At 47.7% G+C, this 127,766-nt stretch overlaps 7 protein-coding genes and 1 non-coding gene across 14 annotated transcripts; 3 read left to right on the top strand and 5 right to left on the bottom strand.

Annotated features, from left to right (window-relative positions):
• Positions 1-6,268: 6,268 nt before the first annotated feature.
• Positions 6,269-42,013, bottom strand: apoba (apolipoprotein Ba). The gene is made up of 30 exons (XM_048975228.1): positions 41,985-42,013; positions 25,277-25,488; positions 24,550-24,588; positions 23,970-24,082; positions 23,740-23,885; positions 23,375-23,528; positions 22,967-23,116; positions 22,576-22,700; positions 22,257-22,342; positions 21,684-22,140; positions 21,426-21,543; positions 21,098-21,244; positions 20,790-21,001; positions 20,499-20,706; positions 20,124-20,303; positions 19,813-20,016; positions 19,533-19,700; positions 19,209-19,414; positions 18,909-19,091; positions 18,685-18,815; positions 18,387-18,597; positions 17,964-18,136; positions 17,684-17,859; positions 17,136-17,257; positions 16,652-17,022; positions 8,888-16,384; positions 8,674-8,785; positions 8,284-8,313; positions 7,925-8,111; positions 6,269-7,785 (listed from the first exon to the last, which is right to left on the bottom strand). The coding sequence occupies exons 1-30, from the start codon at positions 41,996-41,998 to the stop codon at positions 6,565-6,567; spliced, it is 13,353 nt and encodes a 4,450-aa protein (XP_048831185.1). The 5' UTR covers positions 41,999-42,013; the 3' UTR covers positions 6,269-6,564.
• Positions 42,014-42,443: 430 nt separating this feature from the next.
• Positions 42,444-65,887, top strand: LOC125707863 (hippocalcin-like protein 1). 5 transcript variants are annotated; one of them, XM_048975243.1, is made up of 6 exons: positions 42,812-43,410; positions 43,551-43,641; positions 49,027-49,160; positions 62,308-62,822; positions 63,787-63,892; positions 64,726-65,887. In XM_048975243.1, exons 4-6 carry the CDS (start codon positions 62,445-62,447, stop codon positions 64,821-64,823), a joined length of 582 nt encoding a protein of 193 aa, XP_048831200.1. In that variant the 5' UTR covers positions 42,812-43,410; positions 43,551-43,641; positions 49,027-49,160; positions 62,308-62,444; the 3' UTR covers positions 64,824-65,887. The 5 variants fall into 5 exon arrangements, with proteins under 5 accessions (XP_048831201.1, XP_048831198.1, XP_048831200.1 ...); XM_048975244.1 differs by lacking the exons at positions 42,812-43,410; positions 49,027-49,160 and adding an exon at positions 42,444-42,744 and having other exon boundaries at positions 62,313-62,822; XM_048975241.1 differs by lacking the exons at positions 42,812-43,410; positions 49,027-49,160 and adding an exon at positions 42,445-42,744.
• An 8,201-nt stretch (positions 65,888-74,088) lies between these two features.
• Positions 74,089-78,725, bottom strand: odc1 (ornithine decarboxylase 1). 2 transcript variants are annotated; one of them, XM_048974558.1, is made up of 11 exons: positions 78,507-78,725; positions 77,254-77,397; positions 76,802-76,945; positions 76,511-76,684; positions 76,110-76,282; positions 75,779-75,995; positions 75,606-75,689; positions 75,329-75,491; positions 75,123-75,241; positions 74,802-75,016; positions 74,089-74,707 (listed from the first exon to the last, which is right to left on the bottom strand). In XM_048974558.1, the coding sequence occupies exons 3-11, from the start codon at positions 76,910-76,912 to the stop codon at positions 74,572-74,574; spliced, it is 1,392 nt and encodes a 463-aa protein (XP_048830515.1). In that variant the 5' UTR covers positions 76,913-76,945; positions 77,254-77,397; positions 78,507-78,725; the 3' UTR covers positions 74,089-74,571. The 2 variants fall into 2 exon arrangements, with proteins under 2 accessions (XP_048830515.1, XP_048830516.1); XM_048974559.1 differs by having other exon boundaries at positions 75,123-75,238; positions 78,507-78,724.
• Positions 78,726-87,267: 8,542 nt separating this feature from the next.
• Positions 87,268-97,885, bottom strand: nol10 (nucleolar protein 10). Of its 2 annotated transcripts, none has more exons than XM_048975312.1 (21): positions 97,682-97,885; positions 97,047-97,092; positions 96,851-96,949; positions 96,633-96,710; positions 93,425-93,462; positions 93,197-93,333; positions 92,989-93,054; positions 92,794-92,854; positions 92,620-92,705; positions 92,266-92,344; positions 91,995-92,144; positions 91,805-91,871; positions 91,101-91,153; positions 90,829-90,955; positions 90,491-90,570; positions 90,201-90,299; positions 89,996-90,085; positions 89,646-89,819; positions 88,713-88,972; positions 88,297-88,399; positions 87,268-87,706 (listed from the first exon to the last, which is right to left on the bottom strand). In XM_048975312.1, the coding sequence occupies exons 1-21, from the start codon at positions 97,745-97,747 to the stop codon at positions 87,554-87,556; spliced, it is 2,112 nt and encodes a 703-aa protein (XP_048831269.1). In that variant the 5' UTR covers positions 97,748-97,885; the 3' UTR covers positions 87,268-87,553. The 2 variants fall into 2 exon arrangements, with proteins under 2 accessions (XP_048831269.1, XP_048831270.1); XM_048975313.1 differs by having other exon boundaries at positions 88,713-88,969.
• Positions 97,886-99,007: 1,122 nt separating this feature from the next.
• On the top strand, positions 99,008-109,958 carry LOC125707617 (V-type proton ATPase subunit C 1-B-like). The gene is made up of 14 exons (XM_048974872.1): positions 99,008-99,169; positions 99,596-99,773; positions 101,988-102,055; positions 103,500-103,576; positions 104,222-104,284; positions 105,224-105,318; positions 106,081-106,172; positions 106,361-106,459; positions 106,688-106,756; positions 107,481-107,573; positions 107,887-107,974; positions 108,083-108,180; positions 108,768-108,897; positions 109,462-109,958. The coding sequence occupies exons 2-14, from the start codon at positions 99,645-99,647 to the stop codon at positions 109,546-109,548; spliced, it is 1,188 nt and encodes a 395-aa protein (XP_048830829.1). The 5' UTR covers positions 99,008-99,169; positions 99,596-99,644; the 3' UTR covers positions 109,549-109,958.
• An 83-nt stretch (positions 109,959-110,041) lies between these two features.
• On the bottom strand, positions 110,042-115,411 carry pdia6 (protein disulfide isomerase family A, member 6). Its single transcript, XM_048974871.1, has 13 exons — positions 115,282-115,411; positions 114,299-114,440; positions 113,929-113,986; positions 113,689-113,815; positions 113,418-113,524; positions 112,976-113,109; positions 112,777-112,891; positions 112,284-112,424; positions 112,110-112,194; positions 111,727-111,799; positions 111,315-111,473; positions 110,852-110,948; positions 110,042-110,716 (listed from the first exon to the last, which is right to left on the bottom strand). Exons 1-13 carry the CDS (start codon positions 115,295-115,297, stop codon positions 110,648-110,650), a joined length of 1,323 nt encoding a protein of 440 aa, XP_048830828.1. The 5' UTR covers positions 115,298-115,411; the 3' UTR covers positions 110,042-110,647.
• Positions 115,412-116,155: 744 nt separating this feature from the next.
• Positions 116,156-116,227, bottom strand: trnaw-cca (transfer RNA tryptophan (anticodon CCA)). Its single transcript has one exon. It is a non-coding gene; the product is annotated as a tRNA-Trp (tRNA).
• Positions 116,228-117,019: 792 nt separating this feature from the next.
• Positions 117,020-119,456, top strand: kcnf1b (potassium voltage-gated channel, subfamily F, member 1b). The gene has a single exon (XM_048974870.1). The coding sequence runs from the start codon at positions 117,789-117,791 to the stop codon at positions 119,232-119,234; it is 1,446 nt and encodes a 481-aa protein (XP_048830827.1). The 5' UTR covers positions 117,020-117,788; the 3' UTR covers positions 119,235-119,456.
• Positions 119,457-127,766: the final 8,310 nt, after the last annotated feature.

Genomic DNA, 127,766 nt, shown 5'->3' with positions numbered 1-127,766 from the left:
AACCGTCTTTTGCTGGCTGGGTCCCCGAACACCTGATTTCCGGGCGTGCTGGAGCGCCCCCTGGCCAAACACGTTTCTGCAGCAATGCAGGTGGCTCGGCGGTAAGGGCTAGAATGAAACACGAGCACAGGGCTGTTCCGTCACTGCGGCCTGGGGTGTCCAGCAAGAAGATCATGGAGGTGGTAGCACTGGGAGTGGCTGAACTGTATAACTGGGTGGCTGTTTGCAGTTACGGACACATCCAAAGCCCCATTAGGACACTCCGAACTGGAATTCTCTGCAGACACACTCTGAAGAACCAGAAGAACTAGTGGAGACTTGAAGAGCTGCTCATAGCAATGGTCAACATTCATGGTCCATGTCGTTGCCTGTATATACGGCCATACGCTGGATTAGGGATTTGGGTGACGAGCAAATTTGGTGTAAAGAAAATGCATGTTCTGCTGGCCATGCAAGGTTGTGCAACAGTACTTTTAAGGGCCATCGTCATGGAGGTGGATGGGTGTATCCTGATCACCCCCCGGCTCCCCCCCCTGCAGCCGACACACACCCTGCGATGGGGTGGCCAAGAAAATGACCCCAGCTAATTGCCCATATCTATTTATAGTTGCAAAGTGCCATACAGTTAAAACGAGGAAAAAGGAATGTGATTATTTACTATTAAGTTCAATGACAGCAGCCAACAGGGGGCGCCCTAATCCTCAGGAGCCCCATACTAATGCGTGGTTTGAATGGCGGTAAACACCAGCACTGTTAATCAGAATGACTCATTACACTTCAGGTGTAGGAGGTCAGGAACATTGCCAGCATTTCCTCTCGGCCTGCAGGGGGCGTCACATGGGACTTTCCCAGAAGAATATGATTTCTGGGAATTTGGCTGAGTGCATCCTTCAGAATGACACGAACCTGACCCGAGCTCCTTGGTCCCTCCGGAAGCCTCCATCACCGCCATGTCTAGTGGGACATCACAGGAGACCTTCTTAAGTCTGGGTTCGACACCTGCACCTCGGCATCCGCAAGCAGGTCACCACGGCAACAGTAGATAACACAGAGGCGGCAGCGAGTCATCAATCCCGCGAGCATGTTAGCATTATAGCCTGAACGAAATAAAACGCACATAACTCAAAGAAGACCACCCAGGGGACTCTAAGCCCTTCCCCGGCACATCTGACCACGCACGCAGCTCACCAGAAGGGTTGGTTTTAAATCAGGGGAAACGGAGGTTGCCTAGACGTGAGGCAGGGGTCGAGGCATGGAATCACCCGACAAAACAAAAACACCAAAACCCTGCAGCTCGTAATGAAGCAGGTCACCTGATACTGCCACCAGGCCGTACTCAGGCATAGCGAGGAGCGGTGGAAGTGTCAGCTTCAGCAGAAAGTCCCAGAGCCAACCTCAGCAATGGCTTTGCCACCTGGGGGAGCGACGTGCTCCCCCTGCTGCCTCCCACCCAAAGGCACAGAGACAAAGGGGACTCTGTCTGTGGCCTTTGATGAGGGCATCATGGCGGAGTGGAAAGCGAAGGGGCCATGCAGCACGTGGGAAGAAATTACATTGTGGGCAGGAAAACAATAAAGATCCTCGCTCTAGTTTTTTTTTTGGACAGTCAGGTACCCTCGTCTGCGCTGGGCCATGGCAACAACGAACAAACAAAAGCCGCAGCAGCAACGTTCCTCAGAGTCAGGGCGAGGCCCCTCGGGGTCAGGGCGAGGCCCCTCGGGGTCAGGGGCAGGCACCTCAGTGGGTGATGCAAACTTATCTGTAGGCCAAACCGTCCCATTGGACAGTGCGTTGTGTTCGACCTTCAAAGTACGCAGCCTATAATAGTTACACCCTCATAGACCCCGTCGTTCAAAGGATGCAGCCCCTGAATTCGACCACAGCTATTGACTTTAGGAATTTAATCTTTAAAGGTGCTACATAGAGATATTCCAGTGGGATTCTTGCACATTATCTCTCCCATTTCATGTTGACATGTCATTGCATTTTTCCTGCACTTTCCCTCACACGGATTTCTGAAATGGAAATTAATCTCTTATAAACTTTACATTAATAATAATTCAGCCATGATTTTATGGCCTGCGTACCAATCTTACGACAGGAGAGCACAGTACCGGATGTGACCCTTTTAGAAGGCAGGAAATATAGAGTGACTCCGCAAATGCCCCCTCACTGAAGTCACCTTCCCTGAAACTTTAGGTGTAAATCAAGTGCTAATTAAATTAACATGTATTCTGAAACCAGCAGGTCTGCAGCTGTAAAGATCAAGAGAGGCCAACCCCTGACCTCCTGCCCCGACTCTCAGCTGTGCAGGAGTGAGATTAGGCGGCGCCGCCCTAGTGGTTGTATCAAGTAACCACCATACCAAGTTCCCCTTTTATCATGAGAATGCCCTCAAATGACTTTAAAACCAAAACAAAACCTGAATCACACTATTGTTTCCGAGTAACGGAACCCAGAAAGGTAAGCGAGGGGTCATACTGGGGGGGCAAGAGCAAGAAAAACATTCAGCAAGAAAAAGAGGAAAACATTTGGTTTGCTCCCAGTGACGCTGTTTAAGAATCGACACAGAAAGGATTCCTGGTGAATGATTCCTACAATGTTTCACGTGGAACAAGGAAAACAAGAGCTTTAAATAAATAAGTTAAATAATAAATGTTTTTCAAAGTGCACTAATGAAAAGAGCAGAATTTCTGTGACAGCAAGGATGAGTTAATTTTCTTATACAGAAAAGTTCACTGTGATGCTTTTATTAGATGACAACTTGTAGTGATACCTGCTAATCCAGTAAAACAGAAAACATTCACTCCTAGCTGGTGAGCCGATACCATCTACCGTGGAGATCCAGCATTCTCAGATCATAATGTCAGTCATTTTAGCCAATCTGTTTGTAAGCAATGGTCCAGGAAAACTGCCGACCAATGGAAACATTCCTATTTAACTGAATTCACTTTGCTTGTTAATCAGTCACCCAGCCACAGCTGAGCTGAAAAGGTTATTCTGAAATTTGTCAATTGATTCCAGTTTTGAACAGACTTTTTGAAACACTGGGGTGAACGTTTAAGTTCAGAAAAAAAGCACTGTCAGTTACTGTAAGCATCGTCGGGCTGCTGGCAGTGAGGTATTTCCCCCTCTCTCGCTTTAACGGTACCGCACTTTGTTACAGGACTAGTACTTTTTCAGCTGGGATTCTTTCACTTCAAATATGTGCCAATCGGCAAGTGGCTTTAAATTAGTTTCACTCGGAGTTCTGTTTTTCGGACAAGCCAAGGCCTGGAGTGCGCACGGCGGTGTACCGGTGCGGGCCCACCCCCGGGAAGCTCGGCCGCTCTCACGCTAACCCTCTTTGCTTCTTCCATATCTGCTTTCAAACAGAAATCTGTTGGTGTTGGCCCCGACCGGCCTGCCGTGCACCATATATCACGGTGTCCCTGTCGAACTCAAAGGCCACACTTCACTTTTAATGGTTTCGCAATGAAATGACATAGAAAAGGCAGGTTTTACGCTTTGTTCTGCGAGACACTGGACCCATTGTGAATGTGTGTGTCTCTGCTGCAGAGTTTGTGGGTATGTGTGTGTTTGTGTGTGTGTGTGTGTGTGTGTGTGTGTGTGTGTGTGTGTGTGTGTGTGTGTGTGTGTGTGTGATTATGCATGTAAGTGTAGGTGTGTGTCCGTCTCGCTGTATGCATGTGTGTAACTGTTATTAGGTGTGTGTGTGTGTGTGTGTGTGTGTGTGTATGATTATGCATGTAAGTGTAGGTGTGTGTCCGTCTCACTGTATGCATGTGTGTAACTGTTATTAGGTGTGTCTGTGTGTGATTATGCATGTAAGTGTAGGTGTGTGTCCATCTCGCTGTATGCATGTGTGTAACTGTTATTAGGTGTGTGCGTGTGTGCGGGCTGGGGCTCGATCCGGTTGCATGCTCCCTCCTCGTGCCAGTAATCTGATGACGGAGCCAGGAGCTCGGAATTTCAGAAGCTTTCTCACAGATTTTGGGATGTCAGACCTCAGATTCCAAGACGTCGGACTCCGAGATTCTGCGACAGATGTGGCACTGTAGCACAGCTGCCTGTGTCCACGTGGAGCAGCAGGAAGACTGGAAAAAGGTGCTCCAGGGTGCAGAGGGGAACAAATGAGGCTGTAACCGAAGAGGCACCTGGGGCCCGCGTGGGCATTTCGGGGACGCAGCGAGCCGCCACGCTGCAGCTAATTTACAGCCGCTAAGCTGATGGTGACATATTACACAAGCTGTGAGAATCACTCCAACATGGTGCTGCTCTGTCAATTGGTCTCAACAGAGCACTTGGGAATGGTGTAAAAATATGTATTTCACTCCAGCAAAAGGGCATAATGTGGAAAATGACTTTCTGCGAGAGATTATAGGTTGCCCTCTTTTAACATCTGCTCCTCCTGGGGAGTTTAAAGCTCTTAGTGGGAAATGAGGTCCAGTTAGGAACAGAGGGGTTTTTTTACACACTGACATTCCCAAAATTGAGAGAGAACAAAGCCAGCCTCAAATGCAAAAATGCAGTCAATGACGTGGCAGAACTTTGGAACTCCACATTGAGAATCTGTGATCTGTCAAAATTTATGCCTCTATTAGCTTGCTGATTAACAACAGACTGGCAGACTCACTGTGCACCTATGGCCATGGTGAACTTCTTCATAACACACTAATGAGCCTGAATCTTACCTGAACATTAAGAGGAAAACTAAGAACCATGCCAGGGGTGCCGCCCTCACTGCCGTCACTGCCGTCACTGCCCTCACTGCCAACACCCCAGTGCCTCATATTGCTGAGATGGTTTTCACAATCGCTGAAATAAGAATAATGAAACCAGAGCTTAAGGATCCCACCAGCATCTGCAGCCGCCTGCTTCCTTTCCAGTCATCTGACATGGCCTTCAGACAGGGTCCCCGAAGAGGTGGAGCATGCTGGGATACCTTCTCCTGGTCCTTGGAGGAAACGGAGTGACCTAACAAAATGGTCAACAGATATCTTGAAAACACAGTGACAGATCATCAAATTCATTCACCTCGAAACCAGATTTCTCATATTTTCACGTATTAGCAAATTGCACATACAAAGAGACGATATATCACTGGGACAATTAGACCAATAAATCAAAGCATGGCTTTGGACAGAGATCTGATTCATGTCAGTTTCACCCATATTCAGTGTTCCAGGCCCCTGTTATTCTCATGAGAGACTTAATCACAGTAACACAGTTTATATTATTTCTTATCACTATATAAATATGCCATTTACCGTAGTTAATTTTCAACTTAGTTGCAGGTGAATGCGGATATGTAATCTCACACTGGAGTGAGATCCGTTTGGTTTATTGGGGAGTCTCATGTATTCTAGTTCTTCGGAGACTCGCCGTTCACTTTGCCGAAGGCTAACACTAAATTAGCGATGTGCAACATCACTGATGAGAGAAAGCGCTGTGCAACGGCTGTGGACAGATCGGGGTCCCCCACCCTAATCTCAGGTGAGGGGGCAGGTATCACAGTGGGGTCTGGGGCCGGGGGCCAGGCGTAGGAGCCCAGATGGGAAAGAAAGAGAGGGGAGAGAAGGCGCTGGGGCTGGGCCCAGCCGAGAGGGGTGGGACCAGCCGATGCTCCGCCCACCATGTCCGGATGATCCATATCCTTCTAATAGAGCAGTGTGGGAAAAGCAGCACACCCTGCCGTATGCCCCGCCCCCGGATTCCTGACAGGTGGCTGCCGCCGTGCTTAGCAACATTTGTTGCAGACCCGTTTGAGGAGGGTATATGAAATGTCGATGGGGGGCTTACAGTGTCCCACCAGGTAACCAGGGGAAATAAGTCGAGGGAATGCAGAGAGCAATAATGGCAAGGTCAAGAGGCCATACATGCAGCTGAAGTAGAGAGAGAGAGAGCGCGAGAGCGTGGCAGCTTGAGCACGCGGCCATCATGAATGAGTCGACAGCACCACCACATGGTTGAGTGGGGCGATGCATTCCCATGATTGGATGTGCAGCTTCGATTGACGCTTTGAATTTCAAATCAGTTTAATTAGACGAGTACCAGCAAATATTTATTAAATTTTGGTAAGAACTGAACGTGTCCGGATATAAACCTTAAACTCTGCTGGTTCCCTTGTCTTTGAATGATCTCCCAAAAAAATGCCTTGGTTGGGATAGAAATAGTCACTGATAGTTATGAGTTAATCTGTGAGAGTGAGCTGTGAATGTGCCGTTTGACTAAGGCTACAGTTTACAAAAAGGCTCTTGTCGCAATCTGCATTAAAATGGGTCTTTATTGAAACTCTCCAAAAGAACAAAGAGGGTCAATAAAGCAGTTGCTTATTATAACATAATAAAACGAAATTACTAAACCAGTCAGACTTCAATTGCAAAAAACAGCAGCATCGACAAAATCTACATGTGCCAGTATAACAGCTTTAAATACATTGTCAAAGATTCCATGAAATAACAATGGTCCTTTTTCATTTTTATTTATCCTCAAATTTCAGGCATTTCTGTTACAGATCTTTACTTTCCTCCAAACTCGGTAGTGTTTCGCAAGCCCTCACAGTTAGCTTGTTGTGGGCCAATCACTAAAGGATCTCCAGAAAAATGGAAGAGGGATGTCAATGTCCGCTTTTCTGTTGCTAGCTCTCATGTAAGGCTGCACACTCTTGGAGACGTCCTGCAAGAGCTGGATGAGTTTGTTGAAAAATGCATTCAGGTTTGACCGTACATCATCAATCCACAGCTGGAGCTTGGTGTTCAGGCGCTCCATGTTCACCTCAGAATAGACCTCCTGGATTGTCATTTTGGCTTGGTCTTTATACCCCGCTGCCACCTTCTTGACCTCCTCAAACTGCGCACCAAGTGTTTGCATGAATTGCACATTGCGGGCCTTTGCGATGATGCTATTAAAGCTGGCAGAGAGCTCATCCAGACCTTGGGTCTTCAAGGAGACCACTACATCATCCACCTTTTGAATGCACAGTTGTAGGAAAGTCTTCAGTTTCTCCAGAATGTCTTCAAGTCTGATGTTCTCCAGGGTCCTCACCATGTATATAATGTTATTCTGCATATTTTTCATTGCATATTTCACGTTTTCCACAATATTCCTTCCACTTATGACGTAGTTAGTACTAGGAACTGTGAATTCAATGTTATTTACCTGACTGATGAAGACATCTGCGTTAGACTCTATGAAGCTGTAAATCATCTGGTTTGACTGTTCAGCCACCCTAACAATGGAGCGGCTGGCCCTCTGGAACAGTTCTTCTCCAGTGAGCTTCTCCTTGATCCCCGGCAGCTGAAACTTAGTCTTGCTCAGGAATTTCATGACTGCATCCAACATAAGTTTGACATTCTTCTGATATTGCCGGAGAAGTTGCCTGATGAAGCGAGTTAGGTCATCACTAACTTTCTGGAAATCTGCAGCCGGGATACTGTCAACTGCCCTCTTGTATATCACCTTGCTTTGGTCCCTGATATTCTCAATCTCGTTCCGCAATGTGTCAAGGTTCCTTGGTATCTCCTGGTAGGCTCTCTCGATGGAACTGGACACTGTGTTCTTTAGCTTCAAAGAGGCACGGTTCAGGTCCATGCCAAAGTGGGCATTGTGGTACTTGTTTGCGAACTTGTACAGTGAGGACGTGATAGCTGGCACTCTGTCCCTCAGGCCACCAAGCATGTCATATGTAACTTGGGTGTTCCAAGTAGTCTGTAGGTTGAGTTTCTCCGAGTTCTTCAAGGTTGCCTTCATGCTAAGGATGTCCATATCCTTCTCAGGAGCAGACTGTCCGGACAAAACAGGGACAAATCAGTGGACAGAGAATCGAACTAACAAGTTTCCGGTAATCTGTGAGGTTCTCATTTCAGTATAAAGCACATTCATTTCAGGGATGCTGAAAGCTACAGTCAGGAAGCCAACTCACCGGGTAGCGACTGTAAAGCTTCCCCAACACCTGTGACGGAGTCTTCTTCTGGACGAGGATGCCAAGGAACCCAGAGGATGGAGAAGATATGGAAGCACTAACGCTGTCTTTGCGGGATGCGTAGCGAAGGCTGACATCAGTGAATGTTGTACTGGCGATATCCACATTCAGAGTGTGGTCAGAGGCACTGAAGGGCAAAATGAATGTTATTCATGTTAATATAGGAAGATATAGATCATAAGAAGAACATTTCCAAACGTTATGGGCTATAAAAACTCTACAATGATATTTTTGCCAATATACATTCATATAAAATTTTGTTTCACTGTTTAGGGATGTGAGGCATCTGAAAAATTTACCTTGCATCCCGAGAAATCCGTTGTTTCATCCTGGGGGTGGGGGGAAAAAAAAAAGTTTCCCGTGTTTCTATATCAAATATTACTTAACATATACAGTACAAACACACACACACACACACACACACACACACACATATGTATACACAGTATGTGACCCATCACCACAAAATGAGTCTTAAGTTGCACTGGTATAACTGCACCCATAAGACTCATTCTGTTGAGTCTTATGGGTGCAGTTTTAAACCTGTGTTATAGGATAACACAAAGCATGGCTGGCATGCTGGAGGAACATAGCATTAGATTGTAGGTCACAGGTTCCTCACTAACGCACCTCTGCAAACAAAGGGTTAATTTATCACTCCTGTTAATGCAACAGGCAGAACATCCTACCTCAAGGTCTGCATGAATGCTTGTTGCCAATCCATGCGCAGATCTTTGTGAGAGAGGGTCCCTTTGCCAGTTATGCTCACGGCCCCATTTTCAAACTGAGTGCTTGCAATTGCTGTGTAGGGCAAAGACAAACTCAGTACACATACAGCTGAGCTACAGCTTTTAAATAGGCGAAATTCAGGAAAGCGACAAATGGCATAGTTGTAAGACATACCATCCAGCTCGTATTCCAGGAAGACCATAGTGGATGTGCAGGAAGACTTCAGTGAGGTGACAAAGGCAGGAGCTTTGTTCTCTAGTTCAACAGCCCATTGGATGTTGTAAATGGGAGAAGACACCTTTGCAGTTGTAGACAGGGAGCCAAAGTATGGAATAAAAATCCCAAATGGAAAGTTGAGAGTAATCTCGGGAATTTCAATCTTCTGCTCTGGGATTGTGATGGAAGGCAGCTCGAAGTTGGAGATTTGGTGTTCAATGTCATCCAGGCGGGCTGTCATGGACTTTGGCAGGCTGAAGGGTGAGATGGTAATTTCATATTTTGGCAGCTTCACTGCTAATGATGACATCCTGTTCTTCAGATACTCTGTATTAATGCTGATGCTTGGCACATTCACTTTGGGCAGGCCTGGCAAGTTGACATCAAATTCAGGAATCTCAATCACTGTCGGAATTACAAGGGTCCTTAGGTCAATGACGAAGGATGGAATTTGCAAGGTGGTAAAGGGTACTTCAAAAGTGGGAATGATGACAGGTGGAATACTCATCTGCTCAGGGAAATTCATTCCGTCGTAACGCATGTCAATGTCCCTGATGTTTTGAGGAATGTCCCTAACCCATTTGGGGACCGTCAAGGTGATTTCAGGTATATTAAAAACAATACCATTCTCGAAGACTTCACTGGGCAGGGCAAAGAGGAATCCTTCCTTATTCTTGGTGTATATCACAACTGAGGAGGCATTAAGGAACTGTAGCTTGTCCTCATTAGTGGTCATATCGAACTTGAGTACATCCCACAGGTTTTTCTGGTAAATAGGCAGCTTTATGGTCTTCAAGAAAGCAAGGTAGCCCTCTACTGACTCTGTCCACTCCAGTCGGATTTCAGTCTCGTCGTTTGATAGCAGATGATCACCAGCATGGACAGCAGATGCCAGCTGCTCCCTGCCACTCCAGCTGAACATTTGTTTCTCTGGCATGGCAATAAATTTAATGTTCTCATGCACACTTGCCTCACCGATGTTGCTGGGCTGGGACATATCAATCTGCACACTACCTGCAAGGGTCTTCAGTGGAACAAATTCAAAGGTTGCTTTGGCACTATGCTTGCCGTTGGTACTGAAAGGTCTAACATCAGCGTTATTGTTGCCTTTGATGGTCAATGTAGCATATACTCTGCGTAGAGATGCCTCCAAAGCCAGATTTTTATTCATGTCTGCATGCATGTTTATGTACACATTAGGTGTCTCGTATTGTACTTTTGAGTCCATGTCAGCGTTTATTGTAGATCGCAGGCCATTAGCATTCAGGTAGACGTTACCTTCTTTGTTAAAGGTTGCAATGAATCCACCAAATGGTATAGTTCCATTAATCATTCCCTTGGTAGAAGTTTCCAAAGAGATGGCAGATGGCAATCCTTCCAGATGGAGGCTATTTTCAATACTACACTTGCCATAAACATCTTGTCCACCAAAGTCATATGTCACGCTTACCTTGGAGACCACATTTGGTTTAGTCTTAGTGTTTCCTTTGAGTTCGTGATTTAATTCTAGGTTTAACATCAACAGGCTGGCCTTGGCAGTGGTCATAATGGATGCTTCTGTATTTCTCTTGATGAGGCTCATTATGGTATTGTAGTTGACCTGAACCAAAATGTTTTCCAGAGACAGAGTGGTGGCTAGCTTATATCCTCGTTTTCTTGTCAAGCTGGTAGTTCCCTCTAGTTTGCTTTTGAGGATATCAAAAATAGAACTTGAGGAAGCTCCAAATTTGACCACAATGTCAGACTGATTATACAGACCAGCATTAGCATTCAAAGTGACCACAGAGGACTTGAATGAGAAATCATAGGTAATATTGCCCATGGCAGGAATCATAATTGTGTTTTGTGTGACTGGCAGAGTAATTATGGGCAAGGAGAGTCGTCTGAGGGTTTTAGGCACATTTAACACTGGCAGCTCTGGAACGGGTATTACAAGAGTGTACGAAGGGATTGAGAAGCCCATCATTGGCACCTTAAAGTTAGGTGTGGTGATCTCCTTGGGGAGGATGAGCCTGAATGCTGGCAATTCAGCTGTGAATGGAGAAACTTCAATGTTCAAGATAGGGATGGTGTATCCAGGGATAGTGAGCGTCTTGGCCGGCAGAGCTGATCTGACAGCTTTGTGCTTTTCCAGCTGTGTCTTAGCCTGGTTATACGAGTCGGTCAGCAGACGGATGGCCTTGTCTCTTCCCTGCTCAAACTGTGCATTGAGTATCTTGGAATTTTCATTGATGGCACTAAAGAGCGGTGTTAGGTCAATATCAAAGGCATGCATCTCAGGATTCTTTTGGTATTGGAGCCTGAAAGCCATATCAAATGACTGCAAGGTAGTAGCCAGGAGCTTCTTCAGGCCCATGTCCTCCCACAGGGAGAATCTCCTAATCTGTGGGATTCTCATTTCAGTATAAGGCACATTCGTTTCAGGGATGCTGAGAGGTACAGTCAGGAAATCGAGGTTAGCCTCACCAGTCATTTCTGCATAGGCCCCAATGTCTTTCTCATTGTTCTCCACACGGAAGTTGTGGCTGTACTTGTATTGATTGAATCGGGCTAAGGCCCCCCAGCTAACAGACTGCTTGTTTGAATTGAGGAGGACAAAATAGTTGTTCTGTAGATCAATTTTTCCAGTCAGTTTCAGGGGTAAAATTATCTTGCCATTTCCCTTATTTTTGGTATCAAGAATGACTTCAAAAGGGTGAGCAACAAAGTCTATGGAGTTGGACATGGTTCCACTAACTCTGCCAGTGAGTTCACTGTTATGGGAAGCTGTCAATTTGATTTCCAGTAATTCCACATCAGCCTTTCCATTCAATGATAAAACACTGCCTTTAATAAAAGGAGCTTCTGTCTCCACTTGAACATCGACAGTTATGTAGCTGAAAATGGCGGATTCAGCATTTACAATTTGCTTCATTTTCAGAGCTTTGCTGTTGGTGTCCCCAGTAAATTTGAGTCTTGCCGTATTGATGTCAAGGGTGAACTCAAGATTGCTCTTGTGGCTGCCATCATCGGTATAATCCAAAATAGACCACTTTCCATTGCCAGTGGTTCCAGCTGTCAAAGAAATGGTACCAGACTCAAAAGTTGCACCTGCTTTATGGGTAAAACTAACCTGGCTAGAGATTTCGGCAGATGGGATATTCAGGGTATGCTTATAGGTGGTATTCATTGATGCAGAAATTCCACTCTCCAAGACTACATTCATGTTGTTGACAATGTCACTGGTGTACATTTCTGTGGAAACTTTAGCCTTAGTTACAGCTTTAGCTTGTGGTGAGGTGGCACCAAGGGTGACTGAGCCCTGGTGGTCAACGTTGAAGGCTTTATGGTTAAATTTTAAGGTTTCACTGAGTACCAGGCTTCTCATTTCAGGGGCTTCTATCTGGGCAGTAGCATCGAGAGCATACGCTAGGTAATCCATAATTGATTCCATTTGGGAAGCAAATGTAGCAGTGAATCGTGGGTTCCTCGAACTGCTTGTTGTGTTTTGGAGAACTGCTGTAGTTTGGAGTTTGTAGTGTGGACAGCTGACTTTGAACTCACTGTAGAGTTTACCAAAAGCAGGTACTTCGACTTCACTGGGGATTCTTGGCATTTTAATCTCAGGAATCGAGAGCATAGTGATATTAAAATTTTCCAGATTCAGTTTTGGGATGGTCATCTCTGGAAACCCGATTTCTGAAATGGTAATCTCTGGAAACGTTAGGTCAGGCAGGTCTGGCAAGTATATCAGTTTGAGGTCTCCAAACAGATCACTGGGACTGGGGAATGTAATTTCCATGTTTCTGATGTTGTCAATGAAGGATATTAGTACTTTCTTGATTTCCTCGAAGTCAATGGTGAAAGAAGGTATGGTATAGGAATCAAGAATAGTGAACTCAGGGATAGAGATCTTTTTCGGAATTGTGATCTCCTGCAGCTTTTCTATATTGATCTGAACATGGGGCACAACAAGATTAGTGAGAGGAACAGTGAATGAAGGGATTTCAAACTGCAGTGCCTTCAGTGTGTTCGCATACTGCTCAAAAGCCTGCTGAATTTCATCAAGGATTTCTTGGTGTTCAGCCAATTTGCGGATTTCCGCAATCAGTTTATTCACCTGAGAGGTGATGTAGCTGACCATGTTTCTGTAGGATTCAATTGCTCTTCCAAGGTAGAAACGAATTTCCCTCCTGATATCCATGCTACCAATTCTCTCCCGAAGGTCTTTGAGGTAGTCCTGCAGCTTTATCTTGATGTCACTGAAAGCTGTAGCGTCAATAATATCCTGGACCATTAAGACTATCTCTGCAACCCTCGTGTCTTTCAGTTTATTCAAGTAGTTCACAGTGGAGGTTTGGAGGTGTCTCATAAATTTGCGAGTGGCTTCGATTTTCTGTGGGATCTCATAAGCTTGTAGATGTTCATTCAAACTCCTTGTCATTGCATTTATTTTCTGGTTCATGGTGTCAATGAACGCACTATAGTCAAATTCCTGAATTTTTTCAACAATTACCGATATGTACTCATTAAGCTTGTCAATTAATTGCTTGAAGTCAGCTGCTTCCAGTTGTTCTACTGCTTTATCGAGTATTTGCATTAATTTGTCAGGCAAATATTGGAAATCAACAGATTTTAGAGTATCAACTATCGACTGCAGTGTCTTTTGGGCATTGTATTTCTTGAAAAGTTCTAGTCCTCGGTCCATGACCACCTTGATTTTCTTGTCAAGCTCATACTTGAGAATTAGATCCCTCACCTGAGAGTACACCACATTAATCTTCTCGACAATTTGATATTCCTCAATCCAGTTAACTATTACATCTTTCATGGAGTCAACAATTGCAGTGATTTCCTCAGCAGGAATTTGAAATGACAGCTGACCCAGGTATTCATTTACTTTAAGTGAAGAGACATAGTCCTTCAGGTTTTGAATGAATTTCATAATATCAAAGTTGAATAACATTTGTTTCAGTTCACTTACTTGCCTCTGAACCTTAAATTTAATATCATACTGAGCATCAAGATCCTGCAGCCAGGCAATGCTGCTGTCCTTCAGGTTATTCAGATCAAACTGCCTAATGTTGTCTTCCAAAGCATTGATAGCATTGATAATTGATTTAGAGATTCCAGTTCTCTCATCGAAGTCCCTTAGCTTGTTTCCAACCTGCATGAGAGCATCTGACCAGGCTCCACTTCCAATATATTCTTTCACCATGACTAGAAAGTCTCTGATTCTAATTTGCAGCTCAGTCAGGGTTTGTGCAAAGGACACCTTCAGGTTCTCTAAGGAATCTTCCAGGTCTTCCAGTGTAATTATATACTTCTGAGTCAGAGCTGCAAGCTGCTTCTTAGTCTCAGCCACCTTGTTTTCCAGGTCCATTTTCTGCATGTAGTTGTTAAATTGCTGTGGCAATTTGTCCAAGTTGGCTCTAAATTCACCAGCCAGGCGGTTGACATCTAAGCTGTTGATGTAATACTGAACGGATTGAAGAACATTCAGAATGGTGGCTTTGAATTCATCAAAAGCAGCAGGAAAGCTTTCAATGAAAGGCAGCTCGATGATATGAAAATTTCCATTTTTGTCGTACTTCAAGAAGCCAGACACACTGCACTCTTGGTTCTGTTGCTCTCCAGCTACCCCTCTGAGCATGGTTCCTGAAAGTTCAACTCCAATCCTTTCTGCATTATTGTAGGCACTCAAATCCTGACTATAGCCGTAGTTGTTGAGTTTGGATTTTATCCTCCATGTGGCAGATTGCTCATTGGGAGTCAAGAGCCCATTAACCTTGTTGTCAAATTCTGTCTTTACAGGTGCACCACCACCAATCATATGGTTACTTGAGGCTCGGTGTTCATGAGAGTAGGCGAAAGCTAGAGGTTCTGCTTTCAAAAGGAACTTGCTGTACAGCTGGCCACTGTGTTTTCCATACAGGTTCAACTCACCATCACCATTGAGGAGAGCATCTACGTTGAAGCTGAATGGCACTGCAAGGGTACGGAGGTTGCTGTTGAGCTGGAGAGAGCTAGACTTGAAGCGAGCCTCACTAATGAATTTAGAGGAAAGACCAACTACCTCCAGATCAACATTGTGGCTCATCTGAGCTCCTAGGATTTTTCCAGTGGTACTACATTTTAGTTTTCCTTCCAGTCCACCATAGCCAATTTCATAAGTGTGTTTGACCTCCTGGTCCTCTCCAAAGGCTCCCCTTAGTTTGCCAGTCAGATCAATCTTGTAAGGCTCAACTTTGAACAAGCCGTTGTTGGTGAACTCAACGTCCATGAGCCTGAGGTCATTGTTCATATTTACTGTTGCAATGAAGGGTTCCATGTCAAACTTTATATCATGCTTGTAGGATGTGCTATCACAGATAAAGTTGTCTGTTTTGGACTGCAGGGATAAACGCCAGAGGTTCAGTGTCAGACTATGCGTATGTTCAGTTTTCATTTTTCGCACAGATGCCATGAGGTTATTTGTCATAGTCAGTCCCTGCTTGTTCACCCTCATATTCATTATATTCCGGGAGCTTGCATCAAACAGGTTGCCTTCATAAACACTGTTCAGATAGGCTTCACTAACACCAGCTTTCCCTTCAATCTGGAGCGTAGCTCTGTTCTGGTGGATGCTTCCTTTTGATGTGATGGACAAAACTGCCCCAGAGCTATCGACTGTGCTATGGAACTGGTTTTCAAAAGTTAAGGGCTTAAGCTGTAGTGTGGTGGTGCCTGAAGTTTCTAAGCCATTGCTTCCGATCATCAGCGTAGCCTTGTGCGTCCCACGGGTAACATCAAACGTGATGCTACCATCAGAATTGATCTCCATGCCTTGGGAGTTCACAGAACCAGAGAGGAGGGAGTAGGCTCTGTTTTTGGCATCACCAGCTTTGGTCTCCACTCGGATGATTCCACCTTCACCAGAAATCTTCAGTTCTGCATTGCTGCTAAGTTCCTGCCCAAGGGCTTCAGTTACAGCATTTGACTTCAGGGTCAGGAGGCCATCCTTGTATTTAAGTTCTCCTTTATGCTTCAGAGCATCATGATTCACATTAGTGTCAGACACGACTGACACGTCTCCATCTATATAAGATCCCTTGATTATGTTTGAAACCCCGAGAAGTATGGAGTCCAAATTAAGTGATGAATCTCTTTTTATGGTTTTCCTGCCAATGTCCACCACATAGGATTCAATGTAGACTGTGTTGGCATACAGTGAACCCAATTGGAAGGTACCATCTATGTTGGTGTTAATGGTGAAATCAAGGTTCTCATTAGCAGCCTGAGCAGACATCAATAATGAGGTATTAAGGCCCATGGGGCTGAATACCCTAAAGTTTGAGCTTGATGTTGCAGAAGTTCTGTCTCCTTGTGTTGTCACAGATTCCATGAGGTTGAACTGAGAATTTATAAGGCTATGTTTAAGGGAAGTCATCGCAGAGAACTTCAGAGATTTCACTGTGCCACTGATTGCCGCTATACCTATTATAAGACAAAACAATAGACAATAACTGTTACTGTTTCTTTTGGAAGTCCAAAATCTATTTTTGTATTTAGCCAGTTTCAAGTATGTAAGTAAAGCAAGTTCAATAAACATAAGAATGCAAACAAAATACATAGCATTGTTTCATTACTGAATTGGACAGCAACTAATATACATTTTTAAATCTCTACTATTAGATTTTCATTAAAATCGAATTATCTTTCTGAAACACAATCAATGTTGCAAAACGGAAGGTGGAAACTTACCTTCAGTATCATAAGAGAAGATCTCAATGGGGCTGTCAGCCTTGACTTTGAACTTGGCTATGTAGCTGGGGGTGTCCACTGTGTCATTGCCCCCAGAAATTGATCCCTCCCAGTTGTAGTAGTTGCTGGTCATCTTGGCAGTTGCTTCCGCCATTCCCAGGAGTGGCACACTGAGCTCATAGTTGTGGGGGATGGTAAAAAAGGGTATGGGGATGATTGTCTTGGGCATCCACTCCAATTCCTGGTCTTTCACTTCAGGAATGGTCACACTTGGGGGGATGTTTAAATCTTTTGAGGATTTTCCACCCAGTGGCAGAGGGACAGTCACTGTGACTCTGTCCTTGTTGAACTGGTATCTGAAGGAGCTTTCACTAGTGAAGGAAGGAAGATGAAGAGCTCAAGCACAACATTTTAAGAAATCTTAGGAAAACCATAAGTTGACAAATCAGTCCTTTCTACCACTCGGTATCCATTTGTTACTTACTATGTCAGGAACAGTGTCTCAGGCAGAGAAGGAAAGTTGATCTCTGGGATGTTCCTCTTGTTCCTCATGTTCTTCATATAGGGGATGCCTACAGCCATTTTGTCCAGCCAGATATTCCCTGCCTAAATGCAAAGGATTATCATTAATATCTCATAGACTTCTGATAAATATCTGATGCAAAATCAGAATAGAAGCTGGGGCCCTGGCCATCTTGAGATGTTTCTCTATTCAAATCTACTTATACCTAATTTATATTTTTTTTGTGGTGACCAATTGGTCCTCATCATATCCTACAGCAATTCATGAAATGATTACCCTGTTTGTCAGATATTGGCACTGCCTGTTCTTTACTCCCTGACTCCAAAGAAGTTTCCTTCCTCAGTATAAAGTGGTGAATTAGATGAAATAGTGTCTCTACATCACTCTTAGGGTGATGAATTGGCTTCCATTCCAGAGTGCAGCTTTGCTCAGGACCAGCATCTCCTGGGATAAACTTTGGTATCCCATTTGCAAGTGACAATTCTGAAAAATGTATATTTCCAACTAACCTCAATAGTTTTAGAGACAATGTGACGCAATTTCATGTCAGTCTTGGCAACCTTCTGATCCAATACTTCATAGGCAAAATTCTCAAGTTTTCTCAGGTACTCCTCCAGATCAGGGATGAGGTTTTGGATCTCGGAATTCATTTTAGATGTCATCTCCACCTCCATCTGATTCTCATCTATAAAGAAATTTATTATTTTTTTCTACCAGTTCATTTGGTGATCATCTTAATATCCGTATGTTTTCTGTTCTTTGGAACATTTGGAAAGCAGAAAGATATACCTAGTTTGAAGGTCATTCTCTGCAGGGAGGTGGTCTCTGGGATTTTGACAGCTGTTTCCAGCTGCAGTGTCATGCCATCTGAGCGCTTCAGGGTGGCAGTGGCTGTGGCATCAGTCTGCAGGGCAGGAACAGTCACCTGGAACTGCACCATAGCCTCCTTCATCATGTCAAGTCTACGGGAAACATGAGATACCGAGACAGTTAATGAAATGCAGGATCTGTAACCTAAGCACTCTTTCCAAATGTCCCCGATCACCAGAGGTGGGTAATTTAGCTCCAGAGAGTACATGCCCAGACCAAGATGTTGTTTCAAGCAACCAATTGAGTATAAAGTGCATTCAACTGTTTGGTTGAAACAAAACCTTGGTTGTACTTTTACTCACTGAACTTAAACTACCCACCTTTGCTCTTCACTTGTTTTACCTGGAGCGGCCAACTATGGTGAGCTGAGGGATTTTTCTGTTGGTGACATCTATCGTGACAGCTTGGGTCTTCATTCCCTTCATGTTGCTCTCAGAGACCGACAGTCTGATCCCAGCCTCCACGTCGTAGTTTGGGATCTGAATGTCAGTGGTCAGAATGTTCTTGTTCCTGTTGTATTTAGCTATGGCAACTGCTTCAGTAGACTCAGCACCTGAAGACCAGAAGGCAACCAGGGTTTAAAGCTACGTTATTGCAGTGTGGGAAGAAAAGGGAAGGAATCATCATTTGAAAGTTGTACCTTCAGCACTCAGCACCATCTTTATGGCATCCACCTTATGGCGGCCCTCCTTGCCCTCCCTTAGCAGCTCATACGTCAGGGTGGCTGTGTACTCTGTGACCTCTCCCGAAGGCTGGAGCTCCACGGCCAATCTGAGCACCACAAATGTTTGCATGATAACTGATTAGACTGAATCCCATCCATCAAGTACAGATGAAGATCGAGAGGAAATTGAGGGCCCATACCGCGTCTCTCCGGTAAGTGGGTAGTAGGGGGCCACGTCGGAGGAGCTAGCGTTAGAGTAGCGCAGTACGGCACAGTACTTCACCCCGGTAAAGAGGGGGCTGCACTCCACCAGGTCAGTTCTGTCCTCAATCATCGAGGGCATTATTTTGGTCTGTGCAGTGGACACAGACAGCAGTCTGTTGCTGTAGATTCAGATGGCAAAGACAAAGAACACACATTATTCAATATGAGATGATCTCACAATATTCTGAGACAAAAACACATTGAAAATTTTAAAACAGAATAGTAAGTTTCCTCACCTGACGCTGAAGAGCTGGGTAGTGCCCTGTGGTGCTGGAATGGCAAGTTTGATCTGGTCGCTGTGTACGGTAACCTTGGCATTGAGGGAGCTCTCATGGTACAAGTTGGTGTGCATTTCAATGCCCGCCGCAACAAACTCAGGAATGTGGATGCCCATCTGTGTCACAAACTCCACGCCCATGGAGGGCATGAAGGAAAGCTCCTGCTGCAGGAAGAAAAGGCGGAGCTTAGGACGTCCCTTTAGTTGGCCAGAGAATTCCATAATTTAATGCTGCCATATTGATTCATCCATCTTCCAGCTGTATGGTGACCAAGAGGTTTACCGTGAGTGGCCTCAGGCTTAGGCCTCCCTTGGCTCCAGGGGTGAAGATTCCAGACAGTGAGAACTTCAGTGGGAAGCCAGCAGCAGTTGGCAGAGCAAATTCATTGTCCATGAAGATATAGTGAGCAAATAATTCATTGTCTGTTCTGGTCACCAGAGACTTAAAGAACTGAGATAATAAAACAAGAAAGAAAACAAGGTCATTATCTAATATAGCAGATGCAGTTTGTAACAGATACTTTTTTATCCTGAACAATGAGGTACATTAAACAGTGTTGTACCTCCAGGGGCATGAGCCTCAAGATGGCATCAGAGTACATAGCAGCATTTCGGGCTATTGCGTCTAAGTCACTGGACTTGATATAGCCCAGCTCATTTCCCATGATCCTCAGGTAGGACATGAACTCGGGGGACTTCTGTGACTTCAGTGTCTTTAGCAGCTTGTTGAAGTTTCGGCTTATTTCATTCATGACGTTTCTGGGAACCTGCTCACATAGGGCAACAACACAGAGATGACACATCCGATGCAAAATGTCCAAAAAATAAAAGACTGATCTAGCTACTCCTGAGAACACCAGCTTTTGTTAAATACCTGTCTCTTCATTCTCTCATTCTTCAGTGGATCTATCCAATTTTTGATAAACTCATTAACTCTGGATGGCATCTTCTCCTCAGCCCAGTACATGGCCTTTGATGCAGTGTCTGGGAAGAACCCATTTTCTCCAAACAGGGCATCAATTGTTGGTTCAAATCCATTCCCCTCCATACCAACCTTTAATTGAAATACAGAATTACTATTTACTCTGTGCATAATACCAGAGGTAATACCATATTATTTTGGAAAAAATTAAAACATAGATCAGAAACATTTGAGTATTACACTGTAAAAATTTCAAATACTAAAAATCTGTGTCGATTACAATTTTTTAATTAAAAAGTTGAAAACTTGCTCCTTCTTGTTTTATACCTCAATCAAGTCAAGGTTGTATCCAAAGGCCTTCAAGGTCGTCTCCAGCATGACTTCTTTGGGCATGTAGCCTGTGGAATCGAAAAGCACATTTCCCTCCACTGAGGCTAGCATAGGGCTGATCTTGTAATTACGAGACGACTTGGAAAAGTCCACAGGAGCAAACACTTCATTGCCCTGCAATGCCTCCGTGATCCTCTGTCTTGTCCTGTGAGGCAGAAAGGAAAAGCCATGAAGCTCATGAAAACATTTCCTGCCAGCAGGTTTTTCTTTCCGGCTCATTTCCATCACCTTTCAGATTTGGCATCCTCCGAATTCAAGATGTTGACGACGTGAGAAGCCACGAAGCTCTTGACCTGCTCATTCTGCTCAGTCTCCAATGTGCTCAGCAACCGTCTCAGGTCAGCCATCTCGGTATTCTTCATCAGTATCAGATAGGCAGCGACGCGTTTCTGGGTGGGGCTTTGGTCATCCTGGTAGGTTTGCAGGAGAGCTCTGCTAACCTGCAGAATTCAAAAAACAAAAAAGCAAAACCCCATCAAGCACATTGAGACAGATGCTCATCTCTGAAGGTCACAGGACAGGTATGGAAAACTTACCTCTTCATCAATAGTCATCTGTCTGAAAGCCTGGATGGCAGCCTGCTGGACAGCCTGGGAAGCAGCAGGTTGTCTAATGCATCTCAGAAGGGTTGACTTCAGGGCAGGATTGGCAGCCTCCATGGCTCCTCCCATGTTACCGATGACCTGAATGTAGGAAAAAATTGAATATTCCAGTTATCATCTTTCATCTAACTGCCCCAGAGTAGAGAACAAGGCAGGGATACACCCTGGACCACAACTTTGAGGCTTCATCATCATTATTGGGAACCACAGAAGCAAGATGTGAATGTCTTCACACAGTCATTCAAAGTGCCTAGATACGCACCCTCAATGTTAGGTAGGTCTTGTCCTCGTCACCGGAGCAGTCTCCAGTTAGCAAGGAGGCCATGAATTCTGACACGTCGGTCATCACTGGTATAACTTTTCTCTCATTCTGGTACAATCTGTTGTTGATCACAAGGGCCAGTTAGAATATAAACTGGTCTATTGTTTAAATCATGCTTGGGTAGCTGCTGCATTTACTGACACAGGGGGAAAAGTTGCATCAAGATGGCGATTAGCACAATAATCAGTTTGGACTCACTTCCTGACGACGTTGCTCAGGCCGAACATGGTGGCTTTGCTCTGTCGGTTCTGAGCCATGCTGAGCATATCCCTCACACGGCAGCCGCAGGGTTTAGGTATGAGGCTCAGTGCGTAGACGGCAGCATCCACTGCTATGGGGGCAGCCTCTTCATCAGAGTTTCTCAGGATCTGCAGGATGGCGCTGGTGCACTCGCGGGTGCCACACTGGGCCAGCGCCTGCCAGGTCAGCGAGCCGGAAACCTGCATCATCTCAGGGACAGCGGCGCCCAGGGTCTCATTCTTCAGGCCCCGGAGCTCAGAGACCAATTTCTGGAAGAGGCTGGGCCTCTGCTGGCCTTGTTCGGTCTGAGACAGGCCACTGAGGTCTCTCATGGCGGCCAGAACAGCATCCTTAGTCTGGACTGGGGCCTTGTCCTCCGCAAACTCCATGTACAGCGGCTTCCAGTTGGCCTCATCTATACAGATAGATAAATTACACTGCTTCAGTGCTCAGCCTTCACATACATATTACCCTGAACACCATATCCCTAACCTACCATAACTGAAGGTCTGCAGGTCATAGGCGACTTACCATAGCTGATGTATCGATTGTTGGTCTTGGAGGATTCCTGCAGGTTTAGACTCTGTACTATTTCGGAAGTGATCCCATATGTGTTACTGTGCCAGGGAAGACAGATAGAGTGTTGCTAGAGTATCAAGTATACAGTACTTCCACCCAGTACTTCATACTTAATATATACTATATACTATAGTACTATAGCTTAATATGTAACTGAAGCTATTTTCAGTTGAATTAGTTTAAATAGCAGGGGTTTCTCCATTCTCATCTGTACTTCCCATAATACCATCCCACTCTTTCCCAACGACTCCCCATAGCTGGTGGGACTCACTTGTGTGAAAAAGGCAGGAAGATATGTTTCTCCATGCAGGTGGCTTCCATCATGGACTTCCTCTTGTTTTCGAAGCGGTAGGAGCAGGTCTGTGTGCTTCTGATGAGCTTGGAGAGAGGAACATTCTGTGGAGAGCACGGATGGGGAGATTGTTAAGCAAACAGCTGCAAACTTAGTGACTTTTTGGGGAAACTTCGCTATAGCACAAAAATACAGGCTATTGTCTGAAAAGCTGTATGAACAGATATAAATGTCATTGCTCCTTACATTCCTGGATTGGCATTGAAGTGCCCGAGACCCATGTTTGCACTTGTAATGACACTGAAAAGCTGAGTGGTTTGTGTAACAAAGGAGCTATGTAAGAGCACTTTCTACTGGCAAGACTTCTTACCATGCCTGAGATGAGTGCCAGGGGACTGGTGGAGTCACTCATGGGGTTGAAGTGGTCACACTCAGACAAGTCTCTAGTGAGGAAGACGGAGGTGACGTCCGCCCTGTTTTCAGCATCGACATTTGTCTTGCATAGACCATGCAAGGTAGCCTGACATGAAGCAGAGAAACATTGTAAGCTTTTTTATTTGTCTGATCTTGCTGCTGTAGCCACATATCTCCATAGATGACAGGGCAGAAGTCTCGTACATCCAAGAATATCAACTGAAACCCTTTTCTACTTCCATTAGCCAAAAGCTCAGGGCTGTACTCAGTCACACACTGTGAATTTGTCTCACAGCAAGCAGGAGCAGCAGTTGGGCACGCAGTCTGCAGGTAATTGGTTTATAACAAAGAGAAACCTTCCTACCATATACTTGGGGTTTTCCTCCTCCTCTTCCTCAACAGGGGCCATCAGGGCAGAGATGATGCCCCTCTTTATGTTAAGGATGTTGGCAGGCTCTGATTGGTCAGTGTTGAGCTTCACCTCTGTTAGCTGTTCAACCGCAAACTTCAGGGGATACCTGTAAGCACATCAATGTAGGGAAGGCGTCAGAAATGGTGATGAAACCCAGGAGTGCGGCGCTATACCTTAGCATAACCTTAGCGGGATGCTGTTCATACTGTAATGACTCCTTTATTCAGCATTTGTAGACGTGTCTTATTTTCCAAAGTCGTTGACAATCAGTTTTTAAAAGAGACAAAATGGCCAAATGACCCCCAAAGGGCACCTACTTCTCCATGGCGACCCGGAAGGCATCGGAGCCCACAGCAGGCCGGTACACGGGCTGACCCTGGGCGTCGATGACGGACACCTCGCTCAGGGAGCACTCGCTGGTGCGCATGATGAAGTTACACGCCTGGGGCACCTCCAGATCGACCTGATGCGGGAGGGGGCACAGCCAGGAGTCAGAAAGGCATGGTGCAGCGCGGCAGGGATGGAAGGGGGGCATGGTGACGCCTACCTTACAGGTGACTTTTGGACCATTCTTCAGGTTTGCAGTGCCATCCACCCCGTTCTTGCTCTCTGCCTCATACCGGTACACATATTTCTTAAAGTTTCTGAACCTTGATGCCACTTGAAAGAGAATGACGTTACAAGGTTACTATGAATTATTACATAAAATTACTACATAAATTATTAGGATTAACTCTTACTAGGCCTAAAAAAAAAAAAAAAAAAAAACAACTTCTCGTGGCGTTAAAATGATTCTTTTCTACATTCTGCACAGCGTTAAGTCATGTGTAAGTTGTCCACATGGAGGCGCTTGGTCAAACGCTTTATCAATGGCTCAGTACACCTCGTTCGATGCAACCTCCAAATCATTCCAGACCTTTAGACCCTTGATTATGAACTGGAAGTTCTCAACACTATCTCTTCACCAGGTAGTAAACAGGTCAGTTCCAGGGTCCACAGCAGCTATCTCGGATGCTTTATCTAACCAAGATTAGCCAAGTTGCGACACAATTACCTCAGTTTCTGTGATTATTGTGTTGTTTTTTTTATCGCTTCAAATACAGTTTAGTTATTGAGGGCAGACTTACACAGACATGTTGGGCTTTCATCTTGATCACTGCCTTGTTCTACAGAGAAAATAAAAACTGAGTTCAGCAATAATCAGATCCATTATAACGTGCAAAAAAAATCAACAGCAAGTACAACAAATTCAAGTCTCTGGAAAATCTCTGTACACATTACACTGGAAATTTACATGACAAAACTGTCAAATTAATATGAAGCTCTTCATAGCTCTTAAGATTCAATAAAATAATCTTTCATTACTTTTAATTTAAACATAAACACTAAACATATCAGTCTGTTATACAATTCAAAAAAGAAACACAAAACTCAATACAATGAATAATAAAAGTACAATTATAATATGTAATAAATGAATATGTAATAAATATGTAATAGAGTAATAATTTCATTTTCGGAGTTGGCAGAGCATATTATCTGACGTTTCTTTCTGTACATAATTAAGTAAAAACTGCTCATTTTATTTTGTACAAATATAAGTAGCAGTTGCTTCCATATCAGCAGCTCCGACAAGTGAATCTAATTTCCGTACCAGAAAACTGCAAAGCCCTAAAAACACTAAGAAAATATCACCACCCCTTTTGCTATACGATTTTACAGAAGCAGCTCCTCGCAATATCCCCGAACACCAACCCTGCTATCTCGGGCGGTACCCCACATCTGTGCCACTGGCTCGTGCCCCAAATGGCAGTGCCGGAGAGGCGGATGGGGGCCTGGGCAGGGGGTACTCACGGGCCAAGGCCTGGGTGCTCAGCAGCAGCAGGAGGCAGAGCCAGAAGTCCCCCATAGTGGGCACGGTGACGCTCTGTCCCTCAGGTCTGATGAGCCTTGTTTTCTGACCGAGACTGGCTCCCCATGCAGGTACCGCTCTTTTATACCTCCCCAGGTCGGCCCGGCCCAGAGGCCTCTCAGGAACGAGTCCAAAGTTCCCTGCTGGTGGCTGACTGGACAAGGGCGGCAAGCTTCATAAACGGGACTCAGAGGTGAGTTTACAAACGAGAGGAGGCCATTTGGCCCATCAAGCTTGTTTGTGGAGAACTTAACTAATAGCTTTTAAAATCTTATCTATATCTGATTTAAAGGAACCCAGGGTTTTATCTTGCGCTACACTAGCAGAAAGACTATTCCACACTCCATCTACACGCTGTGTAAAGAAGTGCTTCCTCAGATTCATTTTAAAATGTCCTCCCGCTAATTTTCACTTATGGCCACGAGTTCTAATATTTAAGCTAATATTGAAATAGCCATTTGGCTGAACAGCATCCAGACCTGTTAGAATCTTATATACCTGGATCATGTCCCCCCTAGTCTCCTTTGCTTGAGGCTGAACAGATTCAGCTCAGCTAACCTCTCCTCATAGGACATTCCTCTAAGACCAGGAATCATTCCCGTAGCTCTAAGCTGAACCCTTTCCAAGGCAGTAATGTCCTTCTTAAGGTATGGTGACCAAACCTGCGCACAATATTCAATCATAGCATCATCTCCCTTGACTTAAAATCCACACACAGAGATGTAACCCAACATTCTATTGGTCTTTTTTATTGCTTCCCCACACTGGTGAGAGTGGGACATGGAAGCACAACATACACACCGAGATCTTTCTCATAATCAGCTACCTTTATTTCAGTGGAACCCATAAATTCTCTGCACTTTATATTTCTGCTTCCTTCATGAATTACCTTACATTTATCCACGTTAAATTTCATGTGCCAGGTATCAACCCAGTCGCTAATTAAATCCAGATCCTGCTGTAGCCTCTGAGCTGCTAGATCAGTATCTGCTACACTACCCCCCTTGGTGTCGACTGCAAATTTAACCCGTTTACTGCATGTATTGGTGTCAATATCATTAATGCAAATTAGGAACAATAGTAGTCCTAAAATTTAACCCTGTGGTACCCCACCCCCACTATGAACACAGGCCCACTGTGACATTGTGCCTCTAATAACTACTTGCTGTTTCCTGTCAGTTAACCATAACACACATGTATCAAAATCCATATTAAAAGACAGCTGTTTTCATGCGTTATAGTTGTCCTCTCTAGGCATGACAATTTCTTCATTTCCACTATATCCTGCCAAAAATATTTATACACGTCTTTCCTATATGTGTATATATGCATCTACATACTATTGAGCATTAGCCAGCGCCAAGACTGTGACCCTCTTTATGTTTTGGGACCTGATACTTTAGTTTTGTTGGGCATTTTTATGGTGAATCGGGGTCCGAAGTCAGTTTCCTCAATTTCATCTTACACTGTACAAATCAGAATGACGAGCGAAACAGAAAAACTTGGCGTGCTGGTGCTGGGCCCAGTTTAGCTCCCACATACAGAGAGCACAGTGAAGTGCCGCATTCTGACAGTGAAGCAGCGCTTCCTGACAGTGAAGCGCCGCATTCTGAGAATCACAAATGACCCCCAGGTTCATCTACTGAAGCAAATACAATCTCAATTCTGCCATCCGCTGTTATCCTGCTTCTCGCAAAAAGTCGTCTGAACCATGATGCTGACACTACAGGGTTTTGGGCGTGTCCTGGAGACCATGTTACCGTGAGCACATGATGCCACTTGGCACGTTCTCCTGAAATGCACGGATCAGCTGTAACAGCAGGATTCTGACGCAGCAGTCTGGGGTCCATTATTTGAACCCTGCTCCCATGCTACTTCACATGAACCCCTGTCATCGCTGATACAGGCCCCAGGTCCATAAGGAAATTCATTCAGTCAGTCAGTCCTAATCTGTCTCTTCTGAGATAGGTCCCTGATTCCCAGCTCTTCTTGTCAGGCAAAAGTCCGGCCCATTATCCCGGCCATGATAAGGCGACAAGGCGGGTATTCAGGCTGAACCGGTCCACCTTGCTGTTTTACAGCCATGTCCTCATTACATAATTCTGAAATCTGCCCTTTTTCTGTACATGCGAGACAATCTGCCTCCATCATATGGTACAGCCAGCTTGGAGGTGCTGTTTTGGTAGGTGGGTCTCTACTAATGCAATAATCTTAATGTTGCACTGTCAGCTGACAAAAGAGCTATTTAATTAGGTTCTTGCTTTGTTTGGAAGACGTTGTGTAGCTCCTGCTCTGATGATGCTTACACTTGAGTCTGGGCATTCACTGGCAGCTCGGCCTGGCTGCACGTACATTTGTAATTTGCTTCACTCTTACTGTTTCCTTTGGATTGAACCAAGCTGCAATTGATAGTGCGATATAAATTTTGTCAGCTGATGGTTTCAAAGCCACCTTGTGTGAATGTGTGTGTATATGCCTGAAATACACTGGAATTCCTTCTCTTTGGCATATGCCCCATATTTTCAAGGATGGCCTCTAGGCAACATCGATCCTAAGAGAACTAAGGGAGCTCCAAGGCTCAGGATGAGCAGACATCACTGAGGCTATACAGCCTTGCATTTGACCCGTTAGAGTCACTGAAGCCGTTACATTTCAGGACTGACCAGGCTTTCACCATAAGAGAGGCTCGGGCCAAAGGTCAGACATACAGAGCGACTGTGATTGAGGCATGAACGGATTGTGAGGAGCTGAGAACCTCAAAGCCATCGCTTGAGATGGGGGAGTTTGTCACGTTATCACCTCTGCATTTATCGACCTGTTGATTGTGAGCCTGGACTCTCAGAGCAATAAAGCAAGTCTGCATTTGACTAAGCACCAAGGGTCCTGCCACAATAAACCCTAAATGGCTTAATAATGACTTCAGCAGAGGATGATCAGGGGATCTTCAACCGTTTCATTGGACCACAGACCACCTCAGAAGTCCAGCCAACTTCCACATTCACTTATGCAGCACAAGGCAAAAACACCCCCCTTAAATAGCCTTCCTTGGAGATGCTAGTTCTAAAAAAAGTTTGGTTGATTTAGATTTATTTTCTTTGCTGTTGTTCTCAGGTATTACTCAGCCTAATAAAAGAAAAAACAATCCAGTACATACCTGTTATAAAGTGATAACAGCTGTATCAGGGTGAAGTGCTGCCTGATTTGACATCCGTACTGTTACAAACTTTCATGGATTTTATGGCGAGAGCTGAACTATGACACACACAACACTATGACACCTATCGAAAATACACGCGATTCCAAGACAAATCAATAAACAAGAATCTCATTTCAGTTTTCATTCACTGTGTGGAAGTGAGTAGAGGCCAGCACTGAGTACAGGAAAGATGCCTGCTAGTTGGTACCATTTTCACAGAGTTACACACATTATGTAAATAAACTACTGTGGAAGAGTCAAAGAAAATCACCTTTAAATGATCTTCATGTTGGTGTAAAACTATGGTATGTTTGTCATAGTGCATGAGATTAGCCGTTTCAAATCCTCTCCTAAAGCCACTACTTATGTTTACCATCCCATACACCCATGAATTATTTAACTAACACCTTGTTTGGCTAATTGATACCTTATCGGGATATTTAAATGTAAATAAAATTTCAGCCCCAGCTCAATTAAACACATGGAATAGCTGAGGTGCCCCTGAGGAGAGGTTTGGGAACCAAAGCGGTGTTCATCTAGACATCCAACAAAATACCAATAACTGAAGAAGACATTCCTGTTTATTTTTGTGTTACTGCCAATTGTCATATATTCTAATGTTAAATTGTGTTTTTGATGAGCAAACATCCCTACCCAGATAAATGCCCTTTATTTCCTTTGCCCATCTAAGTATTTTACACAGTGCCATGTCTGTTCTAAAGGCAGCGTTTGGCATCTAGTTTCGCTTCTGTATTAATGCCAGATATTCAATTTTATTTCCCCTCACATGCACGCCACCTGGCATGAACACGGACACTCCCGCCAAAACAGGGGGAGTCTAACAGGAGGGCAGAGACACAGCATCATACAGTGGAGGACAGGAAGGCCAGGACCTGAGGGCCCGTTTGGTTTGGAAAGGATGGGAAACTGGGGCAAAGGGGACAGGCGACTCCCCGTGTTTATCAGAAAGAGGATTGCGTGAGTTCAGCATCAGCCGTGCTCAGATAGGAACAAAGATTTTTGTTTGTCAACATAACTGATCTATACAGTTTCAGGTGCGAAAGGCTTGTAACACTAATGAGGCTTGAAACCTGTTGGATAAAAAAAATATATACAAAAGAAGTTTTGGAAACAAGTTTCCACTGATGCCTTAATGTGTACAGGGGGCCCAGTTCTCTTACCAGTCATCCGTATTATGGATGCAGGGTCCTAGTCTGAGGTCTGGACAGACTGGCGGAGGGACAGTAGCCCCATCTTAAGGGCTGAGATTCCCAAGGCCATGACACAAGTCAAAGTCAAGGTATCTTTACTGGCATCTTCAACTATATGATGGAAGGGTCACACACTAAGAAGCAAATGTCATTCACTTTGGTCATAGCGCAATGAAACCGCAATAACATATAAATAAGACAAACGACATATTGACGTATGGCAGTAAGAGAAGTATTGTTAAAAATGCTGTTTATACATCTTACTCCTAGCACAATTCTATTTTTATACAGGTAAAGACTCTGAGGTGACTCATCAGTGACGGCCAGTCTTATCCAGAATGGGCCACGGGTTTGCGTTGCAGCTCCCTATTAGATTACTAATTAGAGGACTGATTGGCTGAAGAGTCCTCACACCAGGGTTTGAACAGCTGACCTAAAGGTTACCCCAAAAACCTGCACACACACCGGCCCTTTGCGGGTAAGATTGGCCACTCCTGCTTTGTTATAGCCAGAGGGCTCTACATTATAGCCAGGGGATCTCAGAGACACTCAGGGGTGACTCTACATTATAGCCTTGGGGCGGGGGGGGGCTCAGAGACACTTCTCTGATGGGGTACTCTTAAACTCTTAATGACAGCTGTCACATAGAACACACACTCCCAGTCCGATTACAACCAAAGACACAGAGCCAGACAGAAAGACACTCACGCGCACACACACACACACACACACCTTCTGTCTGGACTTTGCATGCTGTATGTCTGCGTTGGATCCTACCTTTGTCCTGCCATAAAGAACATCTACAGTATCTCCAGGTGACCCAACTATAAAGAATGTCTACCTCAGATAGTCTTACATCTACCTCAGAACACAAATGGACCAGTAACACACAGCATTTCGCAAACCATGAATGGCTGCTGATGCAGGCACTGATCAGTGTTCTTACCTTAGCGAAGGGCAATGGCAGCTTGCATGAAGCTGATACCATCGCCATGAGGCCCATATCGGCCCTGCCTCACTGGCACCTCCACAAGGCCCCTACCTCACCGGCCTCACCGCCGCCGCCACGAGGCCCGTACTGTACCGCCCCTACAAGGCCCCTACCTCACCGGCCTCACCGCCGCCGCCACGAGGCCCGTACTGTACCGCCCCTACAAGGCCCCTACCTCACCGGCCTCACCGCCGCCGCCACGAGGCCCGTACTGTACCGCCCCTACAAGGCCCCTACCTCACCGGCCTCACCGCCGCCGCCACGAGGCCCGTACTGTACCGCCCCTACAAGGCCCCTACCTCACCGGCCTCACCGCCGCCGCCACGAGGCCCGTACTGTACCGCCCCTACAAGGCCCCTACCTCACCGGCCTCACCGCCGCCGCCACGAGGCCCGTACACAACAGCATTATCTCCTTAGGCAGCCCCATCATAATCCGGCCACAACACAAAAGTCCCAAAGCCCAGGCTCACATGATCGGTTTGCACAGATGTTTGTGATCGTGTGTAAGACCACAAGCTAATATTACCACAATCTAAGCAGTATTTAGAATTTTACTGTACATGTTAGTCAAAACTTATTCATCTGCTATTATTGGGACTAGCATGTATCCAACTCACGTCATGGATAGAACTTAGCTATTAATAACACAGCAGCAACATTATTTTACCATGACATTCAGACCTCCAACACTAAATGCGGATGGATTACACCATGTGTCTAATCTGCAATGTACCTAACCCCATGGCTCCCCCTGCAGGTGGCGCTAGTGAGCGGCCACCAGGTACTCATCTCCTTAGGGAGGTGTTTTGGGCATGTCCAGGTGGGAAAAGACTCAGGTGCAGACCCAGGACATCCTGGAGAGATTTCCTGGTTGGCCTAGGAATGCCTTGGTATTCCCCTGGAGGAGCTGGAAGAGGTGGCTGGTGAGAGGGAGGTCTGGGCATCCCTGCTTAGACTGCTGCCCCCGTGACCCCACCCTGAATAAACAGATAGCTGGATGGATGCATACATATAGGTATTACCACCCCTGTTGTATAGTGTGACTTAGCATTTATAGCCCTTAGCATGACAGCTCCAGGAAACATCGAATTACTATTATCAATAAGGGCCAGGAAATGAGAGTGTTACAGACTGAAAACCAGCACAAGTTCAGAATTGTCAGGTAAGGAAACTTTGCTTTGTTTTTTTTCATGGCCTCAAACCATTGAGATTGAGGCAGACATGAAGCCCAGTTTGTATTCTGTTAAAGAAATATTACCCTAGTGATCTTCCAGCGCTATAGCTCACAGTCTAGGACGGAGACAGTTCAAAGTCGATTTCGATGTGTCAGATTCTATCTACACTCAGTGTTTGCTCTTTAAAATGTACTTTGATCATTCACTTTCCTTCCCAAAATAAGTTTAACTGCACTGAATGTTTATTTGCAAGATTAAGACTTGTGTAGATGCCTGGTACTAGTGTTACGGCTGTCCATGAAAAATAGCGAAAAAGCCAGAAAGTAAACGGGATGAGACTCATAACTAATAACGAGTTAGTACTTTTTATACTAGTCACGTTTGTGGTGGAGGGTCTTTCGTCCAGTTGCAGACTATATTGTATAGATCATAACACACATGTTAGGGGAGGGAGCGAGAACCTCCCACACATGAACTGCTGTCACAAATACCCATTGTTAGAATCTAATGTAAAAAGACATTCCACAACTGCATCTGGGTGTTTTGTATTCATGTCATCACAGTTGAGAAGAAAAAAAAAAACAATATACATATACACACACACACACACACACATATATATATATATATAAAAATGTTCTCCCATGTCGTCGTGGGGTTTCCTCCGGTTTCCCCCCACAGTACAAAAACATGCTGAGCCTAATTGGAGTTGCTAAATTGCCTGTAGGTGTGCATGTCTGAGTGAATGGTGTGTGAGTGTGCCCTGTGATGGGCTGGCCCCCCATCCTGGGTTGTTCCCTGCCTCGTGCCTATTACTTCCAGAGAAGACTTTTTGCATTGGGGGGCCCTCTAGTGGTTCATTAATGAAACCTCAACACATTTACTTGTACAAAACGAAACGGCGTTGTAACTGCCTGTTGCACCTATGCAGCAAGTTACGTTTTTCTTTGCGAAAATATCTAGTTTAAGCTGAGCTGACTCCACGTGGTAGTAAGATTTTGGGCAGGCAGGCATTTTTGGGTAACCATTTTTTTTGCATGACAGTGCAGGATAAGCAAATTAATTACTCATACAGCACACCATTAATACAGGCACTGTCAAGCACTGCACTGACCACATAGTATGTGTGCACAGAATGACTGCAGGCCTGAGACACTGCAGAAAGGGGGAGTGGATCGTCAATCATGCAGTTTATTTCAATTTGGCCACAGTGAGAATGCATCTCAGGGGTCTCCAACTCTGCTCCTGGAGGGCTACCGTCCAGTAGGTTTTATATTCTACCTGGTTCCTGATGAGCCACACCTGTTCTCGGGTAAATATCAGGAACAGATGTGGATCATCAGAAGCCAGGTAGGATTAAAAAAAACCTACTGGATAATAGCTCTCCAGGATCAGAGTTGGAGACCCCTGAGATGCACAGACCCCTGGTGCATATAATGTTCAGCAGAATCATCTGGGCCCGGTGCTTACTGGGATTAGCAGTAGCTACTGTGTCCCTGACAGGAGGAACCGAAACAGGGATTTTGGATTGAGAAATGTTCCTCACATGCTCCGAGCAGGAGATGATGTGAAACAGAGTCTCCAATGATATGGCAGTCAGGTCCATAGAAGGTTGTGACAGGGCAGCAATCAAATACAATTAAAAGCAGCAAAATTTGTGTTTAAGTGACCTACAACCAGAGAAAGCGTACGCAAAGATAGAAATTTAAAGACAATGCCAGAAAAAAAAATCTATAAAGAATGCCAAGATTTAATCTGTTAACTGTTCCGACTCGACAGCCTGTTTCGGGAGCAAAAACATCTACAGGACACAGAATGAGAGCAGAGACCCAAGCAAGACGATGACGTTTCCAAGTGCATCAAGGAGAGGCTCGGCTTAAAGACCAGACAGAAAGTACAACTGATAAGGGATCATTTGAAGGCAGCTCAGCGGCACAGAGCATTACAGCCAGTCAGTGGGACAAGGAGGCGAGATGCTTGCATGAGCCAAGCATAAAAATAAAAAAACAAGATAACTGTCAGCGGTTCAGGTGTATGATTACGTGCACAAAGTTTGTAACAAAATAGACCCCAGACAGTGCAAACAATGCTCCCATACCCACAGCAGATGCAGACAGGATCCATTTCAAGCAGCGAATACCTGCCGAAGAGCCACACGGGATCTGGCCATGTTGGTGCCCTGCTCGTCATCCTGCCACTGCTGGAGGCTGCCTGGGCGTTCTCCACAAGGGGGCGCTGCTGCTCCTCTGCCCAGCCACCTGCTTCCATTCCGCATTGCCGGCAGCCTCCGCAGTTTCATCCTGATGTACGCCCACAAGCCAGGGGTCACCAGGAATTCTCAGTCAGTGGAGAAAAGTTAGAAATCTTGCTTATCCAGTTAGATTGTAGGTAATGAGCATTCCTATTGGACAGTGCCGACTTCTAGCACAAGCTAACCCAGCAAAGTGAGACGTCCTGCTTCACGGGAGACACCCTCCCGGGTCTCACTACAGGCTATGCCTTTACCAGATGCCACCCACAACTCTTCAAAAAGGAGCCAGAACACAGATGGTCCTTCCAAAACACCTTCACTAAAGCAATATAGCAACAGAATGCACATGATAGCAAGCCAATGAGCAAATCAGAAATCAGCATGTTAACCAAGCAGAAAGCACACAACCCAAAACAGCATGTTCCTCAAATTCTAACAGATGCATCCAATACATTAGTATACACATTTTAAACTGTGGGTGGCATTCATGTGCTTCAGTTTCAACATTCCAGCGGGAGGAACTCAAATGCAGCCTGGCTGGATATGCCAACACACATGACAAAACAGGTACTTATGAGGAATCAGACAAAACTACAAAGGAAACCTGACTTCAAGACCACAATGAGAAGTCATGTGACCATCCACTGCAGAAAGAGACATGAAAAGCAGCTACTGAAGACCTTAAAAATCCCCACACATCATCATCCAGAAGGCACATCACCAGTCAGAACAGGATGGAGTTCCCACAGCCCGAGGGAAAGCCTCCTTCTGACCAGCCCATCTTGTTTCCTAGCAACACAGACATCAGCTTCTGTGCCCATTATTTGGATAAACCTATTGCAGCAAAGTTTTTTGTTAAACCAAACGTCTCAGACACACAACATAGACCGAGAAGCAGCATGGAAAGGATTCACACAAATCATTCCTGGAAGAAGCACCATGGGGAGCCAGTTGTAGGGCCGAGTATGAGCAAGACATTAAAGCATGATCTGCAGGATGTGTGTCAGCGTGCAGGACACGCATCAGACAGCAGGGTTAATTAAACAAAGGGTCACGACAGGGGGGGGAAAAACATACAAAACAGGCCCCAATTGATGAGCAACACACAATCAAAAAACCACACCAGCAAAACACCCAGTTCTCTGAACCTCCCTCCACATCAAACACTCACTAAAAGCACAAGCAGCTTCCCAGCTGACCCTATTTAAACCCTAAAGGCCCCAGACCTAATCAGGGTCAGCTGACTGTCATCATCCAATAAGGCATTTGATGATCGATCACCCTTAATCCACATTATATTGCTGTCCACCAGCTCAGAAACTTGTGTTTGGCCTGTCAGTAAAAGTGTCATTTCAAGTAGTAACTTTGGTGTTTCATTGTTTTACACTTAATAATTTACACATGACCAGATTTGCTGTTTGTACCCCACTCAGAAAGACCCCCCCCCGCAACACAAATGCAGGGTGCGAGTGCTGGTAACTAATGCCGCTGCATCCTAAAGTCAGGACTTGATCCCGGAACCCTGTGGTCACCAAGTCCAGTTCCTGCTACAGGGTTTGAAAAGATGCCCTATTCTTCCATGCAGTCACGATGACTGCTAATGCAAAGGCAGCTGGTCAAAGGATGGAGAACCTATTCTGAAATCGAGGGAAATGGAATGGCTTTGTGCGTAATTAGTCCTTAATATCTCCTGTGGTCTATTTTAGAATAATTTGAACATTTATACGCCATACCGGTCCTAGCCAATGCAGCACCCTAGGCAAGTATCACCGCCGGCACCCCCTGTCTGAGGCAAAGTGAAACAGGCCGGCAGCTTGGCGCCTTCCTCAGAAGCTCATGCACAAGGCAGCCACCTACATTTCCTAAAGGATTAGCTGGTCCTGTTTAAACAACACATTCAGTGATATAACTGAATGCTTCTCACAGAACGATACACTGATTTTTTTAATTTTTAGCTCAGTGTCGAGACACAGAGAGGCTCAGAGTGGCTGTCGTGCACTTTGTACCAGCACTGCAATTCCCCTTTTCATGCGAACTGAGTTGCTGTACATTAAATGTTTAATCAAAATCATGTACATTTGAATATATTCATTCATTCCAAATGCTGGCAAGTGCAGACGGACAAACAAGTACACACAAACAGGCAGACACACACACAGAGACACACACACATACACACAAACTGCATGCAGAGAAACGCACTCTCACTTAGAGAATAGCCTTTCTACACTCAGGGAGTAATTTAGTGCTGAAAAGCCCAAGTACAGAAAAGGTTCAAGTAATAAATGTTAATCACCAGCGGCCATTAACTCATTAAAAGCAAAGCCATTCATCAACAGAACAGCGAAAATAAATGATCATGATGTACAACATAATTGAAGCATTAATTAGGCTAATTGTATTATCTGGTGACCATGTGCAGCTTGCTGTGGTGGTACCTTACCAGGGGAAACATCCTGTCCCACCTTCTGTCCCACCTTCTGTCCCACTCCACACCCCATCAGACCGGTCGGCTGACCGGGATCCCCCGCATCCCCTCGCTGAAGGCCGTGACGCCCATCTCCTGTATCGTCCATCAGACCGGTCCTGTATCAGAGGCATGCAGTAAAATGGGAGGGGATCCCCACACCCCGGGGGCTCGTCAAGTGGCCTCACTCTCTGTTACAGAGATGGCTGCATGTGTGTCAGCGCGTGGTCACCCTTAAACGGCTCCATCTCCTTTAAACATGACGGATGGAAGGAGCACCTCTTCCTATCAGCAGTGGAGGCGCCTGCCTGGACCCCTCCCATTTAGGCAAGATACGGTCTTGGGGCGGCCCGGTTCTGCTCACATCAGATGGAGATGGCTACCATATCTCTCAAAGATGTCCCCCCCCCCCGGTTGCCTTATGGGAAGAGCTCAGAATCATCACCTGCGGAGGCAGAAAACAAGAGGCGACCCTAGGAACCATGGGGGGTCTCTGGCAAGTCCGCTGGTGGCCCCCGCCATCACAGAGCAATACACATTCAAAATAAAACTGAAAATCATAATAAAGAGGTGGGATGCTGCGTGTCATTGGCCGTCTCGGGCAGCGTCTAGGCGTTTGTGTTCACCTGGGGCACACTGATTGGTTCTCCTGTATGTAAACATTCCGCTATCTGGATACCAGGTTCACACACAATAGTGCGGGATTCAGAACCAGTACCAGAATTAGGCTGTTGGCCAAGTATGTTCATTGACGCGGGAAGAATTTCTCTGGTTGTCAACGGCTCTCATAGACAGGTTTGTATTTTACATTAAATACATCCCATACATACATATAGTAGTCCACAGAAGACAAAGGTCATATAAAGTCCGGTTGATATAAACAACATGTATATGTGGTTGAAAAGTGTATAAAAATTCGATGACAGTTCAAGTCCAGGAGTCAGTATGGATACAGTGTAGTGAACAGCTCTGTAAATGTATCAAATGCCCCGAAACAGCCAGAGTGTTAAACAAATACACAAATACAGTAATGTGTAATAATATATGAACAGCTGTAATACAAATAATGCAACCAATTTTAACCTGCATTTAAATTTAAATTCAACATTACATACAGTATCACGTATAAGTATAATGCATTTAGAATATGTTGTATTAATATTAAGTTATAAGTATCAAAATCATTACTCTCACATAAAGTCATAAAGCACCTTGGCGCCTTGCTCGAATGTAACATTTTAAATCAGTTTCAGGAATGAAACATTGCAGCAAGTTTATTGCCTAAATAAAATATATTACTGAAGAGAGTGGTACTTCGTTGCCAGGCAACAGCACCTGCTTTCAGAGGCAGCTTAAATGACTGCTTCTACGTCTCCTGTTTAAGTACTTTGTGGTGTTTTGCCTCGCGGAATGTATGCTGCAGATATTTAAGTGCTTGAAGTCCCTCTGAATTAGGATTCCAGTGAAGCAAAAAGTTGTGAGGATATAAATGGAATTCAAAAAGAAGACAACACAAGAGGACAGAGTGCCAGACGGGGAATGGGGGGGGGGCATCCCACAGGGAGGCCTGGGTGTGATTCTGGGGAAATGGGGGACACTCTCAGAAGCACATGGTCAGTCTTAGGGGGTGATGATTAAAAGGATGCTGCTGAAAAATGTCTCTCTTTGTACACAGCAAGTCTGTGAGTCTCCTCTGCAGCGCATTGCATCATCTCCCCAACACCAAATCCCCCCAACAACAAACCCCAGAATACTCAAACACCCAGCCGATTAGCTTGGGAAGCAAAGGCCTCCCCATATCTGACCCCCCAGACCTAGAAGCATCCGAGACAGAAACTGGCCAATCTCCAGGCGGCAAGGTGCATGGTGGCCAGATACCTCGAGAGGAAGCTCCTTTGGACTGACTGATCAGGCAGGAGGGCAGCAGCCAAATGCTGTGCCTCACAGTGCCTGGGACAAACATGGCGATAGTGAGACAGGACAGAACTGACTGAGGCCTCGAACAAGATGACGAGATGGGGTCAGATTGATTGAACCTCAGGGGTAAACATTTGTTGTCCAGCATCATTACAGACAATAACTTCCAGCACAACAGTTTCCCTTCAAAAAACCAAAGATGAGTGACAGATAGATAGATAGATGTACATCCATCCATCCATCCATTTTCCAAAACGCTTACCCTACTCGGTCGCGGGGGGTCCGTTGCCCATCCCGGAAGTAATAATCACGAGGCAGGGAACAACCCAGGATGGGGGGCCAGCCCATCACAGGGCACAATCACACACCATTCACTCACACGTGCACACCTACGGGCAATTTAACAACTCGAATTAGCCTCAGCATGTTTTTGGACTGTGGGGGGAAACCGGAGGAAACCCCACGACGACATGGGGAGAACATGCAAACTCCACACACGTGTTACCCAGGCGGAGACTTGAATCCAGGTCCCAGAGGTGTGAGGTAACAGTGTTAACCACTGCACCACCATGCCACCCCGATAGATGTACAATGCATATTAAATTAATGTTGTGTCAGTATTAGTTTTTACGCATAATTCATTGAAAAACCTCACAGTGTAACAGTAACAGTGGTTCCACATACCTAGAATGAGTGCTTTACAAAGGATGCCTTTTCACTGGTGAGTTCACTTGTTCTTCTGAGAATATGACACGGTTGAGTTAATCTCACTGAATTTTCTCTTGTCAAACTAAACCAGCTGAATGTGGAGAGATCATACCCATCTTACATTAGAGTAATATAAAAGCAATATAAAATGTAACTATGAAACAATGAGCAATCAACATGCATTTCCTACTAAAACCACGTGTTATCATGTATGGTGAAGTTCACGTAAACGTTGTATATTTTTATGTGACTGGACGAAGACTGGACTCCTTCAGTACTGTGTCTCTACTGAGAATCTTTGGGTATCGCTGGTTTGACTTTGTGTTGAATGAGCGCTTACTATAGGAGTCCCGAATGAGGCACAGTACCTGCATTGTGAGGGAGTGTCAGGTATGGCACTACAGTCATGTGGCGCTGTTTCCCTGAGGGGGATTTGGCTCGCTGGATCCTCATTGCTGAAGACACATGTGGCTGGACCAGGCCAAGGGGACACCCACGTAACACCAAGCTGCGGCAGATGGACGGCCATTTCCAGAGGGTGGGACTGGACCATGTATCTGCCTGGGGGATCGCCGGCCGGGATCCCAAGGAGTTTCACTGTGTGATATGAACGCATGCTCCCCAACCTGACCTGACTTACATGTCAATTGTGTGTTCTTTTAGTATGATAGCCATAATCACACAAGAAAAAAATACTGACTTGTAGTGAACACAGGCCTATTAAAACGTAATGCACTGTGATATATAACTGAAATGAGAAAAATGCTTGGTATCCTGTTAAGAACCATGCTGTCTTTTTCATAGGGGTTCAGGATCCACTGGGCTCGTGGCGGCGTTAAACTGTTTCACCTGGAAACATTTCAGCCTGACAGCTGCTATTAACAAACCCGCAAATTAGTTTAAAAAGAAAAAAATATATCGCTCGTGTTTCAAAATGAATCGGTGAAATTTTGACAGCTAAATGCACAATAATGGAAGTTGCTTTCAGAATGAAATTAGTCTTCTGGCGCTAAATTGAACTCCTTTGTTTTGACCACAACCGAATTCAATCAGAGAGAACTGTGTTTACATCTCCCAGTTAGATTTTGGCCAGTTTACAGTGAAGAGCACCCTCATTAAAGGCTACTGTAGGAGATACTAGTGTTTGTATGAAAACTGCCGGGGCAAACACTGTCGTTAGCGAGCACCCTGTCAGACTTTCCTGCCCAGTATAATTTTTGCTGCAATTTAGATTCCTCTCCTGGTCAAGTCGTTACTCGGAGGCACTTCGCGAAACTTTAACGCTGGAATGCTACAGGCAGTAAGGCACAACCAAAAAGATTCTTAAAAAATGTTACTGGTATTTTATATTGGTGCTTAATTCTGTTCGGCATTCAACTGCTGAAAATGGACCCTGCCGCCTCCTAAGTGCAAAGGGCACAGGACCGCGGTCCAAATCGATATTTATAGTTCCCACATAAATTGGCCCTTAGTCATTGAAGGTAAGAATTAATACAATATGGCTACAGTTCCAATAAAAATATCCGAGATAATCTTTATGCTTGCCCGTGCTATGTAATGTATTTTCATAATAAAATGTGTGCAAAATGCTAATTAAATTAATAAGCTTCATAATCGAGGAATTAAAACTAAAGTAATTCTGCTTTAAAGTGTCTAAATATACAATTTTTATTTCAAAATGCATGACGTTGTTTTCTCTTTAATACAAAAATTCACGCCTCACGGCAAATAGCCAGCTACATGGAAAATGCACGCGCCCCCAAATGCACGTTTCTGGTTTTCATTCTGCAGACACCGCGAGCCGAAATCAGAGAGGAAGGGGCTGAATGTGACCGCGCCCATTTTTTCTCGTTGTTTTTATGATTTCTTCATAAACTGCGTAAATGAAATCTATATCAGGTTCAAAAAATAATAATTAAAAAAAAGAAGTTTAATATGAATGGTGTCATGTCCTGTGCGTCCAGCCTTTAACTCGCGTTATTTTCAGAGACTACAGGCTAAATATGAAAACAACCAATAAAAGTATAGAAATATGAAGGCAGGATTAGACTCCTATTAAGAATGAAAGATTTGTGAAAAAAACAATCTCCTGTTAAAGCTGGACAAACTGTGACTAAGAGCATCCCTAAGATGTCCACAGTTTGTCCACATACCTCCAAGTTTCTGCTTCATACTTTACCTGTCAACACTAAAATCTAAGATGGATCTGTTTTTTTTTTTAAGTTTTACCCAAAGAGGGCGATCAACGAAGGGATTTGTTCTGGGGGTTGCTAGGAGACCGCACGGACAGGTCAAGCTGGGAAGATGTTTCCTGCATGTTTTCCTTTTTTGGCATGATTTAAACGCCCCCCCCCCCCCCCCCCCCAAGAAAGTTAAAACACATTTCGAATGCTTTTCGATTTCCTATAACAGAATTAGCAGAAAAAATGACCTTTGATTCTAATATAGTGTGTGCTTCTCATTCAAATTGTATATGTTAGCTATACACCAATCAGCCATAACATTAACACCATAATAATGTTAATTATCTTATTACAATGGCACCTGCCAAAGGTACCATTATATATTAGACAAGTGAACAGTCAGTTCTTGGAGTTGATGTGCTGGAAGCAGGAAAATGTCCAAGTGTGAGGATCTGAGTGACTCTGACAAGGGCCAAATTGTGATGGCTAGACGACTGGGTCAGAGCATCTACAAAATGGCAGGTCTTGGTGTTCCTGGGGTGTACCTACCAAATGTGGTCCATGGAAGGTCAACCGGTGAAGCAGAGGTCATGGGCGCCCAAGGGTGATTGGTGTGCATGGGGACCGAAGGCTGGTCTCTCCAGTCTGATCCCACAGGAGAGCTACTGTACCACAAACTGCTGAAAAAGTTAATGCTGGCTGTGATAGAAAGGTGTCAGAACACACAGTCGTCGTAGTTGTGGCCTCGTCTGATGAGTCGCATTTTCTGTTATATCATGTGGATGGCGAGGTGCATGCGCATTATTTACCTGGGGAAGAGAAGGAACCAGGATGCATTATGGGAAGCAGGCAAGCCAGCGGGGGCAGTGTGATGCTCTGAGCAATGGTCTGCTGGGAAGCCTTGGGTCCTGGCCTTCATGTGGATGCCACTTTGACACGTACTACCTACGTAAACATTGTGGCAGACCAAGTACACCCCTTCATGGCAGTGTTATTCCCCAATGGCAGTGGCCTCTTTCAGCAGGATAATGCACTCTGCCACACTGCAGAAATTGTTCAGGAACGGTTTGAGGAACATGAAAAAGATGGCAAAATATTGACTTGGCTGCCAGATTCCCTAGATCAGACGCCAATCGAGCATCTGTGGGATGTGCTGGACAAAGAGGTCCAATCCATGGAGGTCCCACCTCACAAGTTACAGGAGTTACAGAATCTGCTGCTAACCTCTTGGTGCCCGATGTGGAATCCATTCCTCAACGGGTCAGAGCTGTTTTGGCGGCACGAAGGGGACCTACATAATATTGGCGAGGTGATTTTATTGTTATGGTTGACTGGTGTATAATCTATCCAGTAATTTTTTCAGTTGCCTTTTAATTTGTGTTTATTCTGTGACAGTATGGGCTAGCATCTCGAGCATAGTTCTATATTAAAAGTCTTGCAACAAGCAGGAAACTATGAAGTTAAACTGGCTGCTCGCAAACCCACTAGGCTGCTTATCCAACTGTATTACTAGCCGAAGATGTACCTACAGCCTGCGTCCGTGTTTGTGGAAGGATCCACGCCTTCACAAGCGGGGTACAGCTCAACGACACCAGACAACGCTGGAGCTTTAGACTGAAATGATTTTTACATATTTTAAATATAAAAAGTCTTTCGTAAAGAAAATGCATGTTATATTCATTCTTATAAACCCATGATATTCTGGTAAACTTTGAAAAATAAACCGAGAAGACAACGTGTTCTCCCCCGTGTTGGCGTTGGAGCGGTCCATTCAGGCGCTGTGTGGAATAGGGCTGCCCGGGTCGCTCCAGCTTCGTCTCGGCATGGAAACGACGATCCGCTACGCGGCGGACCGTCTCCTCAACAGACCGTAACCTTCGCTGTCACACAATAAAATTACCTTTCTGCTTAAGTCCGTCGTGTTTTTCCTCCTGTGGCTTTTTTTTTCAAACCTCGACAAAACTTGACAAAAAAGGTACAAACCAGTGAAGATCCATTTCACTTGGCAACTGTTGCACTCAGATTATCGGCTTCGCTGCTTTGTCATGCGTCTCTGTTGTTTTTAGCCAGTGCATTCGATAATTATCATAACTGCTTTTTGTTTGTTTATTTAAGTTAAAAAGCGAATAGGGAGGAAAAGAAACTGATCGGCCAGGGAAGAAGTGGAGTTCGGACGCCCTCCGCCCGGCAGACGGGTCGACGGACTGTAAGTACAGAGGCTGCCTTAAGTTCATATTGCTCGTCCAGTTTTATAACTATTTCACTTCTGACGCGTTTCCATTAACATTATGCTAACGGATTGGCTTTGCGACTGATGCATTCAAGTGCTTAATTTTGTAGGTAATGTGTGATAACTAGTTTACTATAACTGGACAGGAATATGTAATGTAACTAAATTTAGTACTTAATATAAAGATTGCAATTTTAAATTTTTTTCCAAAGTGCTGCATCTTTCATAGTTTGCCTTGTCAGTTTCTGACTGGTGAAAACTTAAGACGAAATCATAATATTATCCACTTGTCATCGGCTCCCGGGCTCCTGTGGGGACAGTCTGTGGACCTGGTATATCGGGAAAATAAGCCTAATTTATGGAAAATACTTTACTATAAACTCTCGCACCTTACCTGTTTTTAGTCAGTAAGCATTCTCAATTTATTGCCATTTATAGCCTATACCGATATGTGTCCGTTTTGTTATCAGGACACTTATTGTATTGGGTCATTTGCTTCCTATTTGTATGAAACAACGTAAAGGAACGAAATAAACTTTGAAAGCGAGCGTCTCGAATGTAGTTTTTGGGAGGAAAATGGCCTCTGTGGCGAACTTGGCGCCGCCTCTGTAGCGGGAGAGAGACACGCCGAGCTGCGCTGACGGTGCGCCGGGCCGATGTGACCTGTAACGGTCTCTGTCTGACACGCGCGCACACACGCGCACACACAAAGGAAACAGTATATGCTCAAATTCAAAAACTATCGCCGAGTTTTAGCTTTACCGGTAGGATATATTATCTGTACATTCGCACGTAAGCAGTTCCGTTTCCTCGCATACCGGACTAACGGTATTGCTCATTATTTAAATGAGGTTACATTTTGTATTAATGTGGCCGTTTTCCTATCTAACGTCCGTTAATTTCGTGCGTGATCTTAGATACTTGTTCATTTCAGGTATGTCGGGTTTGTGCATGCTCGATTCTTTCCGTTATCTCTTGTATCTTCGTTGCGTTCTGGTGTCATAAAGTAAATGCGATGCAATACTTCAAATGGCAGACAGATAAAATCAGAATCGACACTCGCAAAAAATAGTGTTTTAATCACTTTTTGTGAACGTTTCGGAACACTAATACAAACTTCCTTTCAGTGGTCTGATCTGATGGCGCAGTGGTGTTCAGCATCTGGGACATGGCTCTCTAAGCATTTGCAAGCGCAAAAGCTGACTGCTGGGGTCTCGCTCCCTTGCCTGTTGTTCACCCTTAGATGACATTCTCCAAGACCCTCATCTGAGATTTTGCTCTACAATCACTGACTTTATGTTTACGCTGCACCACAGACGGTCACTGGCCGAACGCCCAATGGCTTTCTGTGGTGGTGGCAGAAAGCCTCCATCCAGAGTGTTTTGCTGGGCATGGCTATAAGTTAACAAAGAGACCAGGACTAGACATCTATTCCACAGATACGCCTCAAATGCAGCCACACTGTCTTGTCACAGAAGAAATGTGATTGGTGATGAAAAGCTAGACAGTTTAGCTTGTCCGTTAGCAGACCTGTGATTAGCAGCACAGAATTATGGGTACATAGATCTTCACCCCACTCCACCACTATAAAAGTGTCTGAGGGTGACGTACCCTTTTGGCAGAAAGGAGCAAGTAGCACTGCCTCCATGGAAATAATGGAAAGGCAGACAGTAGTCTTGCACCCTTGGCCATTACTGGATGTTGCACTGGGCACCGGTTTCTCATTGGCTCGGCGTGAATGATTGACAGGAGGGGTCCTCCTACTGGCAGTGTGAGCAGGAGTCCTCAGTCCATGTTCACTGGTTTCTGTCTGGGGTATTTTATGGTGGGAACTGTGCTAGTGGGGACTTTCAGATTCCGGAGTTTTCCTCCTGACTCTCTAACGAGTGACCCGCCATAGAACTCCAACCAGACAAGCGGACAGCAGACCTGCAGTCCCGTTATGGGTCCTCCAGCCGTTTACAGTCCTTGAGTCCCACATGTCACACACGCAGAAAACGCCAGCAAGTGCTAATGACTTTTATTGAGAGGTTTTCCTCTCCAGGCTGACGCTTTGTTTGGAAAACCCAACCCGTGATTGATCCAAGAGTAATAGTATGCATGAATCAATTCCTTAATCAAATCCATTCTCCTGGCTCAGTCGGAATCTGCTTCCAAGGGCACCGATAATTTATTCACCAGATAAATTATTAAAGGCCGTATTTTAATGTTCTCTACGTTTGGCTGGTATTTGAATAGATTATAGTGTAAATGCAGTCGTTTATCCACATCCAAGTGGTTTACACTATCAAGGCCTGAATGGACCATTCGTGAAGATAAATCCAGGAACTGGTCTGTGAAACCTTCAGATAAAGGCATGCCTCCATACTCTGTTAGCACTGCAGGATTTCATTCTCTCTCTCTCTCTGTTTACCACCCCACCCCAGTTTAAACTTGACTGTTTGCCCTCGCCGGGTTGAGGCTATGCAGCTGCAGATTGGATTCAGTGCATCGCTAATCAGCCCCAATCAAATCAAACTTTCATCCGCCTGCAAATAACAAACGCCAGTGCCCGTGTTTGTTCACAGCTTAATGGAAAGTCATTCTGTAAAGCCGGAAAACACCTCTGCTCCCTATGGCAACCCCTCGCTTTTCAAAGGCTTGTTTCTGGATGTCCCACAGAAGGGGTCACATGCCCTTTTCACACCTCGTCCATTTCGTAAGCCTGCTACTGGGGAATGCTTTACCGATTTTTAATTAAGCAGCATTTGATTGTTGTTTTATAGCAAGCAGTAGCAGGGTACATGTCCAAACAGGGATTTAGTGGGGATGCGCTCTGGTATTTAATAAAAGGGCAGGTGTCCAAGATGATGAAATGTAGACAGACTCAGGAAGAGGTCCGAAGGCCCACGGTCACTGAACGCGGCCTCTGTCTGACAGAGTAGCTGTGGGCGTGGCATCAGCAAGGGTAGTGACCTGTTTCTCACTAAGCAGTGCGGTGGCAGAAGCGTTCTCCATGGTAACAAGCCAGCGGTGATGAGAACTCAGATGGTCCAGCAGCAATATTCAGGCCTGAATGAGAGACTGTGGTGACGTGTGTCCTTGTCAGTGTGGCAGGCACATTGGACTACATTCATAACAGATAAATATTCTGTCCCTCTTCTGCTCACTCACATTTTTAAGGCTTTGCTGGATTACACCCTGGCTGCATCAGTGCCCCAGCTTGCACGTCACACTACAGTCAAAATGCATGATGGGAATTACCCTTGATTTTTTTCTGTGTGCCACTAAACCTAACCCCCTCTTCTGTCTTTAAAAAAAGTGGTTCTTAGTAGCATCAGTATAATAATTCTATAGGTAGTTCTGTGTGGATATGTGAGATGGCGAGGGGGGGGTGTTTGTTTGCCTTGTCACTGCCCCCTGACGCTATTCCTCAGCCCCTAGGGCTATTGTCAGAAAGCACCCAGGATGCCTCAGATGAACTCGGTTATAACCTCATCATTATTTACTATACCTTATTTATACGTCTGCTGCCGCCTCCCCTGATGTCATTTCAAGCACCTGGGCCCTGTTGGCACGTTCTCTAATGAGGCTGTTGCCGGCAGAAACTGAAGTTAATGGCCTTTTATGTTTTATGCATGGAATATTTTTAAGCGGCGGTTTGGACACCCTGGAGGCTAATACCCTTCCACTAACACTGCAATGAGGCACCTGAGACATTGAACAGAGACCTGGCTAACCAGCACAAAAGCTCCCAAAAGGAGGGGGTGGCTCTCCCTCTGTGTGTGGAATGGCATGTCTATCTGAAATCTGTTGCAGACAGTGCTGTGCTGAGTGTCAGTATTGAGACAAGCAGTGCTTTTGGGGCAGTTGTTAGACACCTAGTTTAGTGCTGAGACACAACGGCAGAGCAGTTAAACAAATTCACTTGGAAAGAATCTTTCATACCAGGACAGAAAATGGGATTCATGATGCAGGGAGATGGGAGATTCTGGGAAGAGGGAATGGGTACAGACATTCAAGGAGTTGAACAAGATCTTCCAGTAAAACCAGATTCAAACTGGGATGTCATTGGTCCACAGTGGGGTTTATAGTCTAGGATAGCCTGTTCTGTCTGGAATTTTGGTGCAATCTTTGGACAGCTGTGTGTATTTGTCTGTGTCTGTGGTCATGTTTATTTTGACATTGTGGGGGGCATTTTTTCGGTGCCCTCAAACGGAAACTCAATTTTATGAATATATATGACTGCAATCAAAAAACTAAAAATCCCCAAAATCTTATATTTTGTTTGGTTACTTATGGCTACGTTTAGGAGTTTAGGGCTAAATAGGGTTTAAGGTTGTCATTGTTATGCATTTTTCCCATACAAACGAATAGAGAGTCTGCACAAAGATATGAAAACAAACATTCTTGTGTGTGTGTGTGTGTGTGTGAGAGAGAGAGAGAGAGAGACAGACAGAGAGAGAAAGACCGCCTTGCCCGTGGGAGAGCTTACCATGTGCGAGAGGGTTCACATCACACATCACATCCTCTGGTCCCGACATCACGTATCAGGACAAGCCCGCCAAAGCTCTGCTGGCTTCTGCTGTCCACACCGACAGCTGCACACTCCTGTTGCGCCGTTGCAAGCTTCTCCCCAAGTTCCCATCCATTCCAAGCCGTCTCTGAGGAATTCACAAAGTTTCCATTGCTCTCGTTTGCCATTTGTAGTGTTGCCCTTGGATTCTCTGTGTGCAAAGCTACCTCTCCCTAGGTCCCTAGTCTCAGGAGTTTGGCCGTTTTTCCAGAGATGTGCTGTATCTTGGCTGTGACAAGAGATATATGGTATATGGTATATATATAAGGTATATATATATATAAGGTATATGGACTTCCTGTTTCTTATTGTTGTTTCTTCCTCCCCACTCTGGTTTGGTTTAATTGGCCCAGCAAGGGACAGCAGCCTATCTATCCCCACGGTGACGTCTACCCCTGTGCCTTATGGACCACAGTCCCAGACTTGCGGAGGAGCTTGTGAGGTTGTATTTGCTGTATAGCCCCATGGGAAAGGAAGCTGGCACAAACCGGGCTGTGTCGCTGCTTTTCACCTCATTAAATCAAAGAGAGTAAAGGTGAAATTGGAAGTGGATGATGGCAGTGTGAGCTCCAGAATCTCTGTGTGTGCAATGTGGAAAGATGGAAAGACAATAACAGACACTAAGAAACAGCAGCTTCGGCAGAAAGATGGAAGCCGGGGGGGGGGGGGGGGGGGGCACATGCTGTGCTCTTGTGTCAATAGTTGACCTCCATTCTAATTACCCATAATTCCCCGGGGAAGCAAAGACACTCTGTGGAAATATTACTGCATTTTTACCCTCTGTAATACAGTCCACTTTCTCACAGCAGGACTGGAAACAGAAGCTGGAATTTCACGGTCGCACCAAGCCAAAATGCCATTGTCCAGCTCACCATCACATGTCTTGAGAACTTGCCGGTCAGCTCCTCTCTGCTGTGAGCTGGATAGGTGGCTTGCCAGAGTATGTATTACTCTCTAGGTATTACGTATTCAAGTCCGCTTTACTGCATTACACTCTCCCCTTTTCAGCGTTTGTACAGAAGGAATTTGTGAAATGTAATGCAGGCTTCAGAGTTGTCATTTTCATTGCACTTTGGTAGCACTCTGCTAGTCTGTCTGCAGTGCTGTAGACTGGATGCCGAACGCTGGGTTAATCTGCTGCAACATTAGCGCTGCACCTCAGTTTCAGATTGTTCTAATTCTGTGCTTTTTTTAAATGTCAGCTCAAAGTCAGAATCTGCTGTGCCATATCCTGTCTCCAGTCATCGAGTGGCTTGGTGTGAGGGCCGACGAGGGGTGGGAGTACAGCCATCGTCTTGCATCAGCTTTCCCAATGCAAGGAACCACGTGGAAATTACACCTTTTTTGACTAGAAGTATCAGGGTAGGGAAAGTTGGGGAGGTGGAGCCATGACAGTGTTGAACTGTTTAGGTACTAGTTTGTGTATGACAGCCAGCAGCCCTGGGGGAAACTAGTGGAACTGCCCACACGTCGAGGTCCTGTGCATGTGCTATTTGTTCACCTTTCATCCAGTCCCACAGCACATGTGCCATAGAGCGACGCTATCAGTAAACCACAATAAATGCCAGAAAATCGTAGTTGCGGCTATCCAACTGATTCCAACAGAATTCATCTGCTGTTTAGAGGAATACACGTGTGCTCTATTTTCAGCTACGGAGTCCATAACCAGTAAAATTCACTACAAAGAAAATTGTACATACCCTGAATTACCTTTTAGGATCCAGGTTAACAAACTCTTATTGCTTTAATAAGCGTGAAATGATGCTACGATGGTGGTTATCAACTTAGGTTGACTTGGGGTTTGTCTGTGTGTGTTGACATAAAAGGGACAGTGTTGGCATTGTAAACCGAAAATGCAAACTGAGAGCCGCCCTTGGATAGGCGGTAGTTGATTCCCATCCCTCTCAGCAAACTTGATTGTCAGCAAATTCTATCGTAAAAGGACCCACACTGAATATTGGTATTGGGATAAAATACCATAGTATACAAAACTCAGAAGTAAGCCTCAAGAAATTTTGTTAAACCAATAAACCCACTTCATAATACAGCCCTCAAGTCTGAGGTATGTGTTGCTGCAGCAGGCAGTCCGTAGGGGAAAAGGAGGCAGCCATAGGAACCCGGGGTTTCTGACATGGAAGACTGACCCGCGTGGTAGCTCTGCACCTCGAACCCCATGAACAACGGTCTGTAACTCAGCTAGAAAAGTTTGGTTTATACCATCAAATCCCCACCGGGCTCTGCATGGGCTGAGACAAGGCCAGTGCTGCCACCTATATCTCATCACCCCCCAGTCACGCATGGGTAACCCGTCGCTCGAGGTTGGCAGAACACAGCCAAACTGAGGTTTCATTATGCTGCTACCCCCCACCATCACGAACCACGATTTTGCTGATAAGATAAGGTTTCCTGGCCTTATCGGCAGCTGAAAACTTGACAGGAAGCAGAGGTAATTTTCTGTGCAGCTGCTCATTAATATTTAACGGTTCCTTTCTTTAAGAGTGATTGTGGGGCTGGAACAAAAGGCACTTGTGAGGTGCCACGGCCGGCCCACCTCACCTACCCACTCCTCCTAATGGGAATTTTTCCTTGGACAGGTGACAGGATTTGTTTTGAAACATGCCGCCTCGCTTCTGATGGATGTTCAGGCTTTTGCAGCATTCAGTCATCCATTTCACTCCCTCCGGCTTTGCCTCCAACCGCCACAGATGCGAATGCTGCCATTATTAGTGAATGAACTGGGGCTGTGTGTGGGGGGGGGGGGTGAGAGAGTAAGGGAAAGGACGGACTGGTGGAGAGAGGGTAAATGAGCCTCAGACAGATTAACACACAGGGTCCAGCATGCATGTAACAATGCAAGAGACACCCATTCATCTCATTGCATTTCTACAGCAATGCGAGCTGTTCATCGACACAGTGAAGCTGCGTCTTCGTTATTCATCAGTCTGCCAGACACATTTAGTGAGAAGTCACAGAGCTTCCAGCCTCACGATTTACAGACGGCGTATGTACACAAACCACGGAACAGGATGGGGGCCGTGCACGACGGCTGTAAACCTCGCAGGAATGCTGCATCACCTCAACCAAGATGGTGTTGCTTTGAGGGTGAGCTTTACTCAGATTTGGAGACTTCGTTGGATCTGGAGTGAAGCTGGACCACACCTAATCAGAAGGAGCCAAAGCAGATTTCTCAATAACATCTAGAGGTGTGTTTTCAGATGTTCCCATAGCTATGGATGGAAATCTAGCAAAATGAACTTTATACAAAAACACAAGGCCCTGCTTTCCCATGCCATCCTTTGCCGGTTTCCACCTTGTCATCATGTCCCAATAAAGGGACCCAGGACCCCATCATTTGACAGTTGTGCTTCCTTGCATTCCAGCCCAAACATGTCGACATTAGGATACATGCCAGCCTTCTGTGCTCAGTGGAATGTGCTCTAAGGACATCCAACCTCCCCGAGAGCTTCCCTAACTCTCCAACCGGCCGCAAATGCAATCCATCACAGAGATTAAATTACCTTCTTCTGAGTTGCCGCAGAGAGCTCCAACCAGCCAGACGTATTGTTCATTGCCCATGCTCAGCCTGCGTGAGGTGCTGTGGGATGTCATGCCTGACGACGGATTAGTGGAAGCAGGTCAGGAATCTTAGTGCGGTCACTCTGCCCTTATTTACGAATGACTTTGGTTTTGATCTAAACACCCTGCCAAGTAGATCTATTCAGCCAGCAAATACTGCATTATTATGTCAGGACCAGGGAGCAGGGTACTGACAGGCTGCCCATAATTACATCTCAGAGGTTTATTTTACTAGGTCGTTTTTGTGGTTTGTGAGACGATGCACACCTTGCTAATGATAGCCTTTTCTTCATGCCAGTGCCAGTTTAGTGAAAGAATGCTCTAAGTTGATCTGAAGTGCATCAAACTAGAATGGCAAATGGAGTGGTTAGATAAACACTGCATCTGGGAGACCTGTGCCAATTTCACAAGCGTCGGTAAAAAGTCCAGTCTTCCTTCGGCCCTGGTCTTTCGGCTCCGACTTGAGAGAAAGCCTTAAAGGATGACTCGTTTTTTCCTAGCATGAGCTTGACTGTGTTAAAATCAAGCCTGGGCACTTTTTCCAGGACATCCTGGACATTCCTCAGAGATTCTCATCTGGCTGCTTCTGTTGCTGCCCCGCATATAGTAATAACAGCCTATGTACCATGTGGACCTCGCTGTGGGCCTAGGATCTGTGGCCCGAGTTGTTTAACCCTGCACTTCCAGTCACCGGGTTCGAGTTATTCTCATGTCTTGCTCAGCCCATCTGTCTTTCACTGCCAGTGTTCGCTGCCTCTCCCGCCCGGCTGCTGTTGTCACACGCATAATTGCTTGCTGACACACGGCTCGCCGAGCAGATTGTGTAATTACTATTCTCGCGTGTGTTAAGTGTCACAGTCGATTTGGACACTATGGCGGCTCAGACGCACCAGTAACAGACACGTTCCCTCACATTACTGTCAAATAACATTTTTTATTCAATTAACTGGTATTTTCTTTGACGTTAGCGTTAGTGTTTTTCCCCTCTGGTAATCCGGAGCCGGCCAGCCAAGGGGGCCAGGCTCCATTGTTAAGTCCATGTGGACATCAGTACATTGGGGTCCACAGTCTGGCCCACAAAATGGCACCTCGTCTTTCCTCATATCAAAATGATGTGCAGAAAATGCAAGCGGAGGATGAGCATCGCGCAGCGATCATCACGTTTGGTTACGCGCTTGGTTAAGCAGAGTTATGGATGGTGTCAGGGGAGGGACTGGCTGATTCAGATGACACTACGACTGGGCTGAAACGGGACACCATGAGTGAAAGTGGAGAGGGGTGTGGGCGCTGGCGATCGGTCTGTTCAGGAGGGCACTGGGGGGTGGGTTCCAGTCTTGTTTTCATTATATACTCAACGTGGAGCCACTAGTGAGGCACAATGGGATTGGGTGGCGCCGAAAACGTGCCGGTCGGGTTCCCGGCACACTTTTGTGGGCCCCACTCCAGCTGTGGCCATCTGCTGGGCGTCTGAATAAGTAACTAGGGGCCTGAGCGGGACGGAGTGGTTGCTGCCACCCCCATCCTGGTAGTTCATTTTCTCTTCCATGGACTGAGAGGAACTAAAGCCGCCGGCAAGACAGAAGGACACGGGCCACTTCTCAGAGCCGCTGTACCCATTGGAGGCTGTGTCCAGCAGAGAGCTGTGACCTGCCCTTTGGCCTGCCGGACCTACCTGCACCCAAATACCAGTGTCAGAGGCAGTGACCGCGGTGTGAATGGAGTGCAACACAGACCTCAGCAACAGTCTGGCTTCTCTTGCTGCCAGGCAACAGCACGTGTGGGGGCTGTAGTTGGCCAAGGCGGACGGCACTGTGGTTTGGCTGAGGGGGAGGCTCCCAGAATGCCATGGGGGGGGGGGGGGGGGACGATTAGTGCTGCTATTAGCTGCTTTTCTTTATCATTCCCTCTCATGCTTCTCCGTTTCGGATCAGAAATGTTCATTTATCTTGTTTGCTATTCATTTTAGTGTCAGAAAAACGCCGAGCCATGCAGATCAAACATACGGCAGCACTTGCCCATCAGCAAGGTTACAGACTTCAAACATAACTTACACTTGAATCATAATTCCGAGGTCAGATCTCTTCGTCTGAGCTGGGTTCCCATTGCAGGCCATCCAGCAGTGTGTGTCAGAGAAACTACGTGGAAAAGCTGCACTTTCTCAGCATTTCCACCCGATTTCCCCTCGATGTTTTTGTACGCGCCTCCTCTTCCTCAGTATGAATCTCGTTGCGAGATGTTGTGTAACTTCTTCCACGCAGTTAATAGCGCCTGCTCACCCTCACTCTTCCCAGAGAGCTTTTTGGGTTTTTTTCTTTTGTTGCTTTCCCACACACTTTTCACACACACGCACGTCCCGTGGGAGTGCATTTCTTCATTAAGCTGTCTATGTTTAAATTGTCTTACCATAAAAGCACAGAGGATGGAAATATCTTGTGCTCTAAGTTTTGCTGTGTGACTTTGTTTAAATATGTAATCAGCTAAATGTCGGTTTTAGCATGGTCATCCAACCTCTGTGTCTGGAAAAAAAAGTGGTAGAATAAAGCAAGACATGCGAAGGTCCTACGATAAAGAGGAGGCCAGGCTGGGTGTGTGGTTCCCTCAAAGCATAGGATCACACGCTTGTGAATAATTCAAGGCTGGTTACAGGAGCTTTGCAGTTCGACAAAATCTGCAGTTTCCTTCACGTCCCTCTTTTGGAAAGTTAGGGAGACATTTGTCTATCATAAACCTCGTCCCGTTATTTGTCGCTTCACCTTCAGTGGCCTTGGGGGTCACCCAAGGTCATCCCGAGGTTACCCCAGTCAATCACATTCTTATCTAGCTTTAGTCAACAAGTTCAATATTTATGTGAAACAAATGGTGAACTGGTGTAACCATCAAGTGCCCTCCCGCGAATGGAAAGAAATCCAGTTAGGGTCTGGCCATTCTCCAGAATGGAAAGTGGGGTGTTTCTGTTTATCTTGAACACAGCTGTTTCTTGTGCCTGTGTCTTCCTGTATCCCATCATGCATCTGGCGGTTGCCAGGTCTAGCTGTGCACTTAGGTGGGAAACTTGCCAAAGGGGCTGATGAGGTTTTTTTTTTTGACCTGTGTTTGCAGGAGTCAGTCTGCCGTAGGGCATCAGCGATGTGCTGCTCTGCAGACACACACACCCCCAACGCAGTGTCACACACTGCATATGCAAATACACAGGCACTGTCTGTCACAGGCACACTTGCAGAATGTGTGTTGCAAAATGGCCAACCCCCTGTGTGGTGGTGTAGAGGTCCGTTCCTACTGTGAGGTGCATGTCAGGTGTCAGATGGACACGCTGCACTGTCAGATCTCTTGGAAAATGTAAAAGTACTTCATTAAGTAAAGGTCATGCAAAGTCTTGAGGTAAACAGAGTAAACAGTTTATGGCTGTCAGCGTTCCAGCAGGCATACGGTGTGTGTGGGCTGGGTGGGGCCACCTGTATGTTTTTCTGTCGTTTGGTTTCTGTTTTCCTCTCCTTGTGAGGACAATTTCTGAGAAAATGTCCCCACAGAGAAAACCAAAACCTGTGCTTGCATTTTGCAGTCTCTGAGTGTGCGTGTGTGTATATTTCTGAATGTGTGGTTCTGTGTGAGTGTTTTTTTTTTTGGGGGGGGGGGGGGGCTGTTCCTCTCTTAGACATCCGGCAGTCGCTATGTTGGTGACTTCCTGTCAGTGCAGGAAGTAGATTATACCTCATCTGCTTTCCCTGCCTTTGTGCATATATTCCTCAGTCAGTTTCACCCTCCCTTTGCCTGTGAGCGTACAAAATTTGTTCAGCAGGACCGTGGCCAGGAACAGGACCCACATCTATGTGGTCTGGCTGGGTGCTGACCTTAACAGACTTCTGGTGCTGCTGTGCTTCTTACTGCCTTGTACTGATCCCGACTCGGTCCTCCTTGCATCTGAATGGGTGTTGCCAGGGTGAGCATTTTCACAAGCAGCCATCCACTGGTCAGAAATGAATGACAATAATGAGATAATAATATTTAGATTTTTATATATCCATCCATCCATCCATTTTCCAAACCGCTTATCCTACTGGGTCGCGGGGGATCCGGAGCCTATCCCGGAAACAATGGGCACGAGAGGCAGGGAACAACCCAGGATGGGGGGCCAGCCCATCGCAGGGCACACTCACACACCATTCACTCACACAGGCACACCTATGGGCAATTTAGCAACTCCAATTAGCCTCAGCATGTTTTTCGACTGTGGGGGGAAACCGGAGTACCCGGAGGAAACCCCACGACGACATGGGGAGAACATGCAAACTCCACACACATGTGACCCAGACTGAGACTTGAACCCGGGTCCCAGAGGTGTGAGGCAACAGTGCTAACCACTGCACCGCCATGCCGCCCCCTATATATATGTTATATTAAATAATTTTTATATAATATATATATATAAAAAATCAATAATGATAATAATGAAAATTTGAGCCGTCCTGCTCAAATACATAAACTGGGGAGCACAGGGTGTCACAGTAGAACATGCTGGCCAGAGGGACCGGTAGTTGCATGTCATTTTCTTGGCCCACTCCATTTCCTGGCGTGAGATCGTATCTAGGTCTGCTAGTGTACACCACCCCCTTCCCATAGCACAGGCAAAACAGAGTCCGTGACATCTGGCCCGATCTATTATGATCCACTAAAACAAAGGGCAGCTTGGCCACGCCCCGGGGTCTGGAAGAACGGGCATTGTTACTCCAGGCTGACGGTCCTTTCACATCCTGCTTCGTTTTCTCTGGTCTTTTTTGGCTTGTCCAAGCCACCTTTGCCCTCTGAGGTTTTCAAGGCTTTATTTAGAAACAGAGGTCTGTGGTCACAGCATCACACCACCGCTGCATGTCACCCTGCTCTGCTGTGACCTTCTTGGTATCAGCCCTACCATGGCTCTGTAGCTGATCTACTTGATGTCACCACAGAGCTTCCTCCTCCTTGCAGCACTGAGCCAGAAATGCTGCCATGGTCTCCCCGACATCTCCCATAAATGAAGGGTGGGTTTTTGGTCACCCCTGCCCATGGCCAGCTTCAGCACACCGTGCGTCTAACAGCTTGCATCTGGTCATCCCGTTGGGGTAGGAGAAGTAAGATCTGCACGGGTCTATGGAGCTATTTGTGGTCTCAGAATAAAACCTTTATGGTTGATTGTGCAAGGGCAAAATCCTCAAGAACGTGAGTACAGGAATACAGCATAAATACTGAGCGGCCCTTGCGGCACGGGGCTGGTGGCCGCGGTGGGAAACTGCCGATCCAGGTCCCATAAACAGAGAGCCATCCGGAGGGAGGGTAACAAGCTGGTTCAGTTTCAGGACAGTACAGATCCAGGAGGTACTGGTGACCCAGACAGGCTCAGTGAACAGAAAACATTACAGCTGGAGCTGCTCAGCTCAAAGCCACCAAATAAGAGAAACACTTTCATTGACACATCTTATCAGCTGGTGCTCAGCCTAATGCATCTATCGAGGGGCATTTCTGAAACGGTTTCTGACCTAGAGCAGCCCGTGATGCCGCCTCTGCCTTATCGACTGCACCCCCTCCAAACAATAACAAACTCCTGAGGGTCCACAAAACCGATAAACAGCTTCAATTCGTGTTCAAGGAGAATCAGTCACCTGAATTAGCAGCGAGATAGAAGGACTGCCTGCATATTTACAGCCCCCCCCCCCCTCAACTGTCAGACTGGCCCACGGTCCACCCCTTCCAGCATGCAGTTATTATGATTATCAGTAGGGGGCGACTGAGAGCCAAGCCTCATTCTCTTACTTTCATTGGGAGAATCTTTCCTCCGGTCAATAACACTCTCCACTCTGTGGGATATCCACTAGACTGACTGACTGCAATTAGTCCGATTCAACGCGACTCAAGCAGGTCACATGACCCATCAGTGACAGCTTTCAGAAGAGCCTGCAGGTGGTCTTAGTCCCTTAGGGCTGCTGATCTACAGGGGCTTCCAAAGTAGCCCTGTGACTCTGATCTGCAGGTCTGCTGAGGGCTTCCTACCCACTCACACCCAGGGTGCTCCAGGGCAAGTCAGTCCAACCAACACACATTGGTTGTCTCGCTTCTTCTGATAGAGCTCCCTTCTTCTGTGAGAATACACATTATACACTACCACTCGCCATATGCACCTGTCATCATATGCATTGCCATGGTGAAATGGCCACCCCCCCCCCAAGCCACACTATATGACCCAAAGTATATGCATGTCCTAATGGAGCCACCCCCACTGCTGATACAGGTGTATAATTAATCTCACAGCCACAGAACAAGCAACAAACATTTGCAACGGAATGGGTGGTTATACAGGAAAAGCTAGTGACTTTCCACTCGGCACCATCATAGGACGCCATCAGTCCAAGAAGTCAGTTTGCCACATTTTTGCTCTGCAAGAGCTGCCCTGGTCACCTGCACCTGAAGTGACAGTGAAGAGGAAACGTCTGAGAGCAACTTCAGCTATGAAACAGACCACACAACTTCGCAGAAGGGGACTTTCCCAACATCAGTACCCAACCTGGCATAAAAACCCCATTTTACAGGACCCCCTCATGTGACCGGGCCAAAAAATGGCTTCAGTGAAATATGTACTCATGTTACAGGTACTGGTAGGAGGGGAGGCCACGTGCCATTTTCGGTAGCACGTTAGCCCTTGGAGGGACATAGAAAAGGGGCCAAGTATATCTGGCAAAGTGATACCAGGAGAGGGGGGGGAAGGGACTGAGAGTCAATGCATGAATGACTTTTTCCGTTTACGCGTCACGGCAGCAATAACTCCATGGTGAGCCTGAATGTAAATGTGGCAGCAGGGGTTCTGTGTTTTTATCATCAATAAATTGCTTTTCTAATGGGGGAAGTATATGATTCCCCCGCAGAGGCCTGGAAAAGTCCCGCACTTTTGCTTCCCACTGGCAAAGGTTAATTAGGGAGCAGAATACAGTACAAACAGAACGTGGCTGGAACAGAGTGCAGACGAGGTAAATCACCCTATGGGTCAGTCTGTGGGTGTTCAAGTAATAATATGAAAATACATAAATATGCAGACGCACGGGGATATTCAAGCAGGGGGACAAGGAGACACAAGGAGAAAGACGGAGATGCAGGCAGGACGAGGAACAGACAAGGAGAAGCAGGCAGAGGAATAGGGAGACACAGGTGGATGGATGGGCGGATAAATGCAGGTGGGAGGCCGGACGGGGAGGTGCCAGAGGATGGACAGACTGCTCCCATCCAGGCACTCTGCTGCCTTTTTCTGTCTTGAACTAGCAGGTGTCTTTAATACATCACCCGAGGAACACAAATCAGATTCCAACTATATGAGGATCACAGTCAAGCAGGTTATTAATGGGGTAACCATGGAGACCATGCCCATGGGTTGAGTTCAACCCAGCCCCCAAGGACCTGTTAGGAAGCTGTAATGGACACCAGTGATCCACAGCTCTCCCCCCGCAGCCCCTGTCTCCTCCCATCCATCAGCATATGGTGAGAGCAAGTATAGGATGCTTGCTTTTTATGTATGATACTCCGGCAAGCAACAAGTAGCAGAGTGTTTCTTACATTGAAGTGGTCGCTACGTGCCAATTAAACCCGACTTCCAGCACCTCCAAAGGCCAGATGGTGGGAGGCCGGAGAACCTACTCTTTTCTTCCTGCTGTTTGTACCTCCCCAGTCTCTTCCTCCTTTACTCAGCCTGAGCATCATGTTTAATTAACACTCTCCACCACACAGGGGCTCATGATACAGTCCCTAAGTGACATGACCAGGTATGAGATGGAGCTTGAACTAGGGCGATGTAAGCAGGGATGTCCTAGCCTTCGAACCCATCCATTCAAGCATTCCCTCGATCAGAGCACATGTGGCTGTGCCTCATCTCTGTCTCTCCTTTCTACTGTCTAAATCCCTCTCTTTTTCCTATTTCATTCCCCACTACCACTTAATTTTGTCAAGTGCTGTCAATATGGATCAGGTATTATCAGCCTGTGCTCTTCCACGTTCTGCGCTCTGCCCCGGCCTGTGCTCTTCCACGTTCTGCGCTCTGCCCCAGCCTGTGCTCTTCCACGTTCTGCGCTCTGCCCCGGCCTGTGCTCTTCCACGTTCTGCGCTCTGCCCCGGCCTGTGCTCTTCCACGTTCTGCGCTCTGCCCCGGCCTGAGCTCTTCCATTGTCTGTGCTCTGCCTTGAGCTGTGCTCTGCTCCGGCCTGTGCTCTTCCACGGTCTGCACTCTGCCTTGGGCTGTACTTTGCCTCGGGCTGCTCTCTGCTTCAGGCTACACTCTCCAGTGGGGGATTTTTATAAAGGCTTCAAATTGAGTCATGGCTAATTACCCACATCTGGCACTGCACAAGATTCTTACCCTCTGTCTACAAGACATGGCAGCTGGGGCTCCACCGTAAGCTAAACAAATCTCGGGAACAACGAAATCCATTCTTGTCTCACTCAAATACGTCTCAGCAAATAAGGACAGACTTTCACTTTCATTAAGCGGTAGAGCAGAAGCTTGGGCTGTGACCCCACACCGTTTTACATCGAAGCAACTGGGAATTGACGTAGCGGTGCATCTGAATGTGTTATGATGTAGCCTGCATGTCCAGGCTCACAGCTTATGGTGGAATGCTTAACGTCTCCCTGGATTCCATTAATAACAACATTCTGATTCCACGAATAACCTTCTAGGCTTCTGATATGGCCCAGACTGATGACGCACGATGTTCTTTCATTAGATAGACCGTGTGACATTAAAGTGACTCTGAAGTGACTCATGACATTCATATTTACGGATCCCGTTGAGTAACAGTTAGCAAACTGGCGGTAATTCCTTCAGAGCCGCTGATTCCACAGCCCTGCCCAGCAGGTTGTTAACAGAAAATGATTATTTTTACTTTGTACAGAAAACAGAATCACAGATGATATACTACTGATGATGACTAAAACACGTCATATTTTTTTTTACTTGCAGTGGGATTTGCTCACTCCTGTGTTCAGAAAAAAATCCATATTCCATTCCATATCAATGGAAAGTTGACCTCATCCCATAGTCACATAGACACAGCACTGCAGGAGCGGCCAAACTGCCTTTCTGCTTGACAGAGCCATGCTACCTGGGGTTAAGGTTACCAAGTAACCTGACAAGTGCTCTCTGTCACCGAGGGACCAGGAGCAGAAGTCAAATGGCTGCTAGGTTCTTTGGTACCTTGCTACTGGGAACCCCCAACAACCTCCCCTGACCTCGGAAAGCGAATACCTGCATCATTCATCACCTCGTTGCTTGGAGTAGCTTATGCTCTTGACATCACAGGAGCTTCTGGTGAAAAAGCAGGGTCTCCTTTTGATGGACTCTAATGAGGCAGAGGTCAGCGGTGACTCATAACTAATGACTAATGAAGGGCAGCAAGACAAATCAAGGAAAAGTGGGAACTGAAGGCCGGAGAGCGCAAGAGTGGTTTCTAGGGATATTGAAGCATCAAGCTCATGCATTTACTCCCAAGCTGCCATTTTGCATGGACAGATTCGGCACTGGCCCAGTTACACACCACTGGTGCAGTTACACACTAAAGTAACCCCCCTCTCCTATGACGCGAGATGTGTGTGTGGCCGGTTATATGTAAAGTGCTTTGTGACGATGACTAATTGAACTGAATTGTTTGTGTGCATGTGCGACACTCCTGCATGTGGTTCACACCTGTGTCCACTACATTTTCCCCAAATTAAATTTGCAAAATGGTTTCCCTTTGCACATAAGCTTTGAAGGAAAATGTTCTGTGCATATTGCAATTCTGAGCTTTACACGAAATTAGTCCACCATTAAAGCAGTACTTAGGCTCCCATGGTGTGACTATTATTCTTCGTTTCGTAATGGCACAGAAGTGTTCGCCACAGAGCCTGAATTGCCCTGTTGCATACTGATGTTTCGGAGTAACCAGAATGGTTCCAAGCAGATGCATTCCTGCAATTCTGGTGATGAAGCGATATCCTCAGCACTGTTGCAGGGTATTAACACTGAGAAGCATCTCTATAAAACAGCATAGTCTTCAAAAGATCGCAGAGGCCAGAAGTCTCACTTGCTCTCTGAATAGGGACATTTTATTTGGAACCTGTTTAGAGCCGGCTGCGAGAGGATTACTGGTTGGTGGAAACCTTTTCATTAAATCCCAGATCAGGCTTCAGATTGCTGGCTGAAGGATTATCTGAAAAGCCAGTTTGCCAGAGGTCTTTGGAGCGGCAATGGTTTCAATGGGGGGAGCCGACAAACAAGGGTCCCTCAAGCCAGCCCGTGCCCGATACTAACCACCCACAGCTAATTTCCTCTTCACCAAAGGGAAAACTATTTGTCAGGTTGAATTGTTTTTCAAAAGAACTGGTGCCCGCGAATCAAATTAATTGACTAAAAAGGAGGGCTGATTAATGGTTTTGCCACTGCTGTTCTTTCACATACTGCTTGTCGTGTCTGTGCTGGAGTGTTTATCGCACTCTCCCTCTCTCTCTCGCTTAATTGGTAGAGCAGGGATCTGTAGCGGCACTGGTGAGGAGAGCCAGGTGGAATTAGCCAGCAAGTCAAGTGGAAGAAAAGACCCAAGACAGAGGAGAAAGGAAGAGAGTGGAGTAAAGGAGCGAAGAAGAGAGGAGAGCCAGCAGGATGGGGAAGCAGAACAGCAAGCTCCGTCCAGAGGTGCTGAATGACCTCCGAGAGAACACGGAGTTCACAGATCACGAGCTGCAAGAGTGGTATAAGGGCTTCCTGAAGGACTGCCCCACAGGCCATCTGACCGTGGACGAGTTCAAGAAGATCTATGCCAACTTCTTCCCCTATGGCGATGCCTCCAAATTCGCTGAGCACGTCTTCCGCACCTTCGACACCAACGGTGATGGCACCATCGACTTCCGGGAGTTCATCATCGCGCTGAGCGTGACGTCGCGGGGCAAGCTGGAGCAGAAGCTCAAGTGGGCCTTCAGCATGTACGACCTGGATGGCAATGGCTACATCAGCCGTGCTGAGATGCTGGAGATAGTGCAGGTTGGTACCTTCTTCCTCTACCTCTTTCTGTTCTTTTTGTTGTTTTCTAGCTTTTCACTTTATGGTATCTTGCTTCACCATGACAATGTGTGCGGTTCACCAATCTACACGCAACACAGCACACTTAACAAACAACAGAGCAAACAAACATCAAGTGGCCCCTTTGAAGGCAATCAGCAAGATATTTCAATCCAACCCAGAAAACAAATCTGCCAGCGATTCAAAAGAACAGCTCTGAAAGTCTGGAAAGTAGTACCAGGCGAGACATGTTCAGTCCAGTCTACAGTGCTGCAGGCCTGTCCAGAAACCTCAGACCAAAGCCAACCTTGGAAAGGTGTGTGAGCACTGTGTCAAAACTGCACTCAATATATGAGACAAGCACATGGCCGACAGATCAGCTCGTTGCCAGCTTCCAGCACTTTCCGTGGTTGTGTTCCTTGTTTACATCTTTAAGGACTTTAAGAGGTGGCTCTATTATGTCCTCCAAATTCACTACAGCTAACCATGACACTGGACGTGACTCGCTCGCTTATCTTTGAGGTGAATAAGGCATCACATGCCCCAGATCTCCACCTAGGAACAGGTCTCACTTCCACGCACAGCTCTGCGACATTCTTCTATCCATATGTGCCAATACTTGCCTGGTTCAGCGACTCATTTCTCATTCGGTTTTACGCTCCAGGTGACATTGGAGCATGCTCACCTCTTCCGACTCAGGACTTTGCTCCTGGTCATGCGGCACAAAGCCAGTGAGGCTGAACTCAGCCCGATTCATGCTGCAACGGTCCAGCTCAAGGGGGCAGCGGTCAGGCTGGACCGCAGTCTGCAGGGACAGGCACAGCACTCAATGCGCATGACGATTGGGCTCACAGGCCACGGGCGTGGGCCGTCACCCATGCATACTGGGGTTTCCTGAAGTCCCGTGTCCATTATCCTATGCTGATGCACCCCAATCTTCACTCAGGCGATCTACAAGATGGTGTCCTCGGTGATGAAGATGCCAGAGGATGAGTCCACCCCAGAGAAACGGACGGACAAGATCTTCAGACAGATGGATACTAACAATGACGGTGAGCAGCCAAGTCAAATGTCAAGGGTCGTAACCCGAACCAATCACACAGCCAACAGTGCTCTGATATAATACATCACCAAACTAATGTCACTCTTTTTCTTGGAATCGATGAAATATGAAACAGCAGATAGTTAGAACACATTCTTGCTGAGCTCTTAATTAGGCTTCATTTAGTTTGAATAAAATTGCCTTAAAACCTGCAAAACTGTCAGATTCATAGTATATGGCACCAAACACTTGTAACACTGAAGAGTTAGTACACAGGGGGTGCATGTACAGTGCGTACACGTCTGTGCGGTCATGTGCCATGGCGGGTCGTTCTGCCATGCAGACTGAGCATGCTCAAAACATGGCCTCACCACCCCCCCCGCTCGTTATAGGGGTGGCGATTTGATGAGGCTCGAGGCGTTGGCCATACTTGTCCATACTTGGCAGTGTTTGTATTCTCGCGTATCCACTTTACATCATCTTCCGTTGCCAAAGACCAGTTCCAATACTAAGAACAGAAGTACAGAGGACAGTAAAAATGATTCTCGTCCCGCAACCAAATTTCAAGGATACATCAGTTGCATCCTCACCAAGCAAGACCAATCCAACGATACAATGCGCCCCAAGTTCATTCTTGGGAGGCAAGTTACAAGTACAGTCTTTTGCGGGTTTGGTATTGAGAAACACCCATTATGTAGCAACTTTGTCACTTGCAATGGCAGCTGTCCTGTCAGTGATGGACAGTGAGTTTGAAGGACAAATTGCAGAAAATGCAGTTTATAAAGTGAGGTCCCGCAGTGACGCAGGGCTTTCTGTGGTAACCCCGCCGCAATTTCACGACAGGTAAACTCTCCCTGGAAGAATTCATCAAAGGTGCCAAGAGTGACCCCTCCATCGTCCGGCTGCTGCAGTGCGACCCCAGTAGTGCCAGCCAGTTCTGAGTGGTGAGACGGTGGGGGGACTGACGGTTTTCGACCCCCCCACAGCGCCATGTCCAGGCCTGACAGCAGCTCCTCACATGCAGCCCGAACGGCCCTCCATTCCAGCACCACCGTGGACATTTTGCAGTCAGAATTTTCTTGGCTTTTTTTAAAAAAAAAAAAATAATACATTGATGATCATTGCTGTTGTTATTAACGTTTTGCTTTGTTTTGAGGCCACCACTTCACCTCAGTCCATTCGGGGATGGCTGTATCATCACGGTAGCTCCTCTGGGTCCCGTTCCTGCTGCCAGCTGTGACCGTGTGTGGTTCTGTGTATACTGAGCATTACATGCACACAAGTGCAAAGTGGTTGACCTTTGGTGTTGCACGCAGTCTGCCCACCATTTCAAAGGTGCCCCATTCACAGCACGATTGCTCCGTGATGCTCGCTGGTGGCGGATGGCTTGTTGTGGCTGGATGTCGTCCCGTCCTTTACGGGGAAAGCTCTCATCGGTTAACTTCTTATTCCTCAAAGGGCATGGCTTACTGTAACGCCGTTGTCGCTGTTTTGTGGTCTGATGGAAGTCCTTTGCAATGTTAGTGGGTCTCGCCGGTGCCGTTTTAACACAGTTGTGGTCATACGACGGTGAAACCACCCTGGTGTTCGTGCTCAGTTCCTCCAAAGACTCGCGTTTCATCTGATTATCTCTCTGCTCCTTTACTCTGATGCCCATGAATGTGCACGAGTGTCCAGTTCTCTCTTTGGGTGTCCTGCATGCATCACTACTGGGGGGGCCACAAGCTCCCTTTCATTACAGATTAAAGGGGAATGCTTATGAACAACATTCCTTTAGGGAAGCACACTGCGGTGTCATGGGAACACAGGCGACGGAATCTCTGTGGCAGTCCTCAGTGATCCCCCTTGCTTCCCCCCCCCCCAGCTCTGCTGCCACTTGCGCGCCTTACAGTGAGATTCTCTACATTCCAGTGTTACGGGATACTTCATCTGTTGCCTACTGCCAAGACGTGTAATTGGAGAGAATGGTAATAATAAAGTGTACCGTTTCCTTGTTAACAAGGTGCTTCCGAGTTTGGAATCACAATGTGCGTGTGCAGCGTTACTATACATGTGTGTTTGGATGTGCACCTCATCGTGGTGAATTCCCGGCTGTGAACGGAAGGCGAGGGGGGGGGGGGGGGGGGTGGACTAGGGCTGGGAGATTCTGATTCCCGATCATATCGTCATATCAGACAAGTAAGCCCGTGTCAATATCTGGCCATTATTAGCACGGTTGTTGCGGAGGAAGGCTTAGGCTACAATCCAAGTGCACGGGACCCGTTTTACGATCCCGCTCCTGCAAGATGTTTGACATTGACCTGAAGCATGTTTTAAACCAAAACGAAATCTAGTCCAATCGATCATTTTCTACAGACAAAAAATATAATGGCTATTCAGCAAGCCCTGCCCCTCCAGTCAGCATGGTTTAACGGCAGCTGTGTAGTGCTCGTTTCATATATTGGTTTTTCTCGCCTTCACATTTTCCTTTTGGTAAAAAAATTAGGTGCTACATGCATGCGTGTTTGCTGGGGGGTAGTGCTGGATGACTCAATATTATCGTGTATCCCAGTATTTTTTTAATTAAAATATGCCATTTTTTTGTAGTTGTTGCCCAACCCGCATGTGAAGGCATGCTCAGGGGGTGCCAGGGGGATCTGAATCGCTACCGAGGCCAGTGTTTCACTTTACATGCCACCAGACATTTCAACAAAACAAACTGGACCCGTCGTGTAAAAAGGGAACAACCAGGCCATTGATCTTTTTTTACTGAGGTTAATTGAGCCGTCTCAAACTCTCACAAAACATACTCTCTGAACCCACAACTGAATACATGACACCCAACTTCTCCCATGAAGGGGTCACATGACTCTACCGAAATGTGGTTGGCCAGTCCAATGCACATCGCATCACAAGACCTGAATCCGCTTACCTGATACCTTTGACAAATCATAGGAACAAGAAAGAAACCGACTGACATTAATGGGGGCTCACGACTCCTAACTGCTTAAATCAAGTTACCACCTGACCGAAGGGGCACCAAGAGTCTCCTACAAGACAAGCTTCAGTAAATGATGCCACAAATGGCAGACAGAAGCACAGAAGTTGTCAAGGGCCAGCTCAGACAACTGGAGCAGTGGCACCACCTGAAAAGCCAGGGAGGCAACAGCAGGGACAGATGAAAGGAACTGTATGAGACCTGACGGCGAGTTTCTCAGCTGACTGCGGGGCGACAAAGTAACACGCTGGGAAGAGAGACGGAAATGGAAAAATCTCTTAGGTAGCTGTCACTGTCAGGGGGTAAGTAATTTCCTGAAAACTCAATTACACAAAAGCAGCAGCAAACAGGTCTTAGTCCATAACAACTAGTAAGACTAACTGGTGATGGGAGTACCATGGCTTCAACTCCAGGGAGGGGGCCTGCTCTGAGCTGTCAATCATGGCCTAGTTTAACCTTATAATGGGGACAGGTGAGGCAGATGTTGACATCACCTACCCATAGCTTCACTCCTCCGCACACAACCCCCTAGAACCACCAAGCCCATTTTCACAGCTGCACTGGGAACCGCAAACCCCACTTCAGGCTTCAACACTAATGAAAGGGGTGGAGTCTGAAAGCATCCAGAGCCCACCTATGGTTGGCTGGAGCCGCGTTGCCATGGGGACCCAGATGTGAGACGGCACTGACAGGATTGCCGGAACTCAGGATTTAACGAGCTCCAGCGCAAGACCTAACAAGCTAACGAGCTCAGGCATGACGCAACAGCATCCAGGCCTCCGGTTGTGTTGGTGGTGTTGGCTGCCCTAGAGTTACCATGTGTTCAAGGGAGTGAGGGAACACGTCACACCGGGTTGACCGTTCCGGAAGGCCAGCTGCTTATTTCTGTCTTCCTTTCAAGCCACTGGAGTGGTCATGAACCAAGGAGGCAGAAGCTCACAGCACCCTGAGAAGGAGTGGTGGGGGGGGGGGGTTCATCATATCTATTATAGCCCAAAAGAAGGCTAAGACCCCAGAGGCTGCCTGAAACACAAAAACAAGGCAACACAGAGAAACAACAACAGGGAGGGGGGATTGCTGGGGCTGAAGACAGCACTCAGTGAGGGCGAGATGGCCTGTCAGACAAGGATCCAAGGGGAGGCAAGGCAGCTATGGAATGTCTTTATATATTTATATAAATTATTCATTTATATTTAAAGGTCCAACTGTGATTCCCAGCACATGAATGATTCTTAGGGATGGGAGCAGGATTCCTGTCATCTTATCCCAAATGGGTCTGACTCTCTGAAGGCCTCGTGCTGATCAGGCCGGGGTACCTTCTCCTGGAGTGCTGCAATCCAGCACATTTTCCCAATCTACCTGGTCTTTGATGAACCACACTTGATCTCAGACAGATTGTAATTCAACAGGTAGAACAGAAAACCTGCTGGATACTGGCACTCAAGGATCAGCATTGTCCACCCCTGGTTTAAACTCATGACATGGAAAGCCTGCATTGTCATGGGTTGGGATGGAGCTTGATAACCGTGCCCTTGAGTGACAGCGATGCATAATCTCTCCGAGTGCCCACGGATCGCCAAAGGACAATACAGAGTGAGTGATGGCCGCAGGTCTGTCTCAATTATCATAATGGAGCCTTTTTTAAAAAAATAAGAGCATTATCAAAAATACTCCACATCCATCTGTGTAACCCAATGGCCTTCAATTTCTCAAAAAGGCATTTTAGGCTGCAGTTACCATGCCGACAGCAATCCAGTCTGACACAGGATTTCAAGAAAAGTGTGGAAAACGGGATGCGGAGAGGACATCACGGCAGGGCACTCGTATCCCAGAGGTCAGCCAAGGCCAGATCTCAGCTTAGCCACTAGGGATTCATATAATAATTCGCCATCAAATTCCCAAAAGGGAATTTACAGGCCAATAGTGCACATGCACTCAGCAGCACTGTCCTGCACTGCCAGCTCTTTGTGTCCTAATTTTAGTCCACAAGAAAGTGAACCGTGTCAGTCCCCAGGGACCCACACCACTGCCAGCTTCGTCGTGCAGCCGACCAGGCCAGCGCCAGTATTTGCCTGACCCATACCACAACTGGGCCTTCGCCACCCATCTGCTTAGAACCACAGACCATCTGAAGTCTGATCATCTCGTACTTCACACTGGACTCAAGTGGTGGGGGGAGACATGAGGCTTGTCACACGGAGGGTGAGGGGACTTAGAAGGATTAGCGGAGCATCCTCCTTATACTGTCCCCAAGGCACGGCCCAGAGTCAGCCCTGAATTCTCACTGCTAAGGGTTTCTGTCAGATTTCCCCGTTTTAAGTTCTGGTCCTACACACAAACCAACAGGCAGCATCTCCAACCACACACTTATCTTGGCAGAGCGGTCAGCAGGAATGACACCAACTGCAAAACGCCATCCATCCAGGCTGGACAGAACTGCCAACATAATTGGTCTGTGGGATTGCGGGTTCACTTGCAAACTGTGCACCAGCAAGGTCAGCTCACATGCATTCAGATAGCAACAATGGCTGTATTGCAATGACAGCCATCATCACAACTCAAAGAAACACTGGCACAATCGCAAAAATGCAAGCTAGCCATCTCCATCTCAGAGCTGTATTTATCACAGGCAACTCATGCTGAACATTCTCATACAGACATCATGGTAATATGATTATCCCATGATGCGTTGCTAGGATAGTTAGTGTGGTCTACACTTCCATTGCTTTGTTTACAGGTAGGGCAGCCAACAATAACAAGCGGACATATTTTGGTCATAAATTCATTCTGCACAGTCTCACATGTCAGAACTGTAATCCTTGTTCACACTCACTGGCTCCTATTGATGCAGAGCTTCTTCACAAACCTAATTAATGTGAGCTCGGCACGTATTGCTATTCAGATCATTCATTAAATCCAGCACGTTTCTGAAGCGTAAAATGATAGTTTAGCGATAGTTTAGCGACTGTTGTTACTGTGCAAATAACAAGTGAGTGTGCAGAGATGAGGGAGCTCTTTTACACTGATGCAGCTGTTCTTGTCCTTTCTTTTTAGATAAACCTGCTTGTGCTAATAAAAGATATATTAGCTTTATGTCCTGCAATCATTACAGGGAGGTGGGCACTGAAACTGTAACATTTGTTCTCTCATGCCCTGAGAGAAAGATCCGGCACCACACGGTGTACCAGAGAGCATCACGGGAGGCAGCCGCAGTTCATCCGCTACTGGACAGGGCTGTAACCACACTCAGTGCGTCTTCACCGCCGTGTAGAAGCCCTGAAAACCAATTACGGTGAATGCAGCAGGCGATACAGGCGACCGTCTGGGACAGCAGCTTCTCAGGGCTCCGGTTTCACTCGCGTGCAGTGCAAACCATTCCCAACAATTAGCCGACTCGTGCCCCTAGCAGCAGGCTACTCAGGCCTTGGGGTGCCACGACAGAAGAGTCATGCGATAGTGGTGGAGAGGTGGGGACCACCAGCCATGAAGCTTGCCTGCTTGGAGGGTTTTCAGCAACACCGGTACCTTTTACTCAAAATATAAGACAGTTAATTTTTTTATCTCGTTGTCTGTTCTAATTATAATTATAATTATTATTAATGATTTTTTTCAGCATGGGTCCCATGGCAGCTAGCTACATTTTCTTCATTTCGTTCCTTACATAGCAGTCAGAACTGTCACGCAGAGAATGGAGAGGAGCTGGATACAGGAAAACTGACCCCAAGTTGTAAAGGAATCCTGCACCCCTTCCCGCGAAGGGGGTCAATACAGGGGCACACTTTGGGACCGTGAGGAGGTGAATCGCTATTTCTCTTTATTAGATTATGGTCTCCCCACTGATAAAAAGGACGAAAAATAGTCTTTATAGAACCACCATAAAATATATACGAATGTATATTACCGCTTGAACCATAAAAACTGTGAGTTTCTTTTTATGAGTTTTACTGTGTGTGTGTATATAGCGCCCTCTTTCAGTGTTTCCTGAATCTGCAACGTTTCATGTACCCATCAACATCCAAGGGATGAGTAACGTTTCTTGGTGAACCGCCTTTGTCGAGGGTAACAAACCATTGTTTTTCGCCGGGTTCGTAACACATGAAATCAAGCCAAGATATGGAAGGTGTTTTGCGACGATATTCAATAAATCAGCGTGTCATTTAAATTAAGATTTTAATTATAATTTAAATGATCGTTTGCGTGATTATTTATAAATACGTCATTTTAAATTGTTAAAATTTTTATTTAAATGATTACTTAAATAATCGTTTCAACTTATTTAAATGACTAAATGACCATTTAAATAAAAGTTAGGACAACGTAACTGTTATCCTAAAGTTAGGAGAGCATATTTGGGATTTCGGGAAGTTAGGATGTATACAGCTGCAGGACGGAACAGACAAAATGCGGTTCGAAATGAGAATTTAATCGACTAGGTGAGATCGAACTGTTGACTTAGCTTGGAATGTAACCAATCAGATGCTAGGTTTAAATAATCACTTAACATTTTTTCAATAGTAAATTTAAATGACAATTATAATTTAAAATCATTTAAATGACATATTGATAAATAATCATTAAAATCACAATTTAAATTATAACTTGAATAATCATTTAAATGACATTTATTTATTGATTATTGTCACAAAATACCCTCCATACGAATATCCGGTCAATAATGCACATGAAGACGTTCAGAATCCTTACTGATGACTTTGTGAATTTACAGTTGAGTGTTCGGGCAGCTTCTCGAGTGGAAAAGCGTACCTTTTCACAGGGTTACAAATCCGTGGGAGATACAGAAAGGCGTACATGCCCAAACATCGCTTTCGTGGAAACTCATGTGTTCAGATAACTCGCGCATTTATGAACTCAGCTTTGTAGCAGTTAATTACTCATGTTATATTCTTTAAATATTGAGAATATTTTTGAAAGCTGTCAAATCAAATTTTAAGTTTATTTATCAAAAGCACAACAGTACATAATACAGCTGCCGTTTGGTACTAAACTGAGAATATCTGAATATCTGCCCTCCTGATACAAACCACTCGTCCCACACTTACTTTAATAGACTGCAAAAAAAGCAGTCTTATTTTTAGTAAAAACTTTGCCCACCACGACCACGATTTTATCTCCATTTTGAAGCAGTCTAACCATCCATGGTGAAAATTTTCATCAAACCTATGCTTCTCCAAAGCAGCTGTGATTCACTTAAGTGCGGCAAATCTTGGTAAATAATGGCCATTTAGTGCATCTTCCTAAGCCCATGGCTGATTCTGCAGATTGCTTTCCATTCCCTCTTGACGCACTAATCAGATTCTCCCGCTTGTGCGGGTCATTAGTATTAGACGGAGACTGACAAAAATTTCAAAAAAGAAGGCTTTAATGCAAAACCAATCCGCACCGGGATAAAACGCCCGTCCCTATGAACCGTCACCGTCTACAAAATAAACCGTAAGTTACTCGTTAAGGGGGTGGCACGTTGGTGCAGTGATGCACCAGTGGCGATTCTAGACTATTTCAACGTGGGGGTCAGACTGGGTCCAGTTGTTCTGTTGGGGGGGGGGGCATTTGACCATTATATTCTCCAAGTATTACGCTAAGTTTGCAGTAATTTTACCAATTTTGAAAACCGATAGGTTATTTATGCAATGCCTTGCACTCACATTTTTACAGTTTTTACAAATATGTAATTCACTCTGATTTCTTGTTTATGCCGTCTTGCTTCCACAACTTTGATTATTTCATTTCTGTCGTTAACTTCGCATTTCAGCAACTGAAGCGACTGAACCACCCGGCGCACCCGCGTTAAGAGTCCGTCAAGAAAATCTGCTTACGTTTGTTTCGCCTGTTCCCAACGCACATTTTAGCCCACATATACAAATGTAAATAATAATACATTTATTTCAGATACAAAGTAGCATGCGTATTAAGGCGGGGTACAGGGGTGGTCATGCATGTTGTCACGGGGGCATGCCCCCCCACGGCCCCTAGAACAACCCCTGATTAGCAATGTTGCCACACACCTCTGGTATCCACCAGGGTTTCACGCGTGTGGAGTTTGCAGGTTATGGGGTTTCCCCCCACATGCCGAAGTGAATTAGAGTTACCAAATTGCCCATAGATGTACGTGTGTGTGAATGTGCCCTGTGATGGGTTGGTGCCCCATCCTGGATTGTTTCCTGACTTGCACCTGTAGGCTCTGGATCCCCCGCAACCCCCCATAGCATAAGAGGTCACAGAAAATGGATGACGTTACTCATCAGGTAAATTTCATAAGAGTTTGCTCTCAGCCAAGGATCAGTGTGGAAAGATGCAGGTAGAGCAAACCCCGCGAGGCTGGCACAGTGAATTAGGGTGATTTGAGTCCCAAGTACATACTGAGACTTTCACAGCGTGTAGCAGATGCCTCGGGCAATAGCTCACTATCATTGGAATTTCACACTTGGTGGAACGACTGGGTAATTTCTCGTTAAACACACCTTGTTATACCATATCGGGATCCTCACAGCTGGGCTCTTTACACTGAGGCACAGAACTCCTCTGTACTCCACATACTGCGCCACAGCAACTGAAGCTAATTCAAAGATGACATTTCTCTCAAACATTCAATTAATTTCGTACTTACGGTGTAAAACATGCCATCAGTTGAGGTGCAGGGCAGCTGCAGAGAGAGAGCTAGGCAGTGATCCCCCCCCCCCCGAAAGGGCTGTAAAACCAGAGTTGACAGCCTCTGAACATCTCACACACTAAGTCAGAGGCAGCCAATCTTACCCGCAAAGGGCCGGTGTGCGTGCAGGTTTGTGGGATAACCTTTAGGTCAGCTGATCAAACCCAGGTGTGAGGACTCTTCAGCCAATCAGTCCTCTAATTAGTAATCTGATAGGGAGTTGCAGTGAAAACCCACATACACAACGGTGCTTTGCGGATAAGAGTGGCCACCCCTGCACTAAGCAAACGGTTCACATTCCAATATAGCAGCTCTGCACAACCTGTCTAACTCACTGTGAAATTCAATCCAGACATAATCCACTTATGCTTGTTTGGGTGATTGTGAGACAATAGGAAATGCAGAGTAACATCAGCTCTTAAAGTCAGTCCCAGTTTGCGTCTGCAAGCCAGGACCGTAACTGGCAGTTATTTCAGCAGAATACAGGGAATAATGAAAAAGAACTTATGGCTTGAGATTTCAGAACAAAGCCCCCCCCCCCAACACAATTAACACACACAGATCCAGGTCTAGTTTATTTTTAAAAAATTACAAAAATGTAAAAGTTTCCATAGGAACACAATGCTATGTGCAACCCCATCTCTTTCATATCCATTTCCCAATGCATCAGTTCATTTAAATCATCTTATACAGGCATACTAAAATTTAAATAAAATGACAAAATAAAGGAAAAGTCCCCAAAGGGAGAGGAAGGCTGGTGCCTATATGCAAGATGAGATCAGATTTAAATAGGTGTGTAGCAGCCATTTCTTGAAGGGCTAACCTCCCCAGGGGTACCCAGTGCAGGGGGGGGGGCAGTAACATTGGATCACAAATCCTGCTTGATCCCTGTCCTACAGCATAGACAAGAAAACCCAAGAAACCCAAATGTGTCTGAGCACTAGGAGGGGGTCCCTGCCTCTCCTACTGAGTGCCAGAACAAGGACACGCCCTTCCAAGGTAAGCAACTGGCCTTTGATTCACTAATTGGTCACCTGACACCCAGTTAGAGGACACGGGTGGAGCAAGACTTGGCCGGGATCTCCAGGCCGCTCTCACGGCCACAGGACGTAATGCTGGTGGAGCACTGCTCTTCCAGGGCATCGGGCAGGCCCTGGGCACAGATCTGCTGCAGCCGTTGCCTAGTCAAGACAGGGAAGCCAGTAAGAAAAGTGCCCAGCAGCTCATGGGTTTGCCAGGGACAAAAACGTTCATGCCAGTCACACAGGGACTCACCAGGCAGCACGGGACATCACATAATAGATGTCCGGCTTCTGGAAGCCGTTGAAGGTAGAGGAGGCCGCAACAGTGTAGGCGCCCATGTTGTCAAAGAGCAACCAGTCACCCAGCTGCAGGTCCGGCAGCACACACTGCTCCACGATACGGTCCAGGCCGTCGCACGTCGGCCCCCAGATACTGCAGGAGAACAGGCGCTCGTCCGGCTTTGGTTTCTGCAGCAGAGGGGACAGTCAAGTGAGTTTCAGCACAGAGAGCAGAAGCATGTCTAGAACTAGAAGTTGGGGGGAGGGGGCACTCAAACCCTGAGCCGCTCCTCACCTTGTGCAGAGTTGGCAGCACATGGGCGTGGTCATAAAAGATACAGTTAAAGGAGCCATAAACGCCATCGTTCACATAGTACATCAAGGTACTGTCACTGGTCCCATCATCTTCATCTGCTGGTGGAGGGGCAGAAGAGACATGAGAACATGCTGGTGGCAACACAACACGTACAGGTAAAGACCTGCTTTAGACCAACCACTCACCATCTAAACCAGACTGTTCCTTCTTGACGACCTTTTTGGCAATGATGTTGACCGCCAGTGTGTATGCAGACGCCACATAATACCGGCCAGGCTCAGCAATAACTCTAACGCCGCGGTCCGAGGGGAAATACTTCTCCAGTGCGAGGTTTATCACAGCTGTGATCTGCACGGAGGGGAAAAGGCTGTTAGAACATACTGCCACAATGTCGATTCAGCCTTAAGCAGAAAGCCACGGGCCAGACTGAGCTGCTTGGGGGAGTCACAGCTGAATACTCACTTCCTCAAACTTGAGTTTGGCATCCTCCGAGCCAGGGAAACCCCCACCGATGTCCAGGAGGGTCATGTTAAAGCCCAGCTCAGCCTGTAGAGAGACACACCAATTATACACAAATTATGCCACGCAGGTTTTGAACCTGCAGGGGTAACAATATACCAAGAGTAGGTACCTACCCCCATGTCAAAGACGCAGCGGGCGTCCGAAATGGCCTGGGTGTAGGTTTCGGGGTCAGTGCAGCCGCTGCCCACGTGGAAGCTGACCCCAATGATGTCCAGCCCCAGCTCCTTGGCCCTCTCCAGTAGCTCCCGGCTGGTCTTCAGGCTGGCCCCGAATTTCACACTCAGCCGACACTTGGCCTTAGAGTCATCGGTGGCAATGCGCAGCACCAGCCTGGGGGGGGTGGGGGGAGACTGGTCACTAGGGATCACCATGTGATAGCTGAGAATGACAGGGAACACAGGCCATCAGAACGCCAAAGGGGAGACCCCCATGCTGGTCACTCACTTAGCATTGTGGTGGCATCGAGCGACCTTCATGAGCTCCACCTCGCTGTCAAAAGTCATCATCTGAACCCCATGGCTGGCAGCATACTTGATCTGGGAGACTTGCTTGCAGGGGTTGGCATAGATGATCCTGCCGGCCTCCACGCCCAGAGACTGCACCAGCTGAATCTCAGTCTAGAGAGAAGCAGATGTCACCTTCAGTCAAGTTTACCTCATGCAAGCAGCCAGGGCCACATTCATGGCAAAAGCTAGGTTTTATGTAAAAGGTTAACTGAATAATGAGAAGGTTACAAACCTAACATTAGAAATTACCTAACAGTTATGAGATTCTAAATGAGCAGTGCTTAAAAGAAAAAAAAAGCAGCCAAAAGCAGATGGAACAGGTGAGGCAGTGATACACACCTTGCTTGCACAGTCAAACCCCGCCCCCAGGGAGGCCAGAGTCATGACGATTGCACGGCTGTCATTGCACTTGACAGCATAGAAAGGCGTGACCCGGGGAAGTGCACGACACCAGCGAAGGTGCTTCTTCAGTATATCCCCAAGGTCAGCGACGTAAAAGGCGTCCTTATCGTCCTGGTAGAAAGAAGCAAATGGGAATCATGACCAGGCATGTCACCGCGGTTCAGACCAAGGAACCAGCAGTGGCACAGAAGGCTTGCGGGCTACTGGCACACAAGGCGGCACGCTTACCGAGAGCAACGACTCGTTGATCTTCTGCTCCATAATGTCCCGGGCAGAGAAACCCTCCTCCAGGAAGGTGAAGTCAAAGTCAGCAGCAGCAAATCCATTAAGTACGTCCATTTTGTAACAGGAGTTTCTCAAGATCTAAAGAAACTGCAGAGGGAGGGGGGCGGAGAGGAAGTCAGAGGAGTTTAGCAAAAAGGGGCCACCATTCAGCCATGAGTACAGGTCGGAGCACATTAGAATACACCACTAATGTACAACAAAAACCCAAGTGGAAACACTGCACATTAATGACATAGTTTAAAGGTCTGTTTTGTTTAACCGTCACACGTACTAAGGGAACACAGTGAAATTCTTGTGCCACTGTTGGGGGGGAGTGGAATAAACAGCTTTGTAATATGGGAGACGTGTCCTTCAATGATGTAAACACTGGACTATGTTTATACCAAAATACCAACCTGGACACAAGAGAGATGGGATTTCTGTAGTAGTCAAGTGCAGGAACGCCAAGGGGGTTCACCCGTGAAGTTGAAGCCTTTCAGATAGGACTCAAAGCCGAAGCCAGCCGAGTAGCAAGTGTGCCCTTTTTTCAAGCGAGTGTTCTGTTAGAGAGGCGAAGAGGGCTTAGTACACATTAAATGCGAAAAAAATGGAGGTAATTGATCACTGGACAAGCAGTTAAAAATAGCTTTCATTTTTAGTTTAATCCTCACAGTAAATACAATAAGGATCGAGGGGGCATCCAATACGGTTCCGGTATCCCTTAATACGAGGATTTTTACGGGAAGTACCACCTTTAAAGCAGTCGTCACATTACAGGAAGTTCAAACAGCTGCCCACCTGCATCTTATTGCTGATGCTGATATCGTAAAGCCAGTTCCCGGAACACCGTACTCAGATTTAAACAAATCTGGCGAGTCAAACACTGACATCATCGCTAGTCCGGTCCTGAAATACGGCCTGTGGTATGAATGAAGGGCGGTCCTGCCCGCGCACGCCATACCGGCGATTTTAGCTCAGCCTCCGCACGGCAGCCACCATCCAATACGAGGGCAGGACATGAAGCAGTAAGAAGAGTGGCATGCCAAGAGGCCAATGGGCTCATACGCCATACATTCACCTATGGCGAACTAACCAATAGGATACACGCAGTTCGAGAACAGCACTTTCGTTCATTTCGGAGCACGTTACGGTACGACACTGCGTTAAAAAAAATTAAATAAAGATCAGTAATCATGATTTTAACAAAATCTTACGTTAATATGGCAGTTTTGAAGGAGGTCTGGACTAAACTCTCCGAAAACGAGCCAATGGGTCATCTTGCGATGATGCAGTCATTAACTAGTCAGACTAACTATTGACTCATACGTTAACGAAATTAAATTCACTTTCAAGTCCTGGGTTTTCCTTTACCTGGGACAAAAACGAACACCTGAGTACGAATGGCCAACCAAATAAGGTGGTAACAGAAAACTTAGGTCGGTGTAGCCGCCCATCTGGCCCGGCTACGTTAACGTGGCTTCTTTGTTCAGTCGGCAAGACCTCCGGCATCGAAGCGGAACGGAAAAGGCGCCTAGTTAGCAAGCTTCACGAAGGGCGATCACGCGAAACGCCGCTGATACTTTTAACCGCAATCCATGGACCGCGTATTCCTCCTTTTATTCGACTACGAATGAAATAGGGCACAAAAAGAAGCCTTGGTGGAACTTACCTTAAAAAGCATTTACAACACTTATCCATTAGACTAGAAATCTGGAAATAAAAATATACAGTTCTCCTAACCGGTTAAGTCTGCTAGCGCACTGCACCAGTCACTTCCCGACTCTGGATGAAAGTAAAGAACTGCTTAGCGCTAACGGCCGTATTTATACGGTCGGCGTATCCAGGACAACACACCAGCTGAAACCGGCCCTTGGGTGCGCACTGGAACCGGTTTGGTCTTGCTGTCTGAACCACGCGATCGGTGAGCCAAAAGGGGAGGTGGAGGCAGGAAGCGCAAACGACGCAGCGGTTGCGTAGCGGAAACTAGCGAACAGACGGGCGCGGCGCTGCGCACTAGGCGGCGAGCAGTGTGCAGATTGCAGAAGCGGCTTTGGTGGGACGGTCGTACTTATAAGGCAATATCTAAGTAAAATGATATTTCCTCATGGTCGGACATTAGAAAAAACATATTGTGTGCTCTAACTGTGTTCTTGAGTGTCAGTCCATTAACTAACTAATGTAAATTTCACAAGTCAACACATTTAAGCCCTTGAATTGTTTTGGCGAAAAAGAATGTTTATGTACCACCTGAAACAACTGAGAGAAAGAAGAAATTACTGGATTATTATTACACAAAATTCTTTTGTAGTTAAACAAATGGGGGAACGGTATATTATTTCTGTCTAGAAGTCACATCAGCCAACTATTAAAGAATTGAAGAGCTTTACCATAGAAACCAGGGCCAGAGCCTGCCGTTACCGCCCAGTCCATCGGTATGTAGGACATCAGCGTCACCTGATACCATGCTCCTTTTACATTGATTTTTGGCTCAATGGCCTCCATTGAAATTCCCAGATGTAATAATTATGTGTTTACTCGGTCCTTTTCAAGACTGATTAGTCCCTGGTTGTTTCGACCAAAGGCTAAACCAAAATGAACCCAGTGATCTGAATGACACTGCCTAAGCGTTTACAAAGAACGTATGAATACAAACATAGTAGTAGCTGAAATTGGGTTAAATCTATCAAAAACCGACGGAGATGTGATTTTGTTTGAATTTGAATCTTACAATACAATACAAGCCAATACAAGCTGAGTGCTTTGCAATACAGACAGTAATGATGTCTCAATTTACTCAACATGGTTGAGTAAAGTGGTTGGGAAGTAGCTGTTACAAGAAGCAGCCTCATAGGTGTAAGAACTGGTAAATAAAAATTGGACGTGTCATTTTTTCCTCCGAAGGGAACAGCACAGAGGCTGTCTGGGTTTTGTGTGACAGATATCTTGCCCACAGCACTGTGAAGGGAAGAGAAGCTACACAGCACATTCTCACCATTCTGTCTGTGGATAGTTGGGTTTCCTTTGGAGCAGTAGCGACTTCTCAGAATGGAATCTGGCATCAGTTTTGTCCTACAACAGCTGAGTAGCAAAATAAGGGCTGTGGAGGGAAGGACACTCACGTGCGACAAGGCCATCCATGAGGGATGACCAAGGAGATCTGATAAAAAGTCACAATTTATCACAGGCACACGGAAGTCAAATGAGCAGCTCAAGACCAGGTTGTTCTATGGAGTAGATAACTCAGGATACAAAATAAATAAATATATGAAATTCTCCATGTAGCAAGGGAGTAACTGGAGTAAAAGTGACTGAGGTGTGAAGTAAGACAGGAGAGGCTGAGTGACATGCACACATCAGGGAATGTGGAACACGCCGCTGGCAAACCAGCCAGCTCGTAACAACAAACAGGATGTGACAGATACATAAAGCGTCCTGTTTGGTCCTGCAAGAAATGTTTTATGGGCAAGCTATGTGGGGCCTAGCAGGAGCATCGAAGGCAGGGTGCTTATTCAGCTCAGGAATTACAGCAGGCTTGGCTTCAGGGCTGATTTACACCTTCTTATCATACCTACAGCTAACCAGCTGGAGGATGCCTACAGTGCCATGAAATCAGCTCACTGACAATCTTATTATATATTTGAGGGTCAAGTTCCTTTCATAAGGCTGCAGGTCCCTCAAACGATAATTCTGGATTTCAAGTCTGTGTCCTGAACATCCACGCTGTCCAGGTTCAAGTGTCAACATCACTGGCCTTAGGAGAAAAAAAAACACACACACACACACAAGTTTACAAATGAACGCAGGCAGATTCAGAGGCACCCGGATGGGGCCAAGTTCACCTGCAGAGCAGTACAGTCATCCCAGGGTGACAGCAGAGAATTAAGCTCAGAAGCATGCACTGATCCTGCCCCCACACCAACCATGGTACTCAACATGGACTAATCATGGCTGAGATCCAACTTGTGCTCTCTTTGCAAGTGTGGCAAACTCTTGTTTGTACTTGTAAAATTGCCCATATACAATAACAAAATAATAGCAGGGGTGGTTCATCATTTCTGGGCCCCCACACCCCCCAGTGTAGTGACTGTAGTCGATGGGGGAAGGGCTCAAACTTTAGGGGCTCCACACAAATGCATGTTTTTTTCTTTGGGGGGGGGGTGTGGGGGTGAACGTAGCCTTACATTCCTATAGTTACCCTGCAGCTACGCTGACAGATGTGTGCCCACAGCCTATCCTTAGAAAGCAGACAGGACAGCTGAGCCAGGCCCTCAGCACTGATTGGAAAGAATGCCGGCCTTCCTGAGCTCCTATCCATCATCAAAACTGGAGTTCTTTCCGCCTTCAGCAAATGCCATCCATCAATCTTCTAACTGCTTAAACATCTTGGGGGAGGACATATCCTACCTATTTGGCACAAGACTAGGGTACACCCTAGACGGGAAGCCAGTCAGGATATACGAGCTCTTTATCTTTTTAGTGGGAAGGATCATGATAATATGCCCGAGAAACGTCAGTCTTACCTCAACTTATTTCCAATAACTCCCATACAAATTGACTGGGTACTTATGGGTAAATACGTTTATACGAAAACACAGGACAGAGGGCACTGGCTGCGTGCTCTACGCGAGCATGTTTGCAAACGACGGCACTTCTGCACACTTCTTCACAGTCCTTAACCTTCTGCAGGCCCCGATTTTCATAGTCCTCGACCTTTCGCAGGGTCCGTCACAGTTGCCATCCTTCACAGTCCTCAGCCTTCTACAGACTCCTTCACAGTTGCTGTCCGTCACAGTCCTTAGCCTTCTACAGACTCTTTCACAGTTGCTGTCCGTCACAGTCCTTAGCCTTCTACAGACTCCTTCACAGTTGCTGTCCGTCAGTCCTTAGCCTTCTACAGACTCCTTCACAGTTGCTGTCCGTCACAGTCCTTAGCCTTCTACAGACTCTTTCACAGTTGCTGTCCGTCACAGTCCTTCGCCTTCTACAGACTCTTTCACAGTTGCTGTCCGTCACAGTCCTTCGCCTTCTACAGACTCCTTCACAGTTGCTGTCCGTCACAGTCCTTCGCCTTCTACAGACTCTTTCACAGTTGCTGTCCGTCACAGTCCTTCGCCTTCTACAGACTCCTTCACAGTTGCTGTCCGTCACAGTCCTTCGCCTTCTACAGACTCCTTCACAGTTGCTGTCCGTCACAGTCCTTAGCCTTCGACAGACTCCTTCACAGTTGCTGTCCGTCACAGTCCTTAGCCTTCTACAGACTCCTTCACAGTTGCTGTCCGTTACAGTCCTTATCCTTCTAGACTCCTTCACAGTTGCCATCCTTCACAGTCCTCAGCCTTCTGCAGACTCCTTCACAGTTGCTGTCCGTCACAGTCCTTAGCCTTCTACAGACTACTTCACAGTTGCCATCCTTCACAGTCCTCAGCCTTCTGCAGACTCCTTCACAGTTGTTGTCCGTCACAGTCCTCAGCCTTCTGCAGACTCCCTTCAGTTGCTCACCTTGCCGCAGCCTAAAGAACTGGCCCTACAGATCAAATGCTCTGTGCTCAGACGGCCTTTTTAGCACAACGCACCCCGGCCCGTGTCACTGAGTGCAGCATGAGAGGATGAGCTCATCTCGGTGCAGTTCCAACCACATCGCTCTCCTTAACAGTATAAGCAGAGGAATGGGAGACGGGGGAGCAGCCAGACCCATCAAAACAGCTGCTTCCGCAGAGGGAAATCCAGATGTGCCCCGATCCCTCTTTCCAAGACCTCCCATGCACCCTAACAGCAGGAAGTTGGGTTTAGCTCACTGCTCTGGATTTGAAGGGAGTAACGAGGGACTGCAAGCTGTGGGGGAGTGCCCCAGACACACTCAGGAATTCCCCCCTCCATTTCCATCCCCTCCACATTAGCTCCAGTCTCTGCTATCGCTCCCCTACTCCAGCTTGACCCTTTATCATAATTTATTTTGCCAATTGTTGGGTCTGAAGGGGCAGCGGGGCCCGGCTTGAATGTGTCACCTTCCAGTGTGGGCAAAGAGCACACAGCACACCAGTGAGGCCGAGTGGCAGCTGGGAGCTCTGCCATGTCCTTTGGGTGATGGAAGTGAAAATCACGCACCGCACCTGACGCCTCCCAATATTTGTTAAGCAGACGCTATTATCCGAAAAGCAGGGTCAGCCAGTCCCCTGAACCCCCTCACTCTGCGGCCCAATAGTGAAGTTGCTTTGCCAGCTCAAGGATTTGAACCAGCAACCTTCTGACTTCTGATCACAGGGGTTGTAACTCCACTTAGCCACATACCGCCCCCAAAATAATGACAGCTGGAGAGGCTGGGGATTGGATGCAGTAACTCATCCATGAGTAGCACGCTCACTGCCAGTGAGCTGTATCCTCTGGGTTTTATTCGATTTTGATGCACTTCGGAGTGACGCCGGCTTAATTCCGGCACCTCTGCCCTCTCACGTGCCTTCAACAATGCCTACGTCACCGGCCAGTTTAATCTGCACTCGAGCGTCAAGGGCTTCCTCACCCCCAATGTCAGGATGTTCTGGATTCCAAGTGGGGTTTCTGTTTTCCTCCGTCTCCGTGGAGGACAGCGTGCCCTCAATCCTGCCATCGATCTTACCCCCCAGAGCCAAATCTTTTGTTTGACAGTGTTCCTGCTGACGCAGTACTATCTGTCTGTCTGGAAGACAAAACACCGATCCGCTCGTAAAAGCGAGGCTCTTTGACGTCTTTCTTCCAGGTAAAAGGCAGACTGGAGGGAGCAGCTTTCATGAGGGTGGGGGGGACATCGATCCTGATGCCTCAGCAGAGGGCCATTGTCTCTCTTTGGTACCTACGTGCCCAGCTGATGCCAAGTAAGGGGCTTAAAGCCACTCAGCACTGCGCCAATAAACGCAATCAGCTCCTCCCCCAACCCACACCTGCTGGACAACAGCCAAACTAGAACAGGAAAGAATTAGAACTGCACAAACCTGCCCCCTAATTCCAAAGAACACAGGGCTAGATGTTCCTCTAAGACACACACACTGTGGACCATACATTTCACAGAAGATCGAGAAGACAGCTTGGTCCAATACATCACATTACATCATGTATACAAAGGTAACCTGCCATCCACCTTCAATAATCTCACACAATACTAACCAGACCATGCGGATTTGGGCTTTACTTAATTAAAACATGCATTTCTGCAGCAGCAATGCCTGCGAGCAGAGAAGGCGTGTCTACCTCTGTTTGCGTTCAGTTCAGGCACGTGTGCACTGCCCAACATTGTTGTGCCAAACAAAGATGTAGAAACCACAACAGTGTGACGACAATGCAACAGCCACTGAGCGACTGATTCACATTCGCGTCCTTTCCTGCGCTGACGTAACAGCACGCCACTTTCACATGTCTGCCGGGATGCACACGCATGCCCGCTGAACACCTTAAGGCCTGGATACCACCACTTGGGCAGTTTGGATCAAAGGGCGGTGTGCTTTTCATAGCTATTCCTTCACCCTTTAGTAACACTAACACTGCTGCACTGTCCTCCCTGACTGCTGCTCTTAGGTCCCACAGAGTAGATAAACCACAGCAGTCATCCCTACAGAGCGATGTACTGCTCTGGGCTCCAACCAGCTGTCCACAGAGTACCGTATGACATAGATGGTGTTGGTGTGACGTAGCCGGCAAACTGGAGCGTGGGGATGCCATGTCCGTGATCGGAAGTTGCCCGGTTGAAACCCCAAGGTCAGCAGTGAGATTTTACCATTGTGGCCTTAAGGAGAGCCCTTCACCTCTGCCTGTCTGACACGTCCATCCCAAAAATATATGTTGCTTTGGATAAATAAATAAAAACATAAATCAGCCATGAGTCACGGCGCTGGGTGTTGGTGCGTCGTTGTCATTGTGGGACGTTAGACAGAGCCTGCACCGTCACCGACAAACACACACAGACACAACGCTGCATTCACACAGGACTTCGAGAATATAGACCCCGCCCACAGAAACTCTTCAGGCTGCCAGCTAGCATACCTCGTAATTAGACGTCTACCCATTCATTATGACATTACTTACTTTCAAATGCAGGATTTTTCTGGATCCTGGGGCTTAGCGGAGGACTGAAAGCATCTGGGCAGATAATCTGCCTGCAGGGGAAGAGATATGAAGCTCTGAGGAATGCCCCCCCCCCCCCAAGTGCTGGGTTTCAGACACCCGAGGGGGGCTGTCCACACAGGGTTTGAGTGAGGACATGGGATCCAGTCAGAAGGGCCACGCACATGTACGCGCATCAACACGTACACACACGGCGATTGCAAATTTGTGATGTTCCTCCAGTGAACAGGAAGCACCAAACTGGTGCTGCATATATTGGGCACTTTTTAACGGCACAAGAGAAATGGCTGTGATGACATCATTCTCTCCATACCTCCACATGGTGGCCACATCCTACAAACTGCACGCCTGGACCTCAAAATGAAAGCACTGCATTCTGGGATTTTTAGCATGTTTTCCACTCGCACTGCACTGCCTGTGCTTCATTGCGCCGCACTGCATCGTGGGACCTCGGACCTTGTCCGAGTTACAAAACCCTCAAGCGCATGACTTAAGCTGAAATGCAAAGCAACCATTTACTGGCCTGCATGAACCCAGAGGGGAAGGTCACTGCAAGTCTCTGCTCTGCAATGTGCTGCTGACACTATGGTGACGTCTGTGTTACTGAAACAATCCAATTTCAATTAATGTCCCCTACCTTGAATTAGAACAAAGAGGTACACCCAGAACAGTGTGTTCCCAGCATGAAGTGACACATCAGACAGGGGGGTGGGGGTCACTGACTAGCTCAGGGGCTTCCCCAAGTCGCTCCTGCGCCTCCCGCCCGGACACACCTAGCCTGTGTGCTTACCGCCACACCTCCTGCACACGCCGTGCTAGAGTGCACTTAGCTGTGGCCAAAGCTATGAGCCCCATGTGACCAGTACACCCCCGCAGGGCCAGAGTGAGGACAGCAAGGACGCAGTAACTTCTATGTCTCAAACCCAGTTCCCTCACCCCTCCGCCAACCCCAATGGCAGGTCAGCAGCATTATGGGCAATGTACACGTACACACACACACACACACACACACACACACACACACACACACACACACACACACACACACACACACACACACACACACACACACACACACACACACACTTGTGCACATTTGTATTCATATCTTTTTGGGGAGTCTACATGCATTTCTGTGGGAAAACCTTGAATCCAAACACTGGCAACCTTAACCTCTATCCAATCCTACCTTAACCATAAGTAAGCAAAGAATTTTGGCTATTTTAGTTGTTTGATTGCAGTCAAAGTTGTAAAAAGTAGTGCTTCCCCTTGTGGGGACCGAAAAAATGGTTACATCCAAATAACTGGTTTTTAACCACAGTCTGGGGACCGAACGTCCCCATAATGTCATAAATTCCTGACGCACACACACAAGCTCCACCCCACTGACCGCAGCCCCGCCCAGTGGCGTGTGTGAGGTCACCGTGGTAATGCAGAAGCAGATTGGGACTCAATCTCCCACACAGAACTGCTGCAACCCAGTGAAGGCAGACATCAAAGGACCGGGCAGGTGGGACAGACCCAGCACACCCCTGTGACACCCCCCCATCTGACCAAACCTACCTTTGATGAATCTCATTTTCTCTCTGCAACACGATCAAGGCACAACAGAGAAAATTCAGGACGTCATTTGGCCGCTGGGAGAGCATTTGGGGACAGGGGGGTGGGATAGACAGCGGCCTTGGGAAGAGTACTACATGCGAGGGAGTGGGGGACGCCAAGGGGGAGGGGGTCTGGACAGTAGGAGCCGCGCTTTTAAAGGTACAGTGTAGAATTGCTCAGCCATGTGCGAATTTAGGGGGGTGATTACAGGATTTCCAGGAACTGGGCCTCGCCTCGCATCCCAGTCCCATGCAGCCCCTCCTGCACCCGTCCCCCAGTCTCATGAAGGCCCCCCGAGGATGACCATGGGGCTCTCTTTTCATCCCCCCCCCACTTCTCACTAAAACCATCCTAACCACCGTATACCTTCCTTTATGCGCCACGCTGCCGTCATCATCCATTCTGTGGAATTTCTGGATGAATTGACGGCTCTAAACAGACCGAAACTGACGCCCATATTATTATGCTAATAGTGGGATTAGAGCGTAAACGAGCGAAATCGGCGTCCAGAGCGTGTCGGCGCCGAGCGTATGCGGCATTAAAGCGGGGCGATTTCTGCACCGTCCTGAGATGGGCGACAGAGAGACTGCCGCAGACAGCCAATACGCCTGCTTTGTCTGAGCACAGGGGGGCCAAGGTCGAGCAGACGTTGGGGGTGGGGGCAGACTGGTCTGAAGTCACGCAGCTGCACTCGCATGCAGCCATGCAGAATAACTGAGGTCCTCATTGTCTCCATCAACCTTATTTACATAGAAAAGGTACAAATCACCTTTAATTGACAAAACTGTGAGGTCGTCTCCTCCTTTCAGACACACAAGCACAGCCAGTCCTGCACTGTTATCCAGCCACTGGTATGTGGTGTTTATCTTTCATAATGATGCTCACAATGGCCCCACCCAGCAGAGTGTGGCCACTCCCCAAAATGCCTTATATGGAAAGATGAGGTGGTGGGAGGATCCTTGCGGTCATGGACCTGGAGCATTCCCGATGCGGCTCTCCCACGCGGCAAGATAGTCCTATGGGTCAGTAGTAGCCACGTCCGCGCCCCCTCCCCCTCCCCCTCCCCCTCCCACGGCCCCGCCCCCGCGTCTGCAGGTGTCCTGCGGAGCGATGCAACTTCCTCCTCTCCTCATGGTGCTCGCGTTCAGCCTTCAGCCGCCGCTGCTGCTGCTCCGACTGCGACACAGACAGACACACAGACACAGACAGACACACAGACAGGATGCAGAACAAAGAGCCACGGTCAGAGTGCCCACATCACAGTCTCAGTTAAAAATAAAAAGGCCAAAGACTGAGCCAGGGGGAACCCCCACACACCCCCGTATGGAAAAATGGGCCAGGGGAATACCAGCACACATACACGGGGAGGCTATGTTGGATAAACACACATGGCAAGGGGTCGTGGTGTGTGGGGAGGGGGGCAGGTCATCTAATGTTTACAGCAACAGCCCAGATAGGGTTCCGAGCAGACCCAGCTGTGACTGACAGGGGATGTGGCACGAGCAGCGACAGCACACGCTTCCACGCCCGGCACCACGCCTGCATTCCTGCACGATGAGTGACGCCTCGCAAACAATGATGTTACACAGGGTATTTACAGGGAAGGTCTGAGCACAGGTACCAGGAACCTATAGCAGGTGGCGATTAGTCAGGCCTCTGCAGGAGGAAATCAGGCCCCCCCCCCCCCCACCCCAACATACACTCTCCCACAATGATCACCCCCCTCCCACAGAGGGTCCACAGCTTTAACCAGGGAGGGGGCCCACCTTCTGCAGAGTGAACGTGAGCTGCTTGCCACCCACGGCCGTGCCGGCCATGCTGCGTGCTCCAGAACGTTCCTCCAGTCTCACACGCTCCTCCAGAGAGGCCCTGGGGGGGAAGGGGGGGCACACACAGCAGTCAGTAACAGGGATGTAAATCACACGCCTACGAAGAGCCCGTAACACAAGGGCGCTGTGTGGCTCAGTGGGGTAGGGCACTATCCCTGTGACCGGAAAGCTGCTGGTTCAAACCAGCGGGCGGGCGGGCATGTGAAGGGGGGGACGGGTGGACGAACTAGTGGAGAAAGGTGGGCGGGATGATGAGCTGGGTGATGGACAAGGAGAGAGAGACAGGCGGGTGGAGAGTGGGGGGGTCAGGTGGGGAGGAAGACAGGCAAGCAGAGGGACAGACAGACACTCACTTCTGCTCCTTCTGTTTGCGCGTCGCCTCCCCAAAGCTGCGAAACTCCTCTCCAGATTTGATCTGGTAAAATTTCGGCTCCAGGTTCTGCAGGCTGGTCTCGCGGTCCTGCTGCTTGCGCTCCTGCCGCTTGCGCTGCCTCTCTTCCACCCGCAGGAGGCGCCGCTGCTCCCGCACCTCATCCACCCAACTCTTGTCATCATCGGAGCTCTCCTCGGAACTGGCCTGGCCTTCCTGCTCCTGATCCTCGTTGCATTCCTGCTGTAGGTGGACAGAGGAGAACCGGTGGCTTTGCTGAACACAGTGCTCAGTGAACCGTGAACATGACTGCCTCCTGGGCGACCTCCTTTTTAAGGTCAGAACCTGAACATTATTTTCAGCAGCAGCCCTGCAACACGATAGGGCCGTATTAACCATTTAAAGCTTCAACTGACTCGATCCTACAGTATTTCATTAGGAAATGACGGGTAAGCAGCCCAGAGACCTACGCTGTGTGATCTACACGTCTCAGAGTGCTTCCCTGCATCAGGCCCTGGAGAGACCGCAGCGCACACAGCTCATGCTTCCTCAAATGCACCCGCACTGTAACACTGCCCAAACACTGGCCAAAATCATACAGAACTCAGAAGCGCAGTGGGATCAGCGCAGTGGAATCATCGCAGTGTGTCGATTTCTGTCTGGTTAAAGGCAATGGTAGATATCACATGCTTTGCATGGGGTTTTTCTGTGTGTATGTGTGTGTATTTATGTATGTACACACACACACACAGCTTGGAGAGATTTCTGTTAAATGAGTGTCATCTCCGCAAAAGCAGACAGACATGTTCGTACCAGCACTCCCCCTCAGCGACCTCACAGCCAATGGGGCTGGTGCAGGGACGCTGGGGAAAGGCGTCGCCCGCTGAGGTGTGAGGTCACACCACCGGCGCCTCACCTGCTGGGCGGCGGCCTGTTTCTCAAGGAGGCGGAGCTTCTTCTTCCTCTTCTGGCCCACCTTGGAGACGATGGGGTTGAGCAGACGGAACTCCTCGCTCTGCTGGTCCACCTGGTAGTCAGGGTTCTCAAACATCACCTTGAAGCGCGCGTCGCTTAGGATGCTGGCCGCCGCCTGGGGGGTGGTGGGGGGGGGGGGGTTAGCAGCGTCTACGCTGGAACAATACCGCCACGTCATGTTCTTCCACAATGCGTAATGCACTTTTGGGAAAGGATCTATTAATAGAAAGTCAATCAACTGGAAGGGGCACTCTGATGCCGGTAACTGAGGCGCGGGTCCGGCCATCTCACCTTGCCCTTCTTCCTCCTGCAGGCCTGATCTTCCTCATCTCCTTCCTCCATCAGCTTCAGGGCCAGTTCTTGGTTGACCTTGGGCAGCTTCTGCTTACAGAATGAGAGGGGGTAGGGGCTAGATCTAGGGTCGAACTGCAGGGGAATTGAACCAGCACCCCTCTGGTGTCCCTAAACCTGTACGACCCCAAAGCAGTGCCCTCACCTTGACCTGCACCCTGTGTGCTCTGGTCTCCTCTATCTTCTGTCGGATGCGGTCCTTGCGGTATTCTTCATAGGCAAACGGGTTCGCCATGGCCTTCACCTGACGGGCCACAGCACAGAGACAGGTCATGACTCAGTACTGGGCACCCGGGAGAGCCCCCCCGGCAGGCCTGAGCACCCGGGAGAGCCCCCCCCGGCGGGCCTGAGCACCCGGGAGAGCCCCCCCCGGCGGGCCTGAGCACCCGGGAGAGCCCCCCCCGGCGGGCCTGAGCACCCGGGTGAGTTTCCTACCTTGTGGTAAAGACGGATGTCCATGAAGAAGCCATGCATGTAGGCTCTCAACAGCGCCGAGCCAATCAGGTGAGACAGGCCTGAGGGGGGCGGCACGGATAAGAGGGCAGGGGTCAGGCAGGGTGGGGGGCACAGTGGAGAGGACTGGGGTCACAGCAGCCACCAGGCCTGGGAGGATGGACTCCACCAAGCGACCACACAGAGCACACGCCCAACTCCAGGATTGAAGCCAATCCGGAGGCACCGACTGGCTGGTACCTGGTTATAGAAGCCAGTCCCAATGATATTCCCCCCGTTTTCTCCAGGCCCCCCCATCACAAAGGCCCCACGCCACTCACCCAGGTTCTCCAGGTCCTTGCGTGTGACAAACTTGTAGTCGTCGTACACTGTGGTCTCTGGGTTCTCCTCAAGTTCCTCTGTCAGATTGTCAAGGAAGGAACACCATCGAGGTGCAGGGCCCAGGGCCTTGGGGGGGCAGACGAACCATATATCGGGGGGGGGGGGGTGGGTAACTACAGAAGGTGCCAAAACAGCAGACCAACAACAGCTGATCTCACACACGTAACACTAGGTCCATACATGGTGGAACCCACAACCAAGGCAGACTCACAGGGATGTAGAAGGTGCTCATCTTGGGGACCTCGTTTGCGGTGAAGAGCATTCCTAAGGAAAGAGAGACGTAGGAGGGAGATTTCAGCCACGCAGCGGCATCGAGATCAAAGAGCAGAACCACAACAAAGGCGACGGGCCATGGAACCAGCGCTTGGTTTGCGCCGGGGGGAGCGAACTGGGACGCCGCCGTAACCATTCCCGTTTTAATCCCAAGTGCTCCCGGAAAAATCCACACATATAATTTTTTTTCCAGTCTATGTAGGTCTCCTTTCATGCACAAACCACATGAATAATTGTCTGAATTCGCTAATCATACATTCCTTCAGAAAAGCCCACAGAATAAGCATCTTAAACTGTTTAACTGCAGATGTTCTGCAAAAACATTTAGGAGTTCAATTATTCAGCAGGAGGTTCTTAAGTGACAGACCCAGAAATTTAGTGTAATTAAGAATGAAACAGAGATGCCTCCAAAAGGCAGCCAGCTACACCAATGACACGGGTACAGTTATGCATTAGTGCTGCCCCCTGTTGGTGCAGGCAGGAAACTGCAGCGTTTTACAGAAGCCTATAAGCCCCTCTGCTGAACATCACAAACTGCCCACAGGGACCTCACAATGGGAGGAGAAGGGCTGGACACCCCCCCCCCCCCCCAAAGGAAAGTCCCCAAAAACAGCTTCTCCTCTGCTCTCCATCCTTCCTCACCCGAGTTGGGGTACAGACACACATCGTTGATGCCACTCTGCGGCTCAATGGAGGAGAGCATCTTCCCCTGGAACGAGAAACGAGGTTAATCCACAGACTTGTGTCAGAAGACAGAATAGGGCAGACATGCAGGCAGGAGGACAGACAGATGGAGACATGGCGGACTCAGAGGACGAAGACACAGGCTCACCGTGTCTTTGTTCCACATCTTGATGATCTTGGAGTCTGCAGACAGAATCAAATCCAGCTGGTTGTGGAAGTTGAGAGACTTAATAGGCAGGCCGTAGTAATGGTCCTTCACCAGCAGAGGGCGACTAGAGCGCAGATCATACAGCAGCACCTTACAGTAAATGAAAGACAAGCCACTTCTATGTTTGTACATGTCCTTTTCTATAAGGGCCTTTTACACAGTCATTAATTTATGGCAGCATATTCGTCCAATGTGGACTCTGACCGAGTACCTGTCCGGTGCTGGTGCCCACTGCCATGGTGAGGCTGTCGTTGAACTTCAGAGCGCTGATGGAGGGTAATCCGTCCACCCTGGAAGGAGACGATTAATGCATCTTTGTTCTTCATCAGTGTAATGATGGCATGGAATCCATCGGTTGACAATGGAGATCGTATGACTTCTCAGCCACAGTCTTCCACCATGACGACCGAACTTGTACAGCATCCACTTAAAGGGGCCCCGCCCCAAAGCTCCTATTCTGCAGCTACTGCTTCATTTTAGCTGCAACCTAGTGCATCCTAGGATCCACGCTGCGGTGTGAGAAAACAGCTAAATGTTGCCCCCTGCTGGCCAGACGCGCACTCACTCGGTTGCCTCCGTAATGCTGCTCAGGGCACAGTCCAGCATGCCCACTCGTTCCCGCATCCGAGGGTCCCAGCACTCCACCTTCCCCTGTATAAAGGGAGTCACGGGATCAGGTGGAAGGAAAGTCACATGACTATCAGGGCCCAATCAGAATCCACAGGCAGGCCCCACCTACCTCCACGGTTCCTGTAGCCAGGAGGTGATGGACAGGGTTGATATCACACACATTGTTTGCCCTGCGGAGACAGAGAGATGGAATTGGAGGTAAGAGTACTCCGTCGCCCCAGGTTACAGTGTAACGCACACAAACACTCGACTACTAGTGTTCTGCTGTTTGTACACAGACACAAATACTGGAGCAAATACTTACACAGCGTCGGTCTGCAAGGAGCTCAGAAAGCGGCCCTGCTCAAGATTGAGCCTGTAAACCTCGGAGCTGAGTGGGACAAAGCAAGAGGCTACGATTCACACCATCGTTTTAAGGCTTTAAAAATATTTACAGTCTAATGGACACCTGTCTCTCCAAAAGGGCAGAGACAAACCCAGGGCACAGAACCACAGACAACCCCTCCCCACACCTGGCTCCGACGAAGAACAGATCACAGGACGGGTAGTGGTAGGAGAAGGCGCGGCCAAACTTGGGGATGCGGGTGTTGTAGTAGTGACCATCCTGGGAGTGGAACTCGACGTAGCGGTTGCAGTGCAGGAAGACCAGCTGGGTGCAGGAGAACAGAAAGCAGTAAGAATAATCACCGGGGGAGGGGGGCTGCAGCACTGCAGAGTGGGAGAGGGCCACCGGTGCTCACCTTAGAGTAGTCATCAGACAGGATGTCAAAGGCCACCACTGAAAAGCAAGCAGACAGGGGTGCTGTGAGACCAGCGACATCACATTTACGGCCAATGAAGCCCCTCTCTGCGACCGGAGATACGGATGGTTAATGAGGACAGTGTACATCGGTCAGCCATAACGTTAAGACCCCCGCCTAATATTGTGTAGGTCCCCCTCCTGCCACCAAAACAGCTCTGACCCGTCTAGACATGGTCTCCGGGAGACTCTGAAGGTTAATGTATCTGGTAGGATGAGGTTAGCAGCAGATCCTGTAACCCCTGTAAGTGGTGAGGTGGGACCTCCACGGATTGGACTTGTTTGTCCAGAACATCCCACAGATTCTCGATTGGACTGAGTTCTGGGGAGTTCGAAGGCCTAATTATTAGAGTTATACCTTTGTGAAGCACTTTGAATTGCCTTGTGTCTGAATTGTACTATTTAACTAAACTTGCCTTGCCAAGTCAATACCCTAAACCGTTTTTATGTTTCTCAAACCATTCCTGAACAATTTCTGCAGTGTGGCAGAGTGCATTATCCTGCTGAAAGAGGCCACTGGCATTGGGGAATACCACTGCCATGAAGGGTTGTACAATGTTTAGGTAGGTGGTACGTGTCAAAGTGACATCCACATGAAGGCCAGGACCCAAGGCTTCCCAGCAGACCATTGCTCAGAGCATCACACTGCCCTGGCTCGCCTTCTTCCCATAATGCATCCTGTATCATCTTTGCCCCTTTTAAATGAGGCACACATACATGATGTAACGGAAACGTGACTCATCAGGCAAGGCCACTTCCTTCCATTGCTCCATGGTCCAGTTCTGAGGCTCGTGTCCACTTTGGTGCTTTCGGTGATGGACAGGGGTCAGCATGGGCTTTCTGACCGGTCTGCAGCCCCATACGACGACTGTGTGTTCTGACACCTTTCTATCACAGCCAGCATTAACTTTTTCAGCAGTTTGTGGTACAGTAGCTCTCCTGTGGGATCAGACCGGAGAGACCAGCCTTCGGTCCCCATGCACACCAATCACCCTTGGGCGCCCATGACCTCTGCTTCACCGGTTGACCTTCCTTGGACCACATTTGGTAGGTACACCCCAGGAACACCAAGACCTGCCATTTTGTAGATGCTCTGACACAGTCGTCTAGCCATCACAATTTGGCCCTTGTCAGAGTCACTCAGATCCTCACACTTGGACATTTTCCTGCTTCCAACACATCAACCTCAAGAACTGACTGTTCACTTTCATAATATACAATGGCTCCCTTGACGGGCAACAGTATAAAAAGAGTCAGTGTTATTCACTTTACCAGTCAGTGGTTTTACGGTCCTTTTTAAACAAGCTAAACTCACTCCTCTGTATATGGGCTAAGAGTCACTTCGCATTTGGATTCACATGCCCATCGCCTCGTAAAAGCACCCGGTTCACTTTTGGTGCACTTCAGCCTTTATGTCGTCTCAGTCCATTTCACATTCTCACTCGGTCCTTTTGGACACAGAACTCGAGTCATTTCTTCCTCAACAAAACGCTGAGCTTGTGACCGGGAAGGAATATAAATAGGACTATTCAAACTTCTGCTATTATTATTCTACCAACTGGGTAATAAAATACTGCACGCATCAACACCACCACTTTCCCAGCTCTATAAATTACTGCAATCTATCTTTAGAATTCATAACCATTTTTTGACTGTTTTGACATCAGCACTGTGTGGCACAGAGAAAAGCGAAGCACGTCAGACACACGTCCCGTTTACACATGGTCACATGGTCAGACCACATCTTACGGTGATCCCAGTTCGGTTCTCTTTTGGAGGCTCCGAGTTCCACTGGAACATTCACATACAGCCCCTTCTGTGAGGGCGGCACACAGTCGGCTTAAACTGGAAGAATCGAGCCAAGAGTGAAGACGCCCGATCGGTGTACATGATCCCATGCATAACCAATGTTCCACTACAGGCTGCACACCACATCCATGTATAGCTTACATATGTAAATGTTGTCTTCACTGACTCCTTGTATCGACACCTATCACTTTACTGTAAATTGCACGCTATTTATGGATAGCTATGATTGCTGTTTAATGTTTAATGTCTTTATATTTATGCCCCCTGTTCCAGTCTGGACCTTAGCAACCAAACATGCCACGGTAACACCGTACAGAGTATGACCACGGATTTGAAAATAAAACTCTGCCTGATTGATTGGACCGAACATCAGACTCAGGACCAGCCTGATGAGCTCTAAGGCCGGCACTTAGCCACAGAGTCCCAGTCACAGAGTCCCACGCATGACACTCAGGGAGTCACAGAAGTGAGGAGGCTGCACTTTCCCATGGTCACCAAACGGTGACCGGGGCAGAGTCAGCGCTACGGGCCGCTCAGCATGTCACGCCAGAATACGAGGATGCTTAAAAATTCATCCATTCCCAAAGCGGACTCGACGCCCCGCCACCTCTCCTCCAAAGATGCGCGTTCAGCTTCGCTGGAGCGCGACAGGACACTCAACACTGGTGCTGACAGGACGGGGAGTGGCTGCCTCGCAGGAGTCGCCTAAGGCGGGGGGGGCGGGGAGACGCCCAGGAGTCATCGTCTTCAGTTCCTATTTATTTGGCTGTGACACTGAGGGAGTGATTTCCACCGTTTCTTCGCGTTTCTTACGGACACATGTAACTAGTTCCAGTTAATACCAGCGTTACTGCAGCAACCAGGGACTTTATCTGCAGTGCGGCTCCATCAGTGGGCACAGCGTCAGTGTGGCGGCGCTGCCTCTGGGCAAGCGAGTCGGCCGGTCCTGGCCCGAGAGAACCCATCCAAACGGAGCAAGAGACGCCGGAACGGGCCGTCACCAGAAAGGACAGGTGGCCACACATCGCCCTCCGCAGGCTTCGAAAGGCACGCGCCCCAAATCACCCAGACTAGCCGATGATTCTGCCGCACCACACCCAGTCTCAGAGCTAGCGGCGCGGCTCTGGGCTGCTCCCCTCCCCAAGCAGAGAAGTGGTTATCAGCACTTTTCTCCACTCCGTTGGGGACATGCACATACGTAAAAGTGTCATCTGTTACGATGCAGTGAAGGTATGAATGCAAAAAAAACCAAAACAGGAGGAGACAAGGAAGGAAAACCGAGGAATCTTTTCCGGTAGATAAAGGAGAGAAAGAAGAGAGGGTACAACATCCGCACTTACCGTCTGAGTCCAGGCACCTTTCAAACTTGAGTGACAGCTGGTAAGTGTCATAGCAGCGAACCCTTGGCTTGTATGTCCCTGTAACAGTGGGTATTTCCACTTTAATTAAAATAAATACAAACAAATACCCTTCAAAGGCAGGAGAGGATGATCCAGCTATCAGCCCTCGGCATAAATGGGGTAAAAGTGCAAAGCCAACAAGGCAACCAGGACATCACCTGCCGCTATGATGTACTGCCCGTCCCGGGACACCTTTATTGACGTGCAGACCGTGGGCATCTCGAAATCCTGGATAAGCTCGATTCTACGCTGGACGTCTGTGGGTGAAACACGGAGGACAGACAAACAGTGATTAGAGAAAAGGTTCCTTGAAGTTGGCTACTCTAAACAAATGTGCAGAAAAAAATAACGTACCGACATCTTTCTTTTGCAAGTCTCTCTTCTTTCGGTCAGAGAGCCACTGTAAATAAGAAAGCGAAAATCAGATATCGCGGTTCCTTAAAGCGGCTGAGCGGGCAAAGCCACTGTGGTTGTGATCAGAAAGTCGACGGTTCACACGTTCGTGGGCCCCTGAGCGAGGCCCTTAATCGCCAGCTCCAGCGGCGCTGCACGTTGGCTGACCATGTGCTATAACCCCGCAGACATGGAGAGCAAAACAGATTAGGCGAAGACAGGAGTTCCAATGTATCTGTACTCGTACAAATGGCAAATAATGGATTTATCCATCTACCGAAGTCTACTGATCTGCAGCGAAGTTTGACTAGTTCAACGCAGTATTCATTAGCCCTGAGGACGAAAATCACAGAAATAAGCTGATCTCTTAGAGAACATCGCTGATGTTGTCAGAATCAGTCAGGCTGTTTTCCTAGGTTTTATGTTGAAGTTGAAACGTAAAACGACACCATGTTTTTCGGGAGTACGTGTCGCGCAGTTTGGATATTTTATGGCTTCGGCGGGGAGGTTTACTAAAAATCTAACAAATTCATTAACGTGTTTTTCCCAATCAGCCGGCTACGTTCCACCGTTACGCAGGACACTCGTTGCCTTACCTCTGGAAGAGACTTTCCGTGACTTAAGTTATATATTTTTACATCGTTCACGCTGGTTATCTGCATTTTTCACCAATGTCGGTTGGCACACTAACTCATAACGCGAAAAAGAAAAATACTACACTAACAACAGCACGTTGGACCCAGCCACACGAGTAGAGTAACAGGAAGTGTGTGTCCCTGAAATCAAGGCCCGTAGAGACACAGTGCACGCACGAATTACCGTTCCGACTTTGGAAAACGCTCATTATATAATTGCAGTATTATGTTCCGAGAGAATACATATGCGTTTTTCCTTGCACTTTGCTTCGTATAATTTAGTTTCAGCCACTCTGCAGTTTCTGTTTGTGTGATGTAAGAATAATTATTAATGTAAGATTTATGTTAAAGAATGGCCATGTAATTCTTTAATGTAAACCAGTGGCACACTTTTTAACGTGTAAACAATTTATTTAAAAAAAAAATAAACCAACAAATAAAATGCAGAAACAATAACAAATGAAAAATAACAAACGAGCATAAAAATGATACATGTTATATTCTTAACTAAATTATAATCAAAGAACCTTAAAACTGAAAAACGAAAACTTGCATGCTGTAGGAAATGACAGTACTATGAAACATAACAAAAAAAAACTGAATTCTGAATTGTTCCGCACCCAAAGGCACACAGGTCTGACTATTATTGATTCTAAATTCATTTATAAACAAGGTAGTCAAAATAAACGTCCATCTGTTCATCCATTTTCTATACCTGCTTGTCCTATTCAAGGCTGTGGGGGCACCTACCCAAGGCAGGGCACGCTCACACAAACCATTCAGAATTTGGCAACTCCAGTTAACCTCAGCATGTTTTTGGACTGTGTGGGGGGGAGGGCAAGCTGCAGGTGCCTGGAGGAAATCCCACGATGACACGGGGAGAACATGAAGACGCACAAAGACCAGGGGTGGAGACTGTAACTCCACTCCCCGGGCTGTAACGCAACAGTGGCCAACTCCGGGTCAATGTATCACTGTCAAATGTCATTTTATGATTTTATAAACCAGCTGTGTGTGTTTGTGAGTAAGAGATGCGTATGCATGTTGATTTGTGATCAGCGAATGAACAGTCATTCATCACAATACAGCAAAGTAATGGTGCAATATGACCCTTGTGTGACGTATTAGAAAAATACTGTAACACGGCAAGAGGATGCGGACAGTGAAGATTATAGCTATGGCTGTTTGTCAATCTGAACTTTGGATGTTCTTGGCAGATGAGTCACAGCCACTCATGGAGGACTCCTGAGTAGAGTCAAGTACAGTATACTACAGAACTCTGCAGTATTAGTGACGTAGTGATACTGAACCCATGGATGAGGAGAACCCATCGCACCAGGATGTAATGAGCGGCTGAGCGCCTTGGAAGCAGAACGCTGACATCGGCTTTGCCCCCTCCATCACCAAGTCATATAGAGTTTCTTAAATCATGGAAGATTCTTTTCACAGGTAGGACTCTGCATCTTAATCTGTTTCAGTCTTTACATATTTAATAATGCCAGTTTTGTCCAGATGCTGGAACAGGCAGCTGTCACTTTAGAAGGTTAGGTTGTGGTTTGATGAGGTGCTCGCTATGGCGACAGACTGCACTGCTGGAAAGTTACTGGTGGGGCAGTCACAGCTGCCCATGGTAGTATGCTATCCTGTTACTCTCATTACTTTATAATCGACCAATGAAATCATGTTGAGTTCCATGACGTCACTTTTTGTCAAACACATCGAGCAAAATGGATTCTTTTACTGAGCTAAGCACATGTGAGCGGCAATCAGCTACGCAGTGAGGTGTGAGTGGTCTGCCACTTCCATTTCAAAGCTGACTTATAAAGAGGCACTTCATTAACACCCATAGAAGTGACGCGGCACCATTCTCACTAGTCCTTCAGGTCTTTGAGAGGGATCAGGAGTGCTGTGGAAGGGGGCCAGCATGGTGGAGTTATGGTTGATTGCGGCCCCCCTGGACCAGGCCAGCCTGCAGGCCATGAAGAAGCTGAGCAGCCCGATATCCAAAGCCGGCCTGACCCACAGCTTCAAGTTCTCAGTTCCAGAGCTGAAGGTGCGTGTTGGTATGGAGTCCGTGGCCTCCAGCTCTGCTGGTGTCAGGCAAAAAAAAGGTGCTCATCTGAAGACACCTGAAGCGACGCTTGACTGGATGTAGTATCACAAATGTGTGTTAACACTAATGCTCCAGAGCTGAACCTCCGCTCGGGCCCCTCACTCCCTGAAATGCTCCAGAGCTGAACCTGCGCTCGGGCCCCTCACTCCCTGAAATGCTCCAGAGCTGAACCTGCGCTCGGGCCCCTCACTCCCTGAAATGCTCCAGAGCTGAACCTGCGCTCGGGCCCCTCACTCCCTGAAATGCTCCAGAGCTGAGCCTGCGCTCGGGCCCCTCACTCCCTGAAATGCTCCAGAGCTGAACCTGCGCTCGGGCCCCTCACTCCCTGAAATGCTCCAGAGCTGAGCCTGCGCTCGGGCCCCTCACTCCCTGAAATGCTCCAGAGCTGAACCTGCGCTCGGATCCCTCACTCCCTGAAATGCTCCAGAGCTGAACCTGCGCTCGGGCCCCTCACTCCCTGAAATGCTCCAGAGCCGAACCTGCGCTCGGGCCCCTCACTCCCTGAAATGCTCCAGAGCTGAACCTGCGCTCGGATCCCTCACTCCCTGAAATGCTCCAGAGCTGAGCCTGCGCTCGGGCCCCTCACTCCCTGAAATGCTCCAGAGCTGAACCTGCGCTCGGATCCCTCATTCCCTGAAATGCTCCAGAGCTGAACCTGCGCTCGGGCCCCTCACTCCCTGAAATGCTCCAGAGCTGAACCTGCGCTCGGATCCCTCACTCCCTGAAATGCTCCAGAGCTGAACCTGCGCTCGGGCCCCTCACTCCCTGAAATGCTCCAGAGCTGAACCTGCGCTCGGGCCCGTCACTCCCTGAAATGCTCCAGAGCTGAGCCTGCGCTCGGGCCCCTCACTCCCTGAAATGCTCCAGAGCTGAGCCTGCGCTCGGGTCCCTCACTCCCTGAAATGCTCCAGAGCTGAACCTGCGCTCGGGCCCCTCACTCCCTAAAATGCTCCAGAGCTGAGCCTGCGCTCGGGTCCCTCACTCCCTGAAATGCTCCAGAGCTGAACCTGCGCTCGGGTCCCTCACTCCCTGAAATGCTCCAGAGCTGAGCCTGCGCTCGGATCCCTCACTCCCTGAAATGCTCCAGAGCTGAGCCTGCGGTCGGGTCCCTCACTCCCTGAAATGCTCCAGAGCTGAGCCTGCGCTCGGGCCCCTCACTCCCTGAAATGCTCCAGAGCTGAGCCTGCGGTCGGGTCCCTCACTCCCTGAAATGCTCCAGAGCTGAGCCTGCGCTCGGATCCCTCACTCCCTGAAATGCTCCAGAGCTGAGCCTGCGGTCGGGTCCCTCACTCCCTGAAATGCTCCAGAGCTGAGCCTGCGCTCGGGCCCCTCACTCCCTGAAATGCTCCAGAGCTGAGCCTGCGGTCGGGTCCCTCACTCCCTGAAATGCTCCAGAGCTGAGCCTGCGCTCGGATCCCTCACTCCCTGAAATGCTCCAGAGCTGAGCCTGCGGTCGGGTCCCTCACTCCCTGAAATGCTCCAGAGCTGAACCTGCACTCGGGCCCCTCACTCCCTGAAATGCTCCAGAGCTGAACCTGCGCTCGGGCCCCTCACTCCCTGAAATGCTCCAGAGCTGAGCCTGCGCTCGGGCCCCTCACTCCCTGAAATGCTCCAGAGCTGAGCCTGCGCTCGGGCCCCTCACTCCCTGAAATGCTCCAGAACTGAGCTCACTCCTACCTCTATGTGTGTTTCAAAAGTGGGCAAGAAGGCACTTGTGAAAAATAACACATTCCGATCCACCTGTTCTCACACTTGTGCAATTTGCGAATAAAGATGCATTTCACTAACACCACTAATCTACGGGTTCAGCCGTAGGCCGATCTGGACTCGCCGATCTGACCCTGCTCAGTCTGCAGATTTCACTCTCTCTGCTGTGTACGTAGCCTGTAACTTTCAGTGGAACGCAGCTGGGAACATGACCAGCATGGATGAGCCATACATAATTTAAGCAAACAGTGTAGCTGCACCCTTTCCCATACTGCAGAGTAAGTGTCCATGCAGGATTCTCCCAGTGCAGCTCCCAGGCAGCCGTGTTGGGTGACGGTAGCTTCACTGTGGCGGCGGGTGTGTCACTGTCACCGTTGTCACCGTCTCACGATACACGGGTTCTCCGCGAGCCGCAGTGAAATATCTTCTGTGCTGATGTTCTGGCAGGTGGGCAATCTGGATCTTCTTTTAACGGTGTCTGAAGAGCTCGCTCAGCTGGACAGCTTAGCAGCGAGGTAAGACATCTCTATTCCACTGTGCAGAAACATCTCCCCACATGCTGAGCTCTGTGCAGTGCACTGCGCGGTAATAGCCTGACAGTCAAGCATCAGGCAGACAACTTCATAAATAATCATCTGAAAAATATGTAATGTGATGCATACCAGGAGTACCACAGAGAGCTATGTGCATAGAGAATCCAGAAAGCAGCACAGGGAGCAGAAGTTTCTCCATGGAGGTGCCCTGAACTGGCAGCTGATGCTTGGGAAGACTTTCTTCCATAGAGCATCAGGCCAATGGCTGGACAGAGGCATGACCCAAGCCTCCTCATCAGACAGCAGGCAGAGGGATGGCGCTGTTGTCACATGGGATGCAGAGCTGAGATCTGCCTCATACAGTAAAACTTCGGACTGCGAGCATAATTCATTCCGGAAATGTGCTTGTAATCCAAAGCACTCGTATATCAAAGGGCATTTTCCCATTAGAAATAAGGGAACCTCGTTCCAGAACCCAAAAATATTCATATACAAGTGATTAATACAAAATATAAAGTAAAAATCCATAAAACAAATTAACCTGCACTGTACCTTTGGAAAGAACGTGGATGGTGTGAGAGAGATGAGAGACAGAACAGGAGGAGGGTTATTGTGTAGGACGACTTTCGCTATAATTAACGGAATCACCGCTATCTGTTAGCTCACTGGAATCTTTTTCTTTTTCTGTGACTTTAACAAGGAACCTATCCAATGACAGCCGCTTTTGGCTTCTTTTCGATTTCGTGGAAATGTGGACATTACATTATCGCTAAGCACTGCTACGCCCTTATTTGGGTGGTGCTTTTCTACTAAATTTTGACTATACGAGTGAGGCACGCCAACTGAGGCCGAGCATGGGAGACGATTACCCACAATCCCGCAGCGAGAGAGAGAGAAGAACCATCGGCTGAGTTGTGATCACGTGACGCTCGGCAGACGAAGCGTATCCGTAATACTCGTATTGCAAGTCCTCACTTGTTTATCAAGTTATAAAACAATTTATAAAAAAAAATTGCTTGTGTTTCAAAACACTTACAAACCAAGTTACTCGCAGTCCGAGGTTTTACTGTATCTAGTGTGCCGGGGAGTCTCACTTTAAAAACGTAAAGAGGAGGAGAGGCCAGGAAGGCTGAATGAGTCAGTGGAATTTAAATGTAAACACTGGTGACTGTAAAATGAGAGCTGCCAAGGTTCTGGTAGGACTAGATGATGTACAGCCACTCCACTGGAGACCAGGTCACCTCCACCTTCTGAAAGCGGGATGTGTGGCTGATTAGTGGGACCAGCTAAGCTCTAACAGGAAAGAGCATGTGTGCAGGTTACCTCCCACGCAGCTAACCCAGTATCATACGCCTGACAAAACAACGAAAGCAGTCTGTGGTGGGACTTGAGGTTCACCTACTGTGGTCTAACCCCCCCTCACCAGGTTGATCCACAACATGTCTCTGTGGATACTGGAACTGATGGATCCTGACAGGGACAAAAATGCCACAGCCAATGGAGGTAAGTGGCTGTGAAGGACCCCAGGGGCTTTGGTGTCCTGATTGTAACCTTCTCCAGCCTGGAACTGCTATCAAAATATTTCAGAAAGGCAGCATGATGGGTGGGGTAGGTCTTCCACACAGTTGGAGCTCTGTGGCAAATTCCGTTCTAGAAAATGCTTTAGTCAACCCATTTCAGCAGCTGAACGCCCTCCAAACTCCCTGACATTGCTACATCTCGAACCCGCGGATGGTCATATGCATGCCAGATTTCCCAAAAATCAACAGCAGTAGAATTAATTACTTTTTTTGTGAGAGGAGAGACATTCCTGCATGATGTTTACTACCATTTGATGAAATGCAGCCATTGCTATTTAAGGCTCTGACTTGAACAGGTACAAACAGTGCTCCTGACAGCCACACAGGAGGTTCCCGAGGTCAGGGCACCTTTGCATGTCCTCACAGCACGATGCCGTGTTACTGTGCCGGCCTGCATTGTCCTCAGGCGTCGTGAAACAGCTTTCATGGTTCTTTCCTGCTATCCTGTCTCCAGCACTTCCATCCTGCTCTCCGCTGACGTGTGCCAGGATCTGAGACGGTGTGGTAGGTGATTTTCGTACTCCAACTGGTGAACACTGAGCATTTATGTCATCTTTCTCTCCGTCAGAATTGAAGACGCACAAAAAAAACGCCCAGTCCCTTGGGAAGGAGTACTTAAAGGCCTTGTTGGGTACTTCTGCCTTGCACTGTGTTGGCTGCATGCTTTTCCACAGGCTCTGTTTGGTACAGTGTGTGTTTCTTAGACCTATGTGAGGCAGGAGCATCCAGGAAAAAACCTGTAACCTTGCTGTGTGTGCCTGTCTTGCATGAATTCCTGCAGTACTGCATTGTTGTGTGTGCCTCTCTTGCGTGAATTCCTGCAGTGCTGCATTGTTGTGTGTGCCTGTCTTGCGTGAATTCCTGCAGTTCTGTGTGTGCCTGTCTTATGTGAATTCCTGCATTGCTGTGTGTCCCTGTCTTGCGTGAATTCCTGCAGTGCTGTGTGTGCCTGTCATGTGAATTCCTGAATTGCTGTGCGTGCCCGTCTTGCGTGAATTCCTGCATTGCTGTGTGTCCCTGTCTTGCATGAATTCCTGCAGTGCTGTGTGTCCCTGTCTTGCGTGAATTCCTGCATTGCTGTGTGTGCCTGTCTTGCTTGAATTCCTACATTGCTGTGTGTGCCTGTCTTGCGTGAATTCCTGCATTGCTGTGTGTGCCTGTCTTGCATGAATTCCTGCATTGCTGTGTGTCCCTGTCTTGCATGAATTCCTGCAGTGCTGTGTGTCCCTGTCTTGCGTGAATTCCTGCATTGCTGTGTGTGCCTGTCTTGCTTGAATTCCTGCAGTGCTGTGCGTGCCTGTCTTGCGTGAATTCCTGCAGTGCTGTGTGTGCCTGTCTTGCTTGAATTCCTGCAGTGGTGTGCGTGCCTGTCTTGCGTGAATTCCTGCAGTGCTGTGCGTGCCTGTCTTGCGTGAATTCCTGCAGTGCTGCATGTCTGTCTTGCGTGAATTCCTGCAGTGCTGCGTGCCTGTCTTGCGTGAATTCCTGCAGTGCTGCATGTCTGTGCTGTGCCTGTGGCACCACTGTATCCTCATTCTGATTGGCTGCATGTTGCTGCCCACTCTCCCAGCGGACTTTGTTGGCTATGCGACTTGCTTCCAGTGGGACAGAGCCAAGTACCCCAATATGCTTCCCCTGAGCAGCCTTACAGAAATCTTCACCAAGGTAAAAAACTGCGTCCGACCGCTGTGCTATCGAATGAAAACGATTCTCGTCCACATGGGATATTTCACATTGTTTTGAAATGCATTTGTTTTAGGGTTGCTCGATCGTGTCAAAAATCATAATTACAATTATTTTGGTCAATACTGAAATCATGATTATTTGACATGATTACTTATTGACTTGAATGTCATGCATTTATTGATCTTTCTAAAAAACTTAATAAAAAGGGAGAGATGCAGGGGATTTATAACACGCGACAAAACGGGAGCAGCACAGGATAATGAAAAACGACACTCATTTTATTTAAATTATTTTGTACTGATAAACTTTAGAAGCCAAAATCATAATTCAGGGATGGGTCACGTGATGACTATGGACCAATTACGATGCATTTAGAGTCTGCGTTTTCAAAAGTCTGTTTTCACTCATCCACACAGCAACACTAAAATGTGTCCCACGAGTTTACAGAAGTACACGGTTGTGAGAGCATTTACAAAAGTCTCCATTTTTTGGGGCTGGTTAGTGTGGATGAAAGGTGAAAATGGAGACTAATGTCTTTTTTTTTAATGAAAACATAGCAGTGTGGATGTAGCCTCAGTCAGCGGATACTGAGTTAGCTGTGGACCATCTCTGATCTCAGGGTCAGGTGCCCGGTTATGGAGGACTTCAGTCCACAAAATTTGGCTGAAGATACAGTATACATATAGTATACACTATATGCATATGTGTTTACTTGCGTTGGACTTCTTACCTCTATTTCAGCAATTGCTCCAGACGGAGGCCGATTTCAAGTCTCGCAACACGGCGTACAACAACCTGCAGGACAGCTTGGAGGTTCTGGCAGGCAAGAAGGAGTGAGTGTCTCCTGGACCCCACTGTCCAGGATGTTCCGCTTTTCTCTTGGTTGTTCACCGAAGTGACTGGTAGAAATACAGACTATGATCTTTTACCCTCTGTGGACTATGCATGGTATGCAAACTTGGATTATAAGATCTCGTTACTGAAGGAAGTATTGTAACTGATGGTATGGCCTCCCCTGCAGCGCAAGCCTGGTGACACGTGCACTCTTTGACGTCGTGAAGGAGGAAGACTTTGTGCTGGACTCGGAGTATCTCACCACGCTGCTGGTAGTGGTGCTCAAGTGAGCAAGACTACAAACACGCCTCCCGTACGGCGTGTTCAAATAATCCTGGTCAAGCCATTAACCCATCTAACCAAAAGGAGGTCCAGATGGTTCTGCTCCGTGTGACAGAACTCCTGAAAGACCGATGCAAACACACACACACACACCCTCAGAGGAAAACACACTGGCACATTAGGCAGATACTGTTACAGAGACTGAGAGCACTTGTGTGTCCTTCTCAAACAGGAGAGACTATGCGCAATGGGAGAAGACCTATGAATCCCTATCGGAGTTTGTGGTGCCTCGGACGAGTAGGTGTGTTCTCAACAGCGTGTGACACTTTTGTTTTCTAAGGTCCTCAAAGCCATGTAGTAATAGGGAACATCCAGAAACGCAGTCTGAGGGAGAGGGATGTGCTTATGGTGCAGATTGTGTTGATTGATGGCAAAGTCATTAATGTAACGACATTAATGCATATGGTGATGCGGACTGAAGACACAGGTGGAAGGGGGCAAAGTAGCCAAAAGAACATGTACTAGACCGGTATAGCAGCTTACGATCACGACTGAGTATAGTCACTGCAGACTTATGGGCTGCAGCACTGCACAGATGACAAGAGTCTCGCATACTGATAGATGAGATGTGGGACACCGGGAAGTTACCAGGATGATAGACTTAGTGTGGAAAGGAGCTGTCTGGTCCATTTCTGGGGTTGCGTCATAAAACCCTTAAGGTTATGATATACAGGGCAACTTTTTGAGCAATGTTCCTCGGACTTCTTCGCATTGATAGTGGGCAACAGATTTCTGCTTGAAAATCTTTGAGCGGCAGCGGACACATTTTGGCGATCACGCTGATCCAGATGAGTTGCCCTTACTCTCACCTGGTTAACAGTTGCCTGGCACCATTGCTCTAAACTTGCCGCGTGTATCAGCACCTTAAGGGTTTTATGAAGGAACCCTAGGCATGGCCAAAGCCTACATGGATTTTTTCGACCATTATGGTCAGAGGTTGCCAAGACGGTGTGTTTGTGCTGCAGGAGGGTGCTGGATGAACCAGAAGGAGGGATCTTCACTGTCACCTTGTTCAAAAGGGCCGTGAGCGACTTCAAGGCCCGAGCTGCAAAGAACAGGCAAGTTCTTGGTGACACAAGCAGACTGACCTCAAACACATAAGCAGGCCCAGAAATGGCTCTTCGGAAACAACGTAGTGCATAAGTGATATATTCGAACCGGGGACCCCATTCCTGGGGGGCAGGTTTTGCAGTTAAGGCAGAACAGGAGCTCATAAGTGCATCTACATAGCAGAACCAGCATTTAGGGTTCCCGTTCCCAAGCCAATCGAGAGAATGGCGATTCCGCACGCAGCTCAGCGCCAGGGCTGTGGAAGAATCCACATCGGTGGACCAATGAATGAACAAGTTGTCTGTTCACACTGTGAAACAGGTTCACGGTGCGAAACTTCTCCTTCGAGGAATCGCGGAAACAACGGAAGGAGATGATGAGCCTCAAAATCCAGAAGAAGGAGATTTCTGTGAGTCAGACGACACAAAAAAAGTCAGTTTCCATTGGATTACCAGGAAGCAGTGTGTATAAATTGGGGCATGCACCATCGCACTCTCCTTCTCGAATGTCTTCACAGGGAATGTTTGTAGGCTGGCTGAAAGCACAAACCAGAGAGACCTTCATGGTCTGGATCCATCTGAAGGCACTGAGGCTTTTCGTGGAATCGGTGCTCAGGTGAGTCAGAACCCGGCCTCCATGGTTCAGCCGAATCAAAGGACATTTTTACTCAGCACCAGGGCCCCAACTTTTGGCACTTCGAGAAAGGACCGAAAGTACGGTACTTAAAGGTGTTGGTTTTCCACTGGCATAAAAACCGCTACCGGGGTTAAATGACATCACCGCGCGAGGCAGGTATTTTGCACTGAATTCGAAAAATAGCTGTAGTGTATTATAGGACTTGGTGATGTGCAATATTAATGCAAACACTGCATGTTATGCACGTACAATTCTTACATCAGAAGTCAGCTATAATAAAATAAGGCTTTTTCTTAATTTCAATTCTGTACAGATATTATAGCGCAGGGGGTTAAAGTTTCACAAAATGTTTTTACTCTGTTACTCTGTCATAGGAAAAAAAGAAAAAAAAAAACCTCGGCCGGTTTGGCACTTTCGGTACTGGAACTCGACCGGATGTCAATGGAAACACAAAAGTACCGTACCTGGTGCGGTGGAAACGCGCCCAAATAGGACCTTCTACAGGCGGCGTGGTCACAGGCTCCAGTGCTTGGTCAGGCCAGCTAACCCCTGCGATGATTTCTCAGGTTTGGTCTCCCCGTGAACTTCAAGGCCCTCCTACTGCAGCCCGAAAAGAAGAACAGCAAGAAGCTGAGGGAACTTCTCAGCACCTTGTTCAGCCACCTGGATACAGCTCCAGCAGCAGGAGACCCCAGTGTAAGTCCTCTGTTACGCTCAACGTGCTCCTACATGGATGCTACTTCTCCATCAGCATGCCACACCCGACTGAAGCCAAACCGTGGTTCTTGTGAGTCTTGAAAAGCCACCTTTCCTAGTTCCACTTATTTTTTTAAGATAAAGACCAAGGATGCAAGTTTTAGCACGTATGGGATGGGCTTCTTCCTCACAGAGAAAAAAAAAGTCACTTGTCCTAGTGCCTGGAAGGCCAACCCAACAATGACCCGAGTCCAGTTACAGAAAATGAGCGGGAACCAGGCCAGGGGCCGGTTGCCTCGACACCCAGTCAGAAGAGAAGCTACTTCCCAGTTTAGCTCTGTATATTGACACAAAGTAACTTATGCAAATTACACCATTATAAGGTTGCTACTTAGTTGTCTCCCCACTGTAGCTATTTACTACCATTAATAATTAAAGATACATTCTTTAAAAAGCAAAGTGGAATACCAAAGGCACTCGCCATGACTGTAGAGTTACCTTAATTATTAATGGATGGACGGATGGTTATGAAAGCTAACTTGGTTCTGTTGCCCCGCTGGCTAGGAGGGCATGGACATCCCCAGCATGAGCTCACAGGAGTACTACCCCTATATCTGCTTCAAAGTGGACATCAACCTGATGGAGAGCTAGGGGGAGCTGGAGGGTCACCCCATCTCCACGAGACTCAACCGGCTCAACTCGACCTACGAGTCAGAACAAGGCGTGAGGAGCTCTGAGCCCCAGAGGAGGATCGGGGATATAAAACCACACGTGTCTCACAATCCCCAACTCTCATAACGGCCAGGCTAGATGTTACTAAAAGACCATTGGAGGTTCTGGAGAAGCAGGAGCTCTCGCATTTCAGGAGGATCCCTGATACAGAGCCTGGATGCTTATCGAGATTTTGGACACCTCACAATCTAGGTCAGGAACTAAAAAATGTTTTTAAAAATCAATAAATGCTTTTAATTACCTGCTTTATTCTTCCTCTTGCTGAGGTTCTGCAGACCCACTTCTACCTCGTGGTGGCTTCTCCTCCACAGTTATGCTGAGGCTAAATGCACAGGTGCCCAGTCCTCAGTCCCATACAAACAGGCGACCAAGCCGAGTCACACACCTCTAACCCACAGACACGGCAATGAAAAACCCAACAACAAGTCCATTTTTATTTTTTTTTTTGTTTTTTCCAGGGGAAAAAAGGATTACCCAACATTTAAAATAAAATTGCATTGTAAGAAAAATATACAAGGTCGCCTATTCATTTCCTCGTCTCTTAATCACACATCGTAAGACATTCTCAAGTTGGGCATCAACGCAACACAAGTACAGCAGACTGTCAGGAACAGCTGAGCACAGCCAATCATTCAGAATAATGTCCTCTGTACTGGATTGGCAGGCGTAGCTGGGGAGGGGCAGCAGCTGGCCAATGGCATCACCAGCTGACCCCACCTTCTGGTATTCAAAATAGGGAGTCTGTCCCCCACTATTCATAATCAGAAACCATTGTGGGGACTGGAGGAGCTCGGGCAAAGCCTCGCCTCTTTCAGAGTGGCTAACTCCCTACAGGCCACAACTAGGGCAGTGGGCCGCAAAGATCGGGGGGGGGGGGGGGGGGGGGGGCTTTAATTCTTTCGTACGTTTGTTTGTGAAACATTTAAGAAAAACAAACAAAAAAAAAAAAAGAGTCCTGGTTTCTTCTCGTCCACGGGAGAGGAGGAACAGGCCGGGCCACACGGCGACAGTGCTGAACTCACAACTCGTCTCTCTCCAAGTCATCGAGCTCCACGTCGCTGAGGTCGATGTCATCCTCCGTGGGCAGCTGAGGGGCACAGGGATGGGGGGGGGTGACGCTGACGTGCAGTTCATACAGTCTGCTCCCTTCGCTGAGAAAGGACCCGCCAGAGGCTGCATAAAGAGCCAGGCGGGTGTCGGCTCTGTGCTCCTCCTCACTCACCTCGCCATCCTTGCCATCCCAGGGCTGGACGGTGTAAATTTTGGGAAGTGCTCCACCTCCGACTGTGGCTGTAGAACCCCGGCCCATCGACAGGTCCCTGTTTAGGGGGGAGGGGGGGGAAGAGAAGTTCAGGCACAGATCCAAAAGCATGGTGCGTCCCCCCCCCCCAGAGACAAAGTACGCCCCCAAGCTGTCAGGCCTACAGGCAGGAACACACACCCCAGTGCATTACAGAGTGCTCTTCACTTGCTGAATTATTCTATAGGCGAGATCACAGAGAGCAGCAACAGTCCAGCAGGGTTAGAACGGTTCTGGGAAATCAGCATGTCTGTAGAGGTTCTGCAGCCAAGGCGGTTAAAGGTGCAGCTGGCGAGAACCGAGGTTCACTTTCCAGCACCCCAACCCCCGGCAGCGTCGCTCAGCCGACATGATCTCCTACGGTCCACAAAGAGGGACCCTGCACCTGAGAAACTCGTGGATTCCCGTCTCGCTGAAGGAGCCCTTAAGCAGCGCAAACTTCATCTTGCGGGCGTTGATGGCCGCCATGGCGGGATATCCGAAGCCGCCGATGCCCAAAGCGGACTCCAGCTCCATCTGTGCTCCAGCCTCCGTCCACAGCCACCTGGAGGGGAGCAACACAGGAAAAGGGGCACTTAGTCAGAAGAGGCTGATGTGTGGTACCCTACAAACGGAGGTGGCCGCTGGTTTACATACAGAAATTATATACTGGACTGTTTGTATGATTCCTAAATCCAGAATGAAGGTCTTACATATAGGAGGTTAGAGGATTCTTGTATAGTTTCCTAAAAGAAGCAAAGAACTCGACCACAAGCCAACAGATGCCTCTGAACTTCACCCAACCCTCAGGTACTGACCCCCACATCTTCTTCTTATACTTCTCTGCCATCTTCATCATCACCTCCAGGTAGCCGTTCCTACCAGCAGCACCTGTATTGACCAGAAAGCGACAGCATCTTCACAGTGGCGACCAAGAAAACAGGGGATCATCCACCACAACCCAGAGTCAGGAGGAAGGTGGAAGCCGGCTGATGGCCAACTGGCCGATTTTAAGTTTGACAGCAATTCCCATAATGCATTGTTCATCAGCCCAGTCCCCTGGGAGCCCTACAGTCCACACTTTTGCTCCCTCCCAGCTCCCAGCACACCTGTACCAGGTGTCCTTAACTGGCTGGGAGCAGAAACGAGGACTGTCCGGGGGTCCCAGAGGACTGCGCTGAGAGAGACAGCGTCATCGTACCAGTGTCCAGTATGTGGGGCAGCACAGCGATGATGCAGAGCTGGTAGTCCTCACAGGTCTTCTTAAGGGTGTCCTCACTAATGATCTGAGGGGCACATGCGGTAGAGTGAGTCCCTGGGAGGAGGGTGCCACTGGACACCAGTCGAGCCCCAGCTCCCAAAACAGTCCTCCCACCTCCAGCAGCTCCGGTGGGGGTGAGTTATCAGAGTAGAGGTCCAGAGCCCGAGACACGATGTCGGACCGGGACCGACCACCGCTGTAGTCTTCTGGCTCTTCGCCCTTACGGAAGATTTTGATAGTAGGGAAGCCACGGACCTAAGAAGGCAAAGGAAGCCGGACAGGTCAGAACCGCACCGTGTCGGGTCCTATTCCTGAAGACACCCTCTTTCACGGCACAGTCGGCATCGCAAAGTGGCTAACGGGCAGTTTACAGTCACGCCATCTCAGCCACAGGGCCAGTGTTACACTGGCAAAAAGCAGCACAGATCAGCAGTTCTCAATAACCTCTATCACACTGCCAAGAAAATAAAGCTCATCACTTTAGGGTCAGGGGTAGGAGAAGCTGCACGTTAACAGGGAAGACTGGCCAATTTCCCAGGACAGGGTGAGCCGTGGCACACGGCCCTGCATCCAGCCACCATCCACGCCAGCCCAAGCCCACACTGACCCCGTAACGACTGGATAGTCCCTGGTGAACGGTGGCATCTACAGCCCCCAGGCGAACTTTGCCCTTGGTCTGCTCTCTGATGTCCGTGGCTGCAGCAGCCCACTCGGGCTCCAGACTGGGGACAGAGAGTGACAGGGTGAGAGTGAAAAGTCGCCCGAGTGCACACGTGCGCGTGTCACTTTTGGGGGCGGAGCCTCACTTCTTGCAATGGCCACACCAGGGAGCAAAGAACTCCACCAGCCACACCTCCTCGCCGTCCAACACCAGCTGGTCAAAGTTGTCGTCCGTCAATTCCACCACGTCCTTCTTGCTCCCACTGCCACCCCCGCCACTCTGAGCATGCAAGACAGGGGTCTATGACTACCCACAATGCAACATTGCTCAACATTACAACTCGCAGGCTCACATTGGCTATGAACACACAAAAAGAAAATATTGCCTTCTTGGGATCAGAACTCAGGTCCTTGAGTCTTGCTCAACCAGGAATAAGAGGTAGTGAAGGACCAAATGCCTTATTGCCATGGAAACATCTCCCAATGCAAATTTAGCAAAAACACACAAGATGTCTTATAAATAGCATGAAACTCGAATGAAACCAGCGCAGGTCTTCAGAGCTCGGCCCGGCCCGGAGGGAGACGCACCTGCCACCCGTGGTCTGAGCCCCCCGTCTTCCCGGCCATGCGGTCTTTGACCAGAGAGCGCACGCCACTCAAGGCCGCCTCCACGATGGCCTGGCTGGTGCGACCGCCTGAAAGAAACAGTCCAGAGACCAACAAATCAGGAGAAGAGCAGAAATGTCAGCTCTCAAACCCATGCAGGTTTAGAGTCTTATTCAAGGGCACCTTTGCCAAGGATGGACCCATCGGCCTTCAGAGTAAACACCCACAGCCCATGGGTGGTGGCCCACGCTACCTTGGTAGTCCTCTGGCTTGTTTTTGTTGGCGCCAAAGATCTTGATGGTGGGGAAGCCCCGGATGCCATACTGGCCGCCGAGACTCTTATGCTGGTCAGCATCCACTGCACCCACCTTCACCACGCCCTGCGAGATGACCCACGGCGTGTTACGCAACATGAGAAGACACAATTATATGGTAATGAGAGCAAGCAGCTCCAGTCATTTAGATACCTAGGGGCAGAGGGGGCGGGGCTTACCTTCAAAGCAGTGGCAGCCTTCTTCCAATCAGGAGTCAGCCTCTGGCAGTGACCACACCTGAAGGAATATGTTCATCATTAGCCACTACAGCACATTCATGCTCATATTACCTATGCAAGCCACTGGAAAACTGAACAGCTATTTCAACAGACCAGAGCAATCAAGCACACATCTGGATAAGAACAGGAAGTATTTCACATACCAGCTAGATCAAGTCAACAGACACTGTTTGAACAGCAAAGGAGGGAAGGTTCAATCCTTTATTTACAGAGCCAAAAAGGCGATCCCCTGGGGAGCACCCCACCTTCCTTTATGCTCTAGGGAACTGCCTGGAGATGGGCTCCGGTGGGAGGCTGGTGGGACACTCACCAGGGGGCATAAAACTCAATGAGCCACAGGCTGTCACTCTGCATAACTTCCCGGTTGAAGTTAGATGCATTTAGCTCCACCACGTCATCGCTGGGTGAGTAGAGGCCCTGCACAGCCAGGAGCAGTGAACACACCACCAGACCTGAAAAAGAGCCAAATGAGAAAAGAATTAAGTGGTGAACAAAACCATTGTTTACCACTGACAGGCAGGGTCCTGGGAACGCCCAGCACCAAGGCTAGCTGCAAGGATGCATTTGGGGGCTTCTCATGGCTGAACAGAAACCCTCTGCGCTGAAAAGGCAAGAAACAGACCTGACAGTGATACTCAGAGCTGGAAGATCCTCACCCAAGATACTCCAGGCATGGTCTTGCTGAAAATCCTAAGCATGAATCACACGAGATACGACATGTTCCGATTTTCTCGCGGTGTAGGGTGATGTCCGATCACCCAGTGAAGTGATAAACATGCCTCATTACCATAAACAAGTCTGCTTGCATCTGGCATAGATACAAAAATATACATTACAGCCCATCCGAGATGCGCGTTTCTTCACCAGCAGCAGCACACACCTGCGATGAGGCTATTTTGAGATCTTTTGATACTTCGCCGGTTTATCGCAGTCGTTCGTTAGCACATGTACCGAGACCATGAGCAAACGCATTCATGACCAGCATTTACTGGGAAAGCTGCCTACGGGGAAGCCGGCTACCGCTATGCCATCTTCTCACAGCAGTGCTGCTTTCAGAGCTGTCAGGTATGCATGCAAGGCCATAACTTAGTTAGTACTACCAACGATATTAATGGAATCATAATTAAATAACAGGTTCGCAAAAACAGAAGGCCACGATGGGATAATGTTGATGGTGCAGTGATTAACAAAACAACAACCTACGAATTATTCATTTCACTAAAACTCCGACAAACTTACCACACCTAGATTTCAAATTGCAATAAAAAAAATCAAATGAAGACAGCTTCTTACCCACTAAAGACTCCATAACTGCTGCCGTTGTTCTGCAACGCCTTTCTTCCCCCTAGATCCGGACTGGCCGCGGGTCCCCGATCCTGTGAGTCCTCCGAAAGCCTTTAAAAAAATAAAAAGTCGCACAAAAACCCTCGCCGTGGCCCGCTCTGATTGGTTGCCGTGTCCAGCTCTGATTGGCCGCCAGCCGTACGCGCTGTGGAGAGTCCAATGGGCACTCGCCGTGCACGGCGTACGTCTCACGCCGGTCGAGTGGCGTGGAGCGCGGACAGTGGCAGGAGCGCGTGGAGTGTGCTGGTCGGCGGGGGCGTGACGGGAAACAACCAAACAAGCATCAGTTGTAGTTCTCCACTGAAGCACATGCACGCGGCATATGCACATATGTTTTTTTCATGCGGACTATAAAGTCGGTTTACATTCAGCATTCAGAATCAGGTTCTTTGGCTCAGATGTTCACACACAGAGAATTTGTCTCCGATTGTCAACGGCTTTCCTACTTACAGTCATACATTGTTTAGGGTACCGTAGGGTTGATAAATGCAGGAGTGTAGTGCAATGAAATCCCTGTGATTAATTCCTTATAGACTGTCGCTTTTTGTAATCCTTAATTTTTCGTCACGCTAGGTATTTCCTGCATTCGTGTATTTTATTTATTTAGAAGATGCTTTTATCCAAACCAACCGTACTTGGAGAAGGCAGGATCACACAATACCTGGAGCAAACGAGGGTTAAGGGCCCAGCACAGTAGAACGTATGATTACAAACACAGTGGCCTGCTTTACACTGCCCCGCTAGAAAGGACTTGAACTTAAGATTCCAGCGTTTATACGAGTTTACAGTTAAGAAGGAGAAGATGTAACATCAAAATATTTCTTGACCTCGACGTGATTTGAACACGCAACCTTCTGATCTGGAGTCAGACGCGCTACCATTGCGCCACGAAGTCATACGTATAAGATTGTCTTTAACCTCTATTGTCTTCAATCATTCTGTCATCACTTGTCTGCATATATTTATGAGTTTTTTCTTTCCTATGTGCTTGTAGTCATCATAAAATAACTACAAGTCTTCCTCCTTCATTGAATTCCTTCTCCAGATCGTGGACCTTTATGGTCCGGCCGACGGTCGAGTTCCTTCGCTGTGCCGACCTGTTACCGTACTAATTAACTTATTGCCCATTACCACGGCCATATTACATAAACGGAAGCCTAATTGAATAATCAGTTATTGCTGCCAGTGAAATATCATACCTGAATGACTCCGACAGTTTTACTACATGATATTCCCGTTAGATCATACTATCATATTCCGCTTAAATATAACCCTGTGATATAACCCTTGTGATATTGGTCACTGTTGTTCGCTTCTATTGAAAACCCATTCGTAACTCAATGGTAACTGCGCATTGCTCTCGGTAGGGGGAGCTATTTGATCACTGTATTGTTGGGTCGCTAATACAGGCTTTTTGTTTATAGATTAAGTCACTCGGCGACTGAGGCTCCTGGACCGTCACATCACTGTCACTATATTAAACACTTTTCCCCACATATTTAAGTGTGTTTTTGAAGTTATTTGTATATGAATGACTGTAAAACCCGACTAATTTATTATAGTATTTCAACAGTTCTCTTCATTGTGTTATTAATATTGTCTGTATGAGTAAAATTATCTTAGTGCTACGTAGACTCTCAGTATAAACTAAAAACTGAACAGTTTGCCGTTCCTTTTATTGCAACTTAAACTAATCTGTCAAATATGTGTGGCATACTTTTACCGCAGTAATGAAAGTCGGGAATAATGTCGGACTGAGATTTCTCCCAGTGACAGAAACAGGCGTTTCCGCGGCAGAAGTGATATGACATTCTACTGTTCTGCTTCTGTCACGCGGAGATGGCAGTGCTGTCATCCGTGACGCTGTAATACAGAGATCATTTGTTACGTCTCGCGGGAAATCGCCCAGATTATTGTCTGCCATCCTTTTTTCGCTCCCTCCCCTGCCAATTGGTAACTTTTCATTCACGCTTGTCGGGATTTGTGATTGTGGCGAGAGTCGCTTCGCTTCGGCGACATGGCTGAAGCTGATGCTTCCTCTGCAGGGGAAAAACATTATGTGTGAGTGTCAGTGTGTCTGCATGAGTAGTGGGATAAAAAAAAAGAGAATGAAAGTGAGAGAGAGAGATAGATAGGGAGAGGGAGAGAGGAAGGAGGAGGGTGGGAAGGTGGAGAGACCTGTTACTGAACTGCAGCTCTCTCCCTGGGAAAGCAAGGAGCTTGGTGCCAGGCGAACACAAGTATAGCGCCTTTCTTCAGTGACCGACAGAGCTGCACTTCTGATGTTCCCTAACCCAGTGGACTACTACAATTTCTTGTGCGCCTTCAAAAGTTATTTTTTCTTCATAAGGAGTCCATACGCCCGAAAGAAATCCGGCTTGCATTTATAGTGATATAAAGAACGACTGAAATTTCATCAATGTTTTGAAAACGACGATATTCATACCCAGCAAAACATGTGGGGAATACCCAGGACTCGGTACGGGGACTGCAATGGATCGCAAGCCAGCGAGGACACCGAGATCGTTGTGAACATCGGCGGGGTGAGGCAGGTACTTTACGGGGACGTGTTAAACCGCTATCCCGAGACCCGGCTGGCAGAGCTGCTCAACTGTTCCCCTGGGAATGTCGATGCTATATCGTCTCTGTGCGATGACTACGATCCGGGTAAAGGGGAGTTTTACTTTGACAGAGATCCGGACGCTTTTAAATGTATCGTCGAGGTGTATTACTTCGGTGAAGTCCATATGAAACGGGGTTTCTGCCCCATCTGCTTCACTAAGGAGATGGAATTCTGGAAAGTCGACCCCAGCTTCCTAGACGAATGCTGTAAGAGTAACCTCAACGAGAAAGAGGAAGAGTTGGCGGAAATAGCCGATAAAGTAAAACTTATCCTGGATGACCTACAAGGGGACCCAGCCGCTGGTCGCTGGGAGCGCTGCCAGAAGTTCCTATGGAAGCTGATGGAGAAGCCGGAGTCCTCGCTGCCTGCGCGGATCATCGCCATAGTGTCCTTCCTCTTCATCCTCATCTCCTCCGTGGTAATGTGCGTGTCCACCATCCCAGACGTGCAGGTGGTGGACGCCGAGGGGAATCACGTGGAGCACCCTACCCTGGATGCCATCGAGACGGCGTGCATCGGCTGGTTCACCGTAGAGTACGTAGTGCGCCTCATCTCCTCCCCTAACAAAGTGCACTTCGCCCTGTCCTTCATGAACATCGTGGACTTCATGGCTATCATGCCGTTCTACGTGGTGCTGACCCTCACCTACCTGGGCGCGGCGATGATGGAGCTCGCCAACGTGCAGCAGGCGGTACAGGCGCTGCGCATCATGCGCATCGCCCGCGTCTTCAAGCTGGCGCGCCACTCGTCCGGGCTGCAAACCCTTACCTACGCGCTGAAGAGGAGTTTCAAGGAGCTGGGTTTGCTGCTTATGTACATGGGTGTCGGTATCTTTGTTTTTTCGGCGTTAGGTTATACTATGGAGCAGAGCCACCCGGAAACCCTGTTCAAGAGCATCCCACAGTCTTTTTGGTGGGCCATAATCACCATGACGACCGTTGGCTACGGAGACATCTACCCCAAGACCACTCTGGGCCGATGTAACGCCGCCATCAGTTTCCTTTGCGGGGTGATCGCTATCGCGTTGCCTATACACCCCATCATCAACAACTTTGTCATTTACTACAACAAGCAGAAGGTGCTGGAGACCGCGGCCAAGCATGAGCTGGAGTTGATGGAGCTGCAGTCCGACGAGAGGCCCGACAAAGTGCCCCGCAGGTGCCGACGATCCCCTGAGGCGGAGGGCATGTGGGGGAGCCCGGTGCCCGTCGCGCTCGGCGACACCTCGATGCCGCTCCTGACTGACTGTAACAGGACGCGGCTCCAGAGTTGTAAATGAACGCAAACCCAGCGCTGGGTTAAAGCCCATCTCTCTGTCCATGTCGCGCCTTGAACTTGAAGACACTATTTAATGTATTTTGTAATAAGCCCCGTAGCGTGGAAGGAAGTCGCTTGAGGAAGTTCTTTCCTTTGTTTTTAAAAATCATTTAAAACATCGCTATTCATGTATCAACTGTTGGATGTTCATTAAATGATTGTTTAATAAACAACTTGCATGAAACGCCTTTAGTCAGCGTAATATGTGTTCTTGGCAATGGGGAAATCTTTATCAGTGCATTAACAGCGACATGTTTTCATCCAGTTTAGCTTAAATAAATAACTTAAGAAATGCTTCAGATGTGAAGTGGTATTACACCCTTATACCTAATTTAATCAAATAATATAGAATAACTATCAAGAAGCTTAACAGTAACGAGACAGTAAGAGCCAAACGGAAAGGCGGGCGGCAGGCGCGTTGATTCGTATGGTTTTTGTTCTCCTTCCAATTCATTCCACTAATGCTCAACCAGAGCCTTTTAACACAGAAAAACCCTCCATGAATTTAAATGAGCCCATGCTTATCCAGAAATTGTTCTGTACAGAGAATCAGAACGAAACTAAATTAATTAGAACACACGACATATCGTGTAATGTGTAAAGATTTTTTTTTATCATAAATCGCAGTGCAATTACTAATATATACACACACACACATATATATATATATATATATATATATATATATATATATATATATATATATATATATATATATATATATATATATATATGTATGTGTGTGTGTGTTTTCCTGTTCAGGATAATCTTTGGAGCACGACATTAAGCTTAAAGCTCTTAACGCGTCTACTGTAAGGATTTTCTATGGTTTGGTAATTAAAAAGATTAGCAACAATTCAAACGCATCATTCCCACCGACCCTCAGCAGGACAAGCGCTTGGATGTTTGTTCGGATATAATTGGCAACTATTGTGGGTCTTCAATACTTTATGACTGGGATGAAAAATAAATGTAGGCAAGTGCGGCAAATAACACGTAATTCCATACCTGAGTTAATTGCCTGTCTTTAATATTTTTAATACGGACAATTGTACTGACGATATTAATGATAACCTGTACATTTTCCAAGGCACTCATTTTATTTCTATATATGACAAATTTGCGATAGAGTATTTGTTTAACATAAGTTCGTTTCTGAATCCCAGTTTTATATGACCTTTTGAAAATGTTTTTTTTTTAACCCTTAATTGGCCGCGTAGTACTTGAAACACGCAAATAAGCAAGGACGAGCGTAATCTGAGCACGAATTTATGTTTTTGCTGCAGCAACGTACTGGCAGCGGTACAACCAAGAATGTGCAGAAAACGCCGCAACGTGTTTCACCATTTTCCCGATCCCGAACTCGATTGTATAAAAATCTGTGACTGCAATCAAAAAAACTAAAAATGTCAAAAGTCTTGTATTTTGTTTGGTTATTTATGATTAAGGCTAGGGCTCGGTATAGGGGTTAAGGTTGTCATTGTTCGGATTTGAGTTTTTCCCATAGGAATGGACGGATGGTCCCTAAAAAGATATGAATACAAACGTGTGTGTGTGTGTCTGTGTGTGTGCGTGAGTGTGTGAGAGAAAGTGACAGGGTGTCTGCAGCGAGCTCCATATATGACTAATAAAGTCAATGATAAGGAAACAGGTCAATAGTGAAATAAAAACACCACTGACAGCCATATTTCCAAGTTTAATGACACAGTGATATTCCATTAAAAAGAATTATGCTGGATTCGCTATTTCTGATGTTCTTTTTGCTTTGCAACTGTGTGTATTTTCGCAGCTGCTGGTGGGAAGATCCGAATCTACGTACAGTAAATATTGTAGTGAAGCATCAGGCCATTTCAAAGCTAATGGGAGACGTTATGTTTGGCAAGTTCAGAGCATCAAGTCATAAACAATGTCCAGTTTGGCAGGAGAAACGGCGGCTTGTGCAGGGACTCAGATACCCAGGGATCGTAAAGGGAGGGCTGGAAATTAAATTACTTAAAAACATCCATGTGGGATGATGTGTCCGCAGAGTAACTGGGCCATGGGAGAGAAGGGGGTGCAGGCAGATGAAGCGGAAGGCTGTTGCCACGGTAATGCATTTTCACTTCAGTGCTGGTGAGTACATCGAGCTGTGCCGCTGACATGCGGAGCCAGTACCACTGACATGCCGAGCCGGTACCGCTGACATGCTGAGCCGGTACCGCTGACATGCTGAGCCGGTACCACTGACATGCCGAGCCGGTACCGCTGACACAGAGAGCGATTACCGCTGACATATGGAGCAGGTACCACTGACATGCGGAGCCGGTATCACTGACATGCCGAGCCAGTACCACTGACACGCCGAGCCGGTACCGCTAACACAGAGAGCGATTACCGCTGACATATGGAGCAGATACCACTGACACACAGAGCTGATACCACTGACACATGGAGCAAGTACCACTGACATGGGGAGCAGGTACCACTGACACATGGAGCTGATACCACTGACACAGAGAGCCAGTACCACTAACATGCGGAGGAAGTACCACTGACATAGAGAGCCAGTACCACTGACACACTGGTCCGAGCCCAGTGCCAGCAGTCAGCTAACAGAGCTGTATTATTATTCATTTGTTTCCCCCACTGCAGGAACCCCTGTTCTGCCCCCCCTCCACTGGCGCTTGGGGGGCAACGTGTCCTTTCCCCAACGCTGGTGCTGTTCCCCAAAGGGGGCTCCAGGGCGTTTGGGTAAAGTCCTGCTGTGAACTTCCACAGGCTGGTCAGGCACCTGCTCTTCAGACACAGTCCATGTTGGGTTAGTTTAGTAATTTTCAGATAGAGTAGTGTCTTACACACACGGGGGTTAGGGTTAGTAAGTTTCAGATAGAATAGTGTCTTACACACACGGGGGTTAGGGTTAGTAAGTTTCAGATAGAGTAGTGTCTTACACACACGGGGGTTAGGGTTAGTAAGTTTCAGATAGAGTAGTGTCTCACACACACGGGGGTTAGGGTTAGTAAGTTTCAGATAGAGTAGTGTCTCACACACACGGGGGTTATACCCTGGTGTGCTGACAAAAGATGTGGTTTTCTAACCAGGTCTTGAGCCTGGTACTTAACCAGAAGCAACTATATATACCCATATATACCAGTATAAAGGTGCAGAATGTCTCACTTTGGGTAAATATAAACTGCTCCAGCAGGGGCCCCACTTCAGCTAATGTGCTGTGCTGTTGGTACTGGGATTCCCCGCACGGCTCGCGGTGACTACAGCACCGACCCTGACCGCTGTGTGTCTGCATGATGCTGCGTCGGACCCCCTTGTTGGGGAGAGGAGCTCTGTCACAATGTGCCCTGCATAACATACCGTTGGGAGCCTTGGAAGGAGAAGCAGCAGCCCACCTGCCACTGAAAGAAGCTCTCTGGGTAGGACCAGTTCAGACATAAACCCTGTCACCCGCCACTGTCCTCATTTTCACCTGAGAGAGAGTATGACAGCCTCCGTTTGCCATTTAATAATTCATAATAGTTCCCTTCATGCAAATTGCTAGAGTGCAGTAGCCTTAGAGATGCGCCTCTCTGCAGCTCCGCCTTGCACCACATTACGATTTGAGACAGGAAAATGAAAGAGATAGCAGATGTAGTTTTGATGCGTCATTCTGCTGGGCAATGCTGGGGGGCCGAGCTTCACCATGGCTGCAGCAAAGGGGCCTAATAGGGGCTTATAGAGAATCTGCCCAAATGAAGGAAAGGAAGCATGAATCATCACCTGCCATTTGTGTTCTCCGACCAGATGGAGTCAGACGAGGAGAAACACGAAGCCGCCCAAGTCTGCTGTAAGTCACTGAGCTGAATCTCCACCTGCAGAGATACACTCTGAACACGTCCAAGAAACCACCGGCTGTACCGGGACAGGAGCGTCACTGCGGGGCTCTCTGCTCCCCACGCTGGCCGACATTAATGGCGACGTCGATGTAATTCCTAGTCCGGCTAATCTATGCCAGCAGCAGGGTGGTGGGCTGCTTTCGGGGCGATTCTGCGGTACCTGCTGGCCGGTGAGGACTCAGCCTGGGCCATAACCTTCCACTGGGAAATGTAGCTTGCTGAGAAAACATTGAGAAGTGTCTCTGGGCCCCAGCCATCCTGTCTATGCTCCCTCCAGTAGCCCAGTACAGAATACAGTATGGCATGTCCCCCTCCCCCAGCCCCACCCACCACGCTCAGTTAATCAAACATGTCACATAGTTTGTAAATAATGAAATAGTCTGTATGGAGCAAGTGATGCATCTGGTTTAAGAGTCAGGGTCGCGCAGCCTCTGACCCCCCCAGCGCTCGGGAGCAGTGCAGGTGCCCCCGCTCTCCCCAAACCTCCCTGTCAGATTCTTTTAAGCTCTAGATCGCACTGCATCTACTACTTGAATAATTCAGCAGCTCGCTTCATGCACTCCTCTCTGAGTCTCTCTGACAGACAAACACACAGAAGCCGTAACACACACACACACACACACACACACACACACACACACACACACACAAACACACACACACACACACACACACACACAAAGAGCACAGCAACTAATCACCCACACACAAACACACACACACACACAAACCATAATGGTGCATCTGCGTCCATGAAAACACGCGCAGAGGCAAAGTGAGACGCTTGATGGGGCAGAGCAGGACGGCATGACACTGTCCGGCACCACGGTCGGAGATCAGGGTGGGCCGTCTGGCATTTGCCCTTGAAAACGAACGCTAGCTGCGGAATGTTCTCAGAGGAAGCACCCACATGCCCCCCCCCCCCCCACCGGTGGCGGTCTCCAGGAATGCATTTCTGAAAGGATAACAGAGTGTCACATGACCGCCTGTAGGTCTCTGACTGCAGTGACATTTCAATCTTGAGTGGCTGGCTTCTCCGGACATGGGCCGTACCCTTCAGTGACCAACAGAATCATGAAAGTGAGAAACGTGCTAATCCTTCTCCCAGCCCAGGGGGGGAACCTCTGTCCCGGTCTAAAAATAGAAGCCAGGGGCCCCATCTTCTGATAAACACATTGAGTCTCTTTTGAACGTTTCCAAGCCCTGCACGCCCCCTCAGTGCTGGAGTGCCCGCGTCTGCGCTCTGCACGCCAATCTCTGTGCTTTCCTTGTGCTTCTCTCACTTTCTCCATCTCTCTACCCGTGTGCCGTTGCCTGATGAGAGTATGTTCATACACAGGGGGGGGATTAGTGCACAGGGCCCCCACCCTGCCTCGGGAAAAATGGAATGGTTAGTTAAACTGGCAAAACACCTGAGTGCCCAGCCTAGCGCCCCCAGAAATGTTAATCCACCCCCATCCATACAGCTTATATAAGGCGAACCAGTCGGCAATTGGGGATTTCTTTGACCGGGGGGGGGGAGGGGGGGTCTTTGCATTATACCATATACAGCACCCCCAAATTCCACCCATCTGCTGCTGACCACGTGAGCATGACAACCTAGTTAGTGTCACTGGGGATGTAATGAATAATTACGCAATAATGAAGCAACGCTTCAGGACATGTGTGATAAAGAGAAGGCACATGAGCCTCAATTCGCTTCATCATGTTGAAGTTTAACGAAAACAAAGCACTATATTCACCATGAGAGTTTCACACTTACCCATAGCCAGCCGTGAGCTGACGCGCTGGGAGTCAGTCAGAATGAGACCGGTGTCGGTACTTCACTGTGCAGACACTCTGTCTGGTGGCAGAACAAAAAGCTGTCAGTCAGTGCGATCATCAGCCGCATTTGCCTTCCGTTATCGCATTGGTGCTGCACTTTAATGGCTATACCAGCAAAGGACAGGGGTGATAATCCCTGCCTGCCTGGCAATTTGCAGAGCTTGTTTAAAAGTCAGCTGAGGTGCAATGATTTTCCAGACAAGATTATAGGGAAAAAATGTCAGGACATGCCCACAAGTATGTATGGCCAAAAGACATCACAAGTCTGCTCAGGAACCTTTCAGGAAGGTTTCCTGAAACCTTTTGAAAGGCCGCTTTCCACCTAGATGGCCAGAGTGCTACTGCGACGTGAGCACTCCCCGCTGTGACGTGAGCACTCCCCGCTGCGACGTGAGCACTCCCCGCTGCGACGTGAGCACTCCCTAACTTAAAATAATTTCTGTGTGCTAAAAGACATCCCGCTCCTTAGCTATAACAAAAAGACTCAATTATCCACCTGTAATGATCCAAAATAGCCCTAATTAAATCGGGGATTATGCTTGTGCATACTGGTGGAAACACAGATGGAGTCATCGTGGCTTAATAAAGACACAGCAATGGATGTATCTCTGTCCACTCACTGACCAGAATGCACATTTCTCTCTCTCTGATTGGTGTAGATGAAAAGTTCTGTTCCAGAAGACAAAGTTCAGAAGGAAAGGGCCGAGCCCTGATAGGGTAACGGGGGAGGAATATTCATGCAATTTTTCTGTTAATTTCAGTATTATAAATGTTGGCTTGTCAATAATTGGATGCAAATTATGCTGATGTGAGTCACACGCTTGAGGATGCAGAGGAATTAAATGTGGGGGGTGGAATTAGCCTGTTATTTTTACTGGACTCTCTCTCACTTGCATGACATCAGATTCTCACAGATCTTCACCTTTGAGCTAAAACTTTGTTGATCCGATCTCTACTCTCCAGGCAGGGAGCAGACTTGAGGGGCGGGGGGGGAGCATGTCTTGGTCCCCCCCATTAGTGAGCAGCTGCTGCTAACCCCAAGGGAGCGTAGTAGCATGGACACATCAGCGGGTGTCGGGTCACGTTAGCTAGTGAGCATTGCCACCTGAACCAAAGCAGGGTCATGATAATAATATGTCTTCTCTTTGCCTACCCCATCCTGTTCTCCATAGCCTGGGGGGGGTCACAGCACAATGTCAGCAAACGTGGGGCACCCCTAGACCGGCCCTGGACGGGGGGCTGTTTTGTCAAGGCTGGGGTTTGAACAAGCAACCTTCTGATCGCAGGCACAGAGACTGAACCTGCCGAGTCCGTCATCGGGTGATGCGATGATAAGGAGGTTGATTCAGCACCTGCACCCCCCAAAATGCCCCTCAGTCGGCCCCCGCTGGGCTCTGCTCACATGCCTCTGTCAGTCACTGACACCCAGAGACAAGAACTGGAGCTGCACTCACCGCTCACTGCTGCCTAACCTCTGATGTCAGACAGAGTGTATGCACGGTAATTACACGGGTGCCCCCCCCCGTCATCTATGCCGCCGAAGACGGGAGCCGATATATTAATAACCCTTCACCAGCAGCAGCCCCCTCAGCACAGAGACAGGTAGTAATTTTAGCCTGGCTCTCCATGCCCCCCCCCAGCTCATCTGCAGCTGGTGCTACCAATTATCATTCTTACTAACACACGTGTCGTCGGAGAGTCCGGAAAGGCAGACGGCCCGGCCCCCCTTTCCCACCGCAGTCACACCTCAGGCTGCTTCCCAGTCAGCAACATCCGCATGGGTCACCGACCTGCGAGGGGCACCGTCTGGCTCCGCGTGTGCCGGTCCGGTGTCTGGTGCTGCCGCAATAACGCAGAGCTGGGTGTTGATGAACTGATCACTGAGTCTTGTGCATTCTGGCAGACGTCCAGTGCTGAAACAGCGGGGATAGCTGGAAGACAGGAAGTGAGAGTGTGGTTAGGGTGAGCAGTAGGGAGGGGGGGGGTGGCAGAACCATCACTGTGACATCAGCATGCTCAGGAAAATTAACACGTTTACCGTCTTATTAATACAGGAGACTCAGGCCCAGGCCTCATTTCCAAACACATAAATATCTATGTTCCAGGTGTCAAGGGCCGTTCTCACACCAAATACACGATTATGCTCCTTAATAGCCCCTCTGGGGCACCTTGACAAATTACCCAATGCCTAATTAGACAAAATGGCTGAAAAGTGCAGGAAGACACAGAGGGTCTCACAGAGTGTTTGATGAGAAGTCAGCGGGGTCCCTGGGTTCAGACTGGGATTCCGGTAAATTCCATCAGGACTACTGTTTGGTCTGCTTTACCTTTTGGTGAACAGTCCTCAATTTCAAGGGCAGAAGGCATCACAAACTTTCGCGGCATGCACCTGACGGAGTGAAGAAAACCATCACTGGGCTGGAAAGAGGCCCCCCCCCCACATCAAATACGTAACATGAGTAGGTGATGGGGAGTCGCCTGCAGCTAACGCGAGATTCGTGATGCAAGCGACGAGGCCACGTTTTGTGTGAGTGTCGATTAAATCACGAGCTCTCAGCGTACAGGTGATGACTAAAAGCTCCAGCAGAAAACAGAGCAGCACCATCTCAGCCCAGTGAGTCAATAAATCCAGCAGGTTGGCTTATGACCAGCCTGTCATCTACACAGGCCGCAGGAGCCGTCTGGTCCATCATCGCGATTAATTAGAGATTAATTAGCTGCTGTGCTGGTTGGCCTTATGTGCTTCACTAACATGTGGCCTCTATGTAAATGCAGTGTCTCTGCAAATGTTCGTGAGGCTGGCT

The sequence above is a fragment of the Brienomyrus brachyistius genome, chromosome 14 (genome assembly GCF_023856365.1).
Source record: "Brienomyrus brachyistius isolate T26 chromosome 14, BBRACH_0.4, whole genome shotgun sequence".
NCBI classification, from domain to species: domain Eukaryota; kingdom Metazoa; phylum Chordata; class Actinopteri; order Osteoglossiformes; family Mormyridae; genus Brienomyrus; species Brienomyrus brachyistius.
The sequence above is the reverse complement of the archived record's forward strand: the minus strand, read 5'-3'. Positions and strand labels throughout refer to the sequence as shown.

Bases quoted from the DNA above. Each gene is read 5' to 3' on its own strand.
- apoba (XM_048975228.1), bottom strand. The intron at 22,141-22,256 runs GTAAGTCGCCTA...CTATCTGTATAG, and splicing joins CAATCGATACATCAGCTATG to ATGAGGCCAACTGGAAGCCG. The intron at 18,598-18,684 runs GTACAACTTTCA...TCTGGTCTTCAG, and splicing joins GATGGTGCTGAGTGCTGAAG to GTGCTGAGTCTACTGAAGCA.
- odc1 (XM_048974558.1), bottom strand. From the start codon at position 76,912: ATGGACGTACTTAATGGATTTGCTGCTGCTGACTTTGACTTCACCTTC. The intron at 75,996-76,109 runs GTGAGTGACCAG...CACCCCCCCCAG, and splicing joins CGATGCCACCACAATGCTAA to GCTGGTGCTGCGCATTGCCA. The intron at 75,242-75,328 runs GTGAGTGGTTGG...CCCCTCCACCAG, and splicing joins GGAACAGTCTGGTTTAGATG to CAGATGAAGATGATGGGACC.
- LOC125707863 (XM_048975244.1), top strand. From the start codon at position 62,445: ATGGGGAAGCAGAACAGCAAGCTCCGTCCAGAGGTGCTGAATGACCTC. The intron at 62,823-63,786 runs GTTGGTACCTTC...ATCTTCACTCAG, and splicing joins AGATGCTGGAGATAGTGCAG to GCGATCTACAAGATGGTGTC. The intron at 63,893-64,725 runs GTGAGCAGCCAA...ATTTCACGACAG, and splicing joins GATGGATACTAACAATGACG to GTAAACTCTCCCTGGAAGAA.
- nol10 (XM_048975312.1), bottom strand. From the start codon at position 97,747: ATGCAGATAACCAGCGTGAACGATGTAAAAATATATAACTTAAGTCAC. The intron at 92,345-92,619 runs GTGAGTGCGCGT...GTCTCCTTCCAG, and splicing joins AGCATTACGGAGGCAACCGA to GGTGGACGGATTACCCTCCA. The intron at 88,400-88,712 runs GTGAGTGTCTGT...CTTCCCCCCCAG, and splicing joins CGCAAACAGAAGGAGCAGAA to GGCCTCTCTGGAGGAGCGTG.
- LOC125707617 (XM_048974872.1), top strand. From the start codon at position 99,645: ATGGTGGAGTTATGGTTGATTGCGGCCCCCCTGGACCAGGCCAGCCTG. The intron at 106,460-106,687 runs GTGAGCAAGACT...CTTCTCAAACAG, and splicing joins CTGCTGGTAGTGGTGCTCAA to GAGAGACTATGCGCAATGGG. The intron at 108,898-109,461 runs GTAAGTCCTCTG...CCCGCTGGCTAG, and splicing joins CAGCAGCAGGAGACCCCAGT to GAGGGCATGGACATCCCCAG.
- kcnf1b (XM_048974870.1), top strand. From the start codon at position 117,789: ATGTGGGGAATACCCAGGACTCGGTACGGGGACTGCAATGGATCGCAA.
- pdia6 (XM_048974871.1), bottom strand. The intron at 112,195-112,283 runs GTGGGAGGACTG...TGTGCCCCTCAG, and splicing joins CCCCACCGGAGCTGCTGGAG to ATCATTAGTGAGGACACCCT. The intron at 111,800-112,109 runs GTACGATGACGC...TGGTCAATACAG, and splicing joins GCCCCACATACTGGACACTG to GTGCTGCTGGTAGGAACGGC.